Source organism: Lissotriton vulgaris, chromosome 2_1 (assembly GCF_964263255.1).
Source record: "Lissotriton vulgaris chromosome 2_1, aLisVul1.2, whole genome shotgun sequence".
NCBI lineage: Eukaryota > Metazoa > Chordata > Amphibia > Caudata > Salamandridae > Lissotriton > Lissotriton vulgaris.
Window position 1 is genome coordinate 263,092,589 of NC_141687.1, and position 144,179 is coordinate 263,236,767.

A 144,179-nucleotide genomic window follows, 5' to 3' on the forward strand; every position below is an offset into this window, starting at 1 on the left:
GTACTTCTCGTGGCACTCCTGATGGTTCCCAGTCAGGACCGCAGATCACTCGAGAGAGGTCTGTTCGGAACCAGTGAAGTTCGGATGATCGGCTGTCAGACGAGGGTCTATCGGACAGGGTACCTTCCGATCGTTGCAGTCGTTCACTCTGTCGTCAGGACCTCTCCCACTGGATCCACGAGTCGCTGATGGGCCCCACGTTTGGGACGCCAATTGTTAAAAAGGGTTCCAAAGACAACCGGTAACCAAAGACCCTTTTTGTTGCCCGGCGGTATCGCCTCTATGACCCACCAATATTAATCAATGAAGAAGCAGGCGCTGGAGACTGGAAGGCGGGAAACGAGGATTTTATTCTCTCCGGAGGAGAACACATCAATTCAGACAGCAAGTATCGTCACGAGGTGCTCTAACCACATCTCTGAGGCCGGGCCTCTTATACTAGAGTTTACGACCTTTATTGCACATAACACATTCTCGTAATATTCTAATACTTGAAAGAACATCCTCGGAATCTCCCCTCCAGACCCGTTCCCACATACATTTACAGTTGGATTCCCCACCCCGGTCACAACAGGTGATGGTGGTCGCACAGCAGGGCATTCCGCCGATTCACGGAATGCGTGGGGTTGATCGGATCTCATGGGGTGGGGGCTTTGATCGGTTCGGGGGTCTTTTGATGGGGAAGGGAAGCTTCCTACTGTACGGGGTAATAAACAGTATCCGCAGGGCCAGGTGGCGGCCTGGGAACAAGGAAGACAAATGGGGATACAGGAAAAGGGGGTTTGTATCAAGAGGGTTTGAGGCCATGAAAGGAATGAGGGGAGGTGTCGCGCTGGGAACAGGATAGGATTCCGTGGTGAAGCTGCGCTGGAGAGGGGTTTATGACCCAAGGCATGAGAGAGCGGGGGTTGTCAGCGTGCGGGGGAATGCTTGCGAGGTTAAGAGAGAGAGAGACGCGCTGGCTATTAGTGAGGGGCAGGGAGGCCATGGTGCTCAAAATGGCTGCCGCTTACGCGCACAAATGGGCCTGGAAAGGGGGCAAGATGGCGCCGATAATGTTCACCAAGTTTGTATTTATTTTTCACAATTTGATTGATTGATTGATAAAAGAATACTGAAGATTGTGTAAATATGAAAATAAATGATGGCTATATTCCAGGACCAATGTTGACTATTATATAAAAAAATGTTTTACTATGTGTATGAATGTGTGTAAGGGTGTGGATGTGTGTGGTACAAATTTTAGATATGTGAGTTATGTTTTGAATTGAATTTGTAATGTTTCTTTGAAGACCTGCATTGTAAACATTTGGAACAGATTGCCTGGTTAAATGAAATTAATGATATTGTTTTAAAAAATACTTGATTTAATAATTGTTTCATAGATTTATAATACAATAATAAATATGAAAAAATTCGAACCCTCTGGCCCGTACTGTATATACTGTAGATTTAAGAACTTAAGCGAAGAAAGGTTGCCGGGGGGATTTTGTCTCTATTTACACGATCAGGTACTGTTGCGTTCTCCTCACAAAGATTGAGTATCTGCACTTCTCACCTGTGCTCCAGTTCACTCAGTAGCACAGAGCCAACACTTTCTAGGTAGCAACAGGTTCTCATGGTTACCATCTCACACACAACAGGGAATGACACGTGATATAGGTTAACAGTAGACACTCCCTGACGTATAGAAAATACAAATGAAGTATTTTAATCCTTTCATCAGGGAAGAGTATTAAATAAACCAAGAGTGTCTTCAAACATCTTTTAGTGCTGTATCTGAGTTTTTTTTAACAAAGGACCTGACACCCTCACCCACAGCAAGTGGCATGCTTCATCATAGGGGTTTGCTCCTCACTAGGAACAGTTGTTGTAAGCTAAGCTCACCACAAGCTCTTTTACTTGTTATGTCTGTTTGTTGGAGAGTAGCCTAGGTAACGGATAGTTCTACTGATATCCTAGGTAAATAATGTTTACCTCAGAGGGGTCTCCTGCAAGTTGAAATTGAGCAATGGTAGGCATTGAATTCTTTACTTTTGCCTGCCTAACACAAGGTTAATTGATGAGGTATGAGGGCTATTGATCCTTGCATTTACTGTGCTTCTGTTATATGTGTCAACATGTTTCTGCCCTCACTCAGCTCCCAAAGGGTCAGGGCATTCACCAGGCCTTCAGGATCCCTGAACCCCTACCTATGCCTAGGTTCACATTAGCTTGTGCTACTAGTGCCCATTTAAAAGGGCAAGACAACGCTAGGTAAAAGAGATCTTCCTGTTGTCAATGTGAACAGGACAGGGTGGTGGGTTCACCAAAGTGGGGAGACAGTTATTCTCCAGCCGCATGAAGGACATACACGCGTGAGCCATGTTCTATTTAATGTATTTAATGCTCTGCTGCAAGTAATTCCCCGAGAACCTCAATCATGGATACGGCACCCTTAGCCGTATTTCTGCCACCCGTGGTATTGGTTCTCATTAAGGAAGCAGCTGATATGCAAAGGATACAGACACGTTTTCTTTCTGTGGTGTGCACTCCCTCTCCTTCCCTTAGTGCCTCAAAAGCAAATGGGAAGCTACAAAGGGCTCAGAATAGGATGTGATGTCATCCGGCGTAGGAGAATGCTTGACCTCACTTCCCTTACCCACTAATGAACTCCAGTGCAGGTGCCCTTATGCAGGGTGTATCTGTTTTTTTTTCTCATTTCAAGCAATCACAAAATGTATTGTGCGCTCCATTTTAGCAAGTCCCTCTTCCCCCGGCAACCACAGGATCCACCTGCCTTCTCCAGAAAAATCTTTAAAAAAAAAAAAAAGTCACTCTGCATCTCCCCACAATGTAAAAAAAAAATCTGAACGGCTGTCGGTTCAAATTACCATTCATCTAGGCGTTGTGGTGGAAATTTTCAAGGGATTTGCAGTAATTATATGACAAAATGCTTGCAAATCTCACTCATTGCTGAATGGAAACACACGGGTCAAAGAGTGAACACTTTCTGCTGGGTAATTTGTACACGTCAATCACGCGAGGCCCACTGGAAGCGCTGGCATAGGCAAGGAAAGGCTGAGCGATTCCGCGGCAGCCGCTGAATCCTTTCAGTGCTGATTATTAAAAAAAAAATCTTCAAAAAAGAAAAGCGCAGATACAGGTACTCTCGCCCGCCGGCCTCTTTCAGGAAAGCGATCACCTTGCGCCGGAGCGGGGGCGGGAGGGAGCGGGCTGGCAATGTGAATAAAAAGAAAAACTGTTTAAATAAAACGGCACAGATTAAATTAACTGATACATACGTTAGTAGAAGCAGAGCCTTCCTCCCAGCAGTAAATATGGCACCCTATCTCCCTTTTCTCCTGGACAGCGAAATAAAATTAAAAGATGTAACAATAAAAATTATAAATGCACTTCTGCCCACGAGGACCAGTGTCCTGTAATGAAAGCGACATATTCCGAAATCGTGTAATCTGTTTCAGATCCTAGCGAGGTGAAACTCGTCCAGGCAAGGTTCCCTGAGACAGGGGGTGTATTTTATACTAATCGTTTTTCGCTCTTCATAGCAGTCTTCGTTCAACCAGGGTGACAAGACAGGTACTTTAGAAACAGGCCGCTGGCCTGGCTGTTCTGCAGCCAGTTTGTTTGCTAGTTCCAGATAAAATTCGAAAGTTCAACGTGGTAAAAATTCGAGCTGAATTTGCGAATAATTGACACTATTTCCATTTGATGACGTGGTATTTTCAACATCTGCTCAGTAGCTACAGAGGAAACTGGTTGACTCAGTTTCACTTAGAACTGCTATGTAATTGGGGTAATTGGTCTAATTAAAGATTTTTTTTTAAAGTAGAGGGTTCCTAGTTTTGTCAGCTGGTTATAAAGAGTTCAATTGATAAAAGACTTCGTTGGCCAACAAAAAATTAAACCATGAATTCTCCAAATGTAAGTTATAGTTTAAAAAATAGCAAAACTGCAGTATTGTGGTGAAGTTTGCTTCGAGCCAATTACGCCTAACTGCCAGGCAGAATTAGCAGGCTTAGGCCCTGTTTATGAGTTGAGTAGTTAATTCCGACTAGTGTGTAACACCCCTGTTTACACACGGATTGGAGTTACGCAGTAGCGGCTAGCAGTATGCTAAAATGGTGAGGCGCGAAGTGCAAAACTCAACATAATTTGGGAGTCCCGTGGCGACCCGAGTGCCGTCTCTTTTCTCCCTGCAGGGTCAAGCAGGAGGAGGAATGACTTACTTTCTGTATCATGAAAGGCAATCCAACCAATCCTGGATCTTCTCTCATGCTTTCTTCAGCTTGGGAGTGGTTCCAGGATTGGTTGGAGAATAATAACCCAGCGCTCATTTTGAGGCTAGGGGCCTGTGCCAGCAATCCCCCAGCTGTTACACAGCCCTGGGATTGCTGGGTCTGCAGTGAGCATGTCGGGCTGACTATCGTTAGACAGCCGGCCAATCCACCATGTGCTCTACAGGGACAGCTGTCATCCTCTAGTATTGAGTTACAAGGTCCAATTCCCCCTCCATGATGGGCAGCTGTCATCCAGCAGTCGCAGGATTCAGCACTGCCTCCTGCCCTCACACTGCGACGTTAAAGTAAGATGGCATTGGCAAGCCATTTTACTTATTTGTCTTTTCCTGCTACGCTTGCAGCAGGTGGGGTGATGCTCCTCTGTCTCTCAGAAGGAGGTGCCCCTGAAGTTAGGAGTTGTTAGGTATTTAACGCATTCATTAATTATTGGATCCTTTAAATAACTTAACCATCATTAAACATGACAGCCACCTTCTTCAGGAAACGCGATAACTCCCAGCCACAATTTGTTCTCCTTATTCTTCCTGTGTAAAAGAACTACTGGCAGACCTCATAGGCAGGGTCGGATTGGGATTAAAAATCGGTCTGAGGCACACAAAAAAAAATCGGCCCCCATTTGCATAATACCTTTCCTCATATCACTGCTTCGGCGTAATTGTATTAAAAAGAAGGGGAGGGAAATGCACTCATTAGTTTACACTGGTGAAACACCTGAAAATATGTGAGGCCTCTTCTACTCAGGCCCCCTGCACCCGCTCAGTATGTGCATACATTAATGGGCCGGCCATCGAGACAAATGGAGTGATACCTCTGCCTGTTGCTAAAGGAGGGGTGGGGGGTTAATGAGCGGCCATCTGCCTCCAGAAAGGACACTCAGACACCCACTGGGCCACTGGCTGTATTCCAACAATACAGACACCGCCCAAATCGGCCACTCACAAATGCAGCCCACAGCAGAACTCGGACAACGGCCCCTCGGGCATTGCCCGAATGCCCGCGTTACCAATCCGACGCTGTTCATAGGAGTTTTTCTCATCCAAACCTGCCCATCGCACTGAGGTTGTTAATACTCCGTCGAGTTGCTACTGGAATCAGACAACAGTGGCCAGAGTATATCTACGCATTTTAAGAAAATAGCAAATCATTTTGAAAACTTAAGGTGAGGAATTTTCTCCAACTAGAATTGGTCCGGTGGATTTGAGACTTTCACAAGTTAAAAGGTGCTGTTCCTTTCTACACACCATCTGTGTGACAGTTGTCAACCGTGATACGCACACAGGTTGTTCGGAACAAGTTGAACAGGTGTTTATATACATATATGATCTCTCTTCTCCATCTTTGGATGAGTCAAACTCCTATGAGGTCTGCCAGGAGTTCTTTTACACGTGAAGAATAAAGAGAACAAATTGTGGCTGCGAGCTACCGCTTTTCCTGAAGAAGGTGGTTGTCAAATTCTAGAACCCACCAAAACGTGTCAATGCTTTACAAAATTGATACACCAGATCTTTGGGACATTTGTTAATTTATGAGACTCAAATATAAAATACTCCAATTCAACAAATGATCCGGTACAGACTGGTATTTCTCTGATGACATGATCAACTGTCTTTTGTATCCTACTGCTGTGTTGTTTGTTTAATGAGGGTGTAGAAATGGGAGCTCTGGTTGGCTAAGGCTTGCGCCAAAGCCAGGCAGACCCCACCACTCTAGGCAGGGCAAGGGGTTACACGCCAAAGAAAACCCCTGCTCACCCCCTTGGTAGCTTGGCATCAGCAGTCAGGCTTATCCCGGAGGCAATGTGTAAAGCGTTTGAACAACACACACACAGCATCAACACACTAGGTACACCACAAAAGGAACTCCACACAAGGTTATATCAAAAATAGCCTTTGTATTCTCATAACACATTAGAATAGTAATCACATAATATACATGGTGCCACCTGGCACTAGGTAATATCTACAAAGGAATATTTACACCTGACAGGGCCAACTGGACCACTGTCAGAACCATCACAAAGTGAACTTAGTAAATACAGGACATGTAACCGTAGAACACAACCAGTAATCACTGACAAACCCCGTACTCAGCATCATCCTGTAACATAAACCCTATTATGCACAGTATCACATTTAGGCGCGAAATACATTCTGCGCCAACCTCACCAGAATGAACACATTATGCAATCATCTCATAAGTCTAAACACATTAGACAATACCCTCACCAGCATAACTGCATTATGCAGTAGCACATAAACAGAACTCGTAGATTAGGGAATAACCTCCTCAGCATAACTCACATTAGGTGCATAATTCACAGTAGAGAATAATCTCGCTAGCATAAACCACAGTATGCAAATAACCTCATACATAAACCACAGTTAGAGGCATAAAACAGGGTGCCTCTAAGTGCACCAGTGGCATTGTCGTAAGGGTGGAGGACATGAATATATCTACATACAAGTTTAAACACTATCACTTTAAATACATACCCACTGATTTAGTGACATATTCTGGTGTACTAAAATGACACACTTCCATGTGTTTATGAAATGTAGTTGTTTGAATTTTGAAGTGATTTTATAATATTTTTCCAACGTTTGGTGCATAATTTACATTCCAAAAATGTTCAGGACTCGGTTTGTGCACGGGCTCTTAGAGCCAAGCAAGACCTTGGGCTCGGCTCTGGCTCGGCTCTTCTTGTTAATTTCCTGGCTCACCAACCTCTTGCGCACAGTGGGATGAAAATAATTATTGCAGGGTTCTCAACAGAACCTTAAAAAACATTTTTTTTCCAATAAGGGAGGTCATAAATTAAGCTCCCCTCCACCATGTTTGGTAATTTGGAAAGTCCTGGAATAATCCCCATTACCCTGAACACTAAAAGCAATAAAAACATCTTTGGGGGATTGAGTAGAGGTTGTGAATTTCTGCATCCATTTCCTTTATTAAGCAGGTTGCAGGGCATGATTTGCCAGCATAAAATAAAATAAGAGTCAACATTAAGCAGGCTGTGCTTTTAGCAGAAAACGTTCCGTTTGTATTTTGAGGTAATATATTCCTTCAAGCCTCGAGCTAGATTTGTTTAAGGAAATCAATTGTACTAATAACATATGTCGTGAAACCCGAAGGTGCTGAAATGCATTTTGGCGAAACCCTGTATTTCGCTATGAAATACATGTGCATTGGGAGGCGCCTTTTCCTTCTTGCATTACCTTTGCCATTATGTTTTTATACACATCATTTATTTACCCATAACCCCCCATTATTTAATTACAGAATCCATGCATCTTGAGAGACCCATTAACCATATTAATGTCTTGAAACCCACACAGGTTAAAATTAATAGTTAGTGGTGCTTTTGAGTTCTATGAAAATATTCTATAAAATGTTTCTAAACACAAATTATGTATTTTTTTCGTCTTCTTTAGAGCTCGAATATTGAGCACGTTGTTAATTAAAATACGTGTATTCACCCCGAGCTTGGCTGCTTTTTATTTTCAGAACAGTGGTACGAGCTTGGATTTTATTGTGTTCGCTCACACTTTGCTTGAAGGACTAATGAGCCGGGGTAATGCCCCTTACTTGTAAATGAGCAAAGAATGAATAACCAGACATTTTGAAATGTACAGTTGATGAAGGAGTCCAAGGTTGGGAGTGATACTTTCTTTTTTTTTTCTGAGTCGTATCTGCTACACAGCAAAGGCTATCCAATGGTCAAGAGCCATATATGTAACACACAATCACACACATATATATATATATATATATATATATATATATATATATATATATATATATATATATATATATATATATATATATATATATATATATATATATATATGGAACAATCCTCAGCTACCTCTCGCCCGGAGCCCAAATGCAGGAGACCGCTGCGCAGGAAGAAGGAAGGAGACCTCAGGTGCAGTGAGCAATATTAGTCTTTATTGTACCTTCGAGGAAGCGGCACACAGCATGACGTTTCGGCCTACACAGAGGCCTTGATCACATGACGCACGCTGGGAAAAGGCAATATTTAAAGTGCTAGTGTTAAGTGGGGATACATTCCAATTGGTGAGTTTATGGTCACATGATGCACCTGCTAATAGATACTGACAACAGACTTTGAATTACAAACACATCTCGGGATAATCCCTGGCTGACGTCATGTTGTACCGGTGGATACTGTATCGGTAAAGTGCAAATGCAAATTCATATATATACACAGTGTAAACAAAGATAACTGGATGAATCCAATTGTGCAAATCACAAACGATGTGAAAAGTGCAATGTGCTACATGAAGATCCTACTTAACACATGTATACTATATACACTATATACTCTGTATAAAAAGTCATGTATAACACCTAATTAATAAGTTAATAATTACAAAAATATATCATAAATATGTAAATATATATATATGTTAAAACCATGACTTTACAGTGCATTGTGAATAAATATACAGATAAGCACGACACCGTTCGTTTGGGATGAGATCTATAGTACACAATATTAATCAAATAGCATGAATGTTTTCGCTTTAATACCCAGATCGCAGCATCCCATTATTAATGCACAAAATTGTCTACACGTACACTGAGCTGGATAGATGACGGGCAGAGGAGAAGTTGACCCCTCCCAAGGAAGAGAGGGGAAACCATCGCAGCCTCTGCCCTACTCCCATCCACTATGCTCATGAATTGCCTGGACTGACCTCAACTTAGAACTAGATGTACCAAAGTGAAAAAGTGAGTAACAAGAAGATAAACAAGTGCACTTTTTTTGTGTGAAGATTTTTCAAACTTTTTTTGTGACTTTGTGACATTGTTTTCTCCTACTCATGAACAGTAGATCAGGCTGATAAGTTCTTAAAAAAGTGAGCAAAGCTCTTAGTACATCTTAGTGCAACCTAAGCCTAGGCTGCACCCCACTTATTAGAACCATCCAACCCATTGATCTGTACAGTGTTGACGACACTAATCTCAATAGGAGGACAGACAAGTACACCACTATTGTCTATTCAGAAGCAACTACTACTCAACAGGAGATACAGAAGACAGTATATGACAGTATGGAATTGTCATAGACACGTATAAAAATCTTCTGTAGAATTCAGTCCCCCCGGAGCTCGACAGTCCATATCCAGTATGTACCTGGTTTCCAGCTTTCTAAGGGCCCCGTCCCTATCACCTCCTCTCCTAGTGGGACCAACACAGTCGATCGCATAGTAGCGCAGTAGGGAACTGTCATTATTATGATGTTCCTTGAAATGACGGGCCACCGGATATGCCGGGTCACTAGTATTAATGGCCCTGATGTGCTGGAGTATCCTCTTGTGCACCTGCAGTTTGGTACTGCCGACATAGCGCAGGGCACACGGACACTCCAGCACATACACCACATATTCACTCTTACAAGTAAGCTGTTGTTTAATCTTGCGTGCCTCAGGAGTGAATGGGATAGTGTACTCTGTTTTATTCAATCCGTGCTGGCAAGCCTTGCAGGATGAACACTTCCTAAAGCCCCTACTTTTGCCTAGCCAATTTTTGCTGGTTAGCACTTCAGGGCTAGACTTGACTAGGGCATTCTGCATAGAGTACGCTCGCCTATATGTGATGGAAGGGGTACTAGGAATTTTGTCCCCTATCACTGGGTCACATTTTACTAGATTCCAGTGTTTGGAAATTATTTTCCCCAGCGCGGCCTGTTGCCTGTTGAAGGCCCAAATCAATCTGACTGGTTGATCACTGGCGGTGGTTGGCTTATTGTGGACCTTAGGCTCCAGGGCCTGGCTACGTGGGATAGCATTAGCTTTAGCTATGGCTTTGTCCACTATTGCTGCCTGATATCCCCTTGCCAGGAATCTGGACCTACTAGCTTGCTGTGCCAGTTGGCACTGGGCTTCTGTACTGCTTAACCGTCTTATACGCAGCATTTCTCCATACGGTATGCTGCGTATAAGGTGAGCAGGATGATGGCTGCTGGCATGGAGGATCGTATTTCCTGCCGTCTCCTTGCGGTATAGCCTCGTTTCTAGACTAGTTGCTCCTGGTGTGACTGTCATGTCCAGAAAGTGTACCTGATCCCTACTGATGTTTGAGGTAAAATGCAGATTATAGTCATTCTTATTGATGATATCAACAAAGTGTTCAGCCTCCTGACGAGTGCCCTTCCAGACAAGGAACACGTCGTCAATATAACGATACCACCTAACAATAGATTGTCTGGAAATGTCAGCGTGCGTGCCATGGAGAACCTGCCTCTCCCAGTAGCCCATGTGAAGACAGGCATAGCTGGGAGAGAAACAGGCCCCCATAGCCACACCCCTGACCTGCTGGTAATATCTATTGTTAAACAAGAAAAAGTTGTGGTGTAAACAAAATGAAATCATAGACAGTAACATGCGGTTGTAGTCAGCCATAATAATAGGTCTCAGTCCTAGGTAGAATTCTATGGCTCTGAGTCCGTCTTGGTGATTAATGCTCGTATATAGAGACGTGACGTCTAGTGTGATGAGCCACAGATCCATACCCCACTCAATTCCCTGTATCTTTCTTACGAAATCATTGGAATCTTGCACATACGATGGTAACTCCTGCACAAATTCCTGTAAGAAAGAGTCCACATAAATAGTAGTCTTCTCTAACAAGCCCCCACATGCTGCAATTATTGGTCTTCCCGGGGGCTTGTTTGGATTTTTGTGGATTTTAGGGATTAGGTAAAGGACTGGCATGACTGGGTGGTTATTCTTAAGGTATTTCAGCTCATCCATACTCAGTAGGCCAAAGGATCTCCACCCCATGAGCAAGGAATGGAAGTCCTCCTGAGCTTTTTTGACCAATGAAATGTCACTGTGTCTATAACAGTTCAGATCATTCAGTTGGGAGAGAGCTTCTTCAAGATATAGTTTTCGTGGCCACAAAACTATATTCCCTCCCTTGTCAGCCTGTCTGACAATGACATTTTCGTTGGCCTGAATTTTTTGGATAAGGCGCATGTACTGGTCATTTTGTGAATATCTTTTTCGTTTGGAGTTGAGCACTTTGGAGTGTAGTGACTTAATGTCTTTAACCACTGCATCGTGAAAAATGTAAAGATTGTCATAAATCATAACAGGTGTGAACGTTGAGCGCGGTTTAAAGGACATTAATCCCCCCACCCCACTCGGCTCACCTCCAGATGTAGCTTGTGAAGATGACTGCTCCGATCTGAGAGACTCAAGGGCTTCCAGGCCTGGCAAATCACGGGCCTGCAATCCATCTTCTGCAGCTTCAGCCCTTGTGACGTTGTTGCGGGTCTTACTTCCAGCAAAATGCTTTTGTAGCTTTATTTTGCGGACAAATCTATAAAGATCAATTCTTGTGTCCGCATAATTTAGATCGCATGGCGGACAGAACGTAAGACCTTTAGACAGGATGTTAATCTCGGAATCAGACAGGACCATGTCAGTCAAGTTTACAACAGAGGGGGCAACGTCCTTCGCTCCAGATAGTAAGTTCACTTCCTGTTCCATCTTTTTGCACTTTTCTTTTTCCTCTTCTGCTGATTTGGCTCTTGCTCTCGATCTGGCCTTGCGACGTTTGTAGCGTTTTGCGTTGCGTTTTTTGTTCCTGAGCGTGACTGCGTTCTCGGGCGTAGGGTTCCTCGCCAGTCTTTCCTCACACAGTCCAGCTCCTCTGCTGGCGTGAGCTTTGTAAACCCCAATTGCCTTCCTGGTTGGGCAGAATTGGAGTCTGAGTCGCTGTTCACGCTTGAACTCAAGTTGGACTCAGATGAGTCATCTTGTACTGCTGTTCCCTGAGCCCTGTTGGAATGATCCACGGAAATAGCAAGTTTCTGGCCCCGTGAGGCTTTGATGGCATCATACTTTTTCGCAAAGGTGAAAATGCGACCTTCAGCATAGTCCGCCTTGTCACGTTGGAATTTCCAGGCTTTCCTTTTGCTGATGGATTCTTCCTCCTTCTGAATCCTTGCCATCATGTCTCCTCTGAGTTTATTGCATTCATTAGGACAGTCTGTACTGGCTGCTTCAATGACCAGGTTAAGCTCTTCAATCTTTGCTTGTGTTTTTAACCGGTCACTCTCTGCATAGCGGACCAGTATTTGAACTAGTTTTCGTGATGATTCTAAGTTACAGTCTGCCCATTCACGGAGCATTTCCGGATCTGGATCCTCATAACTTGGGGCCAGCATGACCCGCAGGCCACGTGGTATCCTATTCACTTCTAGATAGCGACTCAGTGAACGGTGCTCCCACCACTTGGAGAGTTCCCTCTTCATCAACTTCTCCAGTTTTTTAAAATGTTCACGAACGCTGACAACTTCCACCGCTGGTGCACTTGAGCTGGATGGTTCCACTGACCCCCCGGCCGGGGAGTCATCAAACGCGTTAAGCGCTGCCTGTTCCCTCGCTTTTAATGCGTCTGCTGACATGCCGCTTCCTCTAAGTAATAATAGCGCGTGATGCGCACTCACAGCTGTGTTGGTGATCGCTGCGAAATGCAAGCCGCCGTACAGCAGCGCACACTCTCTCCTCACCGGTGTTTTCTTCTCTGCGCCGCTTCGCTGGTCCCAACCGAAGAAACTCGGCCAAAGCAGAACGCTCGGCAGGCTCCGCGTCGGGTTCACTGGCAGCGCAGTGTTTGCAGTAACCGGGGGCAGGAACAGTTACTCCCTACCGGGAGGGACAAGCGACTTCCGGGTCAACAGAGGTCTCGGCTTCCTGTAGTTCCGCCCGAGCGAGGGGAGGGGTCATCCGAATACCGGCGAAGCACACTGCCGGTCTGGCAATATGGAACAATCCTCAGCTACCTCTCGCCCGGAGCCCAAATGCAGGAGACCGCTGCGCAGGAAGAAGGAAGGAGACCTCAGGTGCAGTGAGCAATATTAGTCTTTATTGTACCTTCGAGGAAGCGGCACACAGCATGACGTTTCGGCCTACACAGAGGCCTTGATCACATGACGCACGCTGGGAAAAGGCAATATTTAAAGTGCTAGTGTTAAGTGGGGATACATTCCAATTGGTGAGTTTATGGTCACATGATGCACCTGCTAATAGATACTGACAACAGACTTTGAATTACAAACACATCTATATATATATATATATGCGTAACTATATAACTACATTTATAACTGTTCAAAGCCTCTATTGCTGAAGGCGCCGCATGCCACCAAAGTAATTTCAGTGTGCCAATATACATGTATGTGGGTGACTATTGTGCATGTGTGTACTGATGGATTAGTTGTGTGCATGCAGGTCCTTTGCGGGTATATTCCCCTTGAGAATTGTCATAATTTATAATCCAGTATCATCATGTACACAACACTACCCACCGCACATGCTAAACACTTTGCATACAACAAACTACATACAGACAGAATATTTATCATACTTGTGGTGTTGCATTCTAGTCGCTAACACCACGTGATGCCCAGTGCATGCTGGGAGCGGTGGTGGCGATGTTCTGCACTGTGTGTATGGCAGCGCAGGAGTGACCCCGGCGCTTTCCTGCCGTGAATAAATCAAGTAACTTTAACTGCCGAGTCCGTGCCTCATTTCCAGACCCTACAAACTAGCACTACAAACTGGCGACGAGGCTGGTGAAGTTGTCACGTGCTCGCGGCACGACGATCAGCGGTGCACCCAGGGCGGATTGGCAAGGCGGGCATTCGGGAATGGGCCGAAGGGCCGGTGCCTCAGTGCCCTCTGTGGGCCGTTTTTTTTCTCCCCTGTCCCAGTCCACAGAGAGTGGACTAGGAAAGGGGAGGGAAAAAATGGCCCACAGAGTGCACGAGACAGAGACTGAGAAAATTAAAGCAGCCTCGCTGTGCGGCCCGGACAGCGATTGTCAGCTGTGGCCTCTCCTTCACCCCTGCCCTGCCAAGCAATCAAGCTGAGGCTGGGCAGGGGAGGGGTGATTGTTTGCAAGAATCGGCCTCCCTGGGGGCCAGGTGTTTCTCAGGCCTTTGAGCCATTTTCACCTTGGCCCCCCTGGGGCCCATGCAGCCCAGAAACGGCGTTAGTCTTAGCACCTCGCCCACAGCCCTTCACATTCATGGCATAGTGGACGAGGAAGAATGGGTCTTGCTGTGGGGGCCAGGTGATGTTTGGAATTTTTTTATTTTATTTATTTATTTATGCGATTTTATATAGCGCAAACTTTACCCGAAGGTGTCAGAGCGCTTCACACAAGGAACAGCAATAATACATGAGGAGAAAAATTACAAGTGGACAAATTACAAAAGCAAACGTTAAGTTACATGAATCAAAAGTGACAATAGTGAGCAACCAAAATACATAAGGTAGCAATCGGTACATTACAGGAGGAAAAAGTGATGTGTGTGCAGGTTACAAAATCGTACAAAGTACAAGTAGAGGTATAATACTGAAATAAATGGCAAACACTCCAGCACAAGAACAAACGTTACGTAGGCAATGGTGGCACTTGTGCAAGTATCTAAAGCAAACAAAAGTGAGAGGTAGCATACAGTGTGATACCAGAGAAAAGTGACGTGTGCAAGTTACAAAAGGGTACCATACACAGGTACAAGGGTAATACTACAGTAAATGGTAAACACTCAAACTGCCAGAACACACTGGGAAGGCACTTCCCATGCACCAGCTTCACCTCAGCCTCCCCCCTGGCTACCTGGCTACCTTGGATGACCCAGAAAGCTGTGTTTTGTGCTCCCCATCCCAGGACATTATCCCGAGGCCTGGAGGGCTGATTAATTTACTAATTGCAGGGGTCTTACCTCTGTTCATGTGCTCCTGAGCTGAAGGTCTGGGGAGGGCTAAGTAGGTTAGTAATAGCAGGGGCTTTGCTGCTTTTCAGGTGCTCCTGTGCTGGAGGGCTGGAATAATTTTGTGACAGAAAGGGGCCTTGCTATTTTTTTTAGTTGCTCAGCATGTAGGCCATTGGCACCTTTGCCCTGTGTCCTGTGCAAGAACAGTATCCTCCCACTTTCATTCCTTGTCTCTGCAAATAGTGTTTCATGAAAGGGCACGCCCCTTGAATGTGGGCCACGCCCCTTAAATATGGGCCACGCCTCTTGAATGTGGGCCACTTTTTTCATCAGTGCCCGGGCCGAATTGTGATCCCAATCCGACCCTGGGTGCACCTACACAGCGGGACAGCGTGGCAGTGGGTCTGGAGCATGAGCAGGGCCCCTTTAGACAGCCTGCACGACGGTGAAGGAGTTCCAGCACCCTGTGCATGAGACAGCGCAGGGTGGACTAACCTCGTAGGAAATCACCAGTGCACTGAGCAGCAAGTCACAGCTGCGTGAGCCTGCAAGTCTGATCACCAGTGCACGGAGCAGCAAGGCACAGCTGTGTGAGCGTGCAAGTCTGATCAACAGTGCATAGAGCAGCAAGGCACAGCTGCTTGAGCCTGCGAATCTGATCACTATTGAACTTGGCAGCAAGGCACAGCTGCTTGAACCTGCAAGTTTGCACCATGTTGATGCACCCTACAACAGAGGAGCAGAGCACACCTGCCACACCCTGCAGGCCCACACCACATGAAAGCACACTTGCCCTGAGGATCAGAGCAATACTGCCACAGCCGGCAAGCCTGCACCACGTGGAAGTACCCTGGAACTACGTAGCGGAGCACAGCTGCCAGAGCCCTGCGCCACGTGCTCCAAACTCGGGGCACGTTCCAGGAAAGTGCCGGGGGTGCCTGCTTGATTGCCCATAAGAGGGATCCTCCCACCAGGACCCTCCCTTGCCCTCCTTCACCCTACTGCCACAAGCAGTCTTTACAGACGTACCCGTAGCAGGACTGTCAGGAAGATTGCACACAGGGTCCATCAGGACTCGTGGTCTGGCTGTTTGTATTTCCAGGACACCTCTGTGGGCACAGCGGGAGTGGAGGAGAGGCGTGTATACACACACTAGCCCACTGAGCACAAGGGTCAAGCCAACATGCTGCTACAAGACACCTGCACGAGCGGTCTCTGCATTAACCCTGGGCGAAGAACTACGCTCCGTTTGCGGAGTTTGCGGAGTTTTGGCAACTCCGCTTTCCGCGGAGTTCGCGTAGCTGTCGATAACTCCGCTATCCGGTGCGGAGCGTAGTTGTCGCGCGCTAAATAACATTATCGCGTGCGCGGCAATGGCTTAACTTGGTTCTGCGTTCGCTTTTTCCCGGTCGCGTCTGCCACCATGTTTGTAAACCCTCCCGTGCGACTGTGCAAACGCGATAACGTCATTGGAAGCGCGACCACGTTAATTGTGACCCGGAACAGGAAATAAGGGAACGCAAGCAGGCGGGACAAACCTCTGGGGTAATTTAGCGCGCTAGCCATCCCGAGCATGCAGGCAACGCCCCGAACACGCGCACCGCGCTCCCGAAGACGAAAAACGGCGCGCGAACGGGCCCAGCAAGCAACTCCGCATGGTTGCGGAGCTACGCGTAGTTCGCGGAGTGCAACTACGTCTTCGCGTAGCTCCGCGGAGTCCGACTCCGCGAACTACGCCCAGGGTTACTCTGCATCCCCGCCCAGCTCATTGCTGCTCAAGATCACCAGCTCACACCAGGGGATTGTGGTCTCAGAGCCAGTCAAGATGAGTGCACAGACATTTTCACTCACAAATCCAGCCCCCTTCCTGCCAAAACCGGGTGAACCTGCCATGAAATGGGAGGACTGGGAGGGGTACTTTCTAAATTACTTATCAGCCCTGGAGGACAAAGGAGAGGAGGCATTTTCCAGCAAGCCCAGGAAGAAAATCTTCTTGCACAATCTGGGGCCGGAGGGTCTCAGAGTATACGAGCACATGGTAAAGAAGACCAAACTCCCCAACGACGACGATGTCTTTCAACATGCACTGGATGACTTGGATAGTCATTACCAACCAGTGGTGTGTACGGCCATAGACCACTATAATTTCTTCCAACGGAAGCAAAGAGACACAGAGTTCATAGAAGATTACGTGGCAACGCTTAAAAGGTTAGCAGTCACGTGTAAGTTTGGACACCTCCACGATGACCTTGTACGCGACCAGATAATAATGCACACTGTCAATACTAACAATAATGAGATCATTGCGAATGGTCAAGAAAGCTGAACTTTCCAAATGGTGTGCGGAAGCTGTAAAAAAGGACTGTGCCAGCAAAGCCGCAGTGTGCAAGGTGACTGACAGCAAATCCCTCGACAGCAAACCACCACCTGCCAGTGTTTCCAAATTTAACAGGATACCACTACCCAGGGCGGCTGGGACCCACAAGGCACCCAAAGACCACAAGAATACATGTTAAAAACATTCCAGGAGCTTCGCGGGCAACCAAGATGGCCGCGTGAGCTCGGAGCTCCGAAGACCCTCCGATCCTCCGCATTGATCCTGTTATCTATCCTGTCCCACGGTGGTGGGAATCAGTTGTGGTGCTGTTGCGGATGCGGGGCCCGTTCTCCGATTGAAGATCCGGGCTTCCTGTGCCGAGTTACACCGTCGTGAAGTTTGGTGACGACGACGCCATACTGGTCTGGCATTGTGAGAGAGACGGCGGTGCTTCTACATGGTGGCAGTTCGAGAGGGTGTGAGTTGCCCTGCTCAATATCGGTGACCTGACTGGCCTGCCTGGAGGCCTGGCGATCCGCTGGGACGGTGGAGGTGATTGTTGACTTCGACCGTCTGATGGTGGTAGTGTTGGCTTGACCCCGCCTTGGGTCACACGATTCCAGTCGCCCATCATGGCGGGCAGAGGAGACCCGGACAAGGAGAAGCCTCCGAGAGTCAGCAGGAAACCTTCCCTCTCGCAGCCTACCATCTCTGAACGCTTTTCCTTTCCTAAGGGCTCGCCTGGTGCTTCGGGCCGCACCAAGGACTCACACCGTGATGTGTCTCCGGAAGATGCTGAACCCACCCTCCGGGACGTGATGGGAGCCATTGCGGGCGTTAAGGCTGAAATGCATAAGCAGCACGAAGTGTTGTCGCACAAGGTCGATACCCTCACGATTGATCTCAACCTAATCAGAGCCGACCTCGGGAAAACGAATGACAGGGTCAAGTCGCTCGACATCAAGACGTCGAGCTTGACTACGGACATGTCTGATGTGCAATCGGAGGTTTGGGACTTGAAGGCCGCCAATTCGATGCTTGCCCGCCGGCTCGATGATTTTGAGGGACGGGCACGGACCCAGAACGTCCGCATTATAGGTGTACCGGAGGGGGCAGAAGAGGACGCTGCCGATCTATTTGTTGAGGAGTTGGTGGTGAAACACTTGGTTCCAGGTGGCCTGAGTAAGTTTTTCTCGGTGGAACGAGCGCATAGACTGCCTGGAGGCCAGCCGAAATTGGGAGCGTCTCCGCGCCCCATCATCGCCAGACTTTTTAACTACAGAGACCGTGATGCGATCCTGCAGGCATCAAGGAGAGGAGGTCCGTTGAAATTTCAAAACGCTGAGGTGAACTTCTTCCCTGACTTCACTCAAGTGGTACAGAAGCGTCGACAGAGCTTCATGGGTGTTAAACGGAGACTGAGAGAGATGGGGATGCGGTACTCCATGCTTTACCCAGCGAAGCTTCGTATAGAACATGGCGATCGAGTGGTGTTTTTTGACTTGCCAGAGGATGCGGGGGACTGGCTGGACACTTTGCCTCAACGTCGGACTACCCCTGAGGACCAGTCGGAAGAGGCGTCGGGTTGTCCTGGCTCTCAGGAATAAACTGTGCTCGGATCTCTTTCGGTAGTGGACCCTGCGGATGCAAGCAGTTACTGACACTTGTTTTCTTTTTCATTTCTGCTGTTTTTCAACTTTGGAGGGTAACGGGGGGGTGATAGGATGTCTCCTTTCTCCTCTGGGGGCTTTTTGTAGGTTAGTTTACTAGGGGCGACAGGCACACTGCGAGTTAGGGGGGCTTTTTAGTCTAATGCAGGGGTGCAGGGTGGGGGGTGGTTGGTTTGTGTGTTTCTCTTTTGCTTTTCCTTTTTCTCCTTTATTATGCAAGGCTACCATTGTTCTGGTTACAGCGTTGCAGTGGCTGTTCTCTGGGGGTGGTGGGTGGGACGGTGCATCTTTGACGATGGGGGTAGGACTTTAAATGTGTTGAGTTGGAACGTGAATGGGCTGGGGGATCGCATTAAACGTGGGGTTGTGTTACAAATGTTTAAGCGCTGTGTACCCGATGTTATCCTCCTGCAGGAGACGCATCTCATTGGCAATACTTGTCACGCATTTAACAGGAAGGGGTTCAAGATGGTGGCTCATTCCGGGTTCTCTTCGGGGTCCCGGGGGGTTGGCATCATGGTGCGCATGTCTCTTCCCCTGGAGGTGGAGTCCACTGTGATTGACGATAGGGGCCGATATGTTGTTGTGGTGGGCAGGTGGGAGGGGCGCACCCTGGTTTTGGTTTCAGTTTACGTCCCTCCGGATTTGCAGACGACTACCTTTCGGGATCTCGGGGGCGCCATTTTGGGTCTCCCAGAGGGATGGCTTGTCCTTGGTGGGGACTTCAACTCTGTGGTTTCGGGGACCCTTGACCGTTTTCCGTCCAGAGATCTTCGCAGTGCTCAATCATGGCTCCCGAATTTCATGAGTACTATGGGTCTTATTGACTGTTGGCGGCTTTTACACCCTGCTCAGCGGCAATACACCTTTCACTCGGGCGCACACGGTAGCCTTTCTAGGATTGACTACATCTTGACTCTGGCGGTCCAGGCGTCGACCGTCTCAGGAGCCCGCCTTATGGCCAGAGGTATCTCGGACCACTCCCCTGTCTGGGTGTCCTTTGACTTTGGTACTGCGGCGACGACCAGGGTGGCGCCGGTCAACCCATGGTACTTCCGCAACCCCAAGACTCGAGACCTCCTAGCTAAAGCCATCGACCTGTATTTCGCTGAGAATACGGGCACGGTAACGTCGGCCTTATCCCTCTGGGAGGCTTTTAAGACTGTCCTGAGGGGAGAAGCTTTCTCCCTGATAGCCGAGGTGCGTAGACGAAGGGATGAGGAACTGGTGCGGTTGGAGTCAGACATAGCGGGCTTGGATTCCCAGTTGGCTCTAGACCCGACACCCGAACTGCTGCACACTCTCTCCCTAAAGCAGTCGGAATATCGAGCCACTGCTACTGACGCTGCCAAGGCGATGGGCAGGGAACAGCAAGGGAGGATCTACGATGCGGGGGACAAGGCGGGCAAGCTCCTTGCCTGGTTGGATAGGAGGGAGTTGGCTTCCCGTGTAGTGCCTGAGATTCTGGGCGAAGACGGGGTGGTTCTTACTGACCCCAGTGCTATCGCCTCGGCCTTTGCCGACTACTTCGAGACAGTTTACACCTCAGTCTCTGCCTTGACTGAGTCGAACTCGGCCTCTTTCCTGGAAGGGGTTGAGCTTCCTTGCCTGTCGGACACCGAGCGTGACGACATGGACCGGGGTATCACGGCAGATGAAGTGGCGCTTGCGATACGGTCCTTGCGATCTGGCAAGGCTCCCGGTCCTAATGGCCTTCCGGTGGAACTCTATAAGATTAAAGCAGACACCGTCGCAGTACCCTTGCGGCGTATGTTCTTGGATGCCCGGGAGGTTGGTGAGCTTCCACTGGATCAGCGCCTGGCCACCATTGTGGTCATTCATAAGGAGGGGAAGCCCAGAGACCTTTGTAGATCATATCGCCCGATCTCTCTGCTGAATGCCGAACCCAAGATCCTGGCTAAGTTGCTGGCGAATCGGCTCGTGGGTGTGATTGCTGACTTGGTCCATCCAGATCAGTCGGGCTTTATACCCCACCGCTATACCGCCCTTAACCTTCGAAGGCTTCACGCTGTCATGGCGGGGGTGCACAAGCATTGTGAGCCGACGGTCCTGGCTTCACTGGACGCAACGATGGCGTTTGATTCCCTCGAATGGAATTATCTCTGGGCGGTACTGTCCAAGTTTGGGTTCGGCCCCGACTTCATAAGTTGGGTCCGGCTTCTCTATGCCTCCCCGTTGGCCAATGTAATGATCAACGGCCGGATGTCTGCTTCCTTAGCCTTGCGCAGGGGTACAAGACAGGGCTGTCCGCTATCACCGCTCCTTTTTGCCCTGGCGCTTGAGCCGCTGGCCGCTTGGATCCGCACTCACCCTGACATCAGTGGGATCAAGTGGTCGCCTGGCTTTGAAGATCGAGTCTCGCTTTATGCGGACGATATTCTGCTTTACCTTACCTCCCCCTGTCGGTCCTTGATTGTTATGTTTGATGTACTGTGCACCTTTGGTGGGTACTCGGGCCTAGTTATCAACTGGTCCAAATCTTACCTCTATGTGCTTAGCGGAGACACTCCACGTCTCCCTAGGGGTTGTGCGATACAGGTTTCGCAGCAGGGATTCAAGTACCTGGGCATCTATGTATCAAAGGATGCCCGGGTGCGATACGCCAACAATTTGCTTCCCCCTCTTGCGCGCCTCAGGCGGGATGTGGAAGGCTGGAAAAGGTTGCCGTTGTCCCTGTTGGGCCGCGCGGCACTATTCAAGGTGATGTCCCTGCCGAGATTTCTATACGTGCTTCAGAATACGCAGGACCCCGTCCCTTCGAAGTATTTCAGGGAAATTGAAGGTCTACAGCGGGCCCTTTTGTGGAAGGGTAGGCCGCGTATAGCCGTGGTTAAGCTGACCATCCCGTGGTACGACGGCGGTATTGCCTTGCCTGATGTCCGCCGGTACTACTGGGCCTCCCAATTGGCTGCTCTTAATCATGGCTTTTATGGCCCGGCGGAAAGCCCGGGGTATGCCATGGATCGTTGGCTCATGAATGACGGGATGTACTACAGGGCGTTGAATTCTAGATCTCTGGACAGAAGATTGACTGGTCCCACCAAGACCGCTGTGCCGATATGGAGGGCCATTACTAAGGCACTGGGGTGGAAGGGTAGGCTCACCATGGCCACTCCCCTCTATGACTCCGACTTGTTGGGTAGGCTGTGGCACTCGAAGGGGTTTGACCGATGGGACCTCATTGGTATTTCTAAGGTGGCTGATGTGATGGCCAGAGGAGAAATCAAATCTTTTGAGACTCTGCAGACTGAATTCCAACTGGGCGCCACGGAATATTTTAGATATGCACAGTTGAGACATACCCTTACGTCTACCCTGCCTGTTGGTGAGAAGGTCCCCGAATCGTCCCCGTTGGAGGACAGGGTGCTGGACGGCCATATGCCAGACAGCGCCATTTCCCTGACTTATAAAAAGCTAATTAACGTTCGGACGGACCTGTTGCTGAAAGTGCGTGATCAGTGGGTGCGTGATGGGATTGAGTTGGATGATGAGGATTGGCAGTGTGCGGTGTCCTCCCCAAAAGAAGTAGCGATTTCGGCTCGGCTGCGTCTAGTTCAGCTTAAGATTCTCCACAGGGTCTACGTTACTGGCCCCAGGTTGATTCACATGGGGCTTTCCCAAGATGGCCTTTGTAGGCGAGGATGCGGTGCACTGGCCACCTTCATGCATACCATTTGGCAATGCCAGGTTATTGCCTCCTATTGGGAGCGGGTGCATGCGGTTATGCGTGAAGTGACTGGCGTTGATGTGTCTGCGGAAGCTCGACGTTGTTTGTTGAACGTGTGGGGTCCGACTGACTACGATAATGCACAAACTCGCTGGATCACGCTAGGGAACATGGTAGCCAAGCGAGATATTGCTCAAAAGTGGTGCACCCCGACCCCCCCCCTCCGTTAGTCTCTGGAAAACTAATATGGACTGGTGCATGCTCTGTGAGAAAACTGTGTACCTAGCTAGGGGCAAGCCCAGGATGTGGGGTATGGTCTGGGGGGCATGGAATGCTTACAGGGGCGATATTTGTGTGCCCCCTGATGTAGGTCCGCTGGAGGCTCGTCTTTCACCCTAGCCATTCCCTCCACTCAATGTTCCATTTTAACGTAATCCTGTCCTTTAATCCCCCCATACTTGTGTGCTCTTCCCGATATGTTTCGTTCAAAATGCCTACAGGTCCCACTCGCCCCCCGGATTTGTGCTTCACTGATCCTATGTTTTACCTTGCCATCCTTCCCTTTTCCCCTCCCCCCTTCTTCTTTTCCCTTCCTTTTAGGTTTCGGTAATGTTCTTTAGGTTTATCTTTATATTATAAAATTAAACCTGATTACTCCTCTAATTGTTTTGTACACACTTCTCCTCCGCTTTCTTATTGCTGCCTAGCCTCAGGGATGTAAGGCTGAATAGCTGTGTGCTTTGACTCATCAATAAAGGTTTTCCAAAAAAAAAAAAAAAAAAGAATACATGTTAAAGATGGGGTAGTCATACGCTCGCAGCTAACGGACAGACGGTGTCCAGCCTTTTGTGTAAAATGCTCGTATTGTGGGGATATGGGTCACTTTGGGAAAGTATGTCGACGTAAACCCAGCAACGCCTCTGTAAAGTGCATCCTGCAGGATTCTGACCTTGAAGAGGTGGAGGGTGTAGCTGATGAGGACTGTGTTTTTTGCATTATGACCAAGTCTTAGGTATTGATTGCAACAGCACCAAGAAACCCTCTTGCTTACTGTCCATAGGGGGTGTAAAAGTATCCATGGTAGCTGACTCAGGGTCACCGTATACTATCATCCAGCGTAGTATCTGGGAGAGGGACTTCTTACACATCTTAGGCACTCACCTACACCCCACAGATGTTCCCCCCTTTCAACTTCACAGGAGAGATTTCCCATGGTAGGCTTCTGCCCACTAGGCTTTGAGTTCAAGGGTAGAACCTTGGAAGGAAAACTGTACGTGGCAGAGAAAGGGCCCTCTGTACTAGGCTGGGCAGACCAAGGGGCGCTGGGAATCCAACTAAATCCAGGTGGTGCCACACAGGTACTCATGACTGACAACCCGTGGGCAAGTGAAGACAAAACATGGAAAAATGACTTCTCAGCAGTTTTTGAAGGCATCATAGGCAAGTTCACCAAGTTCACACACAGAATTTGCCTCAAGGACGGGGCAACGCCTGTATGCCATAAAGTGAGGAACATTCCATTCAAGTGCAGGGAGGCTGTGTAAATGGAACGACAGCGCCTTAAAGACAACGGGGTGATCAAGCCAATCGAGAGTGCGGACTGGTTGGCACCCTTGGTGGTGGCATGCAAACCCAATGGGAAAGTGCGTCTCTGCATCGACCTGCGGGAACTCAACAAAAACATCATAGTGTATAAATTCCCACTGCCCAAAATCAATGAAATGTTAGCCCAGACCAAAGGGATCAAATGGTTCTCAACCATCGACCTCACAGCGGCCTACCACCAAATTTCGCTGCACCCCTCCTGTAGGAAACTCACATCATTCATCACACCAATCGACTGCTACAGGTTCCGGCGGATGCCCTTAGGCCTAGCATCGGCCGCAGCGGTCTTTCAGATACTGATGCACAAGCTGTTCAAAGATATCAGCGGAGTGCAGTACTTCCAGGATGACATCCTGATCATGGGCAAGACCAAACAAGATCATGACGCGAAGCTCTCTACGGTATTACGCATCCTATCACGTAACAGCCTCACCACAGAGTGGGACAAGTGCAAAGTTGGCCACCACGCCGTCACCTACTTAGGACACAAGATAAGCGATAAAGGCATCTCTCCCAAGAGTGCAAATGTGGAAGTAATCAAGTCAGCACCCACACCTCAAAACAAAGAAGAAGTACTTTCCTTCCTCGGATTGAATGAATTTTACAGCAAGTTTGTACAACACTTCGCCACCAAGACACATCATCTATGCCAGATCCTTAAAGAAAAGAATGCTTTTGTATGGTTCAGTGAAGCCAATGAAGATTTTTTGAGAATCAAGAACGACATTTGCGACACCGTGCCTCTGCATGGCTTCGACCAATATGCCCTCTCCATCCTCACCTCAGACGCCAGCGACAAAAGATTGGGAGCAGTTCGGTCACAAAGGTCCACGGATGGTGCCATGACTACCATCAACTTCGCTTCTCGTTCTCCAGCCCCCAATGAGGAGAAGTTCAGCATTGTCGAGAAGGAGATGCTGGTGGCCATCTGGGTGATGGAAAAATTTCACCAGTTCCTCTGGGGCTCCAGGTTCCTCCTCAGGACAGACCACAAGCAGCTTGTCAAAGTCCTAACATCTTGTGAACATGCCAGCGCAACCCCGCACATTGCAAAAATGACCCTCAGGCTCTTGGACTTTGTGTATGATGTCGAATACATACCTGGGAATAAGAACCAAGTGGCGGAATACCTCAGAGGATCGTCAGCGATAGAATGTGCCCCCTCACATACAGAACGGGATGAGTACACGATTGCCTTCACCGAGGATCAGGAAGAGGTCATAAGCGCACAGGACTGGAAAGAAGCATATGACAAAGACCCCCTACTGGAGAACGTGAAACGATGTGTCACACAGGGATGGACAGAGAAGAAGCACTTAGACACTGACCTCTGGAAATTCTGGGAAGTACGGGAGGAGTTATCCATTAGCGGAAACGCTGTATTCCTCTTGCGAAAAGACAAAGTGATACCCCCACAACAATTAATAGAACGCCTGCTCACGATTTTACATGAGGGCCATTTAGGAGTCGTGAAGACGAAAACCTGCGTCAAACAATCTTATTGGTGGCCCTTAGTCGACAGCCAAGTAGAGAGGCATGTACGGACCTGCGTGCAATGCAATAATGTGGACAAAGCACAAACTATGTTACAACCACCGTTGGGGAAGTTCATAACCCTACCAACCCATGGGAAGAATTGTCTTTTGACATTCTGGGACCTATCCTTGACACGTGGGGTGTCCCCAAGTATGCCATCGTGTTGATGAACCGTTACTCCAAGTAGCCGGAAGTAGAGCTGTGCGAAAACGTGGACATGGACAGGATTGTAGCCTTCCTGACAGCCACATTCTTGAGAGAGGGCATCCCGAAAATCATTATGAGCGATAATGGCCCCCAGTTCACCTCCGAGAAATGGACAGCATTCATGAAAAGGAATGGCATTAAGACCAAACACACCCCGGTGTACCATCCTACCGCAAATGGTCTAGCAGAGAGGTTTAACCGGATGATTTTGGGGTCTGTGCAAACGGCCATCAGCGTGGGAAAAAATTGGGAGACAGAAATGTGACACACCGCATGGGTGTATTGTATAACTCCCACAGCTACAGGGTATAGCCTGTTCAAGATTGTACTGGGCAGTGACCCGTTCACACGAGGCACAGTGTGGATAGACCTGACGCTACAAAGTAAGTGGTCCCCAGCCATGGTCCAGAACAACTTGGAGAAAGCCCAGAACTACAATAAGAAACACAGGGTGAGTGACGCCTTGCTGGAAAAGGGGGAATGGGTTTGTGTAAAGCTGGCACAACTGCGAAGAAAAGGCGACAGCAAGTTCAGCGAACCTCTGCAAGTCAAAGAAGCCTACACACAGGAAGCCCTATTAAGTGATGGAAAAGTATGGTCCTACAGCAGAATAGCTAGGTACAATAAAGTGATGGGATGGGGCAAGAGAGATGCCCCACCAAGCACCAGCAACACTTGTTGGGAGTCAGATAATAAGGAGTACGACCCAAAGACAGAGACACAGAGAAGAGGCACAACAAGAGACAATGAAGACATAAGCAGCAACACACAAGAACAGAGGAGCTCAGAAACCACACGACAATGCAGGCCACATGAAGACCAAGGAACTAGTGAACAAGACACATTGCAACAAGCTACCACAGCTCCCAACAGTAACCAGCAAGGGAGCCCAAGAGAATCCAGAGCAAACCTGAGAGAGAAGCACACAACACAGGCACCCACTACACGTACCCGCATAGGTAGGGCAGTAGTGTTACCCAAACGATACAGAGAACAGATTGTAACCTTGTGGAAGGCTGTGTTTGTCCTCCCTAATTGCATTACGTAGTATCAAACATATTGTAAGTTGTTATAGCACCAGTGCCTGGGAACCCTTGGCACAATGCATTGTTACAGTTCTTGTTATGTGTTGTTAAAGGAGGGAGATATGTGGTGTAGCGTTCTAGTCGCTAATACCACGTGATACCCAGTGCATGCTGGGAGCGGTGGGGGTGATGTTCTGCGCTGTGTGTATGGCAGCGCAGGAGGATCTTCTCAGAAAGTTGCCAGTCATTTGTTGATACAACTGTCTGAATTCGTTCCTAGCAGAGAGAGCAAAGAGATTGGTTGATACTTGCAGAAGGCCTCCGGGTGGCAGAGGACTTCTTAGAATGGGAGATACTAGGACGCACTTCCACTCAATCTGAAGTTTGGCTGAGGTAATGGAAAGATTATAAAGCACCATTACTGATGGTGCGATAGTATTGGCTATGCAGGAGGTTATTCTAGGGGGATAGCGGTCCAAGGGAAGCCGGATTTGGCCAGGACCAACATATTCTGCACTTGCTCGAGAGAGCATGATTCAAAATTTCCCAGGACATTGGTGGTATATGGGGGAGGTTGACTGAAGTTGGGTTACTTTTCTGGCAATACCTGGCTAGTTGGAAATTACTTGTAGATGGTATTGATTTAATCATCAAAAAAGTCTGCCAAAGAGTTGCATTAGTTTTGCAAGGCAGGGATGGTGTGGGGGCAGGCTGTAGGCTTTACAAAGTTGTTTAAGGCCTTGCAAAGTCCCTTTGTGGAGATTCCAGCTTGATCAATTGTCATAGTAATGCCCGTGCCTAACACAAAACGACTGTGTCCTCATGTAATGCAACTGGTGCTATGTGAAGCGCTCTGATACCCGATTCGGGTCAAGTTCGCGATATGTAAAACTCTGTAAAATAAAAAATAAAAAAGTAATGTAGGATTTATGAGCAACTTTGAGCTGATTGTGGTATAATTATTCAGCAGTGACCTATAGGCTTCTCTATCAGTAGGGGATTTTGTTGAGTGCCATCTTCGTTTGAGCCATTTACACTTTGACTTTTCCAGGTGCAATTAATCTGTGTACTAGGGGGCTTACTTTCAAAGGAAGATAGATGAAGATTTTTTTTAAAGCGGCGATTTAGACAAGTGCATAAGAGAGTCGTGGTAAGTAAGCAAGGCAGTATTGATGTCCGTTTGTATACATGGAGCATTCTGAGAGCTTTTCTCTAGGAGACCTCTACTCTTTCGTCATTCTATTTGAGGCGTGTATTCCAGAAAAATATGAATTAGTCCATATAAGGTCTAACCAATATTGGGATCATTAGTTCACTAGAAATGTGTACAATGATTAGGTGTTTCCCTACTCAAATTATTAAATACTGTATAAAATTCATGATTAGTTCTCCGAAACTACCCTTTGGTGATCCCAATGAAGCTCATTATCTTCAGCTGTTTGTGTGAGGTAGTCGTTTCTACGTTTATTTGCGGTTTAAATCTCACAAACTGAAATCATAGGCAGTGAGAGAATGTGTTTCAAAAGAAAACAATGGAATACAAGGCAGATAAAGATGAAGTATTACAAGATATCGAAATTACAAGATACAAAAAAACAAGATAACCAAAGGGAGTACTACTAGAAGACAACTAAAAAGGTAAATTTAGGTGGGACTAGTCAAACAGGTGCAGAAATCTGATGAGGCCACACTAAATCATGAGTTACTTGGTATCGGCTTATTTGGGCATACAGCCTGATCAGAGAGTGCATTTGTCTGGGTGCAGGACAAGGGAGAAAAGATGTACTAATATTAGGTGGGTTTCTTGGATAAGGATCAAAGTGAAAAGGGATGATAGAACAGCAGATTATTTATCTCTCTTTTGAAGACGTCATAGGAAGATTTTGTTGTGCCAGTTTATTGGTTCTTTTGTTTGTGGAACAGAAAATAAAACAAGCAGGAGGCTGTCCGAGCTCCACAGTTCACTATCCACCTGAAATTACCAGTTTATGAGACAGATAATCTGCATATCCTACATTGGGAGTGTTGTGGATGATGCTGGCCAATTTGAGAATACTCATTGCTTCAATGAAGGGCTAGTTAAATAACACCAGGATTAGAGTCGTATGTTCGTACTTCCTGAAGTTAGTGAATGGTGTCTAATCTTTAACTCATTTTGGGAAGAGAAATAAGCAGCAATTCTGTATTTTAGGGGCTTCATTTGAGAAGAAGGTGGGTTATCCAAGAATAGATTTTTTGAGTCAGAGAAAAATGAGACAATATCATGTACGTTCGAAAGTGTGAACCTATCCAGCTAACAATGGAGTGTTGTGCAGGGGCAAGCCCTTGTTGTGAAACATTGAGGGATGACAGCGGGAGGAGGTAGAGCTAGTTGTTAAGGTGAGAAGTCAGCTTACCTGGGGTAGGGTTCCTTTAAGAGACTAGGGGCTAGTTGTAGGTAATTTTAATTTACCACTTCTTAAATACCGAATTTTACCGATTCGGCATTTAAGAAGTGGTAAAATAGAGGGGGGGGGGGGGGATGTAGGTATTACAGAATCGGTAAATACCGAATCATTAAGATTCGGTATTTACCGATTCTGTAAATACCGATTCGGTAATGCCCATTGATTCCTATGGGCATTGAAGCCCATAGGAATCAATGGGCATTACCGAACCGGTATTTACCGATTCGGTAAATACCGATTCCAGCAAGGGTAAAGGGGGTGTCACTTTGACACCCTCTAGCACCCCAAATACAGGCATGTGTGCCATGTGGCAGACAGACATGCCCTAAGGGCATGTCTGTCTGTCACATGGCATAGGTGTGCATGCACACCTGGATTCGGTATTTTACCACCCAATTGGATTGGGTGGTAAAATACCGAATCTGAAAGGCCTTTGGGACTCAGAAGAGTCCCACCTACATCTGGAAGTTACCGAATCGGTAAAAATACCGATTCGGTAAATTTACCGAATCAGTAAATTTACCGAATCGGTAAAATGGGCCCCCTACATCCCAAAAACCCATTTACCGGTCGGTAACGGACGAAATCAGCCGTTACCAGCCGGTAAATGGCCACCTACATCGGGCCCTAGTTTTCCTGAATTATAGGAGGATTTGTCCTGTTTGGATGTAAGGTGGATTTGTAGCAGTTGGTTGTCAACGTGAGGGAATCCAGATTCTAGGGTGTAAGCTGAGAAGGCTTCCTTGTTTGTTTTCTCCTTTCTGCAGTGCTTAGATTCTAACCTGGCAATGATGGAGCTTCTCATCAGACACTGGCCTCCAGATATTGTTAGTTTGTTATCTATGTAGACTGGGTGCTTAGTATAGAGGGTGTTATACGTGATGCAGCTGATCTTGATGATGGTCTAGGTTTCCAGGGGGAGGCAATGTAGGTCCTTTAGGTTATGGTTGATGTGGTTAAATTTCTTGATGCGCCATGCTGCTCAATATGATTCAGAAAAGGGGGTGGTGATGGACAGAGTATCTGAATTAAACAGAACACTCATACCCAGTCAACAGATCAGGGCTTGATCCATCACCGTTTTTTAGCTCACTGCACCATCCCAGCTCAGAACCTGGCTACATGCAAATTAGTCTGTCCCTGGCCCAGTGCATCATGGGAACAGGGCAGACCAAACTACCAAGCCAATTCTTATACTGGGAAGGAAACAAGCTTCCGGGGACCGGTTTCTGGCATTACAGCCGTCTTCGGCCCGGCTTGCTTGAATCCTGATGGTGCAATGAGCAAGGGACTCACATCTGAGTATACCCTTCCACGCTTATGGTGGACAAAACGATTCAGAAAAGGGGGTGGTGATGGACAGAGTATCTGAATTAAACAGAACACTCATACCCAGTCAAAAGATCAGGGCTTGATCCATCACCGTTTTTTAGCTCACTGCACCATCCCAGCTCAGAACCTGGCTACATGCAAATTAGTCTGTCCCTGGCCCAGTGCATCATGGGAACAGGGCAGACCAAACTACCAAGCCAATTCTTATACTGGGAAGGAAACAAGCTTCCGGGGACCGGTTTCTGGCATTACAGCCGTCTTCGGCCCGGCTTGCTTGAATCCTGATGGTGCAATGAGCAAGGGACTCACATCTGAGTATACCCTTCCACGCTTATGGTGGACAAAACGATTCAGAAAAGGGGGTGGTGATGGACAGAGTATCTGAATTAAACAGAACACTCATACCCAGTCAACAGATCAGGGCTTGATCCATCACCGTTTTTTAGCTCACTGCACCATCCCAGCTCAGAACCTGGCTACATGCAAATTAGTCTGTCCCTGGCCCAGTGCATCATGGGAACAGGGCAGACCAAACTACCAAGCCAATTCTTATACTGGGACGGAAACAAGCTTCCGGGGACCGGTTTCTGGCATTACAGCCGTCTTCGGCCCGGCTTGCTTGAATCCTGATGGTGCAATGAGCAAGGGACTCACATCTGAGTATACCCTTCCACGCTTATGGTGGACAAAACGATTCAGAAAAGGGTGTGGTGATGGACAGAGTATCTGAATTAAACAGAACACTCATACCCAGTCAACAGATCAGGGCTTGATCCATCGCCGTTTTTTAGCTCACTGCACCATCCCAGCTCAGAACCTGGCTACATGCAAATTAGTCTGTCCCTGGCCCAGTGCATCATGGGAACAGGGCAGACCAAACTACCAAGCCAATTCTTATACTGGGAAGGAAACAAGCTTCCGGGGACCGGTTTCTGGCATTACAGCCGTCTTCGGCCCGGCTTGCTTGAATCCTGATGGTGCAATGAGCAAGGGACTCACATCTGAGTATACCCTTCCACGCTTATGGTGGACAAAACGATTCAGAAAAGGGGGTGGTGATGGACAGAGTATCTGAATTAAACAGAACACTCATACCCAGTCAACAGATCAGGGCTTGATCCATCACCGTTTTTTAGCTCACTGCACCATCCCAGTTCAGAACCTGGCTACATGCAAATTAGTCTGTCCCTGGCCCAGTGCATCATGGGAACAGGGCAGACCAAACTACCAAGCCAATTCTTATACTGGGAAGGAAACAAGCTTCCGGGGACCGGTTTCTGGCATTACAGCCGTCTTCGGCCCGGCTTGCTTGAATCCTGATGGTGCAATGAGCAAGGGACTCACATCTGAGTATACCCTTCCACGCTTATGGTGGACAAAACGATTCAGAAAAGGGGGTGGTGATGGACAGAGTATCTGAATTAAACAGAACACTCATACCCAGTCAAAAGATCAGGGCTTGATCCATCACCATTTTTTAGCTCACTGCACCATCCCAGCTCAGAACCTGGCTACATGCAAATTAGTCTGTCCCTGGCCCAGTGCATCATGGGAACAGGGCAGACCAAACTACCAAGCCAATTCTTATACTGGGAAGGAAACAAGCTTCCGGGGACCGGTTTCTGGCATTACAGCCATCTTCGGCCCGGCTTGCTTGAATCCTGATGGTGCAATGAGCAAGGGACTCACATCTGAGTATACCCTTCCACGCTTATGGTGGACAAAACGATTCAGAAAAGGGGGTGGTGATGGACAGAGTATCTGAATTAAACAGAACACTCATACCCAGTCAACAGATCAGGGCTTGATCCATCACCGTTTTTTAGCTCACTGCACCATCCCAGCTCAGAACCTGGCTACATGCAAATTAGTCTGTCCCTGGCCCAGTGCATCATGGGAACAGGGCAGACCAAACTACCAAGCCAATTCTTATACTGGGAAGGAAACAAGCTTCCGGGGACCGGTTTCTGGCATTACAGCCGTCTTCGGCCCGGCTTGCTTGAATCCTGATGGTGCAATGAGCAAGGGACTCACATCTGAGTATACCCTTCCACGCTTATGGTGGACAAAACGATTCAGAAAAGGGGGTGGTGATGGACAGAGTATCTGAATTAAACAGAACACTCATACCCAGTCAACAGATCAGGGCTTGATCCATCACCGTTTTTTAGCTCACTGCACCATCCCAGCTCAGAACCTGGCTACATGCAAATTAGTCCGTCCCTGGCCCAGTGCACCATGTAAATTTACCGAATCAGTAAATTTACCGAATCGGTAAAATGGGCCCCCTACATCCCAAAAACCCATTTACCGGTCGGTAACGGACGAAATCAGCCGTTACCAGCCGGTAAATGGCCACCTACATCGGGCCCTAGTTTTCCTGAATTATAGGAGGATTTGTCCTGTTTGGATGTAATGTGGATTTGTAGCAGTTGGTTGTCAACGTGAGGGAATCCAGATTCTAGGGTGTAAGCTGAGAAGGCTTCCTTGTTTGTTTTCTCCTTTCTGCAGTGCTTAGATTCTAACCTGGCAATGATGGAGCTCCTCATCAGACACTGGCCTCCAGATATTGTTAGTTTGTTATCTATGTAGACTGGGTGCTTAGTATAGAGGGTGTTATACATGATGCAGCTGATCTTGATGATGGTCTAGGTTTCCAGTGGGAGGCAATGTAGGTCCTTTAGGTTATGGTTGATGTGGTTACATTTCTTGATGCGCCATGCTGCTCAATATGGCATGCCTTTCAGGCAAGCAAGGGTGGTCTCTGGGATTCGCTAGTTGTAAGTTGGAGAGCCATTATTGAATTTAAAAATGTTTGACATTGTTGGCAAACAGGAGTAATCCACTCTTCGTGGGATTTAGAATTGGGTAATTGGTTGGCATTTATATTTGAGTGAGTCAGGACCTCCCAATCCAGTCAATCAAGTACTTATGAGTGCAGCACTTCAGACTGGATGATATCGTCTCACTTTAGGATTCTCAGCCTGAATCACTGTAAACAAAACTGAATCACATCACATGGCCCTGGTCCTTATTCGGTGCTCCATTGCTACCTACAAACATACATACATACATACATACATAAGAAATTCACATAAGGTTCCAAATTCAATGTGTATTTTTGTTTGGTTTCCAAAGAAATGAAAGTGCCCGATGTGTTTTGCTTTTACAGCGAGAGCGAAAAAGGGGTGAAAGAGTCAAAAAAGTTTCAGAGTGGTTGTCAGACATCAGAGTGGATGCAGCAGAGAGAGAGTGAGTGCAGGGCTGAGTGAGTGAATGGTGTGGCGACAGTGCATGAATTTGGGGGTGAGAGTGGGTAGTTAGGGATAAGAGTGCATGTCAAGGGGTAGAGGGAATGAATAAAGTTGAATACCTGGATGGAGGTGAGTACATGGGTGGTTTGAGAATATGTGAATAGTGTAGCACAATCATGGATGGTAAGTGAGAGTGCATGTTTTCATTGAGACTGCATGTGCACAGAGGGACAGACAGTGGATTTGGAGGTGAGATTTAGTGGGTAAGGGATGATAAGAGAGACTGAGTGGGGGGTGGATGTGAATGGGGAGTCACAGTGCATATGCAGTGAAAGGGTGGGGTGTGTGTGCACCCCTTTGATGCTGATGACGAGCTCAGCTCGTCATCAGCCACGGTGGTGGTGTGCGGATGACGAGCTGAGCTCGTCATCTAACGCGGCTTTTAGAAAAAAGCAGCGTAGCGGAAAAATAACCGCTGCAGCGATGCGGTTAATCAAAGGCAAGATGATGTGAGTGTGAGATGGCCAATGCATTACAGTACTCAGTCATCAGTGCAGCCAACTGCACATTTGTTGAACAAAAGCTCTGATGACACACAGATCATTGTTTCGACAACTCAGTCGGGGCAAGACTGTGCTGCAAAATTTAAGACCTGTATGGAATCAGTATCATCATTGATGATAAGGAACTTTCTTAAGCTCAATGGTGAGAAGACCGAGGTGCTGGTATTTGGCAGGAATCAAGATCTGTGGAGTGAGGAGTGGTGGCCTTCCTCCCTGGGCGAATGCCCCCACCCGGCCAAATTTGTTAAGAATTTAGGTGTAATCATAGATCCTACCCTGTCATTTGACCTACAGGTCAATAAAAAGGTTGGCACCTGCTGCACCATCATTCGGACAGTAAAGAAGATAGCCCCTTTTCTATCTGCTGAGGCGCGTAAACAATCTACGGTCGCCCTGGTATTATTCAGGATCGACTATTGTAACGCTCTTTACGGCGGTATAAATAAGAAAGAGATCCAAAAATTACAGGTAATCCAGAATGTGGTCACCAGGCTAATTTTGAATCTGCCTAGGCGATCGTCAGCGACGGCGGCAAGAAGAGAACTGCAATGGCTGCCCATTTAGGCGAGAATATCATTTAAGATTCTCTGTTTTGCCCACAGTGTGTTCTCTGGATCAGGCCCAGAAGGGGTGAAATCCCTACTGACATCCTACACTCCCAGCAGATGCCTGCAATCCGCCTCGAAAAATCTGCTCACAGTTCCGAGGGTCAACAAGGCAAGATGGGGCGGCAGAGCTTTTTCCTTGTTGGCTCCGAAACTATGGAATTCACTCCCGCCCGAAATTGCTAAACAGCGTCCCTGACAAGCTTCCGTAAACTTATAAAAACGTGGCTGTTCTCCCCAGCCTATTAATTCTGATTCTCTCAGTGTTTTCCACTCTCTTATGTTCTGCCTCAGGTTATGTCTCTGTCTTTTCCATCTGATAGTGCCTTGATGCCCTTGGGGGCTAAGTTCACTTTGCGCGATATAAATATTTCATTCATTCATTCATTCATTCATTCATTCATTCATTCATTCAAAGCGTCAAAATATTTGCTTGTTCTTACAGTTTAAAAAAAAAAAGAATCCAAAGATCTAAAATGATGGCTCCTAAAAATAACGGTTGGGTCTGTGTTTTTGTAATTTTTTTTATCTCAGAGCAGTTTGATCATTTAGCCAAAAAGTTAGTTTGTAGCCCTATTAAAGTTTTACTCTGCTCACTATGAGTAACTTTGCTCACGAATCACTGACAGAATATCGACGTCAAAAATATCGACATCAAGAATATCGGTGATCCACTGTGTGAGGTTGCGGGCTGCTTCGTTGGGGTCCGTAGTGTTGGTGGGTGGGTCTTAGCTCAGGGAGGTGGTGAGCGCGTCGGTGGTGATCTTGCTCCAGCATGTTCGGGGGCTTGTTGCGGCCGGTGGTGGGTCGTGGTTTTCCTAAAGTTGAAATGGACGCAGCTGTGATCGGTCCAGTGAAGTTCGGTGGCGTGGCTGAAGGAGATGTGGTTGCTGGAGGAGAAGATGGGGTCGAGCGTGTGGCCGGCGTAGTGGGTGGGGGTGTTGACCATTTGCTTGAGTCCGAGGTTGGCGAGGTTGTCTAGCAGGGAGGTGGTGTTGTTGTCCTTGTTGTTCTCCAGGTGGAAGTTGAGGTCCCCTAGAAGGATGTAGTCGGAGGAGGCGAGAGCGAGCGGACTGATGAAGTCTGCGATGGCTTCGCTGAAATGTGTGCGTGGTCGCGGGGGTCTGTAAATGAGCGTACCTCTGAGGGTGGTCTTGGGGTCGGTGTGTATCTGGAAGAGAAGGTGCTCGGCGGTGGTGAGGATGTTGTCGGTGTTGGTCGGGTGTTGAGCAGGATGCACTCGAGGTGGTTGTTGTTGGCGCCCGTTCTGGTCGGCGCGGTGCAGCTCCGAGGGCAGGTGAATTTGCAGGCATGGCAGGTCAAGGCTCCGTGGGTGCGTTTCGGGGTAGCTCGGTAACAGTCTGGCTGTCGGCCGGTGTTGAGTGCGAGGAGGGTGGCGGCGTCGTATTTCCGTCAGGTGGGCTGGCTCCGGCGAGGGCCAGGGGTCCTGGCACTGGGCGCGATCCAGGCGCGGACGGGCGCAGACGGGCGTGCCTTCGGTGCGCCATCGGTGCGCCCGCTGCGCAGCCGCTGTGCGTCCTCCATTTAAGAGGGTAGTGGGAGAGAGGAGCAGCTGGGAGGTGGGAGCGGGTGGCGAATGGGACAGCAGGGGGCGGGGCCGCAGGGAGCGCAGCAGTGGGAAGGTGGAACGGAGGACAACAGGGAAGGGGACACGAGGGCACAGGCAGCAAAAACGAAGGGGACACCAGGGAGCAGGGGCACAGAAGAAAAACAGGGGAGGGGGGTCACAAGGGCACAGGCAGCAGAGCGAGGGAGGCAACAGGCACAGAGGACTTACTCTGCAGCAGCAGCAGCGAGGGCACTGTCAGGAGGACCGTGTGGCAGCTGGGGGTGGCAACCTACCAGCATTGCCGCCACAGAAAGGCATGCGGGAATTGCTTGTGGGGGCCCGTTCTGGGACCCCAGGGACTCTGGGGGGTGGGAGGTGCACATGGTGGGTACCTATGGTACCCCCCTACAGTTCGTGGTGCCGGTCATGTTGTGCATGGAAGTGCACGACATGCCTTCCTAGCATTGTGGCGGGCGTTGCTGAGTGCACCGCCCGCCACAATGTCAGGTATGCAGGATGCGCCTGCCACTGTGGCGGGCGCATCCTAATGGCTCCCACAGGACCCCCGCCCTTAAGGCGGGCGGTCCCATTTCCCAATAGGATGGCTGGTGGACAAAGTCCGCACGCCATCCTAATGACCCCCCAAAGTACGTATATATGTATATATATTATATTTTATATGTATATGTTTATTTTATTTACATTATATGTATTACTTAGAATTTTAAACATATTTTTAACTATGTTTATTTTGAGTATATGTATTATTTACTTTATTTTATATTAATTTTAAACATTGAAAAAAACCTATTTTTTTACAATATTTTTTTCTCAATATTTTTGTACTTACCATAATGTAGATAGGACATCTACATTATGCGATCATGGGGTGTACGAGCCGTACCCCATGTGCGATGGGTGTATGAGCTGTACCCCATGTACGATGGGTGTACGAGCCGTACCCCATGTACGATGGGTGTACGAGCCGTACCCCATGTACGATGGGTGTACGGGCCGTACCCCATGTACGATGGGTGTGCGAGCCATACCCCATGTACGATGGGTGTACGGCGATCACCGCCAGAACTTCATCGGATTTTGCCATCAAGCAAGATATTATCGAAATTCCCCGGTCGGGGCAAACCGCTGCCGAGCCCACGACTTTGAAACATAACTACGCCAAAAAGCGAGCCATATTCCCACCCCGCCGTGCCACCCTCACCGCGACAGGCCGGTTAAAGCTATTCAATTCTGCAATACAAGCAGAACAGAGACTGCATTATTCTCCACTCCGGAGATCGCGTGTACTTCACGCAGGTCGAATTTTAAATGTTCTCAAGGCAAACATGATTAATTTTTTTGTCCTGATGATGATGCCCTTTATCTGAGTTGTGGCATCGAAACGCCGTCGACCATAGAGCACCATATGTACTTAATAATGTCACATAGTGTTGCACACAATGGTGTGTTGAAACAGAATCAAGTCTGTCAAATTGAAAATTAGTACAGACCGCCTTGTGCGCTTTTGCATAAACCTTCCCTTCTTGTTTTGCCTTGTCCTCTGTGGGTCACAGGTCGTGCCAAACTTGTGTATATATGTTGTTTATATGAATTATTGCCAAATATTTAAACTAATAAATTCCTGTCCGGCTGGACAATGGACATATGTACTATTTAGTGTATGCCTATCTTTTTCGTGATCCGCAAAAACTAGGGTCCACTGTTCTTTAAAATTAACTTCAAATAACAACCCCAGTTGTTCCCCCCTCCCCACATATCCTTGAAATGGGTCTTGAACTAGCCATTCCCCCAACTTGGGAGAAGTCTGTAACCCACTCCTCCCATGGAACACTTAGTCAACTATTAATCTCCCATCACAGTAGACAACAAAACCCCAGTTTGCCCCCTCACAAACAAGCTCAGCTCATGAGTTGAGCACCTCTTCTCTCATCTTTGCCATACCGTTCTCCCCATCTGAGACCTGTTCCACCGTCTCTTGCTCCCAGGATGCCATTTCCTCATCCCAACCCCATTGGTCCATTCGGCTAAGCCTACCTCCTCGGCTCTGAAGTCCCCTTCGATGTTGCCTCCTCTCTACGGTTCCCTTCCCGGTCACGACCAAAGGGCCTTAGAAGGCATTGTCTGTTCTGTCTGGTTGTCACGAGGGACAACCAGATGGTTGTTGAAACAGGATCAAGTCTGTCAAATTGAAAATTAGTACAGACCGCCTTGTGCGTGTTTTTGCATAAACCTTCCCTTCTTGTTTTGCCTTGTCCTCTGTGGGCCACAGGTCGTGCCAAGCTTGTGTATATATGTTGTTTATATGAATTATTGCCAAATATTTAAACTAATAAATTCCTGTCCGGCTGGACAATGGACATATGTACTATTTAGTGTATGCCTATCTTTTTCGTGATCCTCAAAAACTAGGGTCCACTGTTCTTTAAAATTAACTTCAAATAACAACCCCAGTTGTTCCCCCCTCCCCACATATCCTTGAAATGGGTCTTGAACTAGCCATTCCCCCAACTTGGGAGAAGTCTGTAACCCACTCCTCACATGGAACACTTAGTCAACTATTAATCTCCCATCACAGTAGACAACAAAACCCCAGTTTGCCCCCTCACAAACAAGCTCAGCTCATGAGTTGAGCACCTCTTCTCTCATCTTTGCCATACCGTTCTCCCCATCTGAGACCTGTTCCACCGTCTCTTGCTCCCAGGATGCCATTTCCTCATCCCAACCCCATTGGTCCATTCGGCTAAGCCTACCTCCTCGGCTCTGAAGTCCCCTTCGATGTTGCCTCCTCTCTACGGTTCCCTTCCCGGTCACGACCAAAGGGCCTTAGAAGGCATTGTCTGTTCTGTCTGGTTGTCACGAGGGACACTCCTCAATTCATTTCCACATGCTTTTGTGGTGTTCAAAGAAGAAGGATCCTCCCTGGAAGATCACGTTCTTCTTTGTCAGATACAGCAACATGAACTTCATATCCAACGTTCGTAGTTTCTGCTTCACTGTCTCAAATGTTTTCCACTGCAGTTGTACCAGCTTTGTACAGTCTGGAAAGATAAGGATGCTATTAGACATAACCATTTACAGGACCAGGTCTCTATCACCATAATTCAAGGAGCTGTCAAACATCAGCCTTCGGGCTGGCACCGGACTGGTTTTTCAGCTAGCATGCGCTGCGCCCGCTCTATTAAGAAGCACAACGAAAGCTAGGTCTGGGTTAGAAAGGAGCTAAGCCATTTCTCAACGGAAATGCTCCGTGCAGGGGCCTTTCAGAAACCCCTAGTTTCAGAGATTATTTCTCCTGGAGCGCCCCTCAGCATCTTCAACTCGCGCCGCTCATTCCCCAAATTGAGTTTTTAACTTTTGTACCATCTGTGTTAAGTGTTTCACTGAGGCTTCCAGCGTCTTTAATTCAGGTTTCAGTTGTCATGACATGACCTGTGGTTTTCCTCAAGTCTTTTCAGAGTAGGGCCATGTCCGCTCAGACCTTGCAAATTTTGCTGTCCAAGACTAGGCAGGAGAATTTGATGACTCGAAGAATAGCCCGCGTGCCGTGATCATTTCATTTCTAGCTTTGCTCGCACCTGTCTGCTTGAGCCCCCCAGGTTCATCCTCCTGCTGTGTCTGCCCCAGGGATTTGGTAAATTTGTCTAGCTTTACCAGGTTAATAGGGACTTTACCCACAGCCATTCTTGCTGCTTTTAGAGTGGTTCTCCTGCCACGAGGCTCCAGGTCCCATGCACAAATAGTCTGAGGGGGAAGCAACACTCAGCAGGCCCACGAGTTCCCGATCCCTGCTTCCTGAGTCAGACAGCATTAGCAGACCTTTCTGTCTAGTGCCTTGAAGGAGGATTGGGGGCCCCAGCTCCAGACCCCTTTGGCATGTTGCAGGTCAAGGGTGCCCGCCCTCGTGCCTCCACCCCAATGCCAATGTCTCCTCACCTCCCCAGGAGGGGGGACCACCACCCTCTGTGCGAGGCACTATCCAGACCTCCATTCCTTTTCCCACTCTGGGGCGAGCAGGCCCTGTTTTCCGAAGTCCTGTCTGGTTTGGAGGGAAGGAACACCCGGGTGGCCCACCTGTCTGCAGTCCCATACACCCCTACTCTCTCAGGAGCCTTTTCCACTGCAGTACACTGCTTGATGCAGAATGATGGTAGGTGTGGGCGCGGGAGCGCTACAGAATGGTGATTGCCATTTTGCGCTGCCAAATATCGCCCCCCAAATATTATTTTAATCTTAATTTATATTTGGTTTTATATTTTCAAATATTTGTTTTACTAATATTATCTGTTGTTAACCCCTTCGCTGCTTATGATGAGCTCAGCTCGTCATCAGCTACGGCGCTCGTATGCTGATGACAAGCTCAGCTCGTCATGTAAAGTGGGTTTTTAAAATCTGCAGCACACCACGGTAAATCATACCGCGGTTAAGGTGTTAATTTAAATAATTAAATTGGTTGTTTGTGTTTTTTTATTTTAATATGGTATTTTTGTTTTTTTCAAGCATTTGTGTTTTTTATATGCTGATTATATATTTTTAATAAGGTATTATTTGTTATAGTAACAAAATAATTTACATTTTACTTGGAATCTATAAAAATTTACATTTAGGGTAAAGATTGTAATACATTTACATGAAATGTTTTTGTATGCTATTGTTTTACATTTTTGTGTATTTGTTTCTACGTTTTAATATTGCAGCTCTGTAAAGTGTATATTATAATTTAGTTTTTGTATTATTTGTCTTTGTAAGCTAGTTAATAGGTAGTTTACTTTCATCAGATTTATTATTTGTATATAAATAAACATTTTTAAATATATTATGTAGTATAATTGATTGATGATTATTTTTTAAACTATTATAAGTGTTATTTTATTGTCTTGTTTACATCATTATAATATAGTATAGTATTTTTATAATTATGGTTTGTATTTAATGGGAACTATTTCATTTGTATTTTATAAAGTTTAGGCATTTCTCAAATGGTTGAGATTGGAGTGGGAGTAGTGAATCTAGCCCTCTAAAAGTTAAAACCTTTGCCCAATTTGATTTAGATAAGAGTAGGTATAGTAAATCCTCTACCTCAAAGTCCAACACTTTCCCAAGTGTGGCTTGGATTGGAGTAGTAATAGTAAATGTGTGCACTTTCTATGATGTAGTTGAGGTAGAAGTAAGAACAGTTATTTTATAGCTTTATAAGTTGAACACTCACTTGATTTAGTGTCTTTAACATGGGTGATAAATACTTTTTTATGAACTGTAAATTGTCTGTACTTCTATAGGACAAAGTAACCTTTGTATGCAAAAGAAACAATTGATGGGTGGAATGTTGGGCAATGCAAACATTCACCCCCAGTCACATGGATCTGGGTTAAATCGATCATTCTTTTGCTCACCACACCACCCCAGTTTGGACCCAGCCATATGCAAATCAGTCTTGACCCTGTTCCTTGTGGGAGCAGACCAGCCCGAACTGCCAAGCCAGGTCCTCCCTGGTCTGGAAACAAACATCCTGGGACCGATTTCAGGGCATCACCCTTCATCAGCCAGGCTAGCTTGAATCCAGTAGTGTAGTGAGCATGAGACCTACGTCTGGGCATACCCTTCCCACTTAGGGCGACATATGCAAAAGAAACAATTGAAGGAGGGAATGTTGGACAATGCAAATATTCACCCCCAGTCACAGGGATCTGGGTTAAATCCATCATTCTTTTGCTCAACACACCACCAGTTTGGACCTAGCCATATGCAAATCAGTCTTGACCCTGTTCCTTGTGGGAGCAGTCCAGCCCGAACTGCCAAGCTAGGCCGTCCCTGGACCGGAAACAAGCATCCTGGGACCGGTTTCAGGGCATCACTCTTCATCAGCCAGGCTAGCTTGAATCCAGTGGTGTAGTGAGCATGGGACCCACATCTGGGCATACCCTTCCCCCTTAGGGCATCATATGCAAAAGAAACATTTGGCTGGGTCCAAACTGGGGTGGTGTAGTGGGCAAAAGAACAATGGATTTAACCCAGATCTTTTCACTGTGGGAGAATGTTTGAATTATTCAGCATTCCGTCCATGATTTGTTACAGTTACACTTTTCGCCCTAAGTGGGACGGGTATACCCAGACGTGGGTCCCTTGCTCACTGTGCCACTCAATTCAAGCTAGCCTTGTTGATGAAGGGTGACATACCCCAAAACTGGTCCCAGGATTCTTATTTCCGGTCCAGGGAGGACCTGGCTTTTCAGTTCGGTGTGGTCTGTTCCCATGAGGCACAGGGTCAAGACTGATTTACATATGGCTGGGCCCAAACTGGGGTGTGTAGTGGGCGAAAGAACAATGGATTTAACCCAAGTCTCTTGACTGAGGGAGATTGTTTGAATCATTCAGCATTCCGTCCATCATTTGTTGCAGTTACACTTTTCGCCCTAAGTGGGACAGGTATGCCCAGACGTGGGTCCCTTGCTCACTGTGCCACTGGATTCAAGCTAGCCTGACTGATGAAGGGTGACATACCCCGAAACTGGTCCCAGGATGTTTGTTTCCGGTCCAGGGAGGACCTGGCTTGTCAGTTAAGTCTAGACTGCTCCCATGAGGCACATGGTCAAGACTGATTTGCATATGGCTGGGTCCAAACTGGGGTGGTTTAGTGGGGAAAAGAACAATGAATTTAACCCAGATCTCTCGACTGGGAGGAATGTTTGAATCATTCAGCATCCTGTCCATCATTTGTGCAGTTACACGTTTTGCCCTGAGTGGGACAGGTATGCCCAGACGTGGTTCCCTTGCACACTGTGCCACTGGATTCAAGCTAACCTCGCTGGTGAAGGGTGACATACCCCTAAACCGGTCCCAGGAATGCTTGTTTCCTTTCCAGGGAGGACCTGGCTTGTCAGTTCAGTCTGGACTGTTCCCATGAGGCACAGGGTCAAGACTGATTTGCATATGGCTAGGTCCAAACTGGGGTGGTGTAGTGGGCAAAAGAACGATGGATTTAACCCAGATCTCTTGACTGGGGGAGAATGTTTGAATCATTCAGCATTCCGTCCATCATATACATTTTAGGATATCAAGTGCAAATTGCAGAATTATACATTATTTTTGTAATTTAAGTTTTAGTTTTTTATAAGTAGTCATTTAATTACAATCATGATTGTGTATTTCTTTATACATTTGTTGTTTATTAACATTTAAACATACATTTTTTACATAACTGTCATGTGTAAACATTTTCTTTTAACATGAGCATTTTTACACAAATATTTCTTTCGTATGTTTTCATACATCTGTACGCATATTTTTGAAATGTGTACATTTTTATATTTTACATAAACACACATACTGTTTTCATACATATATTATGTTTTTTTCTTCATTAATACATGGTAATGTACGCATTGTATGTTCAGACATATTGTTAACATTATAATAATTATTATAAGCAATTGTTATATTTGTAATGTTTTTATAGTTGTTCTTGCCATATCTTTACATTGATAGTGTTTAACATTTTTAATATGCTTACATTTTTATGATATTTGTATATGATAAAAAGAAAAAAAATAATAGGTTTTTATTTTGCATTCTTCTCTGCTGGTTTAAATATTTTGATATTTATTTGGTGGTTACTTTTTCCATTTTATTATTCTGTATTCTATTTTCAATATTTTGGGCTGTAGCTTGTTCCCTTCAATGACTTTTCCCCGTTCCTGTTCTTTGGATCAGGTATGGTTACTTTTTAGTATGGATTTGGGTTTGAATTTCATGAGGTTACAGAATTAGTTAAGGTTAGTGGTTTTTAGTGTTTTGTTTGGCAAGTGTTAGAAATGTATTGTAATTTCGGTAGTCAAGTTGCATAGACTTCATAATTTTGTTCTAGTTTTATTCATTTTTCAGTTATGGATTTATTCTATGTGTTTTAAAGTGTATATTAATGGAACATTATTATGTTTCTAGGGTTTATGTTTATGTCAGTTTTTTGTGTCTTTCATTTACAGGTTTATAGTTTGGGTAATCGTAGAAGCCATTTTTATGGATGTGTTTTTTCCCAAGTAAATACATTTGGTTATTTTTATACCAAGGTTATTTTTAATTTTCTTAATTTTTGGTCCTTCTTGGAGTATTTTTTGCGTTTTACAGTTTTGGGGATTATCACGACTTTGGAATTTTATTTTTGATGTTGATATTTTTGTTTTTTAGGGGAATAATTATGTTTTATTTATGGATATATTTTCCCTTTTGGATTGTGTTGGAGTTTCAGTTCCTAAGTTTAAAAACTGAAAATAAAGTAAAACAAATATTATATAAATAAGTGATCATTTATATTATTGTATTATTTATGCTATGCATTTAGTGTGATGTGTTCTGCTTTGGAGAGTTGGAAGGTGTTCGATGTCTTAATTATTTATTTATGAATTTATATTTCAATATTTTTCTATTTCATCTCATTTATTAATTTTGATTTTGATTTTAGATTTGGCATTGAGTATTACAAATATTAAAATAATACTAATAAAAAACTAAACATATTTGCATATAAATATTATTTTAATATTTTTAGGGCTTTTTTGTGCTTTATTGGATTGATTAATTTAGAGTAAAGCTCTTGCTGTGGAGTCTATGGGGGATATTCACAACAAACAGCAATAATTATCGCTGAGATCGGTTAATGTGACTTTTTTATCACTATGTAACGCCAGAAATCATCGCCTTGTTAGCGGTGTAATCACAACACGCCGCTACTAGGCAATAGTTTCCTGTACCGGGTCAAAAGTCAAGCGATAAGATTAGCATTACAGCGATAGATACTCTCACGCTAAAGTGAAAAAAGTGGCGATGGGCCTCTTAGCGATCCGAAACGGGTCACTAATCAGAGCCAGGCAAAGCATTGAAATTATTACATCAAGCTGCAGTTCCACTAGTCGTTACTAGGTGTCCCTCACGTGTCAAATGCAAAAGCATTGAATCCCTTTCATGAAGCTGCAGTTCCACTAGGCATTACTAGGTGTCCCTCATGAGTCAAATGCAAAAGCATTTGACTTGAGGGACACCTAGCAACGACTAGTTGAACTGCAGCTTTATAAATAATTTCAATGCTTTTGCATTTGACTCGTGAGGGAGACATAGTAACGACTAGTTGAACTGCAGCTCTTTGTAGAATTATTTTGATATTGGATACTATAATATGCACTGCCCACTGCTAATCTCGTCTCTAAATACTTTGCAGGGCCTTTGGTTGGGATTGTATTTTTTGCCCATAACTTGCGTGGGGTGGTCCTAAGAGCATGGGACCAACACGGAATCATTCAGCATGATATGCTCTTTGTGTTCAATGCATCTACTTGGTTATGGGGGACCCCAAAATCATCACCTCCCTCATTGCATGATATATTTCATTTTCAAAGTTCACTTTTGTGAATTGGTTATATGTTTTTTAGCATGTAAAGTCGCTTTATTGTGGGTGCAGTTAAGTAGCTGACTCCCCTACGTCGAGGAATGGCGTTTTTGCCTGAATTTTGTATTTTTAATGGAATGCGTAGTTAACAAATCTCCGCAAACTCCGATAGAGCAGCGGAGTTCATTGCCCAGGGTTGCTCACAATGGGTAAACCAGCAGGAGTGTAGTAAGGAATGCATGCAGGACAAACCACAATAGACAAAGCAACATGGATGCACTTGTGTACAGCATAGTGCATCACACATTTAAACAGCAAATAGGCCTTAGTAGCTAATGCGCATAAAGGGGGCCCTCCTCACCCATAACCAAGTAAACATGGGGGTCTGTGAGACACACTCACAAGGCAAGTGACAGTGCATGATGCATAGCATGCCTGCCCCAAACATCTCAACATGGTGCAGGCCAAGTCACTGAGGTGGCTGACTATGTGCCACATCCTTAAAGGAGCAGGTCATACACCAACACATCCTTGTGTACATACAACTCCTGATGTAAACAAGACATCTGCTGGCAATAAAGGCACAAGTGTCCCAACTCTCTCAAAGACACATATATACCGCAGGTTGCTACATCTCAGCATAGTAAATGCACTGATGTGAGGGCTCACTGCCTGAAAGGGATAAGGGGTATTAAAAATACAGCAGAATGTGTGAGTATCCCACAATGTAGTTCACACACATCTAAATCGAAGCTCGTCAACATTGACTACATTCTCGCGCCAGGACACTCTTGAGTATTTGAGCGCGCTACAAAATCCTCTATAACATATAACATAACTACAATGTGGGACAAGTTGCATCACTTCCTCAACTGAACAGAGGACACAATTGGTGCTGCTTGTGTGTGTAAACTTGCCAATCCCATTTGCCATAGCTGTAAAATGTTAAATGTCAATGTACAAGTACAAGCTCTAATCCGTGACGGATTAGAAAAAGGGTACAGCCTGCAAAAAATAGGCATCTACTCCCAAACAGTCACAATGCACATTGTCATGCAGTCTGCTTGTAAACACATCCAATGCATGATCACACATAAAAACACACAGTTAAAATGCATTTCACCTTTACATTGCAGAGGGTGATACAGCACCTCCTGAACAGTAGCCTGTCCCACTCTTCACTGATGAATAAGGAATTCACCACCATCAATATCGACACCCGCCAGACTCCATCAGCACCCCATCTCCAGGAGCAGGGCGACCCAGCTGCATCGTGCAAACCCCACCACTTGCACAAACCACACAGCAGCAAGCACCTACCACCACTGCTGTCTCCCTGGACCTCCAGGACCCACACCTCACAGTCCAACACCATGTGTTAGAGGTCCAGCAGGAGATGGCTCATCAGGTGCGGTTGGGGTTTGGCAGCTTGGCGGGCAAACTTTAGTACGTAAGTGGGTGTCTGAGTTCCATCTGGGACCACATCAAAAAGATCACAGACACCCACAGTCCGGTCAATGCTCTCCAACACTCCATGGCTGACATCACTGGAGTCCTGACTCAGAGACAGGAACACCTGTCTAGTCAGAGTGGCTCCAGCGATGGCAGCTAGGAGTTGACCCGCATGCGTTGGACAATGGAGAACATAGAGCGGATGCAGGCAGAACAGATGGCTGCCACGGCGGCTCACCAGCGAGATGTAGCTGGCATGTTCCATACCCTGCAGATCATCATCACTGCATTGCTGCAGCAAGGTCTTGCGCAGATGAATGCTGCTGCTGGTACTCCTACATCTACATGTCCGCCACCCTGATGTGTTAGTGCCGCACAGTGCTGCAGCCAATATACCACCACACACATGTGAGGCACATGACACATCAGAGGACGAAGATGTGGATGATTCTGCCTTTTTGCAAAGAAGGGAGTGGTAGCATTCATCCATGCCAAATGGCCAGTTTCAACTTGGTTCTGGGCTCAGCATCATGCCCCCTAAAATCACCTTCCACTGTCCCCCGTTAATAAAATCCTTTGTTCAAAAGAAGATAACCTAGGCCCGAGTGGAAGAAGAATTAAATTAGGAAACTATCCGTAGAAGAAGAAAGAGGGGTAAGGAAGTCTTTGCATGGAAATAATTGTGCAACAAACTGTGAAACTGTTTCCACGATTTCAAGGGACTGCGTATGAACTATGATGTCCAGCTATGAGAGCCAGAGAAAGAGACTTTCCATCAATCTTCTTGCTGTAGCAACCCAACTCATTTGAAAATGGAGTCTGGAAACTCGAACTGTAGAAATAAATGTGTGATAGGTACACTTTTAGTAGGAGTTATCATGGTTATAGCGATAGTCATTACAATGTCCATTTTAGGTTCACACGAAACAGATGTTGATGGGGGTACACGGGACATCCACACCTACCACTTCTAGTATAAAAGAGGTTACTTTAGAAGCTGACAGTGCAATGATTGATCAGGCTGGTCGCATGTTGCACATAGTTTTGTCTAAGGTTGATTATACATTGAATGTTTACACAAAGCTATTGTATGAGTATATGAATATGATGGATGTGAGGGATTACTATGTGTGCATGCAGCTAACAACGTCAGTTGAGGAGGGTATAAGATACCATCATTTACCTTTGACGTATGGTATTACTTGTAGCTTGTTGCTTGGCATGTTTTATGGTAAAGGCCATTACAAGTATTACTTCTCCAATTTTGATGTGGTGCTTTCAGAGGTTCCAGTTTATATGCATCAGAATAAGTATGATTTTTACAAGCAAGAAGAGAGGAAAGGAAAGCATTTCATACCCACTGTTACATTAGACATGGCTTATGCACATAGACAATTTGACTTGCATGTTAAATGACATAGAAAAGAAGTTTGTAGATCAAGTAGAAGATAAACATAGGTCACTAGCAGTTAAACTCGACAGTAGAAAAGAAAATTTCAAATGGACCAAGGAAGAGTTAGTTCACAAGGCTAAGGGAAGTTATGATCCAATAGCTTTAGATTTAGAACAACAAGGAAAGCTTTGCATTAGATAGGTACAGATGTACTATGGCAAGATCTTTGTGGGACAAAGTGTGTGTGATTACATCTGTACGATTGAAGCAACTGTAAAAAAGTTCTTGCAAGAAGCGTTACGAGTGGTGCCAAATGTGTATTTTGTGTGTGGAAAGAATGCATATGTCTGATTGCCAATGAATTGGTATGGCACATGTTATGTGGCTAGAGTGTTTACTAAGATATACCATGTGGAGGATTTGAAGCCTTTGGAGGAAAATTCACAGCATAGAGAGAAACATGGTACAAGGGCAGGAGAGATTGTAGGAGATGTGTTTGGAGCATTGATACCACATTTGTGGGATTTTTTGAATGATGTTAAGATTAGAAAGTTGTCAACTATAGTGGATAAGTTGTCAGTCAACACAGCTCAGTCATTACTTCTCGTGGATGGAGCGATTGTCTCGATAATAGCTATGGTGATGCAAAACAGACTTGCTTTAGACGTGTTATTAGCAAAAGAATGCGCAGTCTGTAAAATGCTGAGGGTTCAACAGTGCTATACTTATATCTCAGACAATAGTAAGGATCTGAGGAAGTATATATGTAACATCATTGAGATACATCATGAGAAACATGACCTGGCAACAGAGGGACTTTGGAGCAAGGTTGGTAAAGGATTTTTATACATTGGACATTGGTTTGCCAATCTTGGGAAGGCAATTATTGGTTATATCCTGAAGCCAATAACCATAGATTTGATTTGTGTCATCCTTTTGATGGAAACAGTAAAGGCTTTCAAGTGGCATAGGTCCAGACAGGTTGAAAATTCTCTTAAAAGAGTCCATCCTGGTAGAGAAGAACAGAAAGGAAAAACAACCTTGTCGTGGGAAGGAAAAAGTGTTCCTTTTAAGTAACCCTCACCCACCAGGGTTACCTCTTGGTGACATGCTTCATCATAGGGTTCGTCTCTATCCTGCTATTGAAAGTGGCATGCTACGATCAACGGATACAGAGGAGCACTAATAGTATGATGTTCCTATACACCTACGCTGGTTGTAATAATATTGAAGTAGGTTTTATTGTGCAGAAAAAGAGGTTTAAAATATCTTACTAGTGGGGAAAAGGTTAATTTATTCACTTCCCTAGTCGATATGGATAAAATATGGGGATGGTGAGAAACTCCTAGGGTATATGACCCACAGTTTCTCTGTTCAACTAGTTTCAAGCCCTACCCTACAGCTCTTCTTCGGGACCTAAGGGTGTTACTCTCTGTTCCCACTCCTAATGTCAACCGATACAGAATATAGCGAAAATAAAGATAAAGATACAGTCACTATGAGAATCTCAAGAGCTTGGAGAAGTTTTGACAGGGAAGACTGGCTACAACTCCTGTTTAGGTGGTTCTTTCTACAGTGAGTAAGTGAGTGTGATGACACTATTCATCAGAGGGGGGATCTGATAGAGCTCTGTCATTTGTAGGGGTGCCTTATAATCATGGGTAGTCCGTACACACATATAATCTTTATCGTGTTAACAATTGTGCCATTAGCTCGTGTATTGTAATACCATGCAAGGTGAAGCGATGGGCATATTTTCATACAACGTGGAGGACTCGATATTGCAATTGTGTATGATTAGATGACAACCTTGACGTGAAGAATTGTACATGTGACTAATTAACGTTTTGCTTATGCTTATGCTTATGTAACACATTGTAACGCATGTAAAGCATTGATTTAAACGAGCACAGTAACAATGCTCATATATACGTGTGTTCTATGAATTTACGTGCTATTTCTTATGTTGGCCAAATTCTGTAGGCCTAATGTGTATTTCTCCTTGATGGCTCTCAAGTTAGGTTTGCTAGTAGAATTCACGTGCTTGCAGAATTTGTTCTTTCTCACTTTTTCCGTTGCAGGTGGAGAAATGTATCTTTGTTAGTTAGAATAATGTTGTTGTTTTAGGAGTTAGGCTTAATGAGGAGAAGATACTTTGAACAGCGATGCTCATAATGTAGGATGGTGTTCTTTCTCACCAGAGAAAACCTGGGAATCAAGGTCATCGAGCCAGGTCCTGGGAGCATCATGGCCGGTTGGAAAGTTACCTACAAGGAGGTGCCTTCTGGGAGTTTGAATTTGATTCTTGTATTGAAGTTAGGGACAGAGTCCGGGGACTTCTACCTTGCCTTGAGAAGAGAGAACATCTTAGAAGGAGCTCTGTATCTTTATGCTACTTGACCCATTCAAAGTGAATGGTCTTCTTAGGAAGCCTTCACGTGCTGACACCTTTCCAGAACTTGCCTTTGGTAAATGCTAAGTAGGGAGGTCACGTTAGCTGTAGTGTAGGGATAGACTAAAGCTTTTCACTTACGAACCTCCGATGAATCGGACTCTGGATATAGGCACTGGGATAGTCTGTGTCCTGGTTTTCGAATTGGTTATTCTGTGTTTTCTACATCATCTTAACTTCACCCGTAGGTTTGGCTTTGTATTAGTTCCAAAGTATTTCTACACCCTCATCTTGAGGCACTTTTCTGTCCAGTTGCTCTTGGCTTTGTAATAAACTAACTAAGCTGATTTGGGAGTATGTGATTCTTTGGAGTCATGGTTCATTGGAACTGTAATGCAAAACTGGCTAATGATATTTCTCTCTTCTCCTCACTTTCAAGCAGACAACAAGAGACATTGGCCATTGGTTCCACAGTAAGTCTAGAAAGTGGAACCCAGCTCCTTCAGTATCATTCTGCACAATATATTACTTTACACTGAGGATTCAAAGAGGTTGTTATTATTTGTAGTCACTAATAAAGCGAACATGACTGACAAGAAATCCTAAGAGAGGGTGTGGGAATCTCATTTTGAAGTCACAAAATAAATAGTACCCAGATACTACAGAAGACCAAAGGTGAATGACCTGTGGGCAGTGAAAGAGGGATGAGAAACAGAAAGGGGGAAAAGTGGGATTGGAGAGATTATAATTTGAATTTCAGTCAAGAAGTGCATCAATCTTCTTGCATTTGCGGAGAGAATTCCTTTGGAAAGTTGCAGCAGATTCTTTAAAGTACGCATTCAAGGAACCTATTTAAAGCATAATTTAGGAGAGAACTCCCTGTAACAATGTGGTCGAAGAGGAACACATTGGCATGTCCTTAAGAAATGCAATTGGTGAGATATTGCACCCAGTCCAGGGCAAATTCCTGCCCGGTTTTCTAACCTAACCAAGATTCTGTGGTCCACCATGTCATAAACTGTTAATAAGTCAAGGAATATGTTTTTTTTTGTCTTTTAACAAGGAGAGGAGCAGGATTTCTCTGATTTATGGCACAGCTGATTCCTAACCAGTGAAGAGTTGTTACTGTTCAACATAATCTTGGTATTGTCTAATAACCTCCATTTCCATGGTTTTACTGAGGCATGGTAGGATGGCAATTGGATATATAACGTTCTGCTCAATCCTCAGGCCCTCTCACATACTCTCAGCTGAATTCTGGCTGCTGTTGGGTGATGTTACTCCCTCTGCCTCCTCTTTTGGCCCCAATCATGGGTTCCATATCAATGAGGACCTATCTCTTTAAAGACAGATTATTAGACTGTCATCCATCTTCTTCTCTATGATAATACTCTGTAAAATTCTGCCTTGTCTTCCCAGCCATTCCCTTGTAGCACAGTCCTCTATTATGACTAGGCTAATTTATTCCAGTTCACAATTTTTGATTTCCCCTTTTCACCTCCTCAGGCATTTTTATCAATTACAAACTACCGCTGCTACACTAGCTCTGTCTCGTCCTCAACATTCTTCTTCATCTGATGCAGTGGACTCACAATACTATTTACCCTTGGCTAAAAATATTACGTTTAAATCCCTCTGCATTGTACACAGACTGATTCATCAAGGTGGACCCCGATTTCTTCAATAGAAATGTAAATAGTACAACCTCATGCTTCTGTTTCATTTGGTTGACACTAACCTTCTTAACGTCCCCAAGTTTAAAAGGATATGAGCAGGTGGTAGGGTTTTTTTCTGATCAAGATTCACTCCTTTGTGATAATCTTTCCCTCTCTTCTCCACTACAGCATTATAGCCCCTCAGAAAATCTCTAAAAACCTGGCTTTAGGGCGGGGGAGAAAAACACAAAAAAATCATACCAAAAACCAATGATTCTTGAAAAGACTTATGCTAATGCTGCACCTTTTCCTTCTGGCAGCTGTACCGTTGTTTCTACTACTGTAAAGTGACTATTGAATGTACATTGTTGCCATTTGATCCAAAGACTGCTATAGCGGCCAGCCCGTTGGGTTGTAGGCGTTCCGCTGTGTAATTTGGTGGTGCAATAAAGGTTTTTACAAAAAAAAAAAAAAACCTGGCTTTAACTCTCTGCTGCTGTTTTGCGGGTGGGTAATTTGTATTTAGATGTTATTAGTAATTAGTATTATTCGCGCCAGAACACCTTTCTAGGCATCAGTTGATCTTTACAAATCTTTTTTTTAATAACATATTTGATTAAGTTTTCATGGTACATTCTTGGCCGTGGCCCTATATATACATGTATAAAATTGTAACTCCTGCATAACCTGCAGGTAAAACAACAGGAACATGGCACAGATAGTCTCAGATCCCATAGGTCTGGAGCAGTCTAGTTGATAATAGGTACTGACGGTTACATCTCTACTTTGGGTTGCTCAGTGGCCAATAACATGTGAGAGCAAGTCTTATCGAGGTCCGGAGATGGAATGGGAGTTAAGTCTATGCCGCAATAAATTGCCCAGTGGGACCATACTTTCCTGTGCTTCTGTGGGCAGCCTCAGGCCTGGAACACAGCAATCTCTGCACCCATGCAGCTATCCATGGCCTTTTTCCACCTACCCATCATCAGAGGGGACCCCCCCCTTCCACAGCTGGGCGATGTCATGCTTAGCAATAGTGAGGGCCAGAAAGAATAAGTGCTGCTTGTACCAGTTCCCACCTATCCTGTCCATGCTATAGAGTAGGAACAGTTTTGGATCAAATGGGAGATCCCACTATAATACCCCACCCAGATAGGAGAAAAACGTCTGCCAGAATGGCTGTAATGCTGTACAGCTCCAGATTGTATGCATTAAAGTCCCCTCTTTCCTCTCGCAGCTCAGACACAGGGGGGACTGGATAACGCCCTTCTTCCAAAGTCGAGATTGTGTGCAATATATACGGTGTATTTACTTAACTTGTATGAGACAGTAGCGTGATGACGCTGCCGCACCCCGGGGGCTAGCCAGGGCATCAGTCCGGTCATCTTCAGTCAGGTCCGGTAGGTCCTCTAGCTATGCCCTTTTAGTCTTGTGTAATGTTGTATGGGTGTGCTTAGTCAGTGTTTGGTAAATCTGACAGATCTATTGCGCACCTAGGTCTCCCATTAACAGATGGCCTTCAAGGGGATGGAACTCATGCAGGGTATCAATTGAGTGAACCAGGGGAGCAATTGCATGTCGTAACTGGAGATATTTATAAAGCTGCGTCCTATGCAGATGGAACTCTTTCTGTAGTTGTTGGAACGACTTTAGAGTAGTACCCTGCATTACGTTTCCCAGAGTGGATATGCCCACTAAGTCCCACTTACGAAATCCCGCTACGGCCATCAGAGGGCGCAGATGTGTACCATGCCATAGTGGGGTAACCTGTGTTAGGAGGCCACGCCACCCCATCTCTTTGACCATGTATCTCCACAGCTAGACCACTGTACTGCTGGCGGGAGTTAGGGAGCCCAGGTTCCGTATGCTACATAGGAGCTGAAGAAGGAAGGCACTCTCCATCGCTGTTTGCTTGAGTGAAAATGCTGGGTCTGTTGGGGAGCTATTTCACCATTCATTTATGATTAGTAAGTGGAAGGCAGTGTAATAGACATACATGTCTGCCACAGCGATGCTTTCGCAGTAAGTTGACTGTGCGCACGTATTTAGCGCCACCCAGACTACCCCACCATTCCACAGGAATTTATTATGAATAGCATTAATTTGCGCGAACCAGCCTCATAGTATAATATAAGGGAAATTCTGCAAACTGTATAATATTCTGGGTAGTGAGCCCATTTTAAAAATCACTGAGCGCCCGTATAGTGTGAGTGGGAGGGGAGACCAAATTGCTGTCTCGTCCCTATGTCTAGCGATAAGCGAGTTAATGTTGTGTGCCCACGAAGTCTTTGGCCAGGGTGCCATGAAAATGCCCAGATATTTAAGCCCGCCGTCACGTGAGACAGCTGCATCACCCAGACTCCACGTCCCTGATCCCACATACCGGGAAAAGAACTGCTTTAGAGGGGTTAATATGGAGCCCAGTGGTCTGACCAAACACTCAGAGGATCTGTAAGATTCGTGGTACCGAGAACCACGGGTCAGTCATTAAGAAAAGTGCATCGTCCACATATAGCGCAATGCGGTCAGAGTGGGACTAGGACCATTCAAAGCCTCTGAGCACCGGGTCGCTGTGCACCCATGCCGCCAAGGGGTCCACAGCTAGGGTGAATAATAGCAGAGATAGGGGGCAGCCCTGTCTCATACTGCGGCAAATAGGGAAGGAGGCTGACCGATGTCCTGTGATCGGGGCCGAGGTCATTAGGTTTGTATAGAGCAGGCATATGTAGGCTTAAAGGCGCAGGCCAAAGTTAATGACTTCAAGGAGTTGGAAGAGGTACGACCAGTTAAGGGAGTCGAACACTTTGTCTATACAGTAGAATAGCAGCCGGCCCCCCCAGCTCTGGTGCCCTTGCCATGGCATTATGCACCCGTCAAATGTTATGGCGGTTGGGATGATGTGACATGAAGCCGGACTGATCCGGATGAATCAAGTCCTGCACGCAAGTCTGTAGGCAGTCAGCGAGGGTTTTGCCCACAAGTTTGTGCTCAAAGTTGATGAGGGAGATGGGGTGATACAAAGAAGGATCTTCTGGTGGGCGACCTGGCTTCAGAAACAGGACGATTTCCGCATGTCGCCAATCCTGAGGCAGCATGCATTGGTCGAGAGCTTCATGCATTGCCTCCAGTGGGTGTGGGCCTATTGTGTTCATGTGTGGTCCAAGGAATTCTATGGGGAATCCATTGGGGCTGTGGGCCGGGGGCCCGCCCTGGGTGCATAGCAGCCAGTGATGCACTGAGCTAATTTGTTGTGATGGGGGTATCGAGTTGGTCCCGCACATGGTCTCTGAGCCTTCGGGGGGATTATCTCCTAGGAATTCGGCCATTAAGGCCTCCGATAACTGTTCTTGGTGCGCATAGAGTGAGGAGAAATAGTGTGCAAACTCCCTGTTAACCGCCCGGGGTTGAGCGCAGGGTGTCATCTGCGCCACGTAGTGCCGGGACATTTGTGGGGGACTTCCCTGTCTGGCATAGCCTAAGGAGCATTTTGCTCGATTTGTCCCCCCACTGGTAGATCCGATGTTGCAACGTCAACCAGATTTATTTCGCCTCACCAATGAGGTGCTGCTGTGTGTGTTGTTGTGTCTGAAGCAAATTACGTTGGAGGGGTGGGTTCGGATTGAGGACGAGCTGCGCTTCCAGGGCCTTCTGGGGAGTTTCCAATTTGGCCAATTGCGCAGAGCATTTACATTTTTCATTGGCACCAAAACTAATACCAACCCCGCGGTTGGTGGGTTTTAGCGCTTCCCACAAGATACCCTAGGATGGGGCCAAGGCCACGTTGGATTCGAGATAGTCTGAGACTGCTCCGGTTAACATCTCCTGATAGTCAGTGTCTCAAAGGTGCCATGGGGACATGCGCCACCTAAATTGGGCGTTATGAGAATGAATGTGACATTTGAGTGAGACCGGAGAATGATCTGATAGCCGTCTGGGGAGATGGGATACATGGGAGAAATGGTGGATGTAGCTATGTGGTGTAAATACATAATCCAACCGGGACAGGGAGCCATGAACGGCAGACATATATGTGTAACTCAGTTCAGCGGGATGATACTCGCGCCATACATCCGACCATCCTAGCGTAGTGGCAAGGAGGTGCAGTCTGGATTTATCTGTTTGGGGTTCCTATCGGGGTCCACTCCTTCTGTCCAGTGGTGACATAGCATCATTCCAGTCCCCACCTAGGAGTTTCAAGCCCTCTGGGAGTTCTCCCCAAAGTTGAGTTATCCTGCCTATAAAAGAATTTCCTAGTAGGGGGGGGGATATATATAGCCAATGTTGATGTGTTCCCCATGTAACGTGCCCAATAGTATAACGGATCGTCCCCCAGGATCCAGCCAGTACTTGGTGTGGATAAATGGGACACAGCATTGTATAAGAATGCCCTTGTCACTGTTTCAAAAGGGGGGGGAGCAACACCTCGGAAGGAAACCACAGGCCTTTTACTTCGTTTGATGTCCAATTTGTAACAGTTCCCTCATTTCTTAGAGGTTGGGTCGGAATGCTTCTTCCTCTTCTATAAGTACTGGGTCAGTCTTGATGTCGGTAGCCCCTCGGGAGGAAAACAAGAAAGGCACTTGTGACCATTTTGCAAGTCGATAAATAGACTACAGGGTAGGGGCCCGTGTAGGAGGTAATACCATGCAAAATAAGGAAACGTGACCATCACCACTTGTGTTCCGGTTCTATCACCGGTCTTTGTAAGAGGTGTCCTCCCGTTATTGTTTTCTTATCTTTCCCAACCAGTGACACTTGAACACCCGCTGTTGGGACAGTACCTGGTTAAGCCACGTTCCTCCAGGAGCGTGGCAGGGCAGATGGTGAGATCGTTGACCTCCTGGCTTCTCCTTCTCTTCGGTGAATTCTTCCACACTTGGCGTTGCCAGTGAGATCCTGATTCCTTTCGGGCTTGCTGGATTCGTCCTTCCTCTCTGAGTCATTCTGCTCCTGCTTCTTCCAAAGGGGCCGTACTCAGCTTCTCTTCAACTTTCGTCGACCCCTACCTAGCCTCCCATTGGTTCTTTTTAGGAGTCATCATCGGGGGTTGTGAACCGCCTTCTTCCTAAAGGACGAACTCCGTCTCTATAAAGTGATAGTCCAGATACGAAGCCTGAACACAAAGGAAGAGCACGTTGCTCATGTGTGTCACAGGGGAATATGGTATCTCATCCCCCAGGTCGTCTTCGCCCCTGTGACATATCCCACCCCTAAGATTTTCCTGATCGGGGCAAATTGGGAAGCGTGAAAGATAATCAGTGTTACCCTGATACTTGCACTTCCTATGTCGGACCTCAAACTGGAAGGGTTCCAGGGCAAAAAAACACCTGACCTGAGGACTCTGTCATTGTTCCCCTTGTTCTTCTGGAGCCAAGTAAGAGGGGCATGATCAGTGTACAGAAAGACAGCCCTGCTTTCCAAATAATAACATAGTTTTTCCATACCCCATTGCAGAGCCAGACATTCCTTTTCAATAGTGGGGCATACGTGTTCCCTCAGAAAGAGTTTTCTGCTTATATAGAGCACAGGTCTCTCCTGTCTATCCTTGTCGAGCTGGGACAGGACGGCTCCAATCTCTACCGCGGAGGAATCAGTTTGAAGACTAAAAGGCTTCTGAAAATCAGGAGAAACCAACATAGGTGCAGTTGTTAGAGTGGTCTTCAGATTCTGAAAAGCTTTGACCTCTGGGACAGGAGGGTCCTTGAGTAGAGAGGGAGAGGTAGTTGTTTTGAGCAGATCTGTAAGTGTGGCTGCGATATCGGAAAATTGGGGTAAAAAGCGCCTGTAATAGCCTACAAGACTCAAGAAGGCCCTCAATTCCCTCTCTGTATTATGAAACGTTGTGTCTTGTACTGCTCTAGTTTTCTCTATCTGGGGTGCTATAATACCCTCCACCAGAAGGTAAACCAGGTATTTGATGTTCTGATAAGCGAATTCTGATTTTTTTTGCGTTTATGTGAAGATGAGCATGTCTAAGCTCGGATAGTATGGTTTGCAAGTGGTGTAGGTGATTGGAACAGGTCTTGCTATAGACTATGATATCATCTAGATACGCTACTGAGAAGTCCTGATGTTGCCCAAGGAGGGTGTCCATGAGCCTCTGGAAAGTGTCTGGGGCACCATGCAATCTGAACTGCAAGATGGTAAAGTGATACAACCCATCAGGAGTATAGAAGACCATCGTTTCTTGGTCTTTTGGGTTTAAAGGTATCTGCCAATAACCTATCGTAAGGTACATGGGCCATATTATCAAGACAGGTGATAAAATTATCGCTGCTTCAGCGACAGAAAACTGCAGCTGAAACGGCGATAATGGGCTTGATAATATGCTCTTTGGAATTCCTATTGAAGCCCATGTTAGATGTGAAGGACATCTAACCTGAGCTTCAATTGGAATACCATAGAGCATATTATCAAGCCCATTATAGCTGTTTTAGTGGCAGTTTTCTAAAGCGGCGATAATTTTATTGCCTGTCTTGATAATATGCCCCCATGGTATTGATATACTGTGCTTTGCCTAATCGCTCAATGAGTTCGCCCACCCTTGGTAGGGGGTAACCGTTTTGTTTGGAAACATGGCTTACTGCTCGAAAATCTATACAGAACGAGTACTGCCATCCAGTTTAGGGACAAGCACAATAGGTGAGCACCAATTACTTTTTGATGGGACTATAATGCTGATCTCTAACATTTGGGTGACCTCTTTTTTAAGGGTTTCAGGGACTCGATACGGCCTCTCTTTAATCACGTTCCTTGGTGGGTATGAATGCATGGCCAAAGGTGTTATAGTGGGTTGGTCTGAAAAAATGTCAGAGAAAGAGTGAAGAAGGGTGTATGTCTCCTGTTTTTTTTCTTCCGCTAACTGGTGATTGATGACAGTGTCATTGAGGATATGAGAGGGCGTTTTGTCTACCTTGATGGTATGAATAGCGCTAAAAGGGGGACCCAACCATTTAAAAAAAAAGTTGATGTATAACATCTGCAATTTGGAGGGGGAAAGACGAAGCAGGTAGGTAGTCTTACTTATTCTCTTTTTGATTTCATATGGGCCTTGCCACTCTTTTTTTAACTTGTGAGTAGAGGAGGGAAGTAATATTTGAGCCCAATGTCCTATCGGTAGCTCTCTCCAGCGTTTGCCTTTATCATAAAAATAATGTTGTTTTTCTTGGTTTTTCTCAAGGTTGTCATGAGAAAGGTTCTTTGTTTGCCCAGACATACCTTTCCCTGTTCGTATATCTAACAACGCTCTAGCTTCAGCCGCCCCTTCCTTCTCCCAGCTCTTTTTCGTGATTTTTAAAAGGGTTTGAGGTTTACATCCAAAAAGGAGCTCAAAGATGAAACACCCAGGCTACTTTGGACCTGGCTCCGAATTACGAAGAGGACCAAGGGAAGAAGCTGATCCCATTTCCTTCCATCACTAGACAGTTTTTTTAACTGAGTTTCAAGTTACTGTTGTAACGTTCCACTAGTCCGTCTGTCTGAGGATGGTAAACTGAGGTAGTTATATGTTTGATGTCCAACAGTATGCAGACCTGTTCATAAGCTTGGAGACCGACGGGGTTCCTTGATCAGTAAGTATTTCTCTGGGAAATCCCATTCTCGAGAACACCTCTAATAAAAGCTGGACTATGAGGGTTGTAGTCGCAGCCCTCAAAGGGAGGGCTTCTGGGTATCGGGTGGCTTAGTCCACGATAACCAGAACATATTGATAGGCGTTTGATGACTTAGGTAGAGGGCCTATTAGGTCCATGCCCCAACGGTCAAAAGGTTTCCCTATAATAGGTAGTGGTTGTAGAGGCACTTTACGAGGTAAATACAGGTTCTTCTTCTGACAGACACCACAGTCACAACAGTACTGTTTGATTTTTGCATAGATGCCTGGCCAAAAGAGGTGTTTTTAAATGGTTTGGCTGGTTTCTTCGACCCCACAATGACCGGCTAACAGGCGACAGTGGGCAAGGAACATGAGCTGGTCCCTAATTCAAAAGGGACCAGTAACTGTGGCTCTTCACCTTCTTTGGGGATTCCAAAGAGAAGTCAGTTTTTTCCCCCTGAAACAGGGATAGGTTGTTTGATGGTTATTTTGTGTGTCTTTGGCACTCTGCCAAGCGTTTCTGAGGGACACATTGTTTAATTGGGCTGCCCTAAAGTTTACATCTATAGCTCAGGGCTCTGAAGCAAGAAGAGTATTATGTGTTTTACATGTGTTAAGTTTCCCAACCAAGAGATCAGAGAATGTGAGATTGCCATGGCCTAGAATTAGCTGTTCTGGGAGGGAAGGTAGGACCCCGACTTCAACTACTGTTTCCTGACATTCCTTACTACGAAGTGTAATTCGTGCCATGGGATAATCCTTTGTGTTATGTTATGTTAATATTTATTTATTAAGCGCACGTACGCCCATAGGCTTCATGGCGCTATCGAAGGAACATAACACACAAAAAGTAATACTCTAAAAATAAGCCTGTTTGAAAAGCCACGTTTTGAGAGAATGTCTAAAAGTAAGGAGGTCTGGACTCTGCCTTACAGGCAGAGGTAGTGAGTTCCAGAGGGTCGCTGCAAGATGGTGAAAGCAGCTGCCACCCAAGCGTTTTTTCTTAAAAGTCGGGACAACTATAAAAGCTTTATGGGCAGAGGGAGGTTTAGTGAGGGATTGTACCTAGAAACAAGTTTCTTGATAAACTTTGGGCCTGTATTCTGTAGGGCTTTGAAGATAATACTTCCAGTTTTAAACGCAACCCTTTGCGTCACAGGTAGCCAATGTAGACTCTCCAGACCAGGTCTGATAGACTGCCATTTTGGTTGTTTACAGATGAGCCTGGCCGCTTGGTTTTGAACAAGTTGAAGTCTTTTTAACTGGCCTGCTGAAAGACCCAAATACAGACTGTTGGAAAAATCCAGTCGGGATAGAACAAGGGCAATAATAACCTGGATGAGTGCAGATTGCGTTAGGAACTGGGCTATTTATTTTATTTTCCTAAGTTGAAAGAAGCTGGCAGAAACTACTGTTCCAACTTGTCCCTTCAGTGAGAGATCTGCACTGAGCGTAACCCCTAGACTTTTAACCAAGAGGGATTTGATGGGTGGGTCCCCCATACTAGGTGGCCAGAAGTGTGGGCCCCAACTCAGTTCGCTTTTCCCAGGCAAGACCAATACTGTCTTTCCTGGGTTAAGTTTGAGATGGTTGAGGTTCATCCACCTCTGTATGTGTGTCATGGTGTTCTGGAATTCTAGCACAGAATCTGCAGTATTAAGGGGGAAGACAAGTTGAAGGTCATCCGCATACTTATAGATAGTAACTTTAAAGTTCCTCAAGGAGTGTAGTAGTGGGCGAAGATAAAGATTAAATAATAAAGGTGACAATGAGGATCCCTGAGGGAACCCACATGTAGTAGAGATTCTGGGGGCTGTGAAGGTACCAAGTCTCACAGATTGCGAACGTCCTGTAATAAAGGAAGTGATCCAGCTTAAAGCAGGGCCCCTGAGGCCAGCCTGTTCGACACGGTTGATAAGGATGGTATAATCAACAGTGTCGAACGCGGCCGACAAATCAAGGAGCACGAGGGCCTGATGTATGCCACTGTCAGCATTAGATCTTAAAGTATTTTGAACGGCGAGGATCACGGCTTCCGTCGAATGACAGGGACGGAAACCAGCCTGGTTTGATTCCAGGTATTCCGAATTTTCAATAAACTTGGACAAGCAAGTGGAGACATGGGCTTCCAAAATTTTTGATATATAAGGTAAAAGGGAAATTGGCCTGTAATTGATCAAATCATGTGGGTCTGCTTCTGGTTTTTTTATCAAAGGAATAAGCAAGGCGTTCTTAAAGCTGCCGGGCACCTTGCCCTGTAAGAGTGATTCGTTTAACAGCGGGAGAACGCCCTGTGGAATGGCTGAGCCCACCTCTCTGAAGATATGTGGGGGAAAGGTGTCATCAGGAGATCCAGACTTGACACGTACAAGGAGGTCAGACAAGGTTTTTATGTCAATGGGAGAAAGGGTATCTAGTATGGCAGGATTGTAATAGATGTCGTCTAAAGGGAAACGGGCAGGGAGGTTAAGTATACTCTGTTTTATGGTAGTAATTTTATCTATAAAAAATACATTTAAAGAATCACAGAGCTCTTGTGAAGGAGTGACGGAAGAAGTTGTTCTGTCGCTATTGCAGAGATCATTCACTATGTTGAACACATCTTTTGATTTGTTCTGTGAGTTCAAGAGTTTTTTGTTTTAGAATAGATTTTTGATAATTCTTCCGAGCCAAGCAGTAAATCGCTTTGTCATGCACTAAATACTTAGTTCTCCACTTCCTTTCTTTTTGCCGAACTTCAAGTTTTTGGATCTTCAATTGTGGAGTGAACCATTTATGTGCATCGTTAGGACGAGAGGGGGGAATTCACACAAGGTGGGTGAGTGTCAGCTGCCAATTGCATCCAGTGCGAGAAAGTCTCCTCCATGGTATCGAGATCTTTAGTTATTGCGGGCAGGGTAGTGACCAAGGTGTCCAAAAATGCTGGTGTGTTAATGCCCTTCCATTTCCTAATTTTTCCTCCCGCCCGGGAAGGCTGTTTCATGCTCCCATCAATAGTAAGTGTAAAATGTATAGTGAAATGATCGGACCAAATACAGGGGGCTATGGAGGGAATGGATAATGATAAATTATAAGACCAAATTTGATCTAAGCTATGGCCTTTCTCGTGGGTGGGGGAATGAATGTGTTGAGTTAAGTTCAGATCCAAAAGTAGATCCTTAAGTCCTGCTGCCAGAGGGTCCGCCTCAGTATCATCGAACCAGAAGTTAAAGTCCCCAATTAAAACAATTTTTGAATAATTTGTTACAAGAGAGGCCATTTGTTCGGCTAGTAATGCAGAAAAGGTGGGCATGGACTGAGGGGGGCGATAGAGCAGGACTAATAGTAATGCTCCGCTGTCAGTGTCAGTCTTAAAAACAATATTCTCCGTGTTGGTCAAGACAAGAGAGGGAAGTGTTGTAAATTTATAAGTGTTATGAATAATGGCAGCCACTCCTCCTCCCTTTTTGCCAGCAGATCGGTTGGCAGTTAAAATATAATAATCAGACGGGAGAGATGCCAGAATGTCTGGCAATGAGTCCTGGGTAAGCCAAGTTTCAGTTAGAAACAAAATGTCAGGTTTCTCAGATGTCAGTAATAGAAATATATCTACTTGATGTTTGGGCATGGATCGCGTATTAAGATAGATGCAGCGGAGTTTGATCTGTGGATTTGAAGATAGCTGATTACAAGTATGTGAACATTTATTGGGGCTGGAATTGGAGACGGAGTATTTAGTTTTGGAGATGCCGTATAAGGAGGCGCGTTTTAATACATGCGGGGGAAGGGTGGGGCAGAGATGTTCAGGGGGTCTTAGTGTTAGTAGATCATCGTTGGAATAGATAGGTTTTTGGTCATAAAGTATATCCCCTGGCCCCGGTCGGCCGCGGACTGGCGTGGACGGCCTTACCTTAGGCGCACCTTCTACACCGAATACACATTGCGTTTTAAACCCTGCCTCCCCAGAAGAGCTAGACCGCTAACTCCAGTCCAGCCCGATCCAAAATGGCGCCTCGTCCTCCACGCAAACGACACAGTCAGCCGCGGTGGAACGGGGCGATGTACAGTTTAATGAAAGCTTTTACAAACAATTCTGTGCACAAAATAGTAAGTGATATTTTAAAATTCTTTTAAAAAGTAGCGATAAATCATGCCAGCGCTGTCTAAGGCTTTCCCAAAAGTATTGTGCGCGATGTAGCGCTAAGTATTGCGATCCGTTCCTGCAGCGAACCCCAGGAGCTGCCACCAACCTGAGAGTTCTCAGGTTTGTGTCCCCATGCACACAGCGAATCCCTACCTGCTTATGAGGAATGATCTAAGAGGGGTATATCAACTCGCTTCTGACTACTGACTGTTTACACCCAGAGTCCAAAAAAGCTGTCACTGTTTTGTTGTTTAACGTAAGAGTTACGTAGAAAACAGGACCCATCTCCTGGCCTGGGCAGAGAGAACAGACCGGGCAGGTAGTTGAAGTCCATGGGTTCTTCTTCCGTCTTCTCTTTTCTCCATCGACAGCGCTTGCCCCCACTCCCCACAATCAAAGCACTGGGGTCCTGAAACAGGGGGAGCTTCTGGTCGCCCAGATCTAGAGAAAAAAGACTCATGAGGCAGTTTATTTGCCTTCCTTTTAGGTTTCTAAGGTTGTGGAGCCTTCTGAAAGGTATGTTGTAGCCATTTCTATTTTATGCTCCACCGTTAGACCTGCATGCTGTCATAGCCACTTCTGAGCCCCATAAGGCAAGGCCTCCAGATATTGCTCCAAATATATTTTGTTCATGATTTCCTCTTGGTTGGACTCTGAAGGTTTGAGCCAGCGATCTGCTGCATTCTTCAATTTGTAGAAGAGGGTTTTTAGGGTGTCTACGGGGGCTCCTCTTTCTTTTCTAAATTTCAATCGGTGTGTTTCATCATCTACCCCCAACCAGTCCATTACGTACTGTTTCACATGAGCATAGGTGGTCGTACCATCCCTATTGGCGATCTGATAAGCCGACTGGGCCTCTACTGTTAACAGAGGGGCCAGGTAAAAAGGCCCTTGTTCCGGTGGCCAGGCACTGGCTCTTGCGGCCCTATCAAAGTTCAAAAAGAAGGACACAGGGTCCTCACCGGGTACATACTTTTGTAGAGGTATCACAGCCCCTGTGATGACAGAACCCCTTCCTTTTCCCAATCCGGAGATTAATGGAGTATGTCCTTCCACTAATTTAGAGACATTCTCACTCTGGGTCTGTATGGTGGAGGAAAATACAGCGCGGTCTATCTCTGCCTGGTTAATGTGTTTTTCCAGGGCCCATTCTAGTTTGCTCTGTTCCTCCTTCAATTGATGCACCACGTGTTCCATCTTTTATCGGATGGGTTGTGCCCACATTCTCCACCACATGTCACTGTTTCAAAAGGGGGGGAGCAAAACCCCGGAAGGAAACCAAAGGCCTTTTACTTCGTTTGATGCTTTTTATTTGAATATACCCTCAGGGAGTCCAAATTGTAACAGTTCCCTGATTTCTTAGAGGTAGGGTCGGAATGCTTTCTTCTTTTCTGCCTCTTCTATAAGTACTGGGTCTTTAGCTCGCTGTTAGCCCGAAACTGGCCCCAGGATGCTTGTTTCTGATCCAGGGAAGACATGGCTTGGCAGTTCGGGCTGTACTGTTCCCATGAGGCACAGGGTCAAGGCTGGTTTGCATATGGCCATGTCGGAACTGGGGTGGTGTGGAGTGCAAAAAAACAATGGATTTAGGCCCAGATCTGTGACTGGGGGTGAGTGTCTGAAAAGTTTCAGCGCTCTGTCCACATCTCCTTGTGTTTGCTTTGTTCACCCTAAGTGCCGTGCACCAAACTGTTTGCTTTTTTTATTCCAAAAAGAAAATCGCAAAGTGGGATTTTAATTTTGAAAATGAAAAAGAAATACTTCACTCACCATGGGAATCCTCTCCCATGGCGAGCGGAACATTTAGCAGTTTTCACTGCCCCTTCATGACAGGGTTTTCCTGGTGGTGATGGCCAGTGAAAACTGAGCTCTAATTCCGCCCATCTAAATCAGGGAGGTGGATTTGGAGGTCTGCCTCTGACTGGCCTTACTCCACAGGGCTGTGGGAGGGGTTTAATCACAAGAAGAGAGAGTAGTATCTGCTGTGATTAAAGCTATGTTTCGCTCACATTTAAATCTGATGAGAGGACCACTATGTTGGCTGGGTTGGAACATCGTCTCCATTCCAATGAAGTTCCCTCTCCGCCAACATATCATTTATGCCCGTAGTCTTTTCCTTTTTTTTATTTCTGTAATTTTTTATTGTAGAAAAATATATATTTACATGGAGCATAACATATACATGGGTGGAGAAGAAGAAGAAGAAAAAAAAAAAAGAAGAAGAGGGGTAGAGAAAGGTGAAGAAAAAGAAACGCCAGGGGGGGGGGGTCTGCTTCGCTTTCCGCTTCCAGTCTTTTGGAGTTAGTCCGATTGCCAGTCGTTCGAGCTCGACTTTGTCGTTTGGGTCCTCCGTCCCCTTGTCTTGCATTGATTGTCATTCTTGGTACCACACCCCGGCCATGTGCAGGAGAGAATAGAGAGAGAGAGAGAGGAGCATCGCAGGTTTCTGGTGTTTGCACTATCAAAAAAGGGCAAGGTACTCTGCAGCTATTGGCTTGGTGTCTAGCTGCGCTGCATATGTGGGTTTGTGCGACCATAGGTAATTGTCTAGGGACTCCCACATATTTGACTGCCTGTGTGTTTTGGGTGAGTGTGTCGCTGTGATGGTGTCCGCCCCTCGTAGGAAAGTGACCCAGTTGAGCCATTCTTTGGGCGTGGCTTTCCCTGTGTCTTTCCAATTGTACAGAACTGTTTTGACTGCCGCTGTCAGCAGTAGGTCGATGAGGTCGCGGTCTTCTTTGGTTGTTATTGAGGGGGATGTGAAACCCAGTGCCAGACTGTGGAAGTCTAGTTGCATAGTATCCCCTGTGATGTCGTTTATTAGTGTTTCAATTATGTTCCAGAATTTTCTAACCTTAGAGCAGTGGAAAAGTAGGTGTGCGAGGTCTCCCCTTTTCTTGTTGCAATTCCAGCAGGAATCACTGTCGCGGATTCCCATGGATGCTAGGCGGGCGGGGGTCCAGTATGCCTTATGTATGAGCCAGAATTTAGTCTGGTTTAGAGCTGCGTAACCTTTTTCCTGGATGTGGATCTCCATAGCTCAGACCTCTCCTCCTCACTTAGCACCCTACCCACTAGTGTGCCCCAATAGGTCATGACTTTATCGTTGAGTTTGGTGGATTTTGGGCAAAGGGCCTTGTAGAGGTGTGCGACTTGGTGTCCTAGTATATTGAGGTTAGTGGCGTATTGTATGAGTGATGGTGTTAGTCCGTTCAGGTTTGCCTTCCTTATTGCTACCTTGATCTTCAGGAAGTTGTACAGTTCTATGCTCTCTAGGTTGTGTTCTTCCTTAAGTGTGTCAAAGGTTAAGTTTGTGCCTTGTTTCTGTAGGTTGCTGGCAGTGGAAATGCCGTGCCTGTACCATGAATGCATGTTCAGAGTCTGATCCCTGTATTTTATTGTAGGGTTGTGCCAAATGGACTCAAACTGGGTTTTCTTTATGCTTGTCCCAATTAGTTTATCAATGCTTAGGAGCGCTGTCTTTGTGTTTCTTAGGATGGGGTTGTCTGTCTTTGATTGCTGGGAGTCGGGTAGCGGTGAGAAGGGCGATGGGGTTCATCCCTTTCAGTAGTCCTCGCTCAAGTGTTAGCCACGCCGGGGGTATATTCCGGTCTCGGGGTGAGCCAGTATAGTCCCTGTCTGGCTATGCACGCTTTTTGGAATGTTTTGAAGTTTGTTATGTTTAGGCCGCCTAGGTCTTTCGTCTGTCTGAGCTTATGTAGGCTTATTCTGGGCTTTTTCCCCCTCCACAGAAAGGTGTTCAGCATTTTGTCTAGTCTCTTATGGAAGTCTTCTGTGTTTATCAGTGGCAGCATGTTCAGCATGTAATTAACCATTGGTGTGAGCATCATTTTAATCGCTTCCACTCTCCCCCACCACGTGGTGAATTTGGGAGACCATCCCTGTACTCTTTCCCTTATTTTGTGTAGTATGGCTTGTTCATTGTGTTCTAGTGTGGATCTCAGGTCTCTCTCGAAGAGGAGGCCCAAGTATTTGATAGGTTTCTGTTGCCATGTCAGGCCGGACGAGCCTAAAACTGTCTTAGTGGTATAGACGTTCAGAGGTTTGCTCTCGGATTTGTCCCTGTTTAAGTTGTATCCCGAGACCTGGGCATATTGTTCTATCGTTTCCATCAGTGCTTTGATTGATTTCTCTGGGTCTACAGTGATTATTAGCACGTCGTCTACATATGCCGCTAGCTTAAAAGTTTCTCCCTCTACTGGTGGCTTGGACGGCAATGTGGACGGTCGTCTGAGTCCACTCGCTCCGCACCCCTGAGGCCAACTACGGCGATAACTAGCCGCCAAACTAGTTTGTTCTGACTAAGAGAACAAGAATAAAGCATGGGAAGAGCGAGGCTACACGAAGAACTGAGAAGCGCACAACGGGAGCAGCGCTAAACTGAGATATTACATCCTGAAGCTCCGAGGACCCAGTAACAGAGCGGAGGACAAAATGGCGCCCAGACGGTAGGAAGAGCGAACCTACTATGGGCATCGAACCGAGCGAGTCAGCGATGAGGATAAGGGGTGAGCCAAGCACCTGCACTAACCCACCCCCACCACCCCCCCTGCCCCTTGGTGGGCTCTAAAGCATGCCGGCCAGATGAGCGCGATAGCGAGATGAGCAGAGGGGCGATGGGGAACAAAGGCGCATCGAGGGCGGGTGAAGCTTAGAGCGTCCCCCGGAAGGCTCAAAGAGGGAGTCTCTAACGCAGCGCGAGGGCTCCAAACAGGCATTGATCGCCATTAGGAAAGGCCACCGGAGACCAACGAGGAGCGGCGAAAGGGAAACCAACCTCAGGCATGGGCGCCGCCATTACAGGAAGCAGCGTAGCAGATCAACAACAACCAACAGGAAACGGAAGACGCCCAAGTGGAAAGGCAAGAGCTGAGGTAAACATCCAATGCTGGTTCCAATCTTGGCAGCCAAGCGCTCACCAATCGAGGGGAAACGCTAGCAGTGCAGACTATTCCAAGGTGTGAGAGGTGGAAGCAGGAAACGGCGGAGGCTGACCGCGTCAAGCACACGCTACGGGGAACACAAGGGGCCAACTGGAGAGGGCACACAAGCCCCAAAGAACCTAACGAAGGGGGCGATCAAGGACCAGAGCGACACTCACCGCCGGTGAACGTGTGGAAGCGCGCTTTAACGGGCTCCAAGGCGCCAGGGGCCAACCGGAGCGGGTACACAAGCCCCAAAGAGCCGATTGAAGGGGGCGATCAAGGACCAGAGCGACACTCACCGCCGGTGAACGTGCGGAAGCGCGCCTAAGGGGCTCCAAGGCGAGAAATGAACACGGACTCCCCAAGGCACGAACACAAACCAAAAGAGGCAAGGGCCGAGCCAGCCTTTAACTCTCAAGTCTCAACCAGCCAAAAGAGACAAAAGCCAAGCAAACCAGAAACTCAACCGACACCACCCTCAGCCAGCCACTCATAAAAAGCAGCCGGGTTAGGCTGCGAACGAGACAAAGCACACGCTGGCAGGACCAAAAGCCAAGACACGAACAAGACACATTAGAGAGCCAAGTAGGAACACAACTCACACAACTGCCCCGACCTCAAAAGCAATTCTATCCAGCATCCAACATCTGCTCAAAAAGTGGGGCGCCTGGGCAGCATTCTGTCAAGAAGAGGCATAGGAACAATGGCAAACAATGAAGGCAAAACAGTAGGAGACCAAAAAAAGAGGTCAAAAAAGACATTCCCGACTCCCCGCTGAAGTCTAAAAGCGAAACGGCCACCCTAGAGACTATCCTCAGGAAGATCAATGAAGGGAAAGCGGTGGCGAAGGAAACAAAACTAAAGATTGACAACATGCAACTAGAATTGGCGGCAATAAGAGCCAAACTGCACAGCACCAACACTCGAATGGAAGCAGCAGAAGGCCGCATAAGCTCTGTGGAGGACGCAACTGTAGAGAACACCAAGGCAATAGCAGAATGTCAGAAAGCCACGAAAGCCATACAAAGACAGCTAGCGGAGCAGGACGACAGGGCCAGAAGAGGCAACGTGAGGATCCTAGGGGTGCCGGAAGGAACAGAGGATAAAGCAGGCTCATGCGCAGCCATGCTTGAAGACATGATTTCAAAGCTGAAAAGGCATCAACTTTGACAGGCGGTTCGAAGTACAAAAAGCTTACATAGTACCGGCAGGGAAACCGGTGACGGGAAAGGGACCCAGACCAATAATATGCAATCCGCTGCGAACGAGCCATACCGACGCCATTTTCGCATTTGCCAGGAAGAATCAGAACCTTACATGGGCGAGCAGCAAGATCGTGCTGACCCAAGACTACTCAAAACCAACGGTCGAGACCAGGAAAGGCTTCTTAGCCCTCAGAGAGACCCTGCGCAAAAGAAGCATCAGCTTCAGTTTTGTCGGCCCGGCTCGTTTCAAGATCACGGACAAATGGAGAACAATGGTATTTGAGAACCCGGAAGACCTGAGACGCTATATGCAGGGGCCGCCGACAGAGGAGATGGAAACAAAAAGCCCCGGAGCAGCCAAAAGATGCGCCTCACCTGACGAGGCCGCACACTCGGAATAAGGAACAACCCATGCAACAGGACAACACGTCTACCTCAAGCAAGCAACTTCTCCCAAGAGACAAATCGCCTGAAAGCATGATCCATGGTCATAAAGAGAACGGCTAACAGTTTACATGCTCTGAACAACCAACCTCAGTGCAGACAAGACCCTACACGGACGAGAAGCACCAAGCAAGCAGGGCGGCTGAGTTTTCTCCCTCTTGCCGCTAACAGAACTGCGGGCCATCAACAGCCACGTTTACATGTTTGTAAAAATCTACCTCAACACTGAGAAAGACTAGACAAGAATGGCAATAACCAAGCAAACAAGAATGACTGTGCCTTTTCTCACGTTTTTATTTCAACGCTCTACCATCGGCAACTCACAAACTCTACCTCAGGAAGGAACTTTGTCGTCGCACACCCACTCAGCAAGTAAGGGGGGGTGGAGGGAGGGGAGGGGGAGCAGAGGGGGCAGGGGAGGGAGGGAGGTGCGGGGAGCACATACATGGGGTTACTCTTTTTCTCTATCTCTATTACTCTATCTTCCAATTTTCCACACTTCCACCTCGGAGCAGCAAGCGCAGGTACACGCACAAAAACCCACAAGCAAGCCAAGGGCTAGGGAGAGGCAGCCATAGGGAACCACAGAGATCGAGGCCACATAGGTCGCCAGATGCACACCACCACAAATGACACACAACAATCAAACCAACCTCTCAACTGATATCAAGATAGTAACCCTAAACAGTAAAGGTCTCAACAGCCCGGTGAAAAGAAGGAAAGTACTAGAACACCTGAGGAAACTTAAAAGCGACATCTATGTACTGCAAGAGACAAGATTAGAAGATGAGGACATAGAGCGCCTCAAGGCTAGCTGGATAGGCGAAGTAAGAGGGTCAGCAGCAAAGAACAAGAAAAATGGGGTAGTGACATTAACCAGCAAGAATTCCAAGCTAACACTGGTGAACACGCAGGCAGACACTGAGGGTAGGATTCTAGTGACCAGCCTAAGGAGAGCCGAGGAAACTATACATGTGGCCAACATCTACGGCCCAAATACTGACGACAGGCCCTTCTGGGACAAGGTAGGAGCACAACTACACACTCTACCACTAGGTGAGCTTCTTGTCGTCGCTGGAGATATGAACTAGGTCCTTGACCCAGCCATTGACAAGCACCCACATAGACCGAGCCAAGCAACACACAAGGGCAACATCCTGAAAAACCTGTGCTCCAAACTTAGCCTCAAGGATCCGTGGCGCCTCCAAAACCCAGACGCCAGAGAATACACTTTTTACTCAAATCCACACAACTCCTACAGCAGAATAGACCACATCCTCATATCAGAAACACACACCTATCTCATAGAACACACGGAAATTGGGCCCCGGAGCATCTCAGATCACTCGCACATAAGCCAGGGAAACACAATGAGAAGCCAACCCGCAGATGGCGCTTTGACGACAATCTGCTTACCAACATCTCAGCGAGAGCAGAGATAGAGGCAGCAATAAAAGAGTACCTGGCAATTACCACACCCCCGAGATAGACAGGGACCTGCTCTGGGATGCCTTAAAAGCCACCATCAGAGGGACAGTTATGACCATCAAGAGAAGGCTGAACAAAGACAGAAACAAAAAGATTGCCGATCTAAAAAAAGAAATCAAAAACCTAGAGAATGGTCACATAGCCAACCTAGAAGATAGGAACACCCTCACCAGCCTAACTAAACGAAAATATGAACTTAACAAAATCCTGAGTGAAAGAGCAGGTACTTGGATAAATAAATACAAAGCTATCAACCTGTGCACCGCAAACAAAGCAGGGAAAAATCTAGCATCCTACCTCAAGGGGAAACAGAAACAACATTCGATAGAGGCCATCAAAGACAGAAATAACAAATCCCAGACTGCAAACAAGGAGATACTGGAGGTCTTCAGGGACTTCTACGAGAAACTCTACACAAGGGACGAAACCCTACGAGAAGATGGGGGCAAAGAACTCCTAGAACGCATATCCACACCAACGCTATCAGACAAGGAACGAGACATCCTTGACCTAAACATAACAGAGGATGAAATAGGGAGAGCCACAGCGAGTCTCAAAGACAACAAGGCACCAGGGCCAGACGGCTTCACAGCTTCTAAAAGCAGTACCTACACATTCTCAGGCCCACAATGAAGGAAGTCTTCACAAAGTGCGCCCAGAATGGACGTATGACACCGTCAATGGTGGAAGCCAACATAATAGTAATACCAAAGGAAGGCAAGGACACAAACCAGGCAAAGAACTCTAGACCAATCTCACTTATAAACGTAGACTGTAAAATATACGCCAAAATACTAGTAACCAGACTCAACGCACACCTACCAAAGCTCATACACTGTTCACAAGTAGGATACCTTAAAAACCGTATGTCCCACGACAACACAAGGCTGCTATACCACATAATAAACCACTTCTCCAAGATATGATAGCCCTAGACACTGAGAAAGTGTTTGACAGAGTGCCCTGGCCATTCCTTGACCAGTGCATGCTGAAATTCGGGCTCGGACCCAACTATAGGAAGATGGTATTGGCCCTCTACAATGACCCCAAAGCACGAGTGGTAGTAAACGGAGGGACATCAGAACTACTCCATCTAGGACGGGGGACCAGACAAGGGTGCCCGCTCTCGCCAGCCCTGTTCCTGCTAGCGATAGAACCACTCCTAAACATGATCAGAACTAATACAGACATAGCCGTAGTCTTTTCCTAATAAGCAAAATCTCTCTCTTCAATTGGTGTCGTAATGTGTTCCTGGGAAATCATGCACACTTCTTTCATCTTTCACTCATTCATGGCCATGCGTGGGGTCTTGTCATTTTGTGTGGTACTTACCCCCCCTATTCTTCCACCCCTTTTATTCCTTACAAGATGGAGATGAAGAGACTTGGTTTGGCTAAGAGACTAGACATCTTGAGGTTGTGGTTTTCACCTGTGTGAGTTGGTCCAATCACCAGTTGAATACCAGAGCCTCCAGATTTTTATTTTTTATGTGGCTACAATCTGGATTGGACCTTTGCCTATTGATCTCTATGTTAAAGTAGCCCTTGATAACGATTTTCCTGGGTGCGAAAAATCCTGCGGATTATTATTGTACACGCTTAAAAAGAGCAAACTAAGGAGCTATGAATATTGACAAGACGTTGCTTACCATAGAGGAAGAAGCATTCGTATACTTCCAAATGTACTATTGCTATATGCGTGAGCAGCGGGGCAAAGATGAAAGTCCCAGCTGTCTCTCCTATTCTTCATTTTCGGTTGCAAAGAATGGAGGACGCTCTCTGTAGCCACTTTGCAAGCCAACAATTCAGATAATGGCAAGGTGAGGGTGCCTTCAAATGTGTGACACAAAATGCATGAGTGAAAAATCCAATGGGCCCAAACTTTGCCAAAATAAAAGAATGATAAATTAACCAGGAAAAAGAGAACTAAGGCAAAATGATGCAGGTGTCAAAGGAATCTTTAAAGGTAAGAATCAATAGCTTAAATCAATTTAGCTAAAACAACAAACAGGGATAACAAATATTAAAGAGATAAAAATATGATTCTACCAGTATAGAGAAACAGAAAGCATTGTGAGGCAAGATCAGGCAAAATGGAAACAGGAAATAAACACAGAAAAGATAAAAATTAAGAATTGGTTAGCAAAATTCCTTCTGAAAATTATGATTCACTAATCCTTTTTGGGTTCTGGAGGAGCGTGCTACTCGCCAAACGCCTCCTCAGGGGTGGTAAGTGATATATAAATGGAATTAAAATCAGGGGCCTAACACAGGCCCGGCAGCCCCCGTGTTGCGTGGGGCCCCCCGAGCGCCAGGTGCCCCCTGAGAGAAGAGCACTGTCTGCAGCGGAGGGGTGGTCTAAAGGGCCATGACTTTGATATAGCACAAGGTGGAATCTTGGCTCCAGCTTTCTGACGAACAACTGAAAAGGAAAATGTGTGGGCATACTTCGAAGAAATGACAGTGCTGCTTGTGAACCAAATGGCATCTCAAGAACTATTTTAACTTTTATAAATGACTAATATTTGAGTTCTCTGCCAGCCTTTCACTAAACTAGAAAACATATAAATGCAGTGCAGTGTTTCACGACAGTACTTCAAGCAGCTCGAAACGTGCATTTCTATGTACTGTGCAGCTTTCAGGGGCTTGGAACTAAGCAGTAACCAAGGAAGTGTTACTGGCCTGAGTACAATTGGGCAGGATGGAAAATAGTTATAGTAAAAATGGCATGAATTATGTGCCAATTTAAAGTCAAATTATCATACCAAGTTGATTAAATTATGCGGCAAAATAGGCCAATTAAGCAGTAAAATGCTCTGCGTGTCCCGGGGCAGTATTAGTTTGCTACTTTGATATTTTAATGTACATTAAAGCCTCTCTAGGCAAACTCAGGTTTCATCTCATTTGATACCTGAATGCAAAAGAAAGCATTTGAAAGATGAACTGTTGCCACTTTAAAAAAAAGTATACTCTATTCGAGTTAAAAGAGGTTTTGTTGAACTCTGCATATTAGGCATCAGTTGGTGGATTATATACCAAATGTGGCAAATCCATTATTAAGCAAACATCACCAAAGAATCGCATAACTCTAGGCAGGGCTTTAAGTGGGCCAGGTCTTACAGGTGCTGATTACCAACAGTTTTTTAAAGGGGGCCTCGAAACGGGTCTCTATCTGGCTCTGCTTTGTGGTCCATTTTTTTCCGGACTGCAGTGATAGCAGGCACATCGATGTGCACATGCTCACACTGCTCACTTCTCACTAGAGGAGGAGTTACGGCATGACGTCATGCCAGGTGAGCGTTGTAGGGGAAGGGAAATCCTTTAAAGAGAGTCATTTTCTCTCTGGATTTCCCATCTATTTTTAAAACTCAGGAGCAGCAACATTGTTGTGGGGTCACCGGGGCTTTAATTGGAAGCTTTTTCAATATTATATACACGCCATCGTTGCTGCTTATTTATCTTATGCAACTGACAACCATTGACAAAGCCAATAGTCCTGCCTTGTAGGTATGATGTTGCTTGTTGTATCACATATCTGGATGCAATGACAGAAACAGCGAAATACAAGTCGGATCCACACTATGCTAAGCACAGATTCCAAGCTTATGTGTTTTTACGCCACGCTCTTAATTACATAGGCGATGCCCCCTTTGAGAGACCCCCCAGTTTTTTTATCCCACTTAAAGCCCTGACTCTAGGGGCCCTTACATTAGCTCCGTCTTTGTTGAAATCCAGTTCCGGATAGTTTACTGTGAGGCTACGTTAACAGATGGTACTGTAGAGTATTTGAAAAAATATTTATCTCTTGCAAAATTAAATTTGCTCAGTTCTCTGCAACCCTGCTGTGTACACCCCTGAAAATATAACAGGGTGATGCTAACATTGTTACACTTGGGAATTTAATGTTACTGAATTAATGGCAAAGGGGCAGGCAGTAAGCCCTAGAATTGAAACAGATTGTTGAGCTCATAACAGAAGTATATCACAATTTCATTTTCATACTCCTAGCCCAGCTGCAAGCAAAGAAATCAACAAATAGAGTTGTGTCACGCATGCGTTGAAGTCTGGAAGATTTTGCGCTGACACATTCATTTTCACAATTATCCCACTCAAATTTTATATATTTAAATACGTGTGTGTGCGTACGAATCTCGATTCAAGATACTATTAATTAAGATGTAGAAAATAAAACGACAAATATGAACATTGCCGGCGCCACCTTGCTTAGTGAGGGCCTTTACGTGCCCGTAAGCAGCAACCATTTTAGACATCGCGGCCATTTCATACTCTGCTGGTCACCTGTGAATCACCCCAACCTCGCTATCATCCCGCTGCGCTCTGACCAAGCCTGAACACATGTACCAGGGTCGTAAAACCTTGTCAGCATGACAATGCCCCGGAGTCACTTCCCTGCACCTGGCCACTCAATCCGGTCCCAGGCACTAACCAACCCCTGTGGACATAGTTTATTACCCGCACACGGCAGGGCTTGTTTCACCAACAAAGGGGCCTGATCTAATCAAAGACATGAACCCTCAGATCTGACCGATCCCACATACTTTTAGATCTTGTCAGAATGTCCAGCTGCAAGATAGCGATCATCTGTTAGATCTGGGTGGAGGGACGATTGCTGCTGGGTTTGTGTGAGAACTAGCTTGAGGCGGGGATTCCAAGGATGTTTGATTATGCAATTAACTGATGCCAGGAATGTTTGACCATGTAATAAACTGACGAAAAAGCATATAAAAGGCCATGCCACAGAGATGCAGTTAGAGCACCTCCTGACGATAGCCCCGGTGTCCGATGTGATGTACTCTCCTCTAGAGAAATAAACCTGTTCTTCGCCTTCTAGTTTCCAGCGCCTGCCTTGTTATTTTGATCACTAAATCTTAAGGTAAATTAGAGGTGGTTTGCACCAAGCGGCATCGAAAGTCTTGGGAGTCACGCTGCTTTTCATCAAAGATAGTCCAAGTACTGACCTATCATAGAAAGATACGTTCTGATGATACTAGCTCATCTACCTTTTGACACAGAGAGGTTTTACAGGTAAGTAAAACTTTCATACAAAGCGGTTTTACGTGTAAATGCTTTCCCATGAAAAAAGAAACATATACTGCATACAGGTATTTGCAAGCATATTTCAGGGGTCTCTTTTAGGACTTAAGGTAATAGGGGGCCCAGGAGCGTAACACAGGCCCCCGCAGCCCCCGCGTTGCAAGGGTGGCCTTGAGCTCCAGGGGGCCCCTCGGCACGCAGTACATTTGCTAATAGCAGGGTCCGTCTGGAACGTACTTTTAAAGTAACTCCCGCCACCACGCCTCATAAATAAACTGGCGCGTACATGATGAAATTTTTCGTGCCACGCAAATGCGTGGTTTTCAGCCTCCACCCTCCGGGTGAGGCATAAGGTGGGACAAGGCTGGGCCAGTATTGTCATGTGCAGCGTAACCTGCACGTGAGGCGGCTCGTGGGTTCCAGGCAGTGAGACGGAGACCATAATTTAATAATTGCTTCCCGTGGTCTTCTGCAGCCTGCCACTGCCAGCCACCAAAGCTACAGGTCTCAGGTGAGCCAGTCAGAAACAGCTAGCAATGGAAACCCTATGCTTGTTCTACTTTTATGCATAGAGGCATTGGGCGCACTAATATCACAAAAGGCAACTGCATCTACCAGGGGTGGGGCCAGTCGCAAGTGGAGGCTAGGGCCTGTATAACTGGAAGAAAAGGGTCCTAAAATGGTGCACTACCGTGTTCAGTTGTGTTTTTAAAACTGACCATCAAAAGTAGTGAAAAGCAATTAAGGCCTTACTTTTCTCCATCATAAGGGAGTCCGGTCCACTGGTTATTTCTGGGCACTTGTTATTCAAAAACGGGGCTATTCCCTAGTGGATGCACTCTCTATAAGTGGCAATATTCGGCCACAATATAATCATATATTAGTATTATGTGCTTTGAATGTGCCACTAGTCGCCACTAATGCCATTAAATGTCTTTAGCTCATTTTTTTCTATTTCTCCTTAAAAAGTACTTTGATTTTTCCCAGGCCACATGACTTTAGTTGTGTGATGCTGATGGCTTGCACCTGCACTCTGCCTGATGCAGAAACAGTCATCTGATCCTCCCTCCTCCAGCGGCTGACCTGCGTCCTAGCACCCCCTCCCCAAGAACTCTGGAGTAACCGTGTTTTAAAATCATTCAGTAACCACCTATCCTTCATTACCTTCATCACCCCTTTTCTTTACACTTTTGCCGAACGCGCACCTTGTAAAAGTTCCTGACAAGTGTCCCCTTTTCTCTCTTCTGCCTACCACGTTTGACAGTCCTGTCTCAAAGCACTGCTTGTGACACCGCTGTAGGTGTGGCTGTTTAGGCGCTAGAGGAGTGAGTGTCTCATCTCCTCCAAGCCCTCTGCTGTGGTTGTTAATGCCCCTCACTCTCGCGTCTCCCCTCCCTTACAGCCCAGCCTCGGGCCATCTTCTCTTTCCACCTGCACCATCTGCCTCGGTGACACCAACCTCTTGTCTGGCTTATCACTCGCTTTTTCTCTCTACACCACCACCCTTTCTGACACTGACCCCTCTTCTGGGTTATTACTCTCCTCTTACCCTCAACACTCCACCTTGCAGTGATATCAATACCTCTTCCGGATTATCTGTTCCCCTCTATATCACCCTCTCACTGACACTGACTGACCCCACTTCTGGGTTATCTGCTCCCCTTTATACCCCCAAGATCATTAACTCTTCTTCTGGATATTACTACCTTCAACACAGCTCAACACACCCTGCATGACTCCCCTCCCCCCATGGGCCCCAACTCAAGCGGGGAGACTGGATAAGCCACTCCCTGGTTTTCTAGTAAAACACAGACAGTAACTGAGGTGAAGCGGCTCCCCATGTCGTGGGGTCTGGTGCCACTGCCCCTGCTGCACTCTTACATAGAGAGGGGGGGCGTCTCATTCTCATGAATCATATAACATGGAAAGACAGCCTAACAAAGGCCATGTAGTTGTTTCCCTCTGAGGCGGAAGCCGGAGGTCTGTTTGTGCTCCCTTGCACCTCTGCCACAATTTAAATTGGTAAAAACGATTGAGACACGAATTGTTTTTATTACTCTGTACATATTTTAATTGGAGCGTTTTTACAGTACTGTCTTCTCTGAGGCGAGATTACCTCGCCGAGGCTCGAACTTCCCTCCACAGCGCCGCTGTATCCAGGCACAGGGAAGCTTTGCACTTGACTTGGCCGCCATCTTCCATTGGGAAGGCTGACCGAGAGCTCTGCGCCCCTTCCGCCCTCCCAGGGTATTTAAAAAGCGTCTTTAGCAATCTTCAGTAATTGCAGTTGTTTCCCTCTGAGGCGGAAGCCGGAGGTCTGTTTGTGCTCCCTTGCACCTCTGCCACAATTTAAATTGGTAAAAACGATTGAGACACGAATTGTTTTTATTACTCTGTACATATTTTAATTGGAGCGTTTTTACAGTACTGTCTTCTCTGAGGCGAGATTACCTCGCCGAGGCTCGAACTTCCCTCCAGAGCGCAGCTGTATCCAGGCGCAGGGAAGCTTTGCACTTGACTTGGCCGCCATCTTCCATTGGGAAGGCTGGCCGAGAGCTCTGCGCCCCTCCCACCCTCCTCCCGTCCTGCCCAAAGTATGAATAAAAACAACACCACCGCCCGTCCGCGCAGCGGGCGGGCGCAGCGGGCGCGCCGTCGGCGCGCAGAAGGCGCGCCAAAGGCGAGCCCGTCGGCGCCCGTCCGCGCCGGGACCGGGCCTAGGGCCATAACCCCTGCCCCTCGCCTCTTTTACACCCGTAACGCACTTCTGGAGACCTGTCCACCTCACGCCCCGTTGTGCACTAAACTCGATGTATCCCTCATGCAGCCGGCACCACATATACAATGCTCACACTGTAATATTCCGTTAGCGTTTATCAACCCAACCATGGACGTTAAATCCTTCACTACTGAGGCTGACACGTATGTCTCCATGGCACTTATTAACGCACGCTCCCTGGGCAAACACTGCCAAGATATAGCTGACCTCATTAGTGACTTTAATCTAGATATGCTTTATATTACAGAGACATGGTCCGATGAGGCATCTGCCCCTGACTATGTCACGGCAGTCCCCCCAGGTTATAGTGCCTACCGACAGGACAGGCCCATAGGAAAAGGAGGAGGGATAGCCATAATAGCGAGAGACCATTTCAAAGTCTGCTGCTCGCCAATTCCTATCAACTCATGCGAAGCCATGCTTTTTGATATAAAACTATCCCCCACCTATAATTTCAAGAGAACACTGATTTATAGACCCCCGGGGACAAGATCTGCGTTCCTCGCAAATCTTAGCAATATCACTGAGTCTATAGCATCAGAAGACTCTACTACGATTATGGGAGATTTCAATTTCTATCTAGAGCTTCTCAGTGATAGGGATACCACAACCCTCGTATCTGACCTTGACATAATGGGCCTCAGACAACTGGTCACAACTCCTACCCATCAGGCAGGCCATACGCTGGACGGAATCTTCACGAATGTGGAAGGACTGTGTATCACCTCAGTTCTCCCCATGACCTGGACAGACCATTCAGTCATTTTTAGCAGACTCACTATCAAAGGTCCACAGAGAACAAAACCGGCCCCTGTGAAAAAGGGCACGTTCAAAGCATGGAAGGACATTAATCCCAATGACCTAACGTCGCTTCTCAATACCACAACTCCGGAATTATCCACTGACCCCACTACTGCAACCAATCAATTCCAAAAGTGGTTGGGTGAAGCCACGACTCAGTTGGCACCTTCCAAATCAATATCTAAAAATAGAAACACGCCCAAAGCTCAGTGGTATACGGCAGAACTAAAAATTCAAAAACAATTAACCAGGAACAGAGAAAGACACTGGCGAAGAACCTATGATAGTGAAAACAAGGAAAAATATAAGAAAGCTCTGGCTACTTATAAAGCTATGATAATAGCAGCAAAAAAAGAATTTTTCACACATCACATAGAAACTGCTAAAAATTCTAGCAAACAGCTTTATCACATTGCCAAAACCCTTGCTGGCAATGCCCCGGATCTTAACCCACCTCCATCGCAAACACTATGTGATGCTTTATCGGAGTTCTTTTTTGCAAAGGTTAACGACATCTATCAAGCCTTCAACTTAGACCAGGCTAGTAGTAGTGCTACTACCCCCATTATCACTCCCAAAACCACCATGACCTGCTTCAGCCCCCTTACCACTGACCAAATTAAGGGCATAGTAACAACGATTAAAGCTGGTTCAGCCCTGGATCCATGCCCAACTTCCGTACTCGCCACTGTACCAGATACAGTAATCCCAATTATTACCAAGGTCTGTAACACAATTCTGGCATCTGGATCTTACCCTGATTCACTAAAAAACACTTTGATCAAGCCTCTGCTTAAAAAGCCTGGTTTAGATAAAGGTGAATTAAAGAACTATCGCCCTATAGCAAGTCTCCCTTTTCTAGCCAAGGTTATAGAAAAGGCTATGAACCAGCAGCTATCAGCCTACATAGAAAACAACAATCTGCTAGATGATACGCAGTTCGGTTTCCGCAAACATCATGGAACAGAAACCGCTCTCATCAAAGCAGCTGATGACATAAGAGTCATCCGTGATCAAGGAGGAACTGCTTTGCTAGTTCTCCTTGACTTGTCAGCTGCTTTCGACACGGTTGACCATAAGATCTTGGTCAACCGTGTCGAGAGGATGGGCATTACGCTCACGGCTAGGGACTTACTTGCTTCCTTCCTGGCCAACAGAACTCAGGCGGTCACAGTGGGCCCTTTCCAGTCGGCTGACCTGTCGTTACCGTGCGGGGTCCCCCAAGGCTCATCCCTAAGTCCGACACTTTTTAATATATATGTGTCGGACCTTGCTAGTGTCATCAAAGCACATGGGATGGGCCTAACCTCATACGCTGACGACACTCAGTTGGTGCTGGCTATAAAGGGCGATGGACAGAGGGTGGCAGAGAGATTCCAAGGTGGGATGATTGCTATCGGCGAGTGGATGGCAAAGAATTGCCTAAAGCTTAACTCCGATAAAACGGAGGTGGTCATCTTTGGTAATCTCTCCCCAGCTTGGTCAGCAACCTGGTGGCCATCGGCCTTGGGCACACCTCCCAGTCCCACGGTCAAAGTCAGAAACCTAGGGGTTACCTTCGACGACCAGCTTAACTTTATGGCCCATGCAAACAAGGTGGCAGCTAACGCCCATTTTAAACTTAGAATGGTAAGAAAAATCACACCTTATCTACCAGACTCAGCAGCAAAAACCTTAGTCACCTCCCTAGTGCTTACATCGCTAGACTACTGCAACGGTCTGCTGCTCAATGCTCAGAGCAGAGTTACCAAAAAACTACAGACCGTGCAGAATGCTGCCGCTCGCGTTCTGTCAAAAAAACCTAAGTTTGCACCTATTTCGGACACGCTCAAAGGCTACCACTGGCTGTCCATCCACAACAGGGTAAAATTTAAATCTCTGTGCACAGTATACAAATCTCTACAGGATCAAGGACCTCGATTCCTCAAAAAGCAACTTATTCCCTATAACCCTTACAGAACTCTCAGATCCACTTCTCATAACCAACTAGTGGTTCAACGAAGCCGAACAGTTTCTTGGGGCGATCGCCGCTTCTCAATCGCGGCCCCTAGACTTTGGAACACTCTACCTAACCATATAAAAACAAGCCCCACACTTCTCCAGTTCAGAAAAAAAATGAAAACATGGTTATTCAATCAGTAATTCACATCTCCGTACTTTCTGATCATGGTGAGACATCAATGCACTTTTAGCGCCGAGACGCCCAAGGGTATTTGTACGCGCTCTACAAATGGCATTAATAAATAAATAAATAAATAAATGTATGCTGATCCATAAGGAACATTATGCACTTTATTGTCATTAATGAGGAAGGGGCATCTTATTCTAATGAACCATAACAAGGAAAGATAGCGTAACAAAGAGCATGCATGCTGATCCTCAAAAGGGTCCCTAGTTTTACTGTTCTGTAACCTCCCTCTTACAGGGTCTTCGTCTCCTTGAGGAGGGGGGCTGCTTGCTGGGGTCTGGGGCGCACAGCCCATGTTTTCTACCCTCCAGGGGGTTCTGCGGCCTCTATCCGCATAGGTAGGCACCTTCGGGGACAGACGTTCACTCGAAAGGCCCGGAGCCCTGTAAATAAAGCACCTTTACCATGGTTCCCGCTTCTGAAGGTCGCACAACCAGTCATTTTCCTCTCGTGCATCAACCTCTAATATTTTGTGGCCTGGGTCACCTTGGCTACGAAGGATGTGGTTGTGTAGAAGAGTGATTGATTTGGGCCGCGGCACTATAATTTTACCACCCTCATAGGCTCTTGACACGTGCCTGGACCGTGCCTGCCTCTATGCCCCTCTGTGGTGTGCACAAGGGGGCCTCGGACCACAGTGCAGGCGAGGGAAGAGGGCCACCTTGCCCCAGCCATGAGAGGTGGGGGGTTGATGATAGGCAGTGGGCCCCTCACAGCCTAGAGCATGTGGGTGAACGCTCAGAGGGCACTCTTGAAGGGGGCACTGAGAGTGGAACACAGGCCCCTCCCTCCCACCCTAGTCCGCTGCACCCCTTACATCTGACCTGAACCCACAGACCACAACCCTTGAAGAAGCAACTACAGCCTCGGAAGCGGACCCGTGACAGTGGCATAGACAGACCTTTTGCATACCACCCCCAGACATGTACCCTGTGAAAACCCTACATGAAGAGGTCAACCAGAGGGGCCCCTTCTACGTATCCTGCAGGGGGGCCCCCTCAAGTTTTGTTACGCCACTGATTACGATTTCAATTAATGGTTATAAAAGCAGCAACACACATGACAGTTTCCTTTCTACAACACGCATAACAGAGTGTTGAATGAAAGGGGCTGTGTGGCGGTGCCAAGTAGCTGCCAGCCGTATCGATTACTCAGAAAGAAGAGTGGCAGCAGGCAACCCGGCCGCCCACCCTGTGCCCAGCATTATTGCTGGCATGCATGCCCACTCCCGTGGTTATAAGAGGACCAGCGAGGACACAGCGCCAGGGGCTAGCACGACCCACACCTTATGGAAAGAAGGTGCCATCAGCATGGCATGTGAAGAGAGAGCAAGAAGAAAGTGCCAAAACCTGCAAACCAAGCACCAAAGGGTATGATGGTGGCATTTACACAGTCTCAAGTGGGGCATTGCATCAGGTGATGGAATGCAGGAACTTTTGCCCAATTGCTAATATTCTGATTTCAAGTTCAAAACAACTTTATTTCGATTCATAACGAATCATAAAAAGCACATAAACACAAAATGCATAATTAAGGGGTGTAGTTACAAGAAATTGATGTCACAGTTAAAATAGGACAATTAAAATATTTACAAATTTTAACAAATACAGCAATTTTCCAATAGTTCCATACAGTGTCGCCAATACTGTTATATTATCAATTTCCAGAACGTTTTTTGAGGCGAAAAGCAGCTACCAAAAAGTTTGCGACACTGAACATTGTTACTGGTGAATCTAACTTTTTTAAATAAAATAGAGCAGGCTTGGCTTGGACGAACCCCTTGTCTTTAAGCAACGGAACAATGTACTTTTTCCTGGGCAGGGCATATGTATTGCAAAAGAACATAAAGTGAATGGTGTCCTGCAGAGAAAAACTATCACATTTGCAGACCGCTAAATCCTCGGGCTTAGCCCACACCTTAGAGTCATTCAACAGGAAGTGGATCTGGTTAAGTCTTAGTTTGGCTAATAACTAGCGATGTAACGGAATTGACACTACCGTTAAATAGGGTTCAATGACCAGTGTAGTTTTAGAAGTATAATGCTCCCTCACAGTGGGTTTCACAAGCTCACAGCTCTCCCGCTCCATTTCTCTAATTTTGATAAAAGTCGCTTTGAACCATTCCAGGTCTTCTTTAACAATGCAGTCCGGTTTGTAGAAAAGATCTGGGCGGCCCAGGGAAGTTAGAATTTTTTTAATGTATGCAAGCCACGGGATATTTTTCATATTGTCCAAGAGTAAGCAGTCCCTCATAATTGTGTGGTTCAGGGTTAAATTAGAGTTCAGCCACGTTTTTAACCACATCAGAATTGGGGACTGTTTGATGATGTCACTTATATACCCCTGGCCTAATTCCATATGAACGGAGAAAGTGGCTGTAGATTGAGGCAGACCTAAGAGCATACGTAAAAATTTGTTTTCTTCCACCTGGATTGCTTCTACATTGTTGGTATAACCCCAGATGGAAGCCCTGTACCTTGCTACTGAGATTGATTTCGCTCTGTAAAGTGCCAGCATTGCTTCCGTAGGTTTACCACCCAGACGTTTTGAAAAACCGACAATGGCAGCTGCTGATCTTTTCATGGCGTTGATTTTGACAGTTATTTGAGGTGCCCACGTACCCTTGTCGTCGTAGACTACCCCCAGATAGGTAAAAGTTCTGACGCTAGAAATTGGTGTATTTGCGCAAAAAAAGGTCTTCAAATCCTTGTTTTTTCTCCTACCCACAGCCATAACATGAGACTTGTCTGTGTTGATTTTTAAATCAAGGGAGGTCATAAAGACATCGAAGGCTGTCAGTAGTCTTTGTAGCCCAAGGGGAGTGCGTGCCACGAGCACGGCGTCATCCGCGTAAAGGAGGACCGGGGTGGACAGTCCTCCAAAGCGCGGGACGTCTAGCGTTGCCGACTCCAGTGTGGATTCAAGGTGGTTAATATATAGTGTGAATAACATTGGGGCGAGGATGCACCCCTGACGCACCCCTCTAGTGGACTTGAAGCCAGCTGTGCAGGCTCCTTCCTGTGTCATCCTGATGGAGGCTTCTAGGTCCCGGTGTGCCTCGGCCAAAAAATGAACCAAGGAATGGTCCATCCCCAGGTCCAAAAGGATTTCCCACAGCCTAGACCTGTTCACTAGGTCGAAGGCTGTGGACAAATCCATGAACCCTAGGTAGATTGATCCACTGGATGCCACTGTATATTTACCTAGGATCAGGTGTAAGTTGAGGCACTGGTCCTCCGTCCCTCTTCCCCTTCGGAACCCATATTGGGCGTTTGATAGGATGTTATTACTGGCGGCCCACTCATCGATCCTTGCCAAAATCACTTTCCCCAGAATTTTGAACGACGAGTCAATGAGTGAAATGGGGCGGTAACACCTCGGGTCTCCCCTTTGGCCTTTCTTGAAGATAGGTATGATAGTGGCATGTGACCAGGAGACAGGCAAGCTGTGTTTCGTGGCAGCATTGAAGACGTTGGTCAAGATGTTAGCCCAAAAGGAAGCATTGGCCTTGAACATGTCGGCTGGGACGCCATCCGGGCCTGGCGCTTTATTCTGATTTAAGAAGTGCAGTAGGGTGAAAGATAGGGGAACCTTCATAGCGCTGTAAATCCATGTTTTCACAACTGGATGTTTCAAAGACAAGCAAGGATTCAAACACTCGTTATGTGAAGCCTGTAATTCCCTGACCAGGGTGGTACCACTAATAGTAGCCTATTTTGGGAATCATGAGGTCTGCAACATTGGCACAAACGTCTCAATGTTTCTCCCAAAGATCTGAACTGATTTTAGCTGGCACAATCTCAGAGAAAACTGAGGGGTGAATGAGGATGAATCGGGGTAATAAGCCCCAGAACTACCAATTTCACTGGCAGTTTCTGATTTCTTAGGAGATTCTCAGGGTTTCGGTCATAATCCCTGATAATTGGTACACTAGACTACTTCAAAATTAAATTCAGGAAGGAGGGTTCCTGCAGGATAACTCAAGTTTATTAAAACACTTTTGGCTACAAGAGCCTTTTGTGTATATGAAATAATAAAGCAACATAAACATTTAGAGACACAATGCATTAAAGAAAAGGCTACAAATGGCTGAAAATGGAAAAAAAATTAAAAACAATCTAAAATCCGGACAGCTAGAGGCTCTCAAAATAGTCTATGGTGTCTAATTCTTTTTTGAGGGTATCTTCAGTATGTTAGCTTGTTTGGACAGAAGTCTTATGATATTAGAGAGTGAGAGCTATCTTGGTTAATCTGAGACATTAACGTTGGGGTGCAAAATCAAGATAGTGTAAAGAGCTTGTAAGAAACCCAGATGAAAGGGTGGTCCATAATAGTAAACTGTCTATTATAATTGAAATTGAATGAGGCATTAGACAGGAAAACTTGTTATCTGCAGTTTGCACAATTCATTGGTAGACAAGTCTGCAACAGACAGGAGAGCAAACCATAACAGTTTAATAGTATAGCAGTTTTTCAGCAGGGGCTTATAAGAACGAAACATTAATGTTTGTACATGGTGTCGCTAGTGACAATTGAATTCCATGCTTTGATTCTTTTCAAGTTGACAGAACAAACTATTAATCACATCAACCCATATTTAGTCCAAAAGGGCATTTTAGGTGTAATTGTGAACCTTAAAATGTTTGTTCCAACTAGTGAGAAGTTTTATATAGCGCGCACATGGCTCGTCCGTATGAGATCGCTATACAGAGAAGCTGACATGTTGAACAAGTTTATTTATTTATTTATTTCATTTGTAGAGCGCTTGGTTACACCAACAGTGTGTCCCTGCGCTAAGACACAATTATATGAGTACTGCTGTTGCTAAGAAGGTCTTATACTTTTCCCTCAAAAGTATTGGAGAACAGCCACGTCTTTAGCTGTTTTCTGAAAACTCTTTCGCTGGGTTCCAACCTTGTCGATATTGGCAGGGTGTTCCCGATTTTGGCCGCCAGGTACCTGAATGAATGGGCTCCCGTGCGGGCTTTGAAAATTCTTGGAATTTTTATCAAAGCTAAGTCTATGGACCTTAAGTTACGACTTTTTATCAAAGCTAAGTCTATGGACCTTAAGTTACGACCAGGGATATATTTGGTCAGTAGTGGTTGCAGGTAACTGGGACCCTTATGAGAGAGGATGCGGTGGCGATAGCACATTGCCTTGAACATGGCTCTTTTCTCCACTGGCAGCCAGTGTAGGGTGTCAAGGGCCTTCCTAGGGTTTGTTCTCCTAGGGAGACTGAGAACCAAACTTGCCGCAGCATTTTGAACCCGTTGTAATTTGGCTAGTCCTTTCTTCGAGGCTCCTAGGTACAGTACATTCTCATAGTCCAGTTGCGAGGTGATAACCGCGTGGACTATGGTCTTTCTGGTTTTGGCTGGAAGTAGGTCTATAACTTCCTGAGGGTTTTCATGGCACCATAGCATTTCCCGGTTACCTTCTGGATTTGATTGTCGAAGGATAGTTTCTGGTCTAACCAGATTCCAAGGTTTTTCACCTCAGCTTTGGGGAGGAAGGCTTGGCCCAATTCTTCTTGCCACCAAGCAGATGACCATATGGTGGGTGTCTTCCCTACCGCTAGTACCTCCGTTTTGTTGCCATTTAACCGGAGGCAGTGGTTTGACATCCAGTCAGCCACTGTTTGAGACAGTTGGCAAAGCTAGTTGCTGCGTGGTCTTTGTTTTGAGATAGCTTTACAATTAGCTGTGTGCCGTCAGCATAGGATACTATTGACACTTCGTGTTTCTCTACACACTCTGCCAGTGGTCCGACATATAGGTTAAATAGAGTGGGGCTTAAAGTTGACCCCTGTGGAACTCCTTGAGGCAGAGGGTAGCTATCAGACAGGTGTTTACCTTGGGCAACTTGGAAGCTCCGTTCCTCTAAGAACGAAGTCAGCCACTTCAGGGCTGTGTTCGTAATGCCGCAGGATTCTAATCTCTGAAGTAATAGTGGATGAGAGACGGTGTCAAAGGCCGCGCTGCGGTCCAGTAGGATCAGCGCGGCTGTTTGTCCCTCATCCACATGTTTCCTCAGAGCCTCTGTCGCCATTAGCAGTGCTGATTCTGTTGAATGTGTCATTCTAAAACCTGATTGTGAGGGGTGCAATAGGTCGTTCGTGTTGATGTGTTCCACTAGTTGTTTGTTGATGATTTTTTCTGCAATTTTTGCCACAAATGGGAGAAGCAAAATTGGGCGCAGATTGTCTAATCTGGTGAAATCAAGCGTGTTTTTTTTTTGAGTGGTCTCACAATGGCTTGTTTCCATTTCCTCGGGACTATACCCGTCTGGAAGGAGCGCAGAATTAGATCCTTGATGTATGGTAGGATTGCTTCCATCCCCTCCATCATTTAATCAGGACGCGCCGGGTCTCTGGGCGAACCTGATTTTATTCCTTTTATTATGGTTTGTAGTTCCATGTTTTCTGGTATTTTAAAGCTCTCTAGAGTTACTTTAACTGAGGTAATTGTTTCACCAGTATGCATGGTAGTCCCTAGCCGTGCCTCTTCCGGAAAGGTCTCGTATATTTTAGTAACTTTGTTGGAAAATAATTCAGCTATCTCATTGCAGCTTTCTTTGGTACTTGGGATGTCGGCTGTGGTTTCTTTTTCAGTTTTAAGGGAATTTAGGCTGCTGAACATTTCCTTGTGTGCATTGTTGGCTGAGTCAATTTTATGTGTGTAGTATTCACACCTGGTTTTCTTAATCATTGCGTGATAGGCTTTCAGTTCCCCTTTATAATATTCTTTAGATTTATTACAGTAATCTTTCTTCCAGATTCAAATGGACATGCAAATAGTAAATACTGCACATATAACAACAGGTTAAGCATACATTATGAGAATAGTAAACAACATGAAACATAGTAGCTATAAAGCACTAAAATTGCATAGTAGAATAAGCTACTAGAGCTGTATACACAAAATAAAAGTCAATTTAAGTAGCTTCAGGTCTGTTGAAGATATTTATTCAGGAGCAACCATCTTACTTCTTATTTGAATGAGGAGGTCGAAGTGTTAGATCAGGTTTTAGGTGCAGTGTGTTCTATATTCTTGCGACAAGACCAGAGACTATAGTCCTATAGCCAGTGATACCGCCATCCAGGTGAGACAGAGCCAGTGAATGTACCACTGCTAATGAAATATGCTACTGGACCTGAGAAAGTATAGTTGGAAAGAGGTGGTTTGGCCATCTCTGATATGAAGGGTTGGATAGTTCAATTCAATTCAAAAACTTTATTCGATCATTTGTTGTCAATAATCATAAAAGTACATACATACATGAATCGATAAAATACATATAAAATACAGCTAATTTAAAAACAATCATGTGGCAAATGACATATTTTTCCTCAGGTGTACTGACTTTAAAATAAATACAGCAGTAAAAAAACAAATGTCCTGCGAATCAAGTCCGAATAAAAGCCTCATGGCAGATTCAATTGTGGATACATTATATTTTTTAAAAAGTGGTTTCAAATAGGTTTTACGGAGATGGAGATAAAAAGGGCATAACAATAAAAAGTGCTCCGAGCTTTGCTTTGTGGTCCCATCACATGGACAGGGGGCAATAGTGTGAATCTTAATATGTGGACAGGCAACAAGCAAGTGAACGGTCCCCATCCGCAATCTTGTCAATACATATTGGTGAGAACGAATGGTAACCATTTTAAGGTATCCCGCGAATCCCGGTTCTAGCATGTTATACTTGTCGTAGAAAACATGTGTGGAATACTGAGAGATGGCAGCATTACGCTTTACAATACTAGCCCTCATGAAAACATGTTTAAGCTCTTTCTTGGGGGTGTCTATAACACTAAATGGGTTATCACAAACATATATTTTGAAGACATCCTTAAATACACGAATAATATAATTAAGCCAGGGGATACGGCAACATTTATCCATGTGGAGACAATCTAAAATGATCTTTTTTGTGAACCCTGTCTGCTCCTTAATCCAAATGGATCTCCATACTAGAAGTGGTCTAAGACTTATCAAATCAGAGAGGTGTTCCAGACCAACCTCCTGGTGGATCAGTTTGGTTGAGGCAGAGGGTGGTAAACACAAAAGCTTTTTGACAAATTTGTTTTCCTCCACCTGGAGCATATTGTGAATGTGATTACAGTGGCCCCATACCCCTGAACCATAGAGGGCCAAGGCAACACATTTACGGCGGTATAAGTACAACATGTCGGGTATCCGCCTAGAGCCTAGCTTAGATGCAAACTTAAAAATGCCAAAGGCACACTTGCCCATTTTAGCTCTTACATTAGTCATTTCGGACGCCCATATCCCCCCACTATTAAAAGTGATACCTAAGTAGCAAAATTTATCAACCACTTGTATTATTTGATCCATAACTGTAAAAGGTCTTAGGTTTTTGAGTTTCTTACCACAGGCCATAATAAAAGTTTTTGAATTATTAATTTTTAATTTTCTCCCATTGATAAAATCCACAAATTTGTCCATGAGTTTCTGCAGCCCAAGAGGGGTTCTCGATAGTAGGACCGTGTCATCAGCGTAAAGCAATACCGGGATGGGTATGCCGTCCGCGGTCGGTGCATCAGCACTGACAGCACGTAGTTCTGACTCAATGGCGTTGATAAAAAGGGAGAAAAGAAGGGGGGCAAGGACACATCCCTGCCTAATGCCGGAGCCTACCGGGATATTAGGAGAACACTCACCCGATTGCCCATAGCGTATCTTTGCTGATAACTTCCTATACAATTGTGCCAGGAAGTAAATGATTTCCCGTGGGGCGCCCATATCCAGTAGAGTTGTCCACAAAAGACCATGGTCGACCAGGTCGAAGGCACTGGAGAGGTCCGCAAAGCAAAGGAACAGCGAGCCTTGCTTAGCACGTGTATATTTGCCTATAATGAGGTCCAGGTTTATGCACTGTTCTATTGTGCCTAACCCCTTGCTGAATCCAAACTGGGAGTCCGCAAGGACACCCTTTTCTTCAACCCAGTCCTCCAAACGGCTCAATAATACCCTACTCATGATTTTAAGGGAGGCAGTAAGAAGTGAGATTGGGCGATAGTTTTTTGCCTCTCCTCTCGCTCCTTTTTTGTAGATAGGGATAATGATGGACTCCCCCCAAGCCTGTGGGGCCAAGGTCGATGCTGCTGCATTAAACACCGTGGTCAGCAGTGGACTCCAAAGGGATACCTCAGTTTTATAGAGATCCACGGGTACCCCGTCGGGGCCCGGTGCCTTCCCCCCCTTACTACACCGAATGGCTACGTCCACCTCAGTGACTGTAATGTTAAGGGGTAGAGGGGTGGCAACCACAGCATCCCTACCACACCATCCCTTTGTTAACCCTTGTCCCAGTCCTGAGGCGGAAGCCGGGATCTGGAGGTACTCTGCTGATTTTAGAAATTGTTTCGTGTGGTGTCACTGTTTAAATTGCTTTTAATACTGAAGCACAACGTAGCGCTCGCACACAGCTGATCTCATTTGCTGCTTCGCGCCCTTCATTGCTCTTTACCTGCAGCCGCCATCAGCACCGGCGTGCGCGCAGACTCCACCCCTTTCTGAGGCCACGCCCCCTGATCACCCTACTTAAACCGCTGATCCAATAGCGTCAACTTGTTAACCCTTGTCCCAGTCCTGAGGCGGAAGCCGGGATCTGGAGGTACTCTGCTGATTTTAGAAATTGTTTCGTGTGGTGTCACTGTTTAAATTGCTTTTAATACTGAAGCACAACGTAGAGCTTGCGCACAGCTGATCTCATTTGCTGCTTCGCGCCCTTCATTGCTCTTTACCTGCAGCCGCCATCAGCACCGGCGTGCGCGCAGACTCCGCCCCTTTCTGAGGCCACGCCCCCTGATCACCCTACTTAAACCGCTGATCCAATAGCGTCAACTTGTTAACCCTTGTCCCAGTCCTGAGGCGGAAGCCGGGATCTGGAGGTACTCTGCTGATTTTAGAAATTGTTTCGTGTGGTGTCACTGTTTAAATTGCTTTTAATACTGAAGCACAACGTAGCGCTCGCGCACAGCTGATCTCATTTGCTGCTTCGCGCCCTTCATTGCTCTTTACCTGCAGCCGCCATCAGCACCGGCGTGCGTGCAGACTCCGCCCCTTTCTGAGGCCACGCCCCCTGATCACCCTACTTAAACCGCTGATCCAATAGCGTCAACTTGTTAACCCTTGTCCCAGTCCTGAGGCGGAAGCCGGGATCTGGAGGTACTCTGCTGATTTTAGAAATTGTTTTGTGTGCTGTCACTGTTTAAATTGCTTTTAATACTGAAGCACAACGTAGCGATCGCGCACAGCTGATCTCATTTGCTGCTTCGCGCCCTTCATTGCTCTTTACCTGCAGCCGCCATCAGCACCGGCGTGCGCGCAGACTCCGCCCCTTTCTGAGGCCACGCCCCCTGATCACCCTACTTAAACCGCTGATCCAATAGCGTCAACTTGTTAACCCTTGTCCCAGTCCTGAGGCGGAAGCCGGGATCTGGAGGTACTCTGCTGATTTTAGAAATTGTTTCGTGTGGTGTCACTGTTTAAATTGCTTTTAATACTGAAGCACAACGTAGCGCTCGCGCACAGCTGATCTCATTTGCTGCTTCGCGCCCTTCATTGCTCTTTACCTGCAGCCGCCATCAGCACCGGCGTGCGCGCAGACTCCGCCCCTTTCTGAGGCCACACCCCCTTCCTCCTACTACAAATGTGTATGCATAGGACGCGCAGCGGACGAGCGCAGCGGGAGCGCCGTTTGCGCACCGAAGGCGCGCCTAAGGCAAGCCCGTCTGCACCCGTCCGCGCCAAGACCGCGCCAGGCGCAGGAATCCCTGCCCCAATCCCTCCCAGTATCTGGTATGCTCCGAACGACATTCACCGACTCCGTGGCAGTCCCGGCTGTTCTTGCAAACTTGATCTATCAAAAGTAGTCGGCTCTTCCAGCTGCATCAAATGCCACTGGCAACTCACTTTCGACCTCGACCAGCCAACCCCCCCCCAAACACCAACGACCCTTCTTCACAGGTGGCCTGATAAATGCCCGGTCGATGTGCAAACATAGTCAAGACATTCACGACCTCATCATTGACTATGACCTTGACTGCCTCATGATCACTGAAACCTGGCTCACTGAAGACAGTAACCCCGACATAGCCGTAGCCCTCCCCCAGGGTTACTCCTTCCACAGACAGGACAGACAGAAAGGTAGAGAAGGAGGTGTCGCAATTATACTGAAGAACACCTTTAACTGTCAAACCTTCTGCCTTGACCCTCTCATTGACGCTGAGGGATTAGGCTTTTCCCTCAAACTCAGCCAATCCCTTTCCCTCTCCGGTGGCCTGATCTACCGTCCACCCGGCAATGCTGCTAAATTTCTCGACTCTCTTAATGACGCTCTAGGACACTTCCTACTTCGTTACCCTCACTTTACCCTGCTAGGAGATTTTAATTTGCACCTTGAGACCTCCGCCGACTCTCAAACTAGCAACTTTCTTCAGACACTTGAAATATTTAACCTACAACAAAGTGTCTCGTTACCTACTCACTCTCTTGGTCACACCTTGGATGGTGTTTGCTCCAATTTCCCTTCCATCACCACCTTGCCCCCCCTACCCCAGATATGGACTGATCATTGCCTGATTCCCTTCCACATCTCTAGTTGCCACCCTCCTACCAGCAATAAACGCATCCCTAACCTCGCTCACTCTACAAACTGGAAAACTGTCCAGAAAAATCTCACTCTCAATCCTTTTTCCCTAACCAACGCCCCCTCTCTATCCGGTAACATCGATAGAGATGCTGACCGCCTTCACAACTGGCTCTCACAAGAAATTGCTAAACGATGCCCATCCAATCATCAGGATAGAATATTGAAGAAAACTAAAATCAAAGCTCCCTGGTATACACCTGATTTAGCCTCCGCACATCTACTCTGCAGGAAAGCGGAACGTAAATGGCGCAGAGCCTACGATAATGGCGACCGAAATGCTTATATTCTTCAGAGGAAATGCTATCTCTCTACCATCAAATCGGCCAAGAGAACATACTACGTAAACGCCATTAAAGAAGCCAGCCAAAAGCAAAAAACTCTATTTACTATAGTAAAGACCTTTACCCACCCCAAAGCTCTTCAACCCGAAATCCCCCCATCCCAAGAGCTATGTGACAAAATCTCTGATTACTTTGACGATAAAATCACCTCCATTCAAAAAAAAATTCCCCCTCCCCCTTCAACACACAAAATCCTCGATCCTGACCAACCTTGCCTGACTGCTAACAGTCTCAAAAACTTCACTCCGGTGACTCTGGCTCAGACCAGAGAAGCGATCCTTTCCTGCAAATCTGGATCCCCCTCCGACCCCTGCCCCCCTAAGATTCTCCATCTTATCATTGACGAGATCAACCCTATCGTCAATGACATTATCAACCTCTCTCTCAGTTCTGGCTCTGTTCCCCGCGCATGGAAAAAAGGTGTGGTCAAGCCACTTATGAAAAAAGCTAACAAATCCCCAGTGGACTTGACCAACCTCCGTCCTATCACCCTTCTCCCCGCTCTGGGCAAAATAACAGAACAGCTAGTCCATAAAGAACTCAAAACCTTTCTGGAATCCCACAACATACTCCATCCCCAGCAATCCGGGTTCCGGTCTAAACATTCAACCGAAACTGCCTTAATCGAACTGACCGACACCATTAAAACACTGCAAGACCAAAGGAAGAAGGCCATTCTGATCCTTCTTGACCTTACGGCAGCTTTCGATACCATATCTCACTCCATCTTGATCAATAGACTTATGGACATCGGCATCACCAACTCAGCCCTATCATGGATCAGATCTTTTCTTAGCGATAGGTCCCAAACTGTCACCCTGGGCTCCTTTCAATCCAATGAGAAAAAGGTGTCCTCCGGAGTCCCCCAAGGGTCCATCCTAAGCCCCCTCCTTTTTAACATTTATCTCATCCCTCTTCTCACCCTGAATCATTCGGCATAACTGTCACTTCATATGCTGATGATACTCAGTTGATCATCCCCCTAGACGACAATTCCAACAAGGCAGAGCTCAATCTTAAACACTGCCTAACTGCAGTTTTCCAATGGATGGACGCTAACCACCTCCGTTGCAACTCAAATAAAACTGAGATCCTCCCCATTGGAAATAACGCCTCTTTCTGTCCTGCCCTGTGGTGGCCTGACAACTCTGTTGCTCCCCCCCAGACCGTCACTTCTGCCCGGAACCTCGGGGTTCTTTTCGACTCTGACCTTTCATTTGATCACCACGTCACGTCCGTAGCAGGAAAATGCTTCGGCATAATCAAATCCCTGAGAAAGTTCTTTGATTTTCTCCCCCTCGACTCGAGAAAAACAGTAACAGTAGCCCTTATACTCTCACGGGTAGACTACTGTAACGGCCTCCTGGCAGGGACCAAGAAGTCCACTCTCTCTAAACTTCAAAGTGTTTTACACATTGCCGCTCGCGAGCGGAGGCAAGATGGCCGCTGTAGCTCTGTAGAGGACAGTCGCTAGTTCTCCTCTCTCCCACCCTAGGATGGAAACGGATTTCTAAATACGGGGATGTGGATGCTGGCTGGTCTGCTGTCCCGCTTTTCGGCAGGCTTCCTCAGGGTAGTTTCTACTAATACGGGGGCAGCTTTCCTTGGTTATTGGAGGAAAGTAATCACTGCCGCTAAAGTAACCCACAAAATGTCGCAGAAAAGCAAAATGGACAAGGATAAGGATAAACCATCAGGGCCGATTAAAGGCCCAGGAGTAAGAGAAGGCGCAATCCCAAAGGTGCCAGCCACTGCTGTTAAGAAACAGATGGAGCAGATTAGCCGATCCGCTAAAAGTGCCTTGCTTAAAAAAACGGAAAGACAGGAGAAGAAGGCTGAGGTTAAACCAGAGACCCGTCTCGTGGCGAGCAAAGCTGCGAGGGAGGGAATCTTGGACACGGAAGTAAAAAGCCAGCGAGCTCAAGCGCTGGCATCAAAGGAACAGTTGAGACAATCAACCTTACCGGAATCATTCACAACGAAGATACTCCCGCTGGCTCAGGTGCAGGCGCCCGATCTTCGGCAGTCCGGTGCAGCGAGTGGAGCTCCATTACTAAAGCAGACTGAGACGGAATCTCCGAATTTGGCAGCCGGGCTCAGCGGAGATGTCGGAGAAACAGCAAACCGCGAGGACGCAAGCGTCGAGGGCCCGGTTGCTGGGCAACCACGGAAGGCTGCAGGAAACAGCACGCAGCAAGCGGTACAGAGCGCAGATGTCGAGAAGGCGAGCGGGGAGGAGAAAGCTGACTCAAAAGGTAACGCGCTAGAACAGCTGGAAAAGCGCAACAATAGTCAAATGCTAGACGCACTGAAAAATGTTGAACTAGGTTTAAGCACTAAAACTTTAATGCATATCAACCCAAGCTGGGGGAGTACACAGAGCCTAAGAGACCAGCAAGATCTCGTGTATGACCAGGAGAATGGCAAAGGAGGAAGAAATGATAGAGGCACTAGGGGAGGCTCACCCGAGTTCTTTTCAGTCAATGAGGGCTCTGACACTACAGATATTAGCGGACCGGAAAACGAGGAAGAGGGGAGCAGCACGGATCAGTCATTAGATTCTGATACAAGTAAGGACTCCAGGGATCAAACGACCAAGAAGAAAAAGAGAGCTGGAGTCAGAAGGGATGGAAGAGGGTCTAGAAGCAGCATGAATAAGAAATTGTCTTGGGACTATTCGGCTACATCAGAGACATATCAGGAAAGAGATCAAAGTGAGGGGGAAAATGGGGAAAATGGAAAACCGCAAAATGTAACGTTGGAAATGCTATTCGGAACTCTGAAGCAGATGCATTCTGAGGCCAGAGCAGAAAGTAGGAGAGCGAAAAGAGACACAAAGAAGCTACTAGCCTCTCTCAGAAGAGTAAGCAGAAAACAGGAAGAGGTCGAAGTAAGAGTAACTCAAGTGGAAGAAAGGACTAGCAGAGTGGAAGATGAGGTGACAGATTGGAAGTCTTTTAAGGCGGAACAAGAAAGGGTGGTAGAGGACTTACAATGGAAGTTGGAAGACTTTGAAAACCGCCAAAGGCGAAACAACGTAAGACTTTTGGGACTGGAGGAAGGGCGGGAGGGTCAGGACCCTAGAGGGTATGTGATAAAAATATTGACAGAAGCTTTTCCAGACTCGAAATGGCAGTGGGAACTTGAAGTACAAAGGGCCCATAGATATCCTATGTTCATAAAGAAAAATCGTGGGGGGCAAGAGAAGGCACTACCAAGGGCTATGTTGGTTTTTCTGGGGAACTTTTTAGCAAGGCAAGAAATAATTTACAAAGCTAGACCTGATGCTAGAAAGACTGTTGACGGAAATACTTTTTTTGCCAGACCTGATTTCTGCCATGTCACCGTGGAAAGAAGGTGGAAGCTTAGGCAGATGATAATTCCCTTTCAAAAGCAAGGGGCGGAAGCCTATTTGTTATTCCCGGCAAGGTTGAAAGTAATAAGGAAGGGGTATACAAGGATGTTCACATCAGAGATAAAAGCGGGGGAGTATCTTGTAGAGATTTCGGATTTAGACAGAAGAAAAGAGAACAGACCCAGAACCCCGCCAAAATCACCAACAGATAGTCCACCAAAAACTCCGTAAAGGTAACAGCAAATCAAATGTGTATAGAGTAGTTGATAGCTGCGGAAACAGGGTGGGAGAGAGTAGCGACTCTGCAGACTACAGGGGCCACATATAGGTCGGATAGACCTATTTGCCTGTGGTAAGGGGGGGTGGGATCCAGAGGGGAGGGAGACAGAGGGAGGGAGGGGGGGGGCTGGGGCTGGGGAAGACAGGTACTCAGGTGGTGGGCACAAGCACAAGTACAAGCACAATACACGTAGTAGAGTAAAGAAAGACTTGATGGATGAGGTATACAATAGCTTTGTATTAAAATTTGAAGGTAAGGAAGCAACGAAGCAATTGAATTCAGGAAATGGGAGAGGGAAAAATCTGAACTATAATGACTTGTAGGATAGTCTCGATAAATATTTGTGGACTAAATGACTTAAATAAAAGGCTTAAAACTACTGCCCTTCTAAAATCGCTGAATCCTGATTTAGTGTGTCTTCAGGAAACACATATTGAAGGTACCAAGGTTTATCTATTAGAACAACTTGGTTTTAATGTATTAGTGAAAACTAATCAAAATACTAAAACGAGGGGGTGGCCATTCTAGGTAAGAGATATGATACGCAGGTAAAAAGAAAGAAGGAAGATCAATGGGGTAGATGGGCTATAGTTGAACTAGTGTTTAGGGGGAAACTATCACGGTTGTCTCGGTTTACGGATCTACAGGAGACGATCCTGAGATTTTTCAATATCTAGATACAGAATTAGCACAATGGCCAGAACCCATCATACTATGTGGGGATTTGAATATACATGATGCAGACAGCAGCTTCTTAGATCCTGGTAGGAATTACTCAGGAAGGAAAAAAAGGACTCATAGAGCCTTATCAGATATGGTAAGGAATAATTCGTTAGAAGACCCATGGTTAAAATGTCATCCAAACCTAGATGGGAGTACCTTTTTTTCAGCCCCCCACCAAATACTGGTTAGGCTGGATTACTTTTTAATCTCGAGAAGCCTGATGGATAGAGCAAAGGTAGATAGGGAACCGAGGATTATATCAGACCACAACCCATTAGTACTAACTGTAATAATTGGACAAAAGAGGAATAAAGAGCTGAGACAGTGGACTTTTGATAGATCACTATTACAGGACCAGTGCTATAGGGATAGAATGAGCAACTGGATTAAGGAATACTGGGAGATAAATAAGGGCACATCAACACCAGGGATAGTGTGGGATGCTTTTAAAGCTGGCATAAGAGGGGAAACTTTGAGCTATGTCATTAAGATGCAGAGAGAATTAAAAGCAAAAGCTGAAGAAGATATTAAATTAGTTAGGGAAGCAGAAGAAGCACTTATTTTAGCCATATCCTCACACTCCCCTATTGACCAGATCTTACTAAAAATAGTTGCCCTTAAATCGGAAGCCCTGGATGGGATGGCGAAAAAGACAGTGGAAAGATATATGGCTAATAAAGAAAAGGTTTATGGACTTAGTGAACGAGTAGGACACATACTGGCTGTACGAGCCAGGCAAAGGGAGGGATTGGCTGATATTAAGGAGATTAAGAATTCTCAGGGGGGTATAGTTAAGGAAGCTGAGCAGGTTAGAGAGGTCTTTAAACAGTTTTACACAGAACTTTACGCACAGGATGGCCAGGAGAAGGAGGAAGATATAAGAACTTACTTAAGTGAGGTAGAGCCCCCAGCGATAGTAGAGCAAGACAAAAATAGTCTGGAAGAGATACTGCAGTTGAATGAACTGGTTGAGGCCCTGAGGGATTTACCATCTGGGAAAGCAGCTGGCCCGGACCAGTTGCCAGTAGAATTTTATAGAACTTTTCAGTCATCAATATTAGAAGAAATGTTTAACGTGATGCTGCTAGCACAAAAGGGTGAGTCTGTTCCAGAGTCATGGGGAGGTGCAGATATAATTGTGATTCTTAAGAAGGGCAAACCCACAGACTTTCCGGGGTCCTACCGCCCCATTACTTTAATGAACGCAGATGTCAAGGTGTTCTCCAAAATTCTGGCAAAAAGATTGTCAAGGGTAATAGAAACACTGGTAGTTCCATCACAGCACGGTTTCATTCCAGGAAAGGGAACGACTCAACACACCAGGCAAGTAATCACGGCATTTGATGCAGCAAACACTCTAAAAGATCCTACGGCTGCTCTGTTTTTAGATGCTGAAAAAGCATTTGACAGGGTTTCCTGGAGATACTTATGGGAAGTTCTGAGGTGGAACGGTATAGGGGCAGGATTCATAAAGGCCTTACAGACCTTATATATAAATCCGACTGCCAAAATAAGGGTTAATAGAGGGCAATCAACTGCAGTTAAAATTCATAGAGGGACAAGGCAGGGGTGTCCCTCCTCCCCTCTGCTTTTTGCTTTATATCTTGATCCCTACATACGAAAATTAGAAGCTAATGATCAAATTCCGCCATTAGTTCTGAATGGATGTAGATTTAAAACATTAGCGTATGCTGACGATGTGGCTATCTTGACTGCACAACCTATAGTAGCTATTAGAACAATTGAAGCTGAAGCGGGCGATTTGGACAAATCTCAGGGTATAGCCTGAATAGCACCAAAACCCAGATTGTTAAAAACCAGTGGGCAATATGTAATGACGATAGAGTGGTGGAAGCAGCAACCTACTTAGGAGTGCGAATTACAGCAGATATAGACAAGATTGTTAAAAGCAATTTGGACCCCTTGTTGGCTACTGTAAAAAGGGATTTGGAAAAAATGAATAATTTACACTTATCACTGGTGGGATGCACAAACATTATTAAGATGATGATTTTTCCTAAGTTCTTATATTTTTTTAGGGCTATACCCCTGCTGTTCGAATCCAGCTGGTTCAATAGTATAGAAGCCATATGTAATAGGTTCATTTGGGCACATGGTAAGACCCAGAGGGCTTATAGATTTATGACGCTACCTAGGGAAAAAGGGGGATGGGGTGCACCTGATTTTGATTTATACTACATGGCTACTGTTTTGCAATATATACAAGGACTAATTGGGGGGAATGTTGATGATGTAAGAATACAAGATATGTCTACGAAGATCTACACTGTTGTACTAGGGCCAAATGCTTGTAATTGTTTTCTAAAATGTACAGACTCCAGTTATTTTAAAAGAACTAGGTTTAAAACTGTTAGGGCGGCAGTTACGATATGGAATGCGTTTTTAAAGAAAGTCAAAATGGGGAGATATAATAGATATGTCCTGTTGCTCAATAACAGATCGCTCCCGGGGGAAATATTTGCTGATCAAACTATGCTAGACTGGGCAGCGAGTGGGATTACGCAAATAGGGGATTTGTTTGATCAGGAAGGCTTTAAGCAGTTCGCACATCTGAGAGAGGCATATGGTATAGGCAACAGGGGTTTCTTCAAGTATTTGCAGATTAGAAGTTTCTTAAAGAATAAATCTGGAGGGCCCGCAGGCTTTAATAAAATAGAAATAATGGAGAAAATTAGGATGTCAGGGGATTGCACAATCAGGTCTTTCTATGCAGCCTTGTTGAAAGAAAAGCAGGATGATCTAGAGAAATATAGTATGAAGTGGGCAGACAAATTGGGGGTTAATTGCAATCCATTCTATGAATCCTTAAACTTAGGCTGCACAATTTTAAGTGCTGCCCCTTTGCAGTCCCAGCATTACAAAACATTATATTTTCTCTATTATACGCCTGAGAAAATAGCAAAATGGGGCGGGAACACAGGAATAAATTGCCCTCGATGTAATGAGTTGGAAGCTGATAGCATTCACATCTTTGCAACATGTCCACAGCTACACTCATTGATTAGGGAGATAGAGGGATTCCTAGAAAGATCTTTGGGGATTGTGATTTGTATTACACCATCTTGGATTATGTTAGGAGTGGCTGAACAGGATCAGGAACAACATGCAGAATTATTGTTTGTATTAATGGCAGTTTACAGACTGACAATAGCCCGGGCTTGGTTAGATAAAAACCCCCCTAAATTTCAAGACTGGTTGGCGACCACGCTGTATGCCCATAAGCTAGAGGAAAACATCTATGCTCGGAAAGGAAGGAGAGGAAGATGTCTGGGGAGGAGAATATGGGAGCCTTTAAGTAAATGGAAAGAGAAGCAAAGAAAAGCTGATTAGGGGACGGTTGGGGAAAAGTCCGGGGGGAATCCCAACTAATGGCTCCTTTTTTATTTTTTATTTTTTTTATTCCTTCCATACCTTCTCTCTACTAAATTATGATATGGTTATGGTTTTGCTTTTTCTACTTTTTCTTTGTTTTCTTCCCCGTAATTGTATGAGGTCGATTGACTTATGGCTCAGATGTATTAAACCTTAAGTAGGTATAAGGTATTACAAAATTTGAAAATAAGTACATTACTGTAAATTGTGTAAAGGTATTTGTGTAATTTGAAATGCGCCTTTGTTGATAAAGAAAAATAAAAACTTTATAAAAAAAAAAAAAAAAAAAACACACTGCCGCTCGCCTTGTCCTAAAACTTCCACGCAAATCCTCAATTTCCTCAGCCCTAAAGACCTTACATTGGCTCCCCTTGCACAAGAGAATACTCTTTAAGATTCTCACCGTTGCCTTCCGAGCCTTTAACAAAACAGGTCTCTCTTATCTTACCAAGCGCTTCCCACACTACAATCCGAGTCGTTCCCTTCGATCTTCACAAGAAAACTTCATGACCTCCACCAAGTTCAACCTGAAGTCTAAAGGCGGAAAAACCCTTAGCACCCTGGCTATTAGAGCCTGGAACAGCATGCCCAGACACCTCAGACTTCAGACACTTGAGAAACCCTTTAGGAAACTTCTCCAAACTTGGATTTTTAATCTTTCCGACGACTGGACTAAAGCCTCCATCTAGCATCCCCCCTACCACTCTATGACCTGGTTTCAAGGATTTTCAGCGCCATGATGCTCCTTCCGGAGCGAACGCCGCGTTCTATAAATACCCCTCCAAATATCCAAATATCCAAATATCACTTCCTACGTCTAGTCCATCAGGGTTAAAAATGCTGGAAAAATGAGCAACCCACTGTTCTTCGCTCACCTGGGCAGACAATACCGGGGATTCATCCTTCTGAAGAAAAGGACTATTGACCATGGACCAGAATAACTTAGTATCCTTAAGATCTACGGCCATAGTCAGGTTGTTCCAGGCTTCTTCCCTTAATTCCTGTTTTCTGGCCTTCAGGTGAGTTGTGTAATTCCTCCTCAGGGCCCTGACTGCCTCCCTATCCCTAGGTTTACAATTAAGAGCGGCTTTTAATTTTTGTAGGGATTTAGTACATTCCTTATTGAACCATCCACTAGTGGTCCTAGTGCCTTTAGGTTTTGTACCAGTTAAGATTTTTGCAATATTCTTATTAATGGTATAAAAGCAAGCTAATATGTCAGCACTACCTTTGTCAGGTTCAAGACAGCACTCTACCTCATCTAAACAGGCTGACACTGTGGTACTTAGTAGGCGTTCCTCATTGTGCCTACCCCATTTAATTCTAGGGCCGTTTGATCTGTGTGGAACTACGTCTGTCACTGTACCATGCGACGCCTTTAACTTATCCCCCCACAGGGAAAGGTACATTGTTAAGCAGTTGTGGTCGCTAAGGGCTAAGTCTACTATTTCAGGGGAGGTACACAAAGCAGTAATACTGGTGGAGACGATGAGGTAATCAATAACTGTCGCACAGTTCCTACCTGTAAAGGTTGGTACCGGATTGCCCTCACTGTCTACACCAGGTAACATAATACATAGATCCAGTTTAAGCATGAGTGTGTTTAGAGAGTCGCCATAGGCAGAGTGTAGGAAGTGGGCCTGATCTTCCCCAACCTCCCCACCATACCCGCACACCCTCATGTCGGCAAAGGGACACATATGAATGTTAAAATCACCTCCCCACAGAATTTCAAAGGACACTCTACTACGGCCACACAGCTTATCAACCTCTGCGTCGAGTTCATCAACCATAACGGTATTTAAATGGTTAAAAACATTGTTATAGTGATTTATTACTAGGACATTCCGCCCATTTCTATGTTGCAACCATAACAACTGCGAGTGCAGGCCAACAGTCAGATAGGTTTTCACTTGTACCGGCAGCCTCACAGACAGCAATATCACCTACCCACCACTAGCTCTACCCATGTTGGAGGGCTGGGCTTGACAATTATAGGCAGCGTAACCATCAAGGTGGACATCTTCGGTCGCCCAAGTCTCCTGGAGACATAGGATATCGAATAGGGTTAAAAGTTGTAGCCACCCTAAACGATCCGCCTTATTATTCCATCCGGCAATATTCCAACTCCCCAGCTTATCACCTCTCTCTATTGAACTTGCAGCCTCGTTGGGCAGAGGGCCCATGTGGGGAGGGGATACCTTCCTGATCATGGGGTCATCGGGTAACCAGGGGGATACTACCACTCATCGATCAAACCATGGGGGTTATGATGACATCTCCGAAGGTAGAGGGGTCCAGGTTACATTGAAACTGCCCAATACTGTCTTTATTGCAGCTGGAATTACGGGCAGCATTATACCCCATGAGCAAGTTGTCCATAGTAGAACCTCTCTTCACCATACCCGAGTCCCCATCCCCCCCTGCAACTTCACATGTTCCCTCGCCCACCTCCCCCGTGGCTAGTTGGCTTCAATCACAGTCCTCCAGGCCGCTAAACAGGTCGAACCTATTGGTGGTCTCTAGGGGCGTGAAGGGTTTAAGATGATCCATTCTCCTATGGGTGGAGGAATTATACCTTGGGGCCACAATGTTCCACCCATACGGGTCGGCTGTTGTTGTGGAATAATGACCATTAGATGGAAATCCGTTATTGTAGACGGGTGGACAATATGGGTTTGGATACATTTGCCTTAGTAAGGGGAGGGGCTGGCGGGAATTGGTGGTTGGGTGGGAACACCACTGAACGTGGATAGAAATAGGTAAGAGGGCGAGGGATGATATGGTTACTATCGTGATCAGAAGGCCAGTTAAGTATAAAATGAACAGCATTCTGGTCTCTAACATTTATGACCACTATGTCGCCCTCAATATCCTTGGGTCTTCCCCCCAACCAGGGGAGACGACGAACATGGACAATTTCGCCATTGATGTTATTTGCAATGGGTCTATACATACTCAACCAATGCATTATTTTATTCTTCAATTGGGCAAAACCCTCACGTTTGTTCGCCTCTAGCTCTGGCACCCCGGTAAGGACCACCACGAAAGGCACTGCTTCCGGTGGGAGTTCCGGAAGGGGGCCCTTGCTAGAGTTACCCCGTGTGGACCGCCCATTCCCACTATCCCTCTTCTGATTCCCAGGGGCTTGACCCAAACTCTTCATCGGTCCACTAGCAGTTACAGCAGGGGGCAGTGTGAGTTTACTTTTTGGTAATACGGGGTTAGCTTTAGGTATAATTTCTCTGGGGGTATGTGATGTTTGTGACATGGCTGCAGTCTGAGCAGGGACAGATGTAGAGGTTATAACTGGAGTACTTGAAGGAGTTGGTATAATGGAAGTTTGTAAAGCAAGGTTAGATGGTACCTTAGTGGTCGCTAACTTGCTACCCAGATCGCGCTCTATCTTCCCGAGCCTATCGTCCATTTTATTAAGTCTTTCTACGATAGCAAGAGTATAGGTCCTTATTATGGACTCTATACTATCAATTAGGACACAGTTTGGGGATTCCTGTGGTGTCACAACAACGGGGAGATTATCTGATATAGAGCTGACCTCCCCTACTTTAGACGTGGGGCTTGAATGTATAAGTGATGTAGCTATGGTTCCCTTATCCAATGCTAGTACCCGCTCTCCCCCTGTTCTAGCATTGGTTTTAATACCAAAATCAGCATGATTGATTTTTCTCTTCGGTAAGTCGGTCTTTTTCCGCCTTTTTTTATTGGGTGGGGGGCCATACATTTTGATAGGCGTGACTTTCTTTGCCCTATTTCTTGCCGGTTTGGTTTGCCTACGGGTGGGGGTTATCAATGCGTCAGTTGTAATTGTGGCCTTGATTAAATTGGAATTAGTAGGATTAGAGGGGGTATTGACAATATCCTGGGGGTCAGTATCAAACGTGGACGTACCCTCTCTGAATATTAAAGGAACGCTATCCTGAGAGAGAGTACAAGCATTCTCTGTTAAGGTACCCTCCAAAGTAGAAGTAATCAGAACAGGTGAATCAGTTAATAATCTATTTTTTAAGCTTTCTACTGAGCGGCGGCGCTCGGCCCGACGTTCCGCTAGGGTGGGAGTAGTGGGGGTATCAATAACAGTTTTCTTAAAATAATTGTCTAATTTCCCATTAATCAAGCTCACTGGTTTATCAGGGCCAACAAGATCCGGGTTTAAGATTTCAATAGACATAATAGCCGATGATATTAGACCCCCATAAACTTACTCCAATAGTCCAGGACAGTACAGTGTTCGACCAGGGATTCTGGCCCGGCCCGGCCTCCTAAGGCCTCTGAGGGCCACAGAGGGCCCGCTCTTTGCCCGGTCTTAGCCCCGGGCTATGTCCCGCTCGCGTCCCGCGTGCGCGATCACCAATGCGTTTATATAGGAGAGTTGGGGGCGGGAAGAGACGCCAGGAGCGCTCAGGTGTTAAAGCGCTAGGCACCCTGGGTCTCGCAGTCCCGGCCCCGGCAGCGTCCGCGTGTGTCCCAAGGTCCACGTAGATCAGGATACAAGAACCAACAGTCCGTTGAATGGAGATTTAAAAATGCAAAATTCAGCAAGGTATTCCCGGTAAGGCTGCGAGCGGCACCCGCGGAGCGGGGGCCGCAAGCCTTAAGTAGCCGCTGAGGAGAGGAGAGCTGGGGGCGGGAAGAGACGCCAGGAGCGCTCAGGTGTTAAAGCGCTAGGCACCCTGGGTCTCGCAATCCCGGCCCCGGCAGCGTCCGCGTGTGTCCCAAGGTCCTCGTAGATAAGGATACAGGAACCAACAGTCCGTTGAATGGGGATTTAAAAATGCAAAATTCAGCAAGGTATTCCCGGTAAGGTTGGATAATTATGTTCTTGATAATAGTAAATCCTAGTGATTTTGCAGAGGTTACCAATGAGGGGGAAATGCGTAGAAGGCCAACACTGTACTGGGAGTACAAGTTCCCTTGAATATAGGAACAGGAACTCTGTTTTAGATGGGTTTGGTTTAATAGAGAACATTTTCATTTAGTCTGTTACTTTTACTAGGGAGAGTATAAGAGGCTTTATGTTTGAGATGTTCAAGTCCCCTTCTTTATGTTTGATGTGTATCCCCTCTTTTTGCCCAATGCACTCGGAGTTCCATGTATAGATTAAATAGGTAGAGTGGTGGTGTAGAAACCTGGGACATCCATATTTTTAATGGTAAAGTAGGGGATCTAAATAATTCCCTTTGTACAAATTGAGATCTTAATCATAGGAAGGAAGAGAAACATTTCAGCATGTTACCTTCCATTCTGACTCTGGGAATAGAATCAAGTGCTGATGAAAGGTTTAGCATGGCCAAGAGGCGTGATTCACCACATCTCTGCCCAATGTTCTGAGAACATTATCCAGTGTTGTGAGAGTGGCAGTAGTGGTGTTTCTAGACCTTCAGCCACCCGTGGCGGTCGGGGCATTTGCCGCCCCACAAAGCGCCAGGTAAGAGCAGGGGGTGGTGACGGTTCCTGCGTTTTCCACCCTGTGACGGGCGCAGGTAAAAACTCATGGCGTCCAGGACGAACACCCTGCTTCCACCCACTGAGTGGCAGTTCCCATGCTGCATGTAGGGTGGAATCCTGAAGTGTACACCCTTAGGGGGTTATGCTTAGATATATTTATTTATTTATTTAATGGTTTTGTAAAGCGCGTAGTAACTCAGAAGAGCATCCCAGCGCTGACCTGCTTCTCCAAGGGTTACAGCCAACTAATGAAATTATATCTGCGGGAAAAGGAGGGTCTTTAAGATTTTTCTGAACTGGAGGTAGTTCGGTTCTGTCCTGAGTTTTAGTGGTAAATGGTTCCAGCGTTTGGCCGTGTGCACCGAAAAGCGACGGCCACCGGTCTTGGCTTTTCTGACTCTAGGGACTACAATAAGATTTTCAACATTAGACCGGAGATCTCTCTCTGCTTTGTATGGGATTAAAAGTTCTTTCAGAAGGGGGGGGCCGTTGTTGTTGAGGGTTTTGTGGGCCAGACAGAGGGCCTTGAAAACGACCCTTTCTCTGACTGGGAGCCAGTGGAGAGATTTGAGGGCCGGCCTGGCGGAGGATCTTCCTGGTGTGCCCGTGAGTAGACGGGCGGCGGCGTTTTGGACTTTCTGCAGTGAGTTCAGGGTGGCTTCAGGGGCTCCCAAGTATATGGCGTTACAGTAGTCTAATCTTGCCAGGATTAGACCCTGAATGAGGAGCCTCCTTGCGGTATCAGGAAGTAGGGGGAAGATCTTCCTGCAGGCTCTGAGTAGCCCGAAACATGTCCCTGCGGTTCTTTTAGCCTGGGTTTTAAAACTCATGTCCTTCTCAATCCACACACCAAGGCTCTTGACCTCTTCCTTGGGTGCGGGAGGGTCCCCTAGGCAACTAGGCCAAAGGTGAGATGGCTAGTAGTTGTTTAAAACAGCTTTTTCAAGATGTTTCCTAAGAAATACAGTTTGGAAACTGGTTCTGTGACAAACTTTAAAAGCATACAAACGATTACAAAATCTTTTGTTGGGCACTGAGGTCCTACAACACCGGCTAGCCTCAACCTTTCCTCTTCTGAGACGGAAATAGATGAAATCTGGTATCCCAAGAGTCTCACACTATTGTTTACCCTGATTGGCACCTCATATTGCAGTAGTGCATTACTAATTAATACTTTTTAATGGTGCGGCATTCTAAATATATGCTATTGTGATCTGGGGGAAAGAATGGCAGGCAACACCAGGGGAACACTATCCCTGCATTCCTTACAATTTCCAATTCGTCCTATTACACAGCCCGATGAACGGGGGCCTTAATGCTCAGTGACCCCAGACACCATGCTTCAGTGTATAGCTGTTGTATTGCATGCATGTGTCCGTCTGCAGTACAAGCTACATTTTCAACGCAGGGCACTGGACTTGTAATCTTTGTTTACCCAGTTGACCACATTGTGTGATCCTGGGAGGAAACACTTGTCTTTCGGTTCCCTTATGTTCTAAACCAAGACATGCCAAGCACAGGCACAACCTATTTAAGGAAAAGTCAAGACACACAGCTGATTCCTTGGCTCGGAGTCCACTCTAAATAGTGAAAAGGCGGAAACAAGGAGGCAGGTGACTGTGTGCAAGGAAATACCAAATCACTTGTCCTTCAAAAAACTCTCTAACTCTTGAACACTGGCCTTTCAACTGAACTCAACACAGAGGGGTCGCTAGCAAAGAATTTGGGGCACAGTTCACTCATCCCTGTCTAAATGGACCCCAACTTTTCCTCCAACCATTATGCTCCATTTTCCTCTGTTGAGCGCTCTCAAGTACCCAAAAGGTGACACGTGGTGCTCTGAAATACTCCCTAATGAATAAATAACCTCACAAGTCCATTTTCTTCTGTGAAAGAAACAAACAAGAGGCCTGCTTCTATGTTGTAGAGGAGGGGTAAAAAAGGAACTCCTGCCCATTCGGTTTATTTCAAACCACGGATGTCTTCTCTCGAAAGGTTTCCATCATTCTCAGCCCCCGACGCCCCTCTGTCACACACGTTAAGATTCTGGTCTTGTGTGTCTGAGCAGGGACCTGGCAGGTGTACAGCCATTTCCTAGCAAATTATTTGTGGTTTTGCTTGCTAGACTGTGGTATTGGAAATGTGCTACCTGCTGTTTATACCTGCTCCACCCCGAAGCACAGTTAATGAATCTGGAGGAAACTACGAAGCATCGTAAACCCAGCGGTAGCAGAAAATAATGTCATAAAATTGAGAAAAGCAATTAAGTTATAAATAAAACCAAATACACACAAAATCACTCAGGGGTTAGAAAATAGCAATTGAGAACCGAAAATGCAGAAGAAATCACCGTTTTTGCAACACACATTCTACAATTCCCTCCCCCGCCCCAACCATAAAATAGGTTTTTGAACTCGTTTGGTCGAGTATGGAAACCTAGAAGCCCAAATCACCTCTGTGGGGGCGGCAGGGCCGGGTGTCACTCCAGCAGCGGCTTGCAGGCTAATGTAAAGCTGTCTGGCATATTTACGGACATTTTACCCTCGAAACGTCCCTGTCGTGCATGACCGGAGCCGCTACAAGGGACCACCAATGGTGGTGGCAAGCTGGACACGGCGGACCTACTTTCACTAATGTTATTGCTCAAGAGCGACCCTGAAACCTGGGGTACATCTTCAATGATTCTTTTGCATTACTATATTAAAATAGATGCCAATGCCACAGAATGCTGCATAACTTGCCTTTAGTTGCATAATATGCTTCATGGTTTGCCTTTTCCATCTGTCTAATTTTCTATTCCTTGCTGCATAATCTATCCGACTCTGCAGCCAGGGTGCAGCTACGAGTTTTTTTGGGGGTGCGACGCTCCCCAAATACATGCATTCTTGGCTTGGTAGTTGGGTCTGGCCAGGGCACAAGTCCTAAAAAAAGAAGTGGGGGGACTCTCCAAGTTAGGCGTGGTCACAGGAAGTGACATCACGACAGGAAGTGACATCACGACAGGAAGTGACATCACGACAGGAAGTGACATCACGACAGGAAGTGACATCATGACAGGTGTGAGCAGGACAAATGCAAGGCAGGGAGATCTGTTGAATAGGATGGCTCCCATCTCTCCCTCTGTCCGCACCATCTCTCCCTCCGCCTGCACCATCTCTCCCTCCGCCTGCACCATCTCTCCCTCCGCCTGCACCATCTCTCCCTCTGCCTGCACCATCTCCCCTTCCCACTCCGCCTGCACCAGCTCTCCCTCTGCCTGCACCAGCTCTCCCTCTGCCTGCACCAGCTCTCCCTCTGCCTGCACCAGCTCTCCCTCTGCCTGCACCATCTCCCCTCTGCCTGCACCATCTCTCCCTCTGCCTGCACCAGCTCTCCCTCTGCCTGCACCATCTCCCCCTCCCACTCCGCCTGCAACAGCTCTCCCTCTGCCTGCACCAGCTCTCCCTCTGCCTGCACCAGCTCTCCCTCTGCCTGCACCATCTCCCCTCTGCCTGCACCATCTCCCCTCTGCCTGCACTATCTCTCCCTCTGCCTGCACCATCTCTCCCTCTGCCTGCACCATCTCCCCCTCCCACTCCGCCTGCACCAGCTCTCCCTCTGCCTGCACCAGCTCTCCCTCTGCCTGCACCATCTCTCCCTCTGCCTGCACCATTTCCACTCTGCCTGCACCATCTCTCCCTCTGTCTGCACCATCTCTTCCTCTGTCCACACCATCTCCCCTCTGCCTGCACCATCTCCCCTCTGCCTGCACCATCTCCCCTCTGCCTGCAACATCTGCCCTCTGCCTGTTCCATCTCCCCTCCGCCTGCACCGTCTCACCCCCTGCCTGCACCATCTCATCCCATGCCTGCACCATCTCTCCCTCTGCCTGCACCATCTCTCCCTCTGCCTGCACCATTTCCACTCTGCCTGCACCATTTCCACTCTGCCTGCACCATCTCTCCCTCTGTCTGCACCATCTCTCCCTCTGTCCGCACCATCTCCCCTCTGCCTGCACCATCTCCCCTCTGCCTACAACATCTGCCCTCTGCCTGCAACATCTGCCCTCTGCCTGCACCGTCTCACCCCCTGCCTGCACCATCTCATCCCATGCCTGCACCATCTCATCCCCTGCCTGCACCATCTCTCCCTCTGGCTGCACCGTCTCCCTCTAAGCCTGCATCATCTTCTTCTCTGCTTGCACCATCCACCCCCTCCGCCTGCACCTCCCTCCCCTGCCTGCTGCTCTTTTAACCCTTTCCTCGTCGCCTTCTCCCCCCCCATGGTTTCTCCCACAGTTTTTGGCTCTTCTCAAAGTGACTGAAATAAACTCATGAAATGCGCTTTGAATTTGTGCACGCAAATTTGCGCCTACCCCACTCCTACCCCGCTTCGATGTGCTGAGTATCGGAGCCTTTTTTTAATACTTTTGTATGATTCAACTGAACCTCCATTGTCTAGGGCAGGCGTGGCAAACAGGGTGAGGCCTTTTGTCATCTATTAATTCTTTTATCCATCATGCAGTCTTTCACCATTCATTCTGTCCTTCCATCTGTGTGCCCATCCATATCCAAACCTTTTCAACTATTTGAAAACCTATCCATAGTCTATCTTTCCATCCATCCTTTCAGTCATCCATCCCTTCATCCATCCATTCACTCACTCATCCATCCAACCGTGTACCATTTCACCCAAGCATCCTTTCACTCATCCATCCACTCTTCCACCCACCCATCCATTCACTCATCCATCCAACCATTTACCCTTTCACCCATCCAGCCTGTAAGACAATAAGAAATGTACATTTGTCAGGTGTCATACCTGATATGTATTGTTAGACAAATTAATTATCATAATGTTATCGATCTAGTGAAGATGGAAGGCTGATACAGCAGCATGAGATTAGGGTACCCAACCCTTTTACACTCGTTCACTGAAAAACGATTGCATCATATTATGGTGAATATTGTGTTGAATATACCGAAGTGCACAAACATGTTTAAACAAGCATTTACAATGCAATGGTTTCGCCTTTGTTAAAGTTAGAGCTATTGGCATTGCTCTTGACATTATTTTTATTTATGTATTTTTTAACATAAATAAATGGCATTGTCATTTACAATGCCACTAGCTTTATCTCTCGCAAATGACACACACAGAGCCCCCCCCACACACACAGCCACACAAAGCTCCCCACACACACAGCCGCACAAAGCTCCCCACACACACAGCCGCACAAAGCTCCCCACACACACAGCCACACAAAGCTCCCCACACACACAGCCACACAAAGCTCCCCACACACACAGCCACACAAACCTCCCCACACACACAGCCACACAGAGCCCTCCACACACACCCACATGGCACAAGCAGGCAACAGGGGCACACTGAGGGACAAGGAGAGTGACTGGCGAAGGCTAGCTAATAAAGGCACCGCCACCCTCAATGCCAACAGCTCAAACCCTCACAACCGCGAGACCCACCGCACCGCAAATGCCCGTCTAGCAGGGAGGTGTGTCTGAAGAGAGTTTATTGTGCATGTATGTTTGCCAAACTATAGGTTTGATTACACGTGGAGTTTGTGTTCAAGTGTTCACGTGGAAATCTATTGGCAAGAACTCGAGCCTGTATAGAGTTATATGGCAGTAAACTGTGTCTTCACGGGGATACAGCCGCATGGAGCTGTGCCCACAAACAATTGTGCCTGCAGGATACTGAATGCGCAGAGCAAGCACTTTGTTTAGTCGCCAAAGAACACTTTGTATAAGCACAGATAGCTGTGTTGTGTCATCGAATAATAGTTTCCAAAGATATATGCACCAACTTGCCTAAAAAGTGGAGGCCCACAACGCTTAAATTCCGCTCACAAAAAAATGCCTCTCCATTAGGGCTTCGATTGTACAAGGGTTAATAAATGTAAAGAGCTGCGCCAGCATCTGAACTGTCTATCATAACTCATACTTGTCTGAGATCACATATTTTTCTTAACTCTAAGTACAGTGATTTAATATGCATGATAAATAATGGGCACGAACGATGAAGGCTGCATGTTTGATTGAGACAGGTCAAAAAACACGAGAGCCCACTCAGTTGTGGCCAGCTGCCAAAAGAGAAAGTGCACTCAAAACAACCCTGTATGCACACCACACGTGCAGGAGCTCTCCCCATACCCACCCTGCCACGCTCTGCCCACAAGGTGGCACCTCGGGGACCCGGAGCCTCCGCTCCTCCGCAGTCCGCTCCGGGGTCAGAGACATACGCTTAATGCGATTTGTATAACATCGGAGGTTCTGCATTTCTCCACCCTTCCTTCGCCTGAGACGAAGGGCGGAGTAATGTACGTGAGCGTTCATTATTCTCCTGGGTTGGGGGGAGGGAGGATCCTAGCCATCTCCGGCCCACCTCCAGTTTGTGTGGGGGAGGGGCAGCTAAAGGAGCTTCTGGTGACAACGCCGACGATCGAGAACCGCGGGCCAAAGAAATGGCAGAACATTGACAAACCTCCAGATGAGCGCCACCACAAAAAGTAGAAATTATTTGACGTAAACACCGGCGTGACTACCCTGGATTTTACAACCTATACTTCCAAACATTTAACTACCAAGGAGGGTCTGCCTTCCAAAGGCAGGAAATACTAAACATGTGTACTTTTACCTCTGCCCATTGCAAACATTTACCGGATACCAAGTACAGCGCCTATGTTCCTCATACCCCTAAACTGCATGATTAAAAGGACTGTTAAGCATCAGCTACACGGCAACTTCCTCCTTAAGAGTACAAAAAAACGAATACCACTGGAATATTACGTCCAAGCCGTGTAATCGACGTTAGGTGCCTTTAAACCTAAAATATGTCGATTAAACAGTAGGACGGGGCCAGCAGGTACAAGTACTTGATAACCCTGGAATCGTTATTTTGGAGTCTGTACCATTACTAGAGAATCTACCATCCCACAATTAACCTCTCCCCCATCCATTGCAAAACGAAAACTGGCATCGAGTCATTGGCAGGGTACATAGGCATTATGACATTGCCCCGGTTCCTTTAAACAGACACTAGCGGCAGGAGGACGGCTGTAGCCAGGCTTCACTCCAGTTTACCAAAGCGGTTAAAGTACCACATGAAGGGTGGTGCTTAGGTTCGGTGTCGAGGACCGGGATGCAGACACAGAGGCACACGTATTGTGCGAGGCACGGACGCAGAGTTGGCCGCGCCGTGCCCAGCAACAGAGATGCACCTCCGGTTGTAGACTTTACTCACTGTGGCTCTCCAGTTGTCCTCCAGCTGTGGTTGCAGCCCTAGGCAAGGCATCGGAAGTAGTGAGCGGGGGACAGGGAGGCTCCGGACGGGGCCTCGGGTCCGGTGTGGTTTACTTCATACGGAACAGAAACCAACAATTTTTCGGGGATCTGAACCTCTCCACTCCTAACCTCCCTGCCTCATCCTCCTCCAGAGGCTTCCCGCCGGTACATTCAAGCAGGGAACCTGTCGTGCCCCCTGGGACTTGTAGTATACAAACCCCTCCCCTTCTAGTAAGCCAATAGCTAACAGAGAACGAAAATACTACACGTCCCAAGATTCATGAGCGACCAGGACGCCATTTTAACCCAAGCCGGACTGTTGCCAGACCACCATCACAAATAAATAAATAAACAACGGAACAGCAGGTTAGTTGGGGGAAAAATGCAGCGGGTAGAAAAGATGGCTTTACGAATACACACGTACCAATGGACGAGGTGGCGAGAACGTGAGGAGAAGAGGTGGGGGCAGAGGCCAGCTGGGGCCGCCCTACCTCCACTCCCGCCCATGTGCCGCTCTCCGGCACCAACAGCAGCCGCACGGAGCCCTCCCCAGCCCTTCAGACTCACCGGGCTCTCTTGGGCGGGCTCCTCCGGGCGGCGGCCTCTCTGCTGGGCGGCGGCTCGGCGGCGGGTCTCCTCCTCATAATGAAGCACCGCCTTCTCCTTCCGCCGTCGTCCTCCCGAGTGGAGCCGCCAGGCTCCCGATCCACTTCTCCTCCGGGGCGCCGGGAGCCCCCAGCAGCGGCGACGCGACCTCTCCTCTTCCCCGGTCTCCCTCTGGGCACGGGAGACCGGCAACTCCCGCAAAGGCTTCCCCCAGGCAGGGGGAAGCGGAACAACACGTCCTCCCGGCCCCGCCCACAACCAGGCGGCGGGCCGGACCTCTGCTTCCGGGGAACAGCCAATGGCTGCGCGGCAACTCTCCCTGGGCCACCCAATGGCAGCGCGGCCCTCCTGACGAGCCCACTGGCTCTGGTCGCGCTGTCGAAGCCACGGCGGCGGTTTCAGCGATTGAAAGAATGGGGAAAGGGTTTCCCAATACTAAGGACTAGTGGACTCGCCATAAATCCTCATTAGTGCGCAAGAGGGCAAAGTGGTAGGATGCAGTAGTGCCGGCAATGCCGGACCAGACACGGGGGCGTTCCCGGCGTCCCATGACGTCGGCAAAAGCCAAAGAATGTCGGGAACGCCCCCGTGTCTGGTCCGGCATTGACGGACAGGCCCCTCGTCCAATGGCAAGGCTCCGTTTACGGAGCCAGCCAATCAACGACGAGGGCCGAACCAAAGCACCCTACGGTTCTCAACAGGATTTCGCCTGCGCGGAAAAGCTGCGCAGAGCGCAGCTTCCGCTAGGCGAAACCTAAAAAGCAGTCACAAAAGAAACATTTCCGGGGTGTCTGTGGATTCTTGTGCAAGGGCTATGAATCCCAAAAGTTACAGTGGAGTGGTGCATGCTTCCTCACCTTTCCAGTAATTAAGCGAGTGGTTCTTGCCTTTTATGCACAGCCAGTTGCGGGGTGTTCACCTCTGATTTGAGCAAGCAGGCTGGAGAGAAGGGACTAACATACCTCTTGGGAACTCGACTCACCGATTAACAGCCCTGCAAGAGCCTTCGCTGCTCAGATTTTTTTTATTTTAGACAATACTGTGTGAAAAAACAGTCTTAAAATAATCGAACTTTTATTTGAAACACATTACACCCTCCGTTCATTTTCAAATGTTGCACATCGTGTTAGCTTTCAACATATGCCAAAAGAAGAGAGAGCGAGACTCCTGACCCTGAGGCAAGCAGCATACTTCTGGTGAGATTTTTGGGAATGCCCTTGACCAGCTGTTAATGTTGCCGGCGGCACTACTCGCAGGAAGCGGCTCACCACATGCTGTAACACCCCAAACTGGCCCATTGACATTCTGTATGTGGCAATCAGCCCCATACAAAGTGACAATGGGCGGGGTGGGGCTGCTCTTGCGCTTCTAGCAGCATGTGATTGCAGGAAGGCAGGAGGCGGGCAGGCAGCAGGCGAGGCCGGGGACGAAGGAAAGTCTGGAGCGGGACGGCGTTTTGATTGAGCAGGGTGGACGGCGTCCACCCTGGAAAACCCTGGAAAATAAGTGGGGGGATGCCGTCCACCCGCGTGGTACCCCGACTCGTGCCCTGGGTCTGGCGCACAGAGACTGGCTTAAGATCTGAGTCGATTGTTCTCCTTATGAGCCAAGAATGAAAGCAAACAGTAGACTTTGACATAAACGGGACAGAGAGGGAGTTACACGGACCTGCCAACTAAAAAAAGAAATCCCCATGTGAGGGGGTGGGGGGACCCTGGAGGTGCAGGGCCTCCTCCAGAGATGCACCTAAGTTTCACCTTTGCCCCTGCCCCGCCCTCAAACCCTTTCCTCCTCCAAAAACAAAAGCTTGCTGAGGCTGCTGCCAATGTCCTGGGGTGTTCTTTCAGCCCTCAATGGACGTCTGCAGTTCAGAGCCTGGTAAAGTGAGCTGGAAATCCCCTGTTTGTGGTGGTTTTCAGCGTGTTTTCCTTTCCACTGTGTGATATCAGCTCCTCACCAGCTGACCGTGTGAAGGGAGCTGATATTGGGTCTCACGGTGGCACCATGTGTGGCAGGTCTGTACTGGTCTCGTAGCTAAATTTCAAAATATGAAACCAGATAACCTGGACTCAATGCCAGCTTCCTTGTTTGTCCAAATTGTGTGATCCTAGGCACATATTTTATTTCACAGAGCCTTCTTTTTCATTATTACATATGAGCAAAAAATTAAATAATTGAGTCCATGATCTGTGCTGTACGAGCACCTCTTATGTTTGATATAATAGTCTGTAATGTAGCTCCATCTATAATCATAATCTATGCCTTGGTTAGGGTTTGCATGACTGCTGACTTTCCTCTTAGTTCACTGTTGGCACTGACGTCGGGGGCAAACCATGAATGTTTCTAAAAGCTATCACTTTTCGTTGTCTGTCTGTGCAGTGATATATTCTGATGTACCATGATAGAGCACTCCAGCGTATTAAAGAAATGCATAATTTTGAATTTTGAAGAGATTGCATCATATTTTTACATTATGTTTGTTGATGATATACATGCCCAACGCTTTTATGGCTTGGCTATTGTAAGGACTCTTAAAACCAAGCCCGACTCATCTATCAGCTTGCCCTATTAATTCACCTACACACGTTTCTCTATTTCTGGGCTTAGTACATAGGGCCATCAGGTACTTGATAAAATGATTTATAAAAGGCAAGGACTATAAACTTTGAGCCCTGTCTACTTGCATCAATTTGACAATCCTCAAAGTTCTTCACAGCAGAGACGAAGAAGAGTGTGTGCAGTGAAAATACGTTTTAAAAAAGTGAACCCATGGGACGGACTCCAGGCCATTGTGTTGCATGCGACTGTAGCCATGAATTGCCAGGGACAACTACCAGGCCCAGGTGGCATTAGAAGGGGCATGGCTTCAGAGAGGATGTTTGGGATGTGACACCCCTCAAAGGCTTTCTTGGTTTAGTTGTTGGGTTTGGGGCCCTGAGTCGGGTCTGCTTTGTCTGTGTCAGTTATTCTTGGTATTCTCTGAGAGGTTTAAACTTGTTCATTATTTTAATTGGGACCTTAAATGTATTGAGTGACAGGTTCGAAACCACAGAAGTACCCATTGAAGGGGTGCAAATCTACTTCTCTTTGGAATTCACAAACATTGGCATTCATAGACTTGGAGAGCTGCTCCAGTCTCAAGTCTCGAGGCATTCTACTGGCAATCAAACATCCCAGAAGGGGATGAGATGAATGCTTGCAAACCAGTGGCAATCGCTCAGGCCAGCATTCCAACTCATGGCTTTTTGCCCAGTGTGCCAATCTAGACAGAGGCCCACAGAATGCAAATCAGTATTGAACCTGCTCCACATATAAACAGTCCACCCTGAACTTTGGTCATCTCACTCCTCCACCTTGCAACTCACTGCTTTTTTAGCTAGTAAAATTGATATTCACACTCCCCAAATCTCACTAAGCTACACCCTTGCCTGCAGTGTTATTTATCAGTTTATTGCTACTTAACTCCAGTAGATCCTGAAACACGAAGAAGTAATGTTAGCTGCAACATATATCAGGAAATGACTGAGTGATGAAAATATGTCATGAGGATATAAGAGCTTGTAAGTTTTAGATAAGTGGTAAATAAGCCTGTGTCAGGAACTGAGGAAGAAGCATGTATGTGGAAAGTGGTGAGCATGGATAATGAGTGAGAGAGCTTTGTAGGGTATATCAAAAAGGTGTGTAAGATAGGTGATTCTGTTTTAAATTGGATGTTGTTACCTGACCAGGGGAAATCAATACATTCATCTATGTCAAGTGTGTGTTATATGGCAGAAGCTCAGGACCTTCGAATTCCTTGCAGCACTAGACATTTCTGAACAATGAATGTGATGGTGAGTGTATGGTAGGTTTCTTTTGTCATTCTCCAAGGTTTCTCTGCTTACTTTAAATCACTAGACCGGCAGCTAATGCCTGGACATTGTCCTTTTTTATCTCTGAAAAGTAACCAACCAATATTGTTGTTATTACAAAGAAGGGAATACTCATTCTTCCTTTCAGACTGCCATGGGATTTTCCCCATTATAAAATGGCCATCTGTGCTGTATTCTCAAAAGTGTCACAGATGCCCAAAAGCCATGTGTGCCCTCTTTTTGTACACCCAGGGCACTTTGGGGTTGGAGAAGAGGCAACAGAAGCTTGTGAAGCCCCTTCTGTAATACAGATTGCACTGGTGCAGATGATCGCAAAGGAGCAATACAAATTTGTTTGGGGTTGCAGCGCCATGCGAATGCTCTATGTCCATTGCCTTTCACAGAAGCAGGAGCAGAGGCAAAAGTGCTAGCAAGAGGAGCACTGGCTGTCTTCCACAAGAATCCCTTTGGAAGGGACTCCTATTAACACCCATAGACATTCCTCTGAAGGGAGTCAAAGTCACTCACTGTACGTACTTGCAAGGGGATCGCTGTCCTCCCTTCAAAATGCAGGCCATGTTGCGAACTACAAAGTGGCAGGGCAGGCACGAAACAATTGCCCTAAGAGCAGTGCTTTCATTATGATGGGGTGCACTGACCCGGTCTTCAACTTGAGTACACTATTAAAGGTGGACCGTGGCGCATCCCAGGGCTGTGCACCTGACCTATTATATGGGCTGTCAGATCCCCTTTCAGAGGGCCACGGAGCATGCAGGGGTTACTGGGTTAAACCGTTGTGATTGAGGTTTTTTACTTCTGATGTCCCAGGGCTCGACCTACTATGGATCCTGAGCAACTCGGCCAAGTACCCCTTATGCTCTTGACTCTCAGTGGTAGCTGTGATCGAGTAGTCAAAGGGTCGCTCAGGGGGAGGTAGATACATGTCAATGAACACGACTCATTATTCGAAGTGCACACAGTACTAACAATAAATAGGTGTCCTGTCAAATACTTGCTTTGGTAAGAAAAAGTTGTATTTGTTTTCTAAATCTACACTTGAAAAGAAAAACAACATTCAAAAGGAACAACAAAATACTCTTGAGGTCGGAGCTCTACTAGTTGTCAGGCAAATCCATGTCCAACGCTTCTTTTTGTAAAGTGTTTGGGATTATTCTCCATTCAATGTTGGCCATATCCAGGGAATGCTCCCTATTAGGCCGTACTCAAGAATTCCTCTCTGACTCTTCAGGATTTAGTCAAAAGTGTCTTGGGTGCCTCAGGACCATAAGCAGTGGGTTCCCTGTGGCCCAACTGGCCCAGTTCACGTCTTACCTTCTCTCAAAGCAAAGAAAATTTCAGAGATGCAGCTGGTGCCCTCAACAACAGCACCTGGGAGTTCTTTTCTGCTCAGAGAACTCGGGCCGCTCACGGCCCACGCGGCAGCACCCAGAGGTGTGGGGTCTCTCTGCTGAGTGGCACAGCCGGAGTTCTCTTAGAGATCAGAGCAGCTCCCAGTGCACGTAGACATGGTAAATTGGCAATATCCAAAGATGGAGGGGAGGAAATCCTTTCTTCAGCTACCGACTAGAGCCAACGAGGATGACACCATCCCTGGCGTCCTCGGTAGTCCTAAGTGCTGAGTCAGGGGCAGTTCCAAAGTGCGGCACTTCCCTCAGGAGTGTCGTCTCCTCGACGCACTCTCAAATCAAGTTCGCGTTATTCGTACATAAAGTAGTCTTGTCAGGTGTTTGTGGAAGTTTCAATTTATTTTCTTTAGTTCATTTTATTCCTTCATAAAAATTTTCAAAAACATACGTTCATCATTGTTCTGCCCAATGCATTTTGGGCTTTTGCCCTTCGTCAGGGGAATTAATGTCCTGCAAAATAATACAAGAGCATGTGGTTCCGAATTTCTAAAGTTAACATTAAACATAATTTGACATGTCATACATTTATATGAGTCTTAGTCTGGGGAACAACTAATGAGTTAGGGGGATGATATCAGAAAGACGGCAAATGTTAAAGTAAATGACCCGTGTATTAGGCGATTCGTGCAGGATAAGTGAGTGAACGGGTGAAATATCAATAAATGTTCATACTTAAACGAGTTATCGTGATCGTGACTTCACAACTAGGGTGAGACGGCATGTGTCTACAATATCGGTGAATTACCGTTTCTCTAAAAACGTGCAACATGCAACGGTGAAATGAACTAAAGAAAATAAATTGAAACTTCCACAAACACCTGACAAGACTACTTTATGTACGAATAACGCGAACTTGATTTGAGAGTGCGTCGAGGAGATGACACTCCTGAGGGAAGTGCCGCACTTTGGATTATTTAGCTCATAGCACAGTGAGCTTTACTTCGACTGCACCACCCACCTGGATGAACTGTGTTCACCAATAACACATTGAGTGCGATTGCGACTATCACAACGAGTCAGGGGTAGTTCCCTCACAGTGCAAGGCCAACCTGTGGAATGTAACCTCAGTCTCTTCTTCCTGGAGCGACCTGGATCCTTAGCCAACGTTGGTACCGGCAGCCCCTCATGGCATATGTGGTTGCCTTGGTACAGGATAATATTGACTCAGGTTACTGCAGCACAAGCGCTGCTGCCAAGCAAATCAAAAGTCTCGGAGGTTTTCAAAGTTACAACTTTACCAGTATCCCTGTGATATGTTATGGGGCATGGCTTGCCAACTGAAGATGGCGGACGCATGAGTGATGAGCTCTGCACTGGCCTGCCTCTTATCTGCTAAATAAAAGGTGCACGATCCAATCTCGGAGGTCTGAGGTGTTTGGGCTACCCTCGGGGGTCCTAGCAGAGGGGATTGTTGCAGCTGGGGGATCCAGTCAATCAATCAATCAATCAATCAGGGTATTGTAAGCTTGCTACTAACCCGTGAGGGTCTCAAGGCGCTTAGGGGGGGTCCACAGATTTGTTTAGCCGAAGAGCCAGGTCTTGAGGGTCCTTCTCAAGGTGTTCAGGGAGGGGGCGCGTCTGTTGTCTGCCGGTAGCTCTTTCCAGGTCTTGGCTGCAATGTGAGAGAAGGATCTTCCTCCTGCTCTGCCTCTGTGGATGTGCAGGGTTTCAGCCAGTGCGAGATTGGAAGATTGAAGGTTTCTTTTGGGTACGTGGAAGTTGATTCTGTCATTGAGGTATTTGGGTCCGTTGTTGTGTAGGCATTTGTAAGCCTGAGCCAGGAGGGCGGCTGGGGCCGTGCACGAGACTGGGAGAGCTGCCCTGCTCACTGTCTTCACTCTGAGCACCCAGCGGATCGGGCGTGCCCTGGTGAATACCTCAGGGGCTGCGCCGGATTGCTGGTGATTGGGAGGGAAACGCCTGACCCCCTCCGCAAATCTGAATTGCGCCTGCCCTACTTCGAGAGGAGCACACGGAGCGCTGAAGGAGATCGGGGACCAGCGTATCCCCTAGAAGATGACATGAGGCCGGGGAGCGGCCTGTGATGCGGCTGGGTCTGAGTAGTGGCATAGCAGCTGGACCCGATCAGGGAAGCCAATTTGCAGTGGCCGGGAACTGGTGAGTGCAGCTGCTGCATTCTTGGGGCACATATCTGGGTCTGGTGCCTGTCCCAGGGGTGGCGTGGAGCGCGCTGAGCCTGAGGAGGCTGGGTTACACCTGGGCCTTCGCCTTGGAGGCCTGGTGAGGTGTCCGGGCCCACTCAATACAAATGGGAACGCGACTCATGGAAGGTCCTGGCCTCCATTATTGCCCTACTGAGTGGGTGCAAGCTCCTTGCTCACACACAGACTGCCTCCTGTTGAAGCTGCTGAGAAGGGCAAAGAAAAGGCAAAACATGCAGGGACTGCTCCTGAACAGGAAGAGGACTTACATTATTAAGCACTGGGCAACCTAGAGACCCAGTCAAAAGTGAATCCCATCCAACAACAACTTTCTAAGATACTAGAGGCTATCTCAGACGCTAAAGCAACGCTGCACCAAGATATCAGCTCCCTGACAGTGGGTCTGAGGCTCCTTCGTGCAGAACATCAAAAGCTAAATGAGAGGGTAAAGGTGGTGGAGTTGTGACTCGAGGAACTGTCTCCAGCACACAGAGCCCGCACACAGCAAGTAGCGGAACTTACAGATAGGATTCAGACACTAGAACGAAGGGAGGAGGATGGAGAAGGCCGTAGCCAGCGGAACAACATACGAATACTTGGTTTTCTGGAGGGGATCTAAAATGGCAACATGGTGGCATACCTGGAAGAGTGGCTCAGTACAGTGGTGGCTCCAGGGGCCCTGACATTATTTTACACCCTTGAAAGAGCACACTGAGTGCTTGCCCGGCCACCAGCACCGGTACACCCCTGCGACCAGTGAGGGCCAGGCTGCTACATTATCGGGACAGAGGCATCCTGCTGTGAAAGGTGTGGTGAATAAAAATAAGGTCTCAATGTTCCCAGATTACACCTTGGAAGTCCAACGGAAACACACCTCGTTTCTGGAGGTAAAGAGAACATTAAGAGAAGAAGGCCCCCAGTACTCCCTCATGTTCCTTGCCTAGCTACGCATTGCTCTAGACAGTAAGACCTACTTCTGTGATGACCCCAAGGAAGCCTGGGACTGGATAAAGTCATATCGTACTGAAACCCCACCCAATCGGTGCAGTAGATCCAGCCAAGAACAGAAAGCCGTTGGCTCAGGAAGCGACCTAAACAAAGACCTGGGCGCACCGTAACAAAGAAAACAGGCCCCTCACAGATTGAGCGAGAAAGAGTGGCGGCGAAACCGGTCCCAGGATGCTTGTTTCCGGTCCAGGGAAGACATGGCTTGGCAGGTCGAGCTGGACTGTTCCCATGAGGCACAGGGTCAGACTGATTTGCATATGGCCATGTCTGAACTGGGGTGGCTGAGTGAGCTAAAGAATGGTGATGGATTAAACCCAGATCAGTTGACTGGGGGAGAGTGTTTGATTTGCTCAAACGCTCTGTCCATCATCCCCTTTTGTGGCGCTGCAGGCAGTGGCCGAAATTGTCAGAGAGGTTGGCTCGGAGGTGGAGTTGCGCTATATGAGGGGGACCGAGGGATCGGACTCAGATTCCTCCGACAAAGCCAGTCTCGACCTACCAGTGGTTACCCCGGGGACAGCAGATGACATTATGTAATTGAACACTCCCACCATGAATGACAGTGCATTTGGACCCTCTGAGGGGACTAGCCCCATTTTTGAAGCCATAATAGGCTCACCATGGCAGGATGAAAACTGAGGCCGGTGCACGAGGCATCACACCGCACCAAGACGTTCCTCATAGCAACATACTGCATAACACGGTGCCCTAATTGGAGCGACCACAAATCTCCTGAAGGCCTTTACTGTGGCAGATTTGGGCCTCAACCAGTTCTCTTGAAGATACTTTTCAAATTTTGGGCAGATGGCCGTTGCCAGTATGCTCTGGGGATGGGGATTTGTTGATTGTTGGGACTTTTTGTTTTTGATTTACTTTGTTCAACACACAGGTGGGACATTTCTTTTTCTTTCCTCAATGACTTAGGCGGGGTGGGGTACTGGGGGGGGGATCCATGAGATGCAGAAACATCACTAAGATCTGAAATTTCTCACATGGAATATTAGGGGGATGGTCAATGTCTAAGTGCCACAACATACATAATTATTTGAAGTGCTGAGGTATACAGGTAGTGTTCTTACAGGAGGGCCACCTCAGTCAGCGGAAGTGGACAAATTGTGCAAGAGATGAAGCGGGCAGATATTCGCAACCACAATCTCGGCTTATGCCTGGGGGGCACTGATATGGATCCGCCCAGGTGTCCCTTTTGAGGTAGCACACACTTTAATTGATAAGGAGGGTAGAGTAGGTATGTTCTCCTCGTGGGGAGACTACTGGGCTGATAGTTTCCGCTTTATTGCCTTTATACTATCAGGATCAAAAGACCTACATGACCCCTCTCTCTGCTCATCTAGCTGATATCAAAGTGGGATATGTGATTTTAGGGGCTGACCTCAACTGTGTGGCTGATGTGGTAATGGACCACTCCAACCCCCCCTCTTGGGGACTCATGCACATAAGACAGTGGCGGGGTCGCGGGAGTGTATGACTCACTGGGACGTACAGGACATTTGGAGGCTCCAACACACAGGGGACAAGGAGTACTCTATTTATTCCCACATTCACCTGCTCCCCCGAGGTCACTTGGCAATTCTTCAGGACCTATAGTGATGCACTCTCTACATGGGTGGTTGGTTATGGAAATGAACCAATCACTCAGTCCAACCATTACAATCAGCGGTGACTTCCCTGTTGGTTTTAGTTGAGATGAGAGGGCTCGCAGATTAAACTTGTTTTGGAGCACCACCTCGCCTCATTTTATTTTCCCTCCCATTACTTCACATCTACACCATTAGGCCCCTCACACGCACCTCACCCATACTGCTTGGGAAATAGATCTCAGACAAAGAGTCCCTCATAGGGCACCCGTCGGGCATTGCAGCACTGGCCTGATGAGGAGCAAGCCCTATGATGAAGCATGACACCCAATTGGGTGTGTGAGGGCACCCCTTCCCAAATTGGGAAACACCACACTCCACTCAAGAGTAGGGGTGTTGACCAACCCAGCCCCCTTCCTCTTTCTTGCCGCCCTATAGGAACTTCATACTCCTTCATTGCTACATTGTATTATTTGGGGCCTGTATGCTGGCCCTACAAGCGCCCCTTCTCCCTCATTTGTATGCATAGCACACACACACATGTGATCCGTGTTCACCTATGCCAAAAAAGTTAGGGAACCAGACAAGAGTACAGTTTGGCACACAGGGCGGGGGTGTACATATATATATATATGTACATGTATATATATATATCACAAATGCTGCACCTCAGTGTTAGCATGCTTTAGAGAGCAGAAGGGTGTATATCACCATCAACAGAAAGCTATAGCAGAACCTGGTTTGCCCAAATGATGTAGTCTAGGAGAGACCCATACCGAAAGAAACAACTCTACACATTTTTGAAAAGTGAAAAACAAACATCCGTGACTTGTAATGATGCTGAAGTTTGTCTACCCATAAGGCACTAGCTGTATTAAGATGAATTGCAATTTTGAGTAAAAATTCTCCTTAAGCCTTCTCAGAGCAACTACCGGTATATAGCGTCCAGGCTGCTTTCTTTTCCTGGGATATAGCAGTATATTACAGGCATGCATGGATTAGATAATAATTACCGTTGTCAATCTTACCAAAATGGCCCCGGACAACAGTGTATTATTTTCCCAAAAGAAAAAATGTCTCCTTTGGACAGAGCTTTAATTGGGATGGAGAAAATGGGGTGGAGGTCACTAAAAGGGGTGTAGACTATATAATTCAAGGCTTGGCTTAAACAAAAAACTATAACCCCCATTAGGATGGTGGGTGGATCGCCCCCGCCAGGCCGGCCGTGGCTACCGACGGTCTGGCGGGGGCGATCCACCGCCATCAGTCCCGGAATAACCCCCAGCCATATTAGCATGGCTGGGGGGGTCCGCGGCGGACGGAAATACCGTCCACCGCTTTTCCGCCCAGTGGCCTTGGGACCAGGGTTGAAAAGGGTTTATATGGCGGCGGTGTCTATTAAACACCGCCAGCCATATTTGGATGGGCATTTACCAATGCCTTTCCATAGCGACATTGCCGCCACGGAAAGGCATGCGGGGTCTACTTTGGGGGCATTGCTGACCCCCAAGGACTATGGGGGTGGGAGGTGCACATGGGGGGTACCTAAGGTACCCCTCTGCATTTCAAAGGACAACGTGGCAGGCACCGCGCGGTGCCTGTCACGTTGTGCTTTGAAATGCAGAGCATGTATTTTTAACATTGTGTGGAAATTGAAGAAATTGATGTACATAAACAGCATTCATTTCCCTTCTTCTCCCACTCCTCTCCCTGTGAGCACCATGAATACCGTAAATTATTGACCGTATCACTCTGCCAGTAAGAGCCCGTACCCATATGCATATGTACAGCCATTCTAGGCACCATGGCCTTTTACCCATTGGAATCCCCGGCTTCCCTCCTGCACGTATCTTAAACCCCCTCTCTCATGCATAGACCATGAAACCCTCTCCCTCTGCGCGACCCTCCTGTGAAAGGCAACCCTTCTGCTAGACCCGCACAAACCCCCCCTTCCCTCTTGAAGAAGGCATCCTTCGCCTTTGCTGACATAGCCCTCCCCAGCTGCACCTGACTGCCCCCGCTCTCTCATGTACGGGTCATAAGATCTCTCTCTCTCTCTCTCTCTGTGACTCTGTCCCTGTGTCCACCCTGGCTCCCCCCCCCCTCCCTTCTCCTCACATGGGCAAGTCATAAACCTTCTTCTTCTGCAAGACCCTGTCCTTGGGAGCCACGGCCGCGCCTGACCAACACCTCCTTTCCTTCCATGAATGCCCCTCTGTTGACAAGCCTTCCCTCCGCGCTCGATTGTCCACGCGGCATGAATACCACTCCTTTGATGACCCCTTCCCCCGAGTCCGGCTGACCACACATGTCCGGGGCCATCGCCTAAGCCAGGAGATACCGTTTACTGCCCTTATTGTATGAAGTCACTCCTCTTCAAAGGACCCACTATTGATCCTGGCCACCCCACCCCTTGGGCTATGATCAGGCGCACTCATCCTAAAACTGTTGACGGAACACTCAGCTGCGTGATTGCCCTCCCCTCTTATCAGCAGGTCAAGGGTCCCTATTGTGAACACATGTGGGGTAGGATTGACACGAGGATCATGGGGTTGTATTTTCCTTGTTACACAATATCATGATTGTAATGCCAAGTGTATTGTAAAGTATAAAAGACGGAGTCTCAGCTCACTTGTTAGAGCAACTCCCGAACGACACTGTGTTTCGTGTCCGAAATGACTGGCTCTCCTCATGAGAAATAAACTCTGTTCTTGATTCCTGCTTCCAGCGCCCGTCTCTTTATTTGGTAACTATTCAACATGGGAACTAAGAGGCGGTTTGCGCCAGCGGCCTGGGCATCGGTAGTAATCTGGGCTCCTGTTTTACAATTGGCGTCCCAACGCGGGGTCCATCAGTGACATAAGGTCCGGTAAGAGAGATCCAGACGAAGAAGTGAACATCTAAATGATCGGAGTATACCTGCCTTGAGAGGGCCCTAGCCCGGCTGCCGATCGAAAGAACTTCACCAATTCTGAACGGACCTCTCTTGAGTGACCTATTGTCCTGACTGGAATCCCACAGGAATGCTACATGGAGTAAGAGAACGATCGGGCGCTGGAGGAGGAAGATGAAGAACTGTCCGTATGGTCCGGTCCGGGTAAGATTAAGTAGGGTGTTTTTACGCCTGATTGGTAGGGTGGTTCTATCCACCTGATTGATTGATTGATTGTATTGGAATCGGTATTTGTATACTGATATTGTTGGTATTGGTTCATTTAGCTTTGAATGCTACTTGACATATTGGTTCTCTTCTGGAGAACGAGACATTCTCCGTTTGCAAACAGTGACGAATAGGAACGTCGTCCCTCTTTGCAGATAGAGAAGGGTAGGTAATGCAGACTTTTGTCCCCGTTGTAATCCGTCATGCCTACTTTTCTCCCCACTGATTGTTTGAAATCGATTAATAATCGATTATTGCTCTTTGAGATCTTCCCTGTCTACAAACTGAGACGAGTAGAAATATTCTGTCTTCCTTTCTGGATAGCGAAGGGCAGGTAATGCAGACGTTTGTCCCCGTTGTAATCCGTCATGCCTGTTTTTCTCCCCACTGATTGATTGGTTGCCTGGACATTGTTGTTCCAGGAATTGTTTCGTTTGAGGTATTTTCTGCCTGCAAACAACGTGGAGTAGAAATATTCTATCTAGTCTTTGCAAGTAGTAAAGGGTAGGTTATGCCCCTTTGTGAATTCGTCAGTCCTACCCACTCCCCACTGATTGGTTATTTGGGGGGTAGCTCGCATGGTCCGCCCAGGAGACTACCCTTATGGAGGACATATGCTCCGCGCTCATGGGCCATTTAGTGGAAGTAGGCCATCTGGTCCGTCCAGGAGGCTACCCTAGTAAGTGGAAGTACATCGCTTGGTCCGTCCAGGATGATACCCTAATGAAGGAATATATGTTCCCCTTTGATCGATAATCTAGTTCCAACCCGGACCATTTATTGGAGGGAACTCGCCTGGTCCGTCCAGAAGTACCCCCTAGTGAAAAGGACACATAAAAATATGAAGTGATCACCGTTCCCTACTAACAGAAAACTTTAGCTCGAAACACGCTAAGGAAAAGAAGGTAAAATAAAAAGAAATCAGGCTAAGTCAGTAACCCCCTGATGAGCTTTTGACTTCACTAAAAATAAGAAACATTAGAAATAGTTCGTAATAAGAAATATAAAATGGCGAAAAATCGACAGCAAGGCAGCCACGAGGTAGTTAGACTCCACTGCCTACTCCTGCTCCAAACATGTCTGCCTCATTGCCCACCACGCCCAAATAACGGTCACATGAAATAGAAACAATTCAATAGGTACCTACCCCCATTCCGGAAGCTCCCGAAGTGCAACAGGTCCGCGGTTACGCCCATCCGGAGGGCGAGGCCTCGAGGCATGCGGGGCTCGCCTGGCCGCGGTCAGTAGGAGATGCTGTTGGGCAGGCGGCCCAAAGAATGATAAGGACCTCTCCATCTCTCCTCTTCTGCCGCCCTGCAGGGCACGGGGAGAGAGGGGGCTGTCTTGCCTCGGCCACCGACCACCCTCTCTCTCTCGCCTGATCCGGCTTTCGTCGAAGGCCGAAGCCAAAGCGAGGATGGCGGCATTTCTTTGTGCTATAATGGCCGCAACTACACCCAACGCCTGACAGTTGCAGGTAGTCCCGCCACATGCCAACGCCTGGATAGTTGCAGGTAGTCCCGCCACATGTCGAAGGGGGGGATGTCTTGCCTCAGCCACCGACCCCCCCCCCCCATCTCCAATGGCTGGCACGGCCCATACCGAAGCGCTCGAGCCGGAGAACGGCGCGGGGTCGCTGGAAGGGGGAGGTGACGCGAACGAGCCTCCCCCACCTCCCCTCCCCCACCTCCCTCCAGGTGGAGGCTTCCAGCGACACCCCAATGCTCTTACGTAAAGAGGGTCAACATCAAAAAGCGGTCTTTTGCCCAGGACGGGCACACGCCCCATGCCTTCTCTCCTCAACTTTGAAGATTCTATGAGAGCCGGGGGGCACCCCGATCCCTCCACATGGGCGCCCCCGCCCCCCCCTCACTGGGAACCGTGACATCGGTGCACTCCTGCCGGCGCCAGCCTCGGTTTGGAAATGGCTAAAATTCAGCCACGGCACAGACTTGTTCAGTTCCGGTGGAACACCAGAATGACCCGGTAGGAAAAATGTTGCCGCCCTCCCCACTCTTTGACTACTGGTCCATACTGTTAGACTGTTACCACATTGCACAAAACTTTTTGAACTACCAACGGAAGGTTCTGGTCCGGCCATGAGTCATTGGAAACATTCTGACTATACCGGAACCTGCCTAACCTCACCCAAAATGGCGCCGACACAAGATGAGACTTTTTTTTTGAATAAACTTTGTTGCACCCTGACCGCGCAGCTTTTTTTTGTCCCGAGATATGTATGCAGTCTTTGGATAATGAAAGTAGATATGAAGGATATTGAGCATGTACTCGAACAAAGAACTGACTTAGGGTGGGTACTGATTATGATGTGGAAAATGAATTGGTGTAATTTAGGTAATGAATGAGCATTGGGTAATGACTTTATGAATTAATTAAAACTGAATTCTTGACATGCATCATGCTTGCTCTGTAGGGAAGTTTAATACGATTTTATTGCACTGCTGCACTTTATGCTTCTTATGTACAGTTTCAATCTGCTCCGTGGCCGGTCCACTGGGTTGTAGGCCTGTATTTATACATCAACACTTTTTATTAAAAGTATTTTGAAAAAGAAAGCATGGTTGTAGCGGTTGCATTAATGAGTTTTGGATGTCTTGCTACTGTGAGCGAAGAATAAGTATGATGAAAGATGAAGGTTAAAAAGGACCAGATATTTAGCAGCTACATTATGTGTCACAGGCAGCCGGCAAAGTGTCTTAGACGCCCTTAAAACGACACCACAGAAATACCACCTGACCGCCACCCTTGCACCTAACAAAAGGGGTTGCGACCAAGTAACTCATATGGATATGCGAATCGTCAATGATTATCTATCTGACATTACTGGTCCCTCTGGGCTTAAACGCCGAGATGGTAACGAAATGCAGTACGTGGAGATAGGTCAAGTATGTGGTAGGTAAAGACATTTTCAGACTACTGCATGCTGATGTGCTTTGAATGCTGCCCCCCCACCCCTTCTTTCTCCTCCCTTCTGCAGGTCACGTCAGAACGTCGGCTGAAGTGTGGGAGAGCGATGGTCAAACCACCGACGAAAAAGGGAAAGAGGGAATATGTGTGTAGTCGTTATGACGACAAGTTTTCAAAAAGACGTAGACTTAAACATGACTGTTCCTCCTTAGAACATAGCGACTGGGAGGATGGACTGACATAGAAACTTGACGGGTACTGTATGACGAAAATTGACTAGAAATAACACGTTAGACAATGTAACTAGACGTTTGACTAGGTAGGGAAAGGACAAGGAAAACTGTGTGGGTAAGGGTTACCACGGCACCACCCGTCTGGGAAGTTAGAAATGTTGCTGATGTTCAAAATGCACTGCCCCCCTTTCTCACACTCTTATAGATATAGCCAAGCTGTCCGACTGTTCTCCCGATCAATACTTGCCGTTGCCTCAGCCTGGAGAACTTCCCACCAAAGGAAGGAACTGAAAAATGGTTTAAGATCCAACCATGGGTAAATAGCGCGACCAGGTTAAATTCTGATCGACTAACCGAGGTGTAAGTATTGGCAATTGAGAACGCTCGCAGAGATAACTGGCGAGAATGAAAAGGAGGGAAGGGTAGAAAGAGCTAAGCACGTAGATAAATAGGATAGTAAAGATACCTAGGATATAATATGGATTTTGTTGGCCACCTGTTGTTTTCTGTTTTGTCGTGAATGTCTTATATATATATAATACATGTGCTGTCTTCCTTGTCTGAGTTTGTGTGTATGTGATGTACGGATTTATGTCTTCCCTCTGTCTGTATTTGCGTGTTACCTGACCTCTACTGTTCTGTGATTGTGAGCGCACTAAATGACCTATTTTTCGTACACGTCCCTCTCTCTCTCCCTCTACATGTCATACGTGTACCGAATGGCTCGTTTAGGTTGCGGACGACTCTCACTCTCTATGAGAGTCTCCCTATTTTCTCTCCCTCTTTGTGGTAAAATTGTGCCCCACCGGCACCAGTCTGATTGGATACTTATTGAACGCGAAGGTGTTCAGCGAAATTGACCGAAACTAAAATGATTGTATCTCGCCATATTACTACCTCTCCTTTCTGCAAAATGAATGAACTTGAATTGGCTGAGAAGGAAAGGACAGGTAAGACGACTAAGGTCCCCCAGATCTGGCCCTTTATAGGGGAACTGTATGTCAGTGGCACCTTATTTTCCGTTCATTAGAGACGAACGCCAACGTCTAGATTGACCCCCAATGCCCAGATTGCCCCACCCCCTTTGCACCCAAGCGCGAGCGCCCGATGCATCCCCGCCCCATTTTGATAGACCCCAGCTGCTGTCCCGGATATAAACATGATGACCATGAGTAACTGTCGTCCCTCGAGAAAACCTTGTTTTACCTGACTCTCGATGATGGCACCCCCGCCCTGTTTGAAAAGGTTAGCCAGCCTTGAAGGGAAATGCTCCAAAATGTTGAATATGATGAAATGCACAGTTGATGGGAATCTCATTTATCCTCACTTGAGTTATGAATAGGACAATGAATAAACCTGGCATGAACTCAGTAGGAATGCTGACATATGCACTGCTTGGTAATAGACCTCTGACTGTGACCGATGAGCGTATCTCCCAAATGCGTAGAATTGAGGGAGGAATTCACATACGTAGATATCTTCTTCTGCCATTTCTCTAAAACCTTGTTTTGTACCTATTCAAAGATTCACGATCACCGAAGGAGAGGGGTCAGATGTGACGTACAGCCTGGCTGCAGATCTTGGGACACGTGTGACCTCGACCAAAGATGGAGCTGCAGAGCAACAAGATACGGGACGAGACCGCAATTTCAACGTGGAAAATGAAAAATGACGGGCCGCCTTGAAGCCCTCCGTCTGCTAACCCACGTGTGCCTGGAGTCTCCGTTCCCCTTCTTTGGGCCCGATTGATGGGCCTGCCTGCTTGTTATCCTTTGCTCCCTTGGTCCCTTTTGTGTGTCCCAGGAACTCTGACCCAACTCCGCTCTCTCTCCTATCGACTATTTGAACCACACTCACCCTCTTTTCCACGTGACTTTTTGCCAAAGGGAAGAACTGCATTCAAGTGGGAATAGGGTGTTGCCACGGAAATACAGGTGCCGAGCATAAGGCGCCGCCAAACGGATTGTTTAGGGAACAGGACTGTGGTCTAACAGCAGAGGACTGACCGCACCCTGCAACGCGTAAGGATAGAACCGAGCTGGACCTATAGCTCCACCGCCGGTGCTCAACAGCGCCAACAAAAGTACACGGACTAGAGCCTACCAGTGATGGCTCACTGATAAAAAGACACTGTGATGAAGAAATCTTGTGTATTGAACTGAATTCCGCTCTCAACTACTTGGTCAAAACTGTTAATTGGTCACATTTTTTAAGTCAGAAACATTTATGCTATGTAGGGCGCTTAATTGTTAGGAACTCAACGAAATGCAATTTCCTATGTGCTGCATTCTGCCCATCACCTCAACTGTCTATGATTGTACGCCAAATGTTAGTATCAACGAATGCTAATTCTTCAACGATGCCTGTCTATCTGTAACCCCATCAATTGCAAAAAATGAACGCTGTAATGTAAAAAGGGGCGACTGTGGAAATTGAAGAAATTGATGTACATAAACAGCATTCATTTCCCTTCTTCTCCCACTCCTCTCCCTGTGAGCACCATGAATACCGTAAATTATTGACCGTATCACTCTGCCAGTAAGAGCCCGTACCCATATGCATATGTACAGCCATTCTAGGCACCATGGCCTTTTACCCATTGGAATCCCCGGCTTCCCTCCTGCGCGTATCTTAAACCCCCTCTCTCATGCATAGACCATGAAACCCTCTCCCTCTGCGCGACCCTCCTGTGAAAGGCAACCCTTCTGCTAGACCCGCACAAACCCCCCCTTCCCTCTTGAAGAAGGCATCCTTCGCCTTTGCTGACATAGCCCTCCCCAGCTGCACCTGACTGCCCCCGCTCTCTCATGTACGGGTCATAAGATCTCTCTCTCTCTCTCTCTCTGTGACTCTGTCCCTGTGTCCACCCTGGCTCCCCCCCCCCTCCTTTCTCCTCACATGGGCAAGTCATAAACCTTCTTCTTCTGCAAGACCCTGTCCTTGGGAGCCACGGCCGCGCCTGACCAACACCTCCTTTCCTTCCATGAATGCCCCTCTGTTGACAAGCCTTCCCTCCGCGCTCGATTGTCCACGCGGCATGAATACCACTCCTTTGATGACCCCTTCCCCCGAGTCCAGCTGACCACACATGTCCGGGGCCATCGCCTAAGCCAGGAGATACCGTTTACTGCCCTTATTGTATGAAGTCACTCCTCTTCAAAGGACCCACTATTGATCCTGGCCACCCCACCCCTTGGGCTATGATCAGGCGCACTCATCCTAAAACTGTTGACGGAACACTCAGCTGCGTGATTGCCCTCCCCTCTTATCAGCAGGTCAAGGGTCCCTATTGTGAACACATGTGGGGTAGGATTGACACGAGGATCATGGGGTTGTATTTTCCTTGTTACACAATATCATGATGGTAATGCCAAGTGTTTTGTAAAGTATAAAAGACGGAGTCTCAGCTCACTTGTTAGAGCAACTCCCGAACGACACTGTGTTTCGTGTCCGAAATGACTGGCTCTCCTCATGAGAAATAAACTCTGTTCTTGATTCCTGCTTCCAGCGCCCGTGTCTTTATTTGGTAACTATTCAACATGGGAACTAAGAGGCGGTTTGCGCCAGCGGCCTGGGCATCGGTAGTAATCTGGGCTCCTGTTTTACAATTGCGGCGGGCGGTGCATTCAGCACCGCCCGCCGCAATGTTAAAAATATAGGATGCACCCGCTACTGTGGCAGGCGCATCCTAATTTCCCCCACAGGATCCCCGCCCTTATGGCAGGCGGTCCCTTTCCACGATGGGATGACGGGCGGGCAAAGACCGCCTGCCATCCTAATGGGGGCCTAACTGTTTATGATTTCTGTGATACCGGCCGTTATTTTGACTTCCCTCTGAGCTTTTTGGTATTGCTTCCAGGTATAACACAACAACTGAAAAATACCTAAAGCCAGCCAGGACTACTAACTGTGACAGTAATTGTTTGCTATTTCCGATAAATGAGTAACAACAATTATTTTGTTGTAGATAGCTATTATTGAAAAAATGTCAATTCTTAAACCCTTGCATGAGCGCATCAGCCAACATTCGTCGCGAGCATTTCCTCGATAGTGCTGCGCACGTCCATTGGCAAAGCGGCCCCGCCCACTCTTCAGAACTCCTGCACCGCGGCGGAATTTACGCCGCGGTAAAGGAGTTAAATTATGAAACTGTGAATTAAACGTTACGGAACCCTATGGAAAAGGTAGTGGCAGGCCTTTTCCCACATCACTGTTGAGATGAGACTGTGGGCTGGTAAATTAATCCAACCCAGTGTGATGCTCAAGAAACTGCCCAGGGCAGCCCCAGCTCAATGTGCTTGAAAAGCAATAAAGTGTGAAGCAATTGTCTTTACTGTGCGAGATATGAGTAGGTTTTCGCAGATATGTGTTTCTTTAATATAGCACTAGTCTTTCACATAGAAACACTGAGGAAAGGTTTATTAACAAATAGAAATAAAATACTTGTAACTGACCTGAAACCATTGGACCAATGAAAGTAGGGGCTGAACACCTCACAAAGGCTGGGGTGGTGCACTGCTTCATCTCAATCAATCAATAAAACGAGATTTTTAAAGCACTGTTAGTCAGTCATACTAGCTTTATTCGTCAATATTCATCATCAAAGCAGATGTACAAAACTTAAGAAGACACATGACCGTTAATTACTAGCACATTAAAATAGATTGCACTAAGAGGTATAAAATCAGTTAAAACATTTAAAAATAAAAACGGGCATTTGGCACTTTAAACACATCTTGGTAATAGTTACATACATTATATCTTTTTGCTACTTATTGAACAAGAAATAAATTAATTTATTATTTATTTATTTATTTTTTAAATTTATATGGCGCACAGCTACCCAAAAAGGGTTTCCCGGCGCCGATGACAGATCGGACAGAAGAAGAAGAAAATTGATAAATGAAAGAATTATTTGTGGAAGAGCCAGGTCTTCAGGTTCTTTCTAAATCTGGCATAGTTGTCTTCCTTACGAATGTGGAGCGGAAGATTGTTCCAAAGAGTGGGCCCTAGTACCGAGAAGGATCTCCCTCCCATTCTCGCTAGTTTGAATATCGGGGTTGTAAATAGTGCTGAGGTCTGTGAGCGCAGTTCTCTAGGTGGAAGGGAGGGGGTTGCAAGAGATAGTAGATATTTTGGTGCGGTGCCAGATTTGATTTTGAACATGAAGCTCAGGGCTTTGAACCTAATGCGGTTTTCCACCCTGAGCCAATGAAGGTCAATTAGATATTTAGACACGCTAGATTTTTTGGGGATGTTGCAAAGCAGTCTTGCAGCCGCATTTTGGGCAAGTTGCAGGCGTTTGGTGACGGCTTGGTTGGAACCCAGGTAAAGGATGTTGCCGTAGTCAAGCCGGGATGTTATCAATGCATTGACTACGGTCTTCTGGGTGGCAAGGGGCAACATCCATAGAATCTTTCTCAGCCATTTCATGATCGTGAAACAAAGGCCGACCACTTTGTTTGCCTGTTGTTTCATTGAGAGGGTGTTATCGATGATAACACCAAGATTTCTCACGTGAGTTGCCGGAGTAGGGATGGAGCCGAGTTCGGAAGGCCAGTGAGAGGAGTTCCACAAGTCTTTGTTTTTCCCCAGAAGAAGGACCTCGATCTTGTCTCCATTTAACTTCAGCTGGTTTGCTGACATCCAGCTGAAGATATTTTGGAGGCCTTGTTTGAGACAAGATGGGGCCAATAGGCTTGCTTCTGATAGGGAGAAGATGATTTGGGAATCATCAGCGTATGTCATCAGAGTTAGCCCTGATTTATCAGCTAGGTCAGCTAGGGGTCTAAGATATAAGTTAAAGAACAAAGGGCTCAGGATAGAGCCCTGTGGTACTCCGTGAAGGGCATTTACTGACTCTGAACAAGGGATGTAATTTGGAAGGTTCTGTGTGACAGGAAAGACGCAATCCATTTTAGTGCATCACCACGGATGCCGATTCTCTCTAAGGTGGCCAGGAGTTTGGAGTGGGAGATGGTATCAAAGGCCGCACTCAGATCTAATAAAATGAGTGCGACTGTCTGACCGTCGTCAAGGAGTTTTCTTATGTTTTCGGTAACTCCTAGTAAGGCTGTTTCCGTAGAGAAACCTGCTCTGAAGCCGGACTGTGATGAGTGAAGGAGAGAGTTCTCTTCAGTGAAAAGAGTAAGGGTAGTATGAACATGTCGTTCCAGTAATTTTGAAAAAATTGGGAGAAGGGAGATGGGCCGATAATTTGCTAAAAGTTCAGGGTTGGCTGTCGGTTTTTTTAAGAGTGGGCTGACCATCGCGTGTTTCCAGAGTGAGGGAACTGCGGAAAGCTGAAGTGAGGAGTTTAAAGTGTCTGCAATGATGGTCAAAGAGGGAGTGTCCAATTGCTTAAGAACAGAGGCAGGTATTGGATCACGGGGGGAGCCTGATTTGACGGTTCTAAGAATGGAGTTGAGTGATTCCAGGGTAATGGCTGGCCAGTGTTCAAGAGTGTTAATAACACTCACACTGGGGGGGGGGTGTCTTCTTCAGGGATATGAGTAGGGGGTTTGCTTTTTATACCTGAGATGATTGTTTCAATTTTATCACAAAAGAAGTGGGCGAGTTCTTGGCATTGTTTTTTATCCAGCGGCTGAGTTGGTGCAGTCGTTTTTTCTCCTGCGAGGTCTTTGACTGTATTGAAAAGCGTTTTCGCCTTGTTTTGTGCTGAGTTTATGGTATTTGCCACATAAAGTGCTCGTGCTCTTGTGCAGGCGGAGTGATATTCGTTCCTGGCTTTGTGGTATGTTACTTTGTGTTCGTGGGCGTAGTCTTTCCGCCATTTTCTTTCCAGGGCTTTGCATTTGGACTTTTGTATTTTTAGGGGCTCAGTAAACCATGGGGCTGGGGGGCGGTGAGTGTTATTTTTAACTTTAGATGGAGGGAGGCATCTGTTGACAGCATTTTCCAGCCATGAGTGCGTGGCTAGAGCAATGCTTTCTATGTCGGAGGCTGGGGCTGGAGGATTCTGGGCAAGAGTTCTGTTGAGGAAGCCAATATCAAGCTGTTTCCAGTTTCTGAAGACAGAGACAGGCCAGGCGATATTGGGTTTAAATGCGGGTAATTTAAGTCTAAAATAGATTAGATGGTGGTCTGACCAGCAAATTGGAGATGTGTTTGTCCACTTCAATTCAGGAATGTTTGAAAGGATGGGATCTAAAAGATGTCCTGCTTTGTGGGTCGGACCCGAGTTTAGTAGTGATAAATTCAAAGCTGTTAGGTCGTCCAATAAGTTAGTGCAAGCCGTATTGGTAGGATCATCGAAGTGCATATTTAAGTCTCCTAAGAGAGTGAAATTTTTTGAGGCGAGATAAAAAGGTGAAATGAAGTTAGCCAGGTTAGCGGCCCATGTGCTGGCGTTCCCCGGAGGTCTATATATTAAGATGCCTGAAGCTGTGAAGTTATGGTTAAGGGTCATTTTAAAAAAAGCAGCTTCACAGTCAGGGATGAGGGCGGGTTCTAATGTGCAAGTAAATTTTCTGTTGAAAATGATAGCAATTCCTCCGCCAGTTTGACCAACACGGTCTCTCCTGACTATGGCATAATCGGAGGGGAGAGCAGTTGCTATGTCAGGGCCGGAGCTTTCGTGCAGCCATGTTTCGGTTAAAAAGAGGGCGCAAGGTTTATATTCGAGTAGGAGGTTAAATATATCTAACTTATGTTGTGGCAACGATCTACAGTTTACACTGCAAAAAGAGAATTCTTGGTTATAAGAAGTTACGTATGGTTTACAGTTTGGGTTATTGATTTGGGGATCAGAATAGGGCTGAAGATTGGTGAGCGAAAAACTGCAGTTACCTCATGGGGGGCATCCGGTAAGCGTGGGCAGTAATACAGCGCAATCTTTGTGGAATTTGGGGCACATAGATTTAAGGTGCTCTGCAGTCATACCTCTATTATGTGGATTGGATAGGGCATAGGTTCGTGCCCCGTGTCCCGTACTGTCACGGACGGGCACAGATGGACAGGTCTTTGGCGGGTCTTCGGCGCGGCTTAGGCGCGGGCGCTGCGCGTTCTCGCTGCGCGTCGTAGGTGGCAGCAGGTTTAAGTAGAGGACGGGCTCTTACTCAGCTGAAATGCCAGAAACCGGTCCCCGGTAGCTTTTTTCCTTCCCAGTATAAGAATTGGCTTGGTAGTTTGGTCTGCCCTGTTCCCATGATGCACTGGGCCAGGGTCAGACTAATTTGCATATAGCCAAGTTCTGAGCTGGGATGGTGCAGTGAGCTAAAAAACGGTGATGGATCAAGCCCTGATCTTTGGACTGGGTAAGAGTGGTCTGCTTAATTCATACACTCTGTTCATCACCACCCCCTTTTCTGAATCATTTTTGTCCACCATAAGCGTGGAAGGGTATACTCAGATGTGAGTCCCTAGCTCATTGCACCATCAGGATTCAAGCAAGTCGGGCCGAAGACGGCTGAAATGCCAGAAACCGGTCCCCGGTAGCTTGTTTCCTTCCCAGTATAAGAATTGGCTTGGTAGTTTGGTCTGCCCTGTTCCCATGATGCCACTGGGCCAGGGTCAGACTAATTTGCATATAGCCAAGTTCTGAGCTGGGATGCTGCAGTGAGCTAAAAAACGGTGATGGATCAAGCCCTGATCTTTGGACTGGGTAAGAGTGGTCTGCTTAATTCAGACACTCTGTTCATCACCACCCCCTTTTCTGAATCATTTTTGTCCACCATAAGCGTGGAAGGGTATACTCAGATGTGAGTCCCTAGCTCATTGCACCATCAGGATTCAAGCAAGCCGGGCCGAAGACGGCTGAAATGCCAGAAACCGGTCCCCGGTAGCTTGTTTCCTTCCCAGTATAAGAATTGGCTTGGTAGTTTGGTCTGCCCTGTTCCCATGATGCACTGGGCCAGGGTCAGACAAATTTGCATATAGCCAAGTTCTGAGCTGGGATGGTGCTGTGAGCTAAAAAACGGTGATGGATCAAGCCCTGATCTTTGGACTGGGTAAAAGTGGTCTGCTTAATTCAGACACTCTGTTCATCACCACCCCCTTTTCTGAATCATTTTTGTCCACCATAAGCGTGGAAGGGTATACTCAGATGTGAGTCCCTAGCTCATTGCACCATCAGGATTCAAGCAAGCCGGGCCGAAGACGGCTGAAATGCCAGAAACCGGTCCCCGGTAGCTTGTTTCCTTCCCAGTATAAGAATTGGCTTGGTAGTTTGGTCTGCCCTGTTCCCATGATGCACTGGGCCAGGGTCAGACTAATTTGCATATAGCCAAGTTCTGAGCTGGGATGGTGCAGTGAGCTAAAAAACGGTGATGGATCAAGCCCTGATCTTTGGGCTGGGTAAGAGTGGTCTGCCTAATTCAGACACTCTGTTCATCACCACCCCCTTTTCTGGATCAAAGATTTAGAGGCATTTGGGAATCAGTGCTTATACACATAGCATACCCGCTATCCAATTGAAATGATTTGAGATCCAATAGACCATGCCCAGCCTAAAAACTTTGCCATAGTGATGACGATGGATGTCATTGTTTCTGCACGAAGTAGTCTAAGCGCCACTTCATTGCTTCCAGTTCCCAGTGATCTAAAGATCGGGGTCAGCCACATACGGTGCAGAGTCGTATAAGCTGGGCAAGCGAACAGTAAATGGGCCAGAGACTCTGGATGAACGAGGCATACTGAACAGGAGACACTGGTTTGCACGTCTCATTTTTCAGAAAATAACCTTATTGGCAAGGTACCAACTCTGAATTGGAAGTATAACTTCCTATCATGTGGTTTTGTTATGTTCCAGTATGGTTCCTGCTTTTGTATAGGCTTCACATTCGGAAAGTATCCAGTTAGTGTTAGGGGATCACTATTTCTTTTTTATGTTTGAAAGCTTTATTGAATCAACAGGATATAAAAAAAACAGCAAGGTGATATCAGTAGGAACAAAATGAATAAGAAAAAATAGGAAATAAAAATGAATATTAACTACTGGTGGCACAGAGAAAATCCAAGCATTTTCTAATTTTAAGGGGGGGGAGGGAAGAAGGAAGGGGAAGAGGGAAAATAAAAACCATGTTAACAGCAATCATATATATATGTAAGTATAGGAATAAACCATTATCGGCTAGGAAAAGCAAAAAACAAGTGCACAATAGCTAAAAGCAGAAGTATCAATTATAACATGCGTGAAAAACCTAAACTGTGAAATTTAAGGAACAAGACTGTAGGCAGAAGTACATATGTTCAAGGGGGTCTAAAATTGTCAGAGGAAAGTGGAGTATAACCTTTGTTGACAGACTGATCTAAAAACAAAGTAAGGGGTAACCAATAAAGCTCAACATTGCGAGGAGGTTTACAAGGGGATGCAAAGGCAACATCAAGTCTATGGGAGTTACACAGGAGATTCCACCAACCACGAATGGAGAGATTTGTAAGGGACTTCCAATTGGATGCAATGTATTGAAAAGCGTGGGCTAACATGAGATCAAGGAGGTCCAAAGAGTCCGAAAGACTTCCTAGAAAGATAAGGGAATTGGAGTAGGGAACAGAGAGTGTAAAGATGTGTGAGATGCGAGACCAAACTTGTTTCCAAAAAACTTGAACAGAAGGACAGAGAAAGAAAAGGTGAAAGAGATCAGCTTCAGGGGCATTGCATGTCCAGCAGTTAGAAGTGGAAGAAGAAAGGAAACGAGACAGGGAAAGAGGAGAAAGATAAAGTCTATGATAGAAGAAAAAGATGGACTGAGTAAGGGATGCAGAGCGAGAGGTCCTCAAAGTTTTAATCCATAATTTATCCCAGAGAGAGATAGACCAGGAACAAGCTAACTCCTTCATCCCGGAATAATTCTATCTTAGATTTGGGACGGTCAGGGTTGGGAGCAGAGAAGAAGCGATAGATAAGAGAGGCTTTAGGAACAGTGGAGAGTATGGAAA